Source organism: Crotalus tigris, unplaced genomic scaffold (assembly GCF_016545835.1).
Source record: "Crotalus tigris isolate CLP2741 ecotype Arizona unplaced genomic scaffold, ASM1654583v1 scf7180000018371.15429387391:27106975, whole genome shotgun sequence".
Classification (NCBI taxonomy): domain Eukaryota; kingdom Metazoa; phylum Chordata; class Lepidosauria; order Squamata; family Viperidae; genus Crotalus; species Crotalus tigris.
Genome location: NW_024096970.1, coordinates 5,281,272 through 5,396,767, shown reverse-complemented (window position 1 = coordinate 5,396,767; position 115,496 = coordinate 5,281,272). Strand labels below are relative to the sequence as shown.

Genomic DNA, 115,496 nt, shown 5'->3' with positions numbered 1-115,496 from the left:
AATTATAGACTGATTTCATTACTTAACGTGGATTACAAGATTTTTACTTCAATAATGGCAGAGAGACTGAAAAAATACTTAGTTGAATTCATACATCCAGATTAAAATGGCTTTTTACCAAACAGACAAATTAAAAACAATTTAAGAGTGATAATGGATGTATTAGAATACTATGAACTATGAACAGGGAAACAATTAGCATTAATATTTTTAGGTGCCCAAAAGGCATTTGACAACATTTCTTGGCAATTTATGACTCAACAACTACAAATAATGGACTTTGGAAAGAACTTTACAAATATGATAAAAGCAATATATGGCAACCAAACAGCAAAATGATTGTGAATGGAGACTGTACTGAGAGCTTTGAGATACGAAAAGACACAAGGCAAGGATGTCCATTATCCCCACTTTGGAAGTTCTAAATAGAAGGATTAGACAAGATGCAGAAATTAAAGGACTGAAGATAAAAGGCGAAACATACAAGTTACAAGCATGTTTATTTTAAACCTGAACTTTTCTTACTAGGTGTAATGCCTGAAAAGATTAATAAGCAAAGTCTATATTTGATTTTACACGTCACCACAGCAGCAAGAATAATCTTTGCGCAATATTGGAAGAACCATCAGAGGAAGAAATAATCAGAAAAATATTGGAATGAGCAGAGATGGACAGATTAACTATGAGATTGAAAGATAGACATAGATTACTACCAAAATTGGGACTTATTTTATTGTTGGCTAGAGGAAAGAATGAAGGATTAGGAATTGAATATGTATTAGCATAGCTGAGCCCAGACTGCTGGTTGGTTAAAAAATTAACATGTGTATGTAAAAGAAAATCAATAAAATTTTATTTAAAAAAAAGAAAAAATGAAGGGATAGAAATGGAATGAAGGGAACAAAAAATTGAATGAAAGGAAAGGAGAGAAAAAGTAATTCTGCAGGACAAGAATGGGCAGGGCAGGACAGGACAGGACAGGAAGAGAGAAATTCTGTTTGGATGTCAAATCATTAAATTCATCAGACAAGGAATCTTTTTCCAAGTAACAATAAATCTTCATGTTAATGTTCAAAAACATCCATGCAGTTCAGCAGTATGTCTGAAGCTATCTGCATATATTGTTGTTCTATTTTCAATAGCCTTTTCTATTTCTAATAGGAAGTATATCTCTCTGAGAAGAAATGAGTCTTCCTTAAATTTTCTGGTTAAATTCTATCCTGTTTAAGCCTCTGCTGGTTTAAAACATAGGCTTCCAAATTTGTTGTCCCAGTTGGCATAAAAATATCTCTTGTCTGTAATAAAATATACATTTCAGAACCAAAAGGGCCACAAAAAGGTGCTCGCATGAAGCAATCTACAAAAACATTTACAGTGACTTGAATATATGGAGGTTGTCTTATTAATCAATATTGTTTCTCTTTGAACTTCTGCACAGTTTTGCACTGGAGACAGAAGAGGGCAAATAAGTAAAACAAACGATTGAATTAATATAACTAGAAATCAACAACATATGCTTAGTAGTTTAGTTTTGGGTCTCATAGATGTTTTCTCTGTATGTTGTCAACATCTTCTATAATGGGTATAGATTCAATTATTTCCTTGTATTGTTGGAAGTAATCTCCAAGTGCAATCCTTTTGCTTATCAACAGACCACTGACCACATCACAGGATAAGTCCACAGCAACTTTAAAACTTGATTAAAAGAAATTATTATCTCTGACATTCTGATGCTTTTATGCACAACTTGCATTCTTAATGATTGCTAACAGGAGAGTACTTATGATCACCACACATCTATAATATTTACATGGGCACTGATACTGTAAGAAATTATTAAGATTACTCTTTTTTTAAAAAAATCATTCTCTTTTTAAATGGTAGCTTCTTTGCATTAAAGTAGAATCAGTTGTTTCATAGAAAAATATCTTAAACTTTAAATTAAAAAAATAGTGTTACTAAATAGTTATGTAGGACTATATGTGGTTTGTATGGATATAATTCAGCATATTTAAATCCAAATTTAGGAGAAGTCACATAAATAGGAGAGCAGAATATATTTGCCATGGGTGCCATCTGCTTACAGATCCCATGACTAAAGCTCTGTGCACCTCCTTTGGAGATAAACAAACATGATACCTATATACATCCTGTACATATTAGTTCACTGGTTAGCAGTTATTAGTCGTAGTGTACATAGGAAAACAACTTGATCATAATGATGTTAGATACCCTCAGCATAAAGTTAAGGTTTTAGTGTGATGGTGCAAACCCATGCAAAACAGGTTCCCTGTTTAGATATGTGGCCCAGTACACCAAGTTGAATGTGCCAAATAAAACTGGAAATACTATTCTGGACATTCTATCAATTTTGCTAACACTGTTAAATGTTTTCTTTGCTTCTTGTGGTTTGGTTTCTTGTTTGGCTTTGTGGGATTCTGAAATGGTAGTGGCACTCTTGGAGATGGTTGGGAGAACAGAGTCCTTGGTGATGTTTGGTCCATAATTGGCAACGGCCACTGCGTAGGCATTGTTTTTCTTAATGACTGAGGCTTTTTCTTTTTTCTGTTAAAAAATAATATTATTATTAAATATCTTCAATTTTTTCTGCACCAACAGACAAATCTATTTCATTCAATTCACAATAATTGTGCTTCAGATTGACCTCACTGACTATGGTACTGCCATTATAGAAAGTTTCATGGACTTTTGGCTAAGGCCATGTGTACTCTATGTGTGACTCTTCAATGGTGACATGATTCATTTCCTTCACTGTGATGGAACAATGCTGCTTTCATGCTGACCAAATTGGAAGCTTCTCTAGGTACCTATGCTTCAAAGTGAACCAACTCTTATGCAAGTAGGCAGAATATTTGTAATTATTATTTTGTAAAACAAATTATTCTGCAGTATCTAGAGATGGAGAAAATATCATAGATTTGTATTATTTATGTTGTGTTCTCCGTTCGCGGGTGAATGATGAAGACTCATGATGACAAACAACAATGCTTTATTCTCATACTCCAACTCCAAGCAAAGAAGCAAACGGCACGCAGGCTTTTTATAGGGCTTGAACCCCAGACAGAGTAAACCAATAAGAGTTCTTCTTTCTTTGCGCCTTGCGCATGCACGCAAGGCTGGCGCCACTCTGTCTGGTCCCAGGCAGCTTTTAGAATGCCAGGGACCATTTGTAACAATTCTGGGCCTGCTGAGTTTCCTCATCAGGCCCGGGACACAACACTCCTCCCCCCTGGATAGAACACACACAATTCCACTTCTTTACAATCATAATAAAATAAATCAAAATAAAATTATAGTCTGCTCACATGCAGACACCCTTCTTTTACTAACATAGTTAGCCAACCAAACCACTCTCTAATGTGGACTTCACGTGTCTATCTTTTACCCCACAAAGGTCCCATCTCCTCAACCTAGACATGTAAGGTCCCTTGTACTGACCTCACATATTCGCCTAGATGCTTAGGAAGGGCCTTAGCCCATTGTGACCTATGCAAGGTTAGGGAGGGTGCCTGGCCTGTCAGCTCACCTGCCCAGCTAGGCAGACCAGGACTTGTTCTTAAGGGTGCCTGGCCTACTGGCCCGTCTTTTGGGCTCGCTAGACCAGGACTTTTATGCACAAGTTTTGCAGGTGACCCCTGGTGAGACGTGCCGGCAGAATTGCCAGAGCTCTCCCCAGGTTCTGTGAGAGCAGCTGAAATTCCCCAACCCTCTGAGTTGGCTGAGGATTCCCCAACTACTCTGTATGGCTCCAGGGAACTTAGTCCCTTGAGCCCACAACCAGTCTCGGACGTGACCTGCATTGCAGGTGTGCCCCAATACTCCCAGTCCCCAGTGGCCGAGGTGCCAGCGTCAGGAGTCGCCTCATTAGCAGACCCTGTCTCAGATAAATTCCTGTTTGGAGCTCTTGTGGATAGGCAATAGCTGAACATAGCTGTTTGGAGCTCTTGTGGATAGGCAATAGCTCCTGTTTGGAGCTCCCTGTTCGGCACAATAGCTGAACTCTGAGAATGTCCTTGCACCTCCCCTGGGAAGTCCCTAGCGCCCTGCGGTACATCCCAGGAACAGTGAGGTTGTATCTCATAAGGTGTACCTGAAGTGTGAGATTGTGTCTCAGGAGGTGGACCTGAAGTGTGAGATTGTGTCTCAGGAGGTTGACCTGAAGTGCGACTTAATTCCTTGGCCCCCTCCCCCCAGAGAGCAGACGCAGGGGTGGAATCCACAGGGGACAACTGCTAACGCAGTTGATCGATGTGACGCTGCAGGACGCGGCCATCTCCCAAGGTCACTTCGTATGATAGAGGTCCAGAGATCTTACAGATGACAGCAGGAACCCACAGATGACCAGGAGCATAGTTCCTAGCCCAGACCAGATCACCCAACTGAAGTCTCCTTGGTGCCCGCGGATGTGACACCTGTGAAGCCACCCAGTCTGGGTGCAACCTGTCCAATTTAGTAATGAGTCTGCAACCCCAGCGGAGTTCAGCTGGGCTTTTCCCTGTGGTCGAGCAAGGTGTGGTGTGGTGTGCAAGAAGAAAATCAGCTAACCTGTGATGCCAGTTACTGTAAGTCAGTTTCTTGAGGGCATCTTTGGTGGTGCACACCATTCTCAGTTCGCTTATGGCGTCCTCTGCACCCAAAGCATTGAAGAGATGCTGGGGCCTTGACCGGACGTCCCTTCTGCCTCCTCTCAGCTGGCTGGTGAAGTCTGTCGACTTCCTCTTCAGGATCCACTTCTGATCCTTCTCGAGCGTCCTCTTGATGGACGGTAGCTGTTTCTGGAGGATTCCTGGAGAGGCGTAAGGCCTTCACAGCCCTGTCTGCTGCTTCCTCATCTGCCACCTCTCGCAACGCATCTTGGAAGGAGAAATCTTCTTTTGCAAAAATCTTGTAAGCCTCTGCTCCTTAAGCCACAGACAAAGTGATCTCGCAGCCTCTCTTCCAGATCCTTGAACTCACAAGGCCTGGCTGCTTGCCTTAAGGCCACAATAAAGTCTGCAGCAGATTCACCCGGCCTCTGGTCTCTCTGCTCGAACGTGTGCCTCCAAGCAATGACGGATAACTTTGGCTGGAAGTGTTCCTTCAACATTTTCTTTAAATCAGCATATGCTACTGACTCCAGAGGTGCAGGGACCACCAGATTTTCTGCGATGTCAAAAGCTTCTTGTCCACAGGCACACAGAAGAGTTGCTGCCTTCAGGCCGTCTTCTCTAATCTGATTTACTCTGAAGTAATTCTCCACCTATGCTACGTAGGAATTCCATCTCTCTGGGTGGGAGACATCGAAATCAGTCAAGCGGCCAATCTTCGACATCGTAAAGTTTACGATCTTCACTACTCGCTTTCCTCTACAAGCTGCTGTTCGGGGAAAGGGTCTTTTAGCCGAGCTCACCCTCCAGCGATGCTATACTGGCAGGCTGGGACGCTGATTCAGGCGCCGACTTCCCCTCTTCAGGACTTCCTGGTAAGACTTTAAATCTTTTTCTTCAGCTTGCAAGGATCCCACCTTCATCGCCGGTGTTGTGTTCTCCATTCGCGGGCGAATTATGAAGACTCATGATGACAAAAAACAATGCTTTATTCTCATACTCCAATTCCAAGCAAAGAAGCAAAAGGCACACAGGCCTTTTATAGGGCTTGAACCCCGGACAGAGTGAACCAATAAAGAGTTCTTCTTTCTTCGTGCCCTGCGCATGCGCACAAGGCTGACGCCGCTCTATCTGGTCCTGGGCAGGTTTTAGAATGCCCGGGCCCATTTGCAACAATTCTGGGCCTGCTACAACAATTCAGGCCCAGGACACAACAATTTCATTCTGCATAGATATATTATTTGTTGCTATACTTCAAGAAAAGGAGTAAGTTAGAAGATCTGCATGGTAACTAGCACCTGCAATGATGAGAAATACCTTTCTTTCTTTCTTTCTTTCTTTCTTTCTTTCTTTCTTTCTTTCTTTCTTTCTTTCTTTCTTTCTTTCTTTCTTTTTCTTTTTTTCCCTTTGTTCTTCACTATAAGAACAGCACAATATGGAAATGGTTGGAATTGCTTTCTTTCAGGATGTTTTTTGCAACTTGAGTCAGCTCTAGAATTTTGTGGTTGTCTCTCAATTGCTAACTAGGTCTGAACCTGCTTAGTTTTCCAAGGCTAGTCAAAGCTCTTTTGGAAGAATGGCAGAATAAATTTCATCTGTTCTTGTTGCTTGTAACTTTCTGGAGCTCTTCTACTAAAAGACCTTGAAACAATTGGTGGTGAGGAAGAATGGAAGAACCATCAACTAAACTGGAATTGAGCTATCTGTAAGGACCCACCCCACTTTGCATCTTAAGAAGACAGAACTCTTGGAATAATTCTTCCAACAGGAATCCTTTATTAAGAAGAAGTGGTTGCAGGCATGCTAGACAGGACTTGGGGTCCAAGCTCTCCCATTCAAGGTTTTAAGGAGTTCCCCAAGAGTCCCACCCAATCACCCCCCCCTTCCAGTGATAGTTTCAGGCATCACAATTTCACCCCTTTGATCCTCTCTTCCGTCTGGATGGAGACTTCAGATAAACTACATGAAAGGTAAATAGCCCCTTTTGTCATAGTAAGGTTCTTTGGTGCTATTTATATTCAAACCCTTTGAGGTTGCAATAAACACATTCAAATCCTTAGAGGTATACTGAAGGAAGTGAGGGCCATAAAGCCCCTTTGTTCTCCCCCTTCTCTCCCTCTTATGGCAGAATCCAGAGAAGGCAGAATTGGGGTTTTCTATATTTGATGATTAAAGATGAAATATAATTGGATTCTGACATCCGGCACCTCTTAAAAATAAGAGAGATCCACCTGAAAGAAAACAAAACAGGTATAAAACTTAGTCAGGCTTGTTAGGATACTCTGTGTGAAACTTCTTCAATAGCTTCAGGGCTCTGACATGACGTTTATGGACCCACTCATTTTGTGAGGGAGGTAGGTGTTTCCAGGCAACTAGGTACTGAGTTGCCCCATGATATCTCCTAGAATCAAGGATTTCTTTTATTTCGAAGTGTTGTTCACCCTCCACCATGACTGGAGGTGGTGGTGGGGGGGGGATTTTTGGCCGTAGAGTGACTGATGCTCTCTTTTCAGCAAGCTGCAATGAAAAATTGGGTGTATTTGCCTGAGATTTTTGGGTAATTCTAATTCTACTGTTACTGGATTTATGATTCTTTTAATTGGAAAAGGTCCTATATATTTTGGTCCAAGTTTTTTACAGGGCTGTAGGGACTTTAGTTATTTTGTAGATAAGTACACCATTTCTCCTATAATGAATGGTGTAGGCTCAACCCTTTTTTTATCGGATTGTGTTTTGTATGCCTGCCTAGCTTCATCTAGTGCTTTTCTGACTATTGGCCAGGTGTTTTGTAGTTTCTCCATCCATTCTTTCAGCGAAGGGATCGTTGGGTCGTTTGGGGTTAATTCTGGCATGGGGTTGAAACTTTGACTGGTGGCTATTTGAAAAGGAGTGTAACCTGTGCTGGAGTGGACTGCATTATTGTAGGCAACTTCTGCAAAAGGGAGTAAGTCTGCCCACTCGGTCTGCTGGAAACTAAGAAAACATCTTAAATATTGCTTAAGTACGGAGTTCATTTTTTCAGCCCCCCCCATTTCCTTGAGGGTGGTGGCTAGATGTCAGTCCCTGAGTGGTTCCTAAGAGGGATAAAAATTCCTTCCAAAATGCAGACGTAAATTGCACCCCCCGGTCAGAGATGATGCGTTGGGGTGCCCCCTGCAATCTGTAAATGTGTTGGATGAAAAGTTTTGCTAAGGCTTTTGCAGTGGGAATCTTTTGGCAAGGGATCAAGTGCACCTGTTTGGAAAACAAGTCCGTGACCGTCCAGACCACAGTATTCCCATTGCTTTCTGGCAATTCCACTATAAAATCCATGGCTATTTCTCTCCAGGGGGCTGAGGGACTTGCCACTGTTTGCAATAGTCCTGGCAATTTCCCTTGCAACCTCTTTGCCGTGGCAAATTTTGGATAACTGGCTATATAACTTTCAATGTCCTTTTTCATGGATGGCCACCAAAATTGCCGTTTAATTAAATGTAAAGTTTTTACAAATCTAAAATGCCCTGCTGATTTTGTGTCATGGCAAAGGTGCATGAAAGTTACTCTTTGAGTTGTTGGTATATATAACTTTTCCCCTAACCAAGGCAACCCGTCTCTCATTGTGCACACATTTTTGTTTTTCTGGAACCATTCATCTGTTCCCAAACTTTTTCTGAATTCAATCCCAGTTTGGCTGTCCAGTTGTGGTTTTATTTTGGCTTGGGTTCTTGTGGTTACTGGCGCTGCCAGTTGTGACTCTGCCATTATTGGTCTAGAGTCTGTGGTTCGTGCACTGTTATATTGGGGCATGCGAGATAGTGCATCTGCCAGGAAGTTCTTTCTTCCTGGTAAATGTTTGAGCTTAAATTGGAATTGGTGAAAATGCTGGGACCAGCGGGCTTGTTTGGGATTGAGTTTCCTGGAATTTTTCAGGGCTTCTAAATTTTTGTGATCAGTCCACACCTGGAAGGGGATTTTGTTGCCTTCCAGGAACTGTCGCCACGTGAGTAATGCCCAACGTATCCCATAAGCCTCCTTCTCCCATACGGGCCAGCGCTGTTCTGTTTCCGTGGGTTTCTTGGATGTATATGCACAGGGTTGCAATACTGCATCATCATTTTCTGGTAATAGCACAGCCCCCACTGCCACATCACTTGCATCTGCCTGTATTACGAAGGGCTTGTCCATGTCTGGGTGCCTTAGTATTGGTTCGGCAGAAAAAAGTCTCTTTAGTCTCTCAAACGCTGCTTGGCACTCCATTGTCCATGTTAGTAGCTGGCTAGGTTTTACTGAGGATGCTCCCTTCGTTTTTAGTAAGTTAGTGAGGGGCAAGGCTATCTGGGCAAATGAGGGGATGAATTGGCGGTAAAAGTTTGCAAAGCCCAGGAAACTTTGTAGTTGCTTTCTTGTGCGGGGTGGCGCCCAATCTAATACTGCTTTGACCTTCTAAGGGTCCATTTCAATGCCCTGGGGGGGATATGCGATAATCTAGGTAGTCTATCCTTTCCTGGTGGAATTCGCATTTTGAGAGTTTGGCATATAAGTGGACGGCTCGCAGCTTCTTTAAAACCGCTCTGACAAGGTTGACGTGTTCCTCTTTTGTTTCAGTAAAGATAAGAATGTCGTCCAAGTAAACAAGGACCCCTTAAACAGGTGCTCCCTTAGAACGTCATTGATTAATTGCATAAAGACTGCAGGGCCCCCTTGTAATCCAAATGGCAAGACTTTGAATTGATAGCACCCCATGGGGCAGTTAAATGCGGTCTTCCATTCGTCGCCTTCCTTAATTCTCACGCGATAGTAAGCTTCCCTTAGGTCTAGTTTAGAAAAATTTTTCCCTTTCGAGAGGTGTGACAGCATGTCTTTCATGAGGGGCAGAGGGTATAGGTTGCTTTCACTGATTGTATTCAGGGCCCTATAATCCACGCATAAACATAAGGAGCCATCCTTCTTCTCTCTAAAAAGGACCGGGGCAGCCACTTTAGGCTTGGCTGGCTCAATGAAACCTCTCTCTAGGTTTTTTTTTATAAATCTTTCCATTTCCTCCTTCACCTTTGGGCTCATGGAGTATAATCTGGGCTTCGGGAGTTTTGCCCCAGGTTTGAATTCAATGGCACAGTCGGTGGGTCGGTGGGGGGGCAGCTCATTCGCCCTCTCCTCACTGAAGACGTCAGCAAGGTCTCTATATTCCTCTGGTATTTCTGTTAATCTTTTTTCCTCTCCTATGGATGCTTTTTCTATTCTTGATTCTGGTAGCCTCCCTTGGAGTTTTAAGTCCATAGGGTCCCCCTTCGGGAATTTGATTTCTGTCGTCCTCCAATTTACCCAGGTGTTCCATTTTTTCAACCATTCCATCCCTAGAATCATTGGGCATTCCATACCTGGGGTCACCACAAACGTTATGTCCTCTTCATGTTTGCCCAGGGAGAGGTGTATTTGTAGAGTGGCTAGGGTAGCTGGCACCCCCCCTGCTATGGATCCATCTAACTGGCCAAATGAGATTGGTTGTTCCAGTCTCCTGGATGGGATGCCCAGATTCCCCACTAGTGTTGGGCTAATGAGGCAGCGGGTGCAGCCAGAGTCTATTAAGGCTTTCACCTTCACAACTTCGGGCATGGGGGGGATTAATATAGTCACTGTTTTGAAGATGGGTGTGATGCATCCACTTACCAGTGGTTCGCCCTGCGAGCTGTCATCTGAGGCATCCACCGTCCCTGTGGTGTAGGCTGGAGTTCTTTCCCCTTGGTGAGCAGAGGTGGGGGGTTCTGCAATTTCCATCATTCTCATGGCCGTTTCTTTTGGCTTAGCTGAAGACTTTCCGGATTTGTTGATTGGGGATCTGTCTGGGTTGTGCTGGGGGGCTTTGGAGCGGCATTCTACAGCTCGATGCCCTTCTCTTCTGCACTTGAAACACCCCATTTGCTTCTTGGCTGTAGCCGATGATTTCACCGGTTCGTGTGTTAGCTCAGGTGGGGGGCGGCTCCATTGTTTTCCTTGGCGGTGTCTCTTCAATATGTCGATCTCTGCTTCCTCTGCCAAGATGTACCATTCCTCAAGTTGGTATGGGTCCCCTCGGGGCAGGCAAGCGTCATATAGATCATAATTTAGTCCTTCTTTGAAATGGCTAAGGAGGATGTCTTCTGGCCAATTCAGTTTGGTGGCAATGGCCCAGAATTCTTGTGTATATTCAGCCACTGGGCGTTTTCCTTGCCTCATCGTTTTTATCCTTTCACGGGCTTTGCGATCAGCCAGGGGGTCTTCAAATCGTCTTCTCAGAGAGGACATGAAACGGTTGAAGTTACTGAGTTCTGGGGCATTGGAGTCATGCAAGTTCATCACCCAATCTGCAGCCGGTCCATCCAGGGCAGATTGCACGATCCGGATGCGGGCTTTGTCGCTGGGAATGTCCTGCCCGTATTCCTCCATGTAGCTGAGGACCTGGGTTAGGAAAAACCCCAAGCGTGTTGGCTCCCCTTTGAATTTCACCTCCAACGGTGGACGTCTTGGAATGGATCGGTGCCTCTGTTGTTGGTGGTAATGTCTTCCGTCCAGGTTGCCATCTGTGGTCCGGTAGGGGGTGGGGGCTACTGGATCAGTAGCTGTCCCCGGGGTTGCAGGTTCCACGTCCCCCTCGGTGTTTCTCCCTTTGCGGCTCCAGGAGCTGGGGCGGCCGTAGGGCTCAGGATTCTCCTCTTCTAGGGATCTGAGAGTTCTCTTCATCAGGTCAATAGCTTTCTCTAGGATCCAGTCTGAGTACGGTGCCCAGCTTCCTCTCTCTTCACTTGCGTGCAGGGATTTCTCCATCTCCTGCTTCCATTCTGGTTGCTTGGTTCCCCGTCTCAGGGTCACCTTTCTTGATTCCTTTCCCCACTCACTTTTCTTTCCAACGCCCATTGACCAGCGAGGCTTGTGGTCCCGTGTCTCCACCACTTCTTCTCCTGAGGAATCTGACCTCTTGGATCCCAACATCTGGCAAGGTTCCAATTTGGTCAGCAGCTCTCTTTCCAGGGAGTTTTCCCCCTTTCTTGCTCCATTGTCTGACATGGTAATTTTTTGCAAAATCCCCCGGCAAGGGTCTCCCTTCCAGGTGGATTAATTTTGCAAGTCCTGTCTAATGTAAGGACCCACCCCACTTTGCATCTTAAGAAGACAGAACTCTTGGAATAATTCTTCCAACAAGAATCCTTTATTAAGAAGAAGTGGTTGCAGGCGTGCTAGACAGGACTTGGGGTCCAAGCTTTCCCATTCAAGGTTTTAAGGGGTTCCCCAGCAGTCCCACCCAATCACCCCCCCTTCCAGTGATAGTTTCAGGCATCACAATTTCACCCCTTTGATCCTCTCTTCCGTCTGGATGGAGACTTCAGATAAACTACATGAAAGGTAAGTAGCCCCTTTGTCATGGTAAGGTTCTTTGGTGCTATTTACATTCAAACTCTTTGAGGTTGCAATAAACACATTCAAATCCTTAGAGGTATACTGAAGGAAGTGAGGGCCATAAAGCCCCTTTGTTCTCCCCCTTCTCTCCCTCTTATGGCAGAATCCAGAGAAGGCAGAATTGGGGTTTTCTATATTTGATGATTAAAGATGAAATATAATTGGATTCTGACATCAGCTATCTGAATAATTCTAAATTGGAAAACCCTAAAGTTAATGTCACAGATTCATGAAAATTCAGAATTAGTCCTTTCCTTTCTACTTTTGATTTTATAGTTTATAAAACACAGGTTAGTGACAGTTTCCCATCCCCAAAAGGGCATCAGTGCTCTGATATCTATAAATTAGCAGGTAAATGATACAAAATCCAAATTCTGAGGTTCAATTTTCCTCTTCTCTTTCATCCTTTTCCTCGCAATTATCCTATAGTTTTACTTGAATTACAGTTTAAAGTAAAGTATATTCACATGAACTCCACCTCATTTATGGTTTTACTAGCATTAAGAATGCTTCTGTTTTCTTATTGCTATGTAACTGGTAAATACCTTTTTTAATTTTCTCAAATTTCTTGTACACATAATAGAATTTGGAGAAGCAAAAATCTTTTTTTTTCCAAAATAGCATTAGCTATTTTAGTACTAAAAAGGAGTTTTTTTTAAAGAAGAAAATTCTTTTTAAAAAGAACTGCAGATGCCAAATAATTTAAAGTGGACTTTTAGAGATCTTAGAAATCCAGTCTATTATTATTTTGTTTTAGTCAGTCATACATCTGGAGAAACAAAAACCAGAAATTTTGGATTGTTCAAGGGCTCGGTTAAATAGGGATTCCAAAGGGATTTTATTGGGTGAGCAGGGCAAGGCTGGTGGGCATCACACCACTTTTATTTTCTCCACTGCATGGTCTTTGTACCAGCACTATTCCAATCTTCCTTTGTCCCTGACTCATTGGCTCTAGAATAACATGCCAAAGTCCTTATCTGTCAGAATCCAATTATATTTCATCTTTAATTATCAAATATAGAAACTCCCAATTCTGCTTTCTCTGGATTCTGCCATAAGAGGGAGAGAAGGGGGAGAACAAAGGGGCTTTATGGCCCTCACTTCCTTCAGTATACTTCTAAGGAGCTGAATGCTGAATGTGTGTTTATTGTAACCTCAAAGCGTTAGCACCAAAGAACCTTACCATAACAAAGAAGGGATTTGCCTTTCATGTAGTTTATCTGAAGTCTCCATCCAGCCGGGCAGTAATGAAAAGGGGGTGGAAGTGTAATGCCTGAGACTGTCGCTGAAAGAGGGGGTTGATTGGGTGGGGCTACTGGGGAAACCCTTAAAACCTTGAATTGGAGAGCTTGGACCCAAGTCCTGTCTAGCATGCCTGCAACCATTTTCTCTTAATAAAGGATTCCTGTTGGAAGAATTATTCCAAGAGTTCTGTCTTCTTAAGATGCAAAGTGGGGTGGTCCTTACATTAGACAGGACTTGCAAAATTAATCCACCTGGAAGGGAGACCCTTGCCGGGGGATTTTGCAAAAAATTACCATGTCAGACAATGGAGCAAGAAAGGGGGAAAACTCCCTGGAAAGAGAGCCGCTGACCAAATTGGAACCTTGCCAGATGTTGGGATCCGAGAGGTCAGATTCCTCAGGAGAAGAAGTGGTGGAGAAACGGGACCACAAGCCTCACTGGTCAATGGGCGTTGGAAAAGTGGGGAAAGGAATCAAGAAAGGTGACCCTGAGACGGGGAACCAAGCAACCAGAATGGAAGCAGGAGATGGAGAAATCCCTGCACGCAAGTGAAGAGGGAGGAAGCTGGGCACCGTACTCAGACTGGATCCTAGAGAAAGCTATTGACCTGATGAAGAGAACTCTCAGCCCCCTGGAGAGAAATAGCCATGGATTTTATAGTGGAATTGCCAGAAAGCAATGGGAATAATGTGGTCTGGACGGTCACGGACTTGTTTTCCAAACAGGTGCATTTTATCCCTTGCCAAAAGATTCCCACTGCAAAAGCCTTAGCAAAACTTTTCATCCAACACATTTACAGATTGCATGGGGCACCCCAACGCATCATCTCTGACAGGGGGGTGCAATTTACATCTGCATTTTGGAAGGAATTTTTATCCCTCTTAGGAACCACTCAGGGACTGACATCTAGCCACCACCCTCAAGGAAATGGGGGGGGCTGAAAAAATGAACTCCGTACTTAAGCAATATTTAAGATGTTTTCTTAGTTTCCAGCAGACCGAGTGGGCGGACTTACTACCTTTTGCAGAAGTTGCCTACAATAATGCAGTCCACTCCAGCACAGGTTACACTCCTTTTCAAATAGCCACCGGTCAAAGTTTAAACCCCATGCCAGAATTAACCCCAAACGAACCAACGATCCCCTCGCTGAAAGAATGGATGGAAAAATTACAAAACACCTGGCCAATAGTCAGAAAAGCACTAGATGAAGCTAGGCAGGCATACAAAACACAAGCCGATAAAAAAAGGGTTGAGCCTACACCATTCATTATAGGAGAGATGGTGTACTTATCTACAAAATACCTAAAGTCCCTACAGCCCTGTAAAAAACTTGGACCAAAATATATAGGCCCTTTTCCAATTAAAAGAATCATAAATCCAGTAACAGTAGAATTAGAATTACCCAAAAATCTCAGGCAAATACACCCAATTTTTCATTGCAGCTTGCTGAAAAGAGAGCATCAGTCACCTCTACGGCCAAAAATCCCTCCCCACCACCTCCACTCATGGTGGAGGATGAACAACACTTCGAAATAAAGGAAATCCTTGATTCTAGGAGATATCATGGAGCAACTCAGTACCTAGTTGCCTGGAAACACCTCCCTCCCTCACAAAACGAATGGGTCCATAAACGTCATGTCAGAGCCCTGAAGCTATTGAAGAATTTTCACACAGAGTATCCTAACAAGCCTGACTAAATTTTATACTTGTTGTGTTTTCTTTCAGGTGGATCTCTCTTATTTTTAAGAGGGGCCGGATGTCAGAATCCAATTATATTTCATCTTTAATTATCAAATATAGAAACTCCCAATTCTGCTTTCTCTGGATTCTGCCATAAGAGGGAGAGAAGGGGGAGAACAAAGGGGCTTTATGGCCCTCACGTCCTTCAGTAGACTTCTAGGGAGCTGAATGCTGAATGTGTGTTTATTGTAACCTCAAAGCGTTAGCACCAAAGAACATCACCATAACAAAGAAGGGTATTTGCCTTTCATGTAGTTATCTGAAGTCTCCATCCAGACGGAAGAAAGAAAAAAGGGGGTGGAATTGTGATACCTGAAACTATCACTGGAAGGGGGGTTGATTGGGTGGGACTACTGGGGAACCCCTTAAAACCTTGAATGGAGGGCTTGGACCCCAAGTCCTGTCTAGCACGCCTGCAACCACTTCTTCTTAATAAAGGATTCCTGTTGGAAGAATTATTCCAAGAGTTCTGTCTTCTTAAGATGCAAAGTGGGGTGGGTCCTTACATTATCTTTGGCTTTTTTCCATTCATATCCATCCCTAGAACTTCTTCTCCCAGAACAACATTATTTTGGTTCATATCCCAGAACAAAATAGGCTTTTTTCGTTCTACTTTCAACTGAAAACATCACAAACATGTTTTAATTTAGATGGATCAATAGAACCAGATGTTCTATTTTGTGTTTCATCAAAAAAAAATGCTTCCTGATAAATAAAAAGATTTGTTAAACCTATATTTTTTATTATTATTGCTGCTAAAGCCTTTGGGGGATTTTATTTATCCATCTTAAAACACAGAATTTCTCTACAGAGATCAAACATCTCTGAAAATGGAAACCATTTTTTTTAAATAAACCATTTGCTTTAGTCAAATGAGAATCTGAACAATTACATAAAAGATTATATAAATCTATGATAGCTCTTCATTTAGTGGTATCTTTGGTTTTTCCTTACAAAAATTGTTGAAGATAATGAAATGTGGTTGATGGTTTTGAAGGAAACTTCAAAGGAAATTAAACAAGCATAAATGTGCTAATGGTTTAATTTATGGGCAGCCTTGGGATAATATTTGTTTCTTCAAGATGAAGCAGGTAAAGAAAAGTTCCATATTAGCTGCTTAATTTCTGCTGAAGTGCAGACCCAAACTCTCTACTTCTTTTTCTAATCATTCTTGCTTTAACATACCCTATCTTCATATTGGTTTAAGACTTTATTTTTCAGTAATGGAAAACTATTAACGGAGATGCTGCTAAATTGATTTTTGTTCAAATTGGAAGAAACCTTAAACATGTTTTTGATCACTCACCTTATCATTGACTATGCTTTTTCCATCCCACGCCCATCCTCTTTTTGTGAAGTAATTTACAGTGGCAAATTCTATCAAGGCAGAAAACACAAATGCATAACAAACCGCAATAAACCAATCCATAGCTGTGGCATAAGCTACTTTGGGCAAGGAATTACGAGCACTGATGCTTAGCGTTGTCATTGTTAGCACTGTTGTTACTCCTGTAGGGTAGGAAAAAAAGAAAGAAAAAGAAAGAACCTGGTCAAGGTAATGCAAAATGCATGGAAAGTTTAGCACCAGAGCAAAAGACAATGAAGGGATATGATTGTCAGAACCCATAACTATCTGATTTCATACTTCCCTTGCTCTTCTCTCACATTTCATACTTCCCTTGCTCTCTTTCTCTCTCCCAAATTCCATTCTCTTCTCTCTCTGGGTTCTGCCATACTCCTAGAGGGGAGGGGGAAAGGATCCCAGGTTTATTGCCTTAGCTTCCTCTATTGCTACAATGTAACACTTTGCTTTCCTGCATTCTTTCTCTATTGCTACAATGTAACACTTCACTTCCCTGCACTATTTCTCTCTGTACTTCTTCTCCCTAAACTGTCAACTAGCAAAGGGGGAGGAAGAAAGAATTAAAACCTCTGGAACCTGGCTTATCTCTCTGTTCTCAAGAGAAGGTGCGAAGAGTTGTCTAAACATCGCTGCCACGACCAGAGCCGGCCCAATGTTATCTCCCCTTTCCCACAATGGACGTAAAACCTGGGGATTAGCCGGTTTGAACCATCTGGATGAACTATGGGGTGGGGCTTGCTTGGGGACACTTTAACCTATCGATCTGTATGGGAGCCCCTCAGATCCTATCTAGTATGCCTGCTATCAGCTTCTCCTAATAAAAGTTCCTTTTGGAAGAGCTTGCTTCCATGAGTTCTGCTTTCTTGGGATGAGTATTGAAGTGGGTCTTGACATTGATAGAGAATTGAACTCAAAAGACAAAAAAGTACAGAAATTACAAATAAGATATTCAATGATATCTATGAAATAATATGTTTGGGGTTTATTATTTTAAGCAATCTGCACCCCAAAAAGTCAATACGACAGCTGCAACTGCTCAATCAAAGCCTCACCTCTTTTTTTGTATAGATTTATTAGTTTTTATAGGGTTAGAAATAAGGTGGGGTCGGGGTTGAGGTTGGGATTTGGATTAGGGTTAGGATCAGGGTTGGGATTTTTCCAAATAACATTCTCAATATTTAGCAAACAGCATAATGTCTGGGTTCGTGTGTTTAACAAACAATAATAGATAATAGTTAATTATCATAAACAATATGTTAATTAATCATTCAATAGCCTTCTTCTTGCTAATATATATTCAATATTACATATCACATTCCTTTCTCTCTAACTCATTTTTCTAGCCATTGATACAAATTATCCCATGTTCTAAAGTACACTGAGTCTTCTTTCTCTTTTATATTTAAAGTCAATCTGTCAATTTCTGCAAACTCTACAGTTTTCTTAATTAGTACTTCTTCAGCTGATAAATTTTCATTTTTCCAATGTTGGACAAATACAATTCTTGCTGCCGTTAGTAAATATAGTATTAAATATCTGCAATCTTTCTCATAATTAGCTCCTATTATTCCTAACAAAATTAATTCTGGTTTAAAGTCTATTAGTTTTTAGTCATTTTCTCCAAACATAAATGTATTTTAACCCAAAATCTTTTTGCTTTAGGGCATGTCCATCAGATATGATAATAAGTACCAGGTCTTTGTTTGCATTTCCAACAGTTGTTTGAAGTATTTTTAAACATTTTTGCTAATCTCACTGATCTCATATGCCATCTGTAAAACATTTTATATAAGTTTTCTTTATATGCCACTGCTTTAGTTAATTTAATATTTCTTTCCCATAACTTTTGCCAATCTTCTAATTCTATATTATATCCAAAGTTCTTTGCCCATGTTATCATTGTTTCTTTTACTTGTTCTTCCTCCATCTTTAAGTTTAACAGAAATCTATAGAGTTTCTTAATCAACTTTTCATCTGTTTTTAGCAGTATCTGATCAAATTCTATCTGTTCTTTAAAAAATCCCATTGTTTTACCATCTTTTTCATATCTCGTTTGAATTTGCAGATATGGCCACCATGCTAGATCACCTCTTGTAAGCTTTGTCTGTCTTTCAATTTTCCTTCATCATCCAAAATATCTTTATAAGTCACAACTTTATCGTAGTTAATTAAATTTGGGTAAGCAAAAGCTTCCATTGTTGAAAGCCATTCAGGTATCTTAATATAAATGTTTTCTTTTATTTTTTACCATTCTGAAAGAAGTGCATTGCTTATAAAATGGTTTTGAAAGTATCTATGTATTTTGTTCTTCCCATACCACAGAAAGGCATGCCAACCAATTTGTAGGTTATACCCTTCTAGATATAATAATCTTTTGACTCTAAGCATTATCCATTCTTTAAGCCATGTTAAAATAGTTGTTTGGTAGTATAACCTCCAGTCCAGCAGTCCAAATCATCCACTTTCTTTCGCTTCTTGTAGCATTTTCATTTTAATTCTAGCTTTTTTTCCTTGCCAGATAAATTTCAATATTATTGTATTCAGTTCATCAAAAAAGGCTTTTCCCAGCCTTACAGGAATCGTAAGGAGTTTCTGGTGACATCACTGCAAGATGGGCACTGGAGAATGAATCTCCCTTCCCCAAGCCCGATTTCTACCAGCTGGGGAGTCCAATAGGACCGAAAGTCACCCCATAGAGATGACTGGCCAAAGTGTGAAACTTTGCAGATCGCGGGTCAGCGGTAGCTGGCCCGCTTGATCCAAAGGAGCCCTCGGGACCAGCAGGAAGAAAGGCTGACCACACCCATGCAGTCTGCCAGAAGCAGCTGATCATTGGAGACAACAAATTTTAAAATGGAAGGCAAAACAACCAATCTGGGTGAGACTACTTTTCTTATCTCTCTACAAGTGAAAATACCGGTTCTGGGAAACAGCATTTAAAAGCATCCCTAAGCTCCAGGGAGGGGGGATTTTTTCCTTACCCCTCCCTCATGAACTATAAGTGTTTGGGGGGTGTTAAGTTTTTGGGAAATTAAAACTGACTTATAACAATATTGTGAAGATGACTGAGGCAAAAAAGAAGGATAACTTGGAAAACTTTTGGTTTTATAAATCTTTTTTTGTTTATTTCTTGTTTGGAAACCATCGGGTTTTTAACTTCTTAAACTTTTTCAAAGTATGGTGGGAATAGACATCTAATGACATCTAATGGCAAAACTGAGAACTACATGCAGTCTTGCTTTTCTTTTTGTCTTTATTTTACTGAGTTGCTCTGATTGGAGTAAAACTTGGCTGTATGCCCAGACATATCTTATAATTTAAACATTTTGGTGTCCTGGAGATTGTGGATGGAAAAGAAAGATTCTTTTTGGATTGCCCTGTCTTACAGGATGGATTACAATTATAAATAAAAACTGTGTTTGAATTCATTGGACTTCCCTGGATTTCAAATATAGTTTGACCTGGAATCTTTACAAGCTGTTTTGAAAGAATGAATAACAAGAAATCCCTCCGAACAGAATACTTTGGATTACAAATTTTAATATTTCCCCCCCCCTATTTTTTCCCCTTTGCTCTTTTTTTTTTTTTTTACCATTTACCATTTTTATTGTTTACCTCTCCTATTTGTTAGGAGCCTATTGGATTATAAATTTTGACTTACTTAGTGGATTACAATGTATGATTTAAAGATAAAGATGAGCGCTCCTAACTTATCTAATGTTGGAAAAAAAAGGATCTCCTTCTCCCTCTTTGGCTTCTGCAAGTCCAGTCTATCAGAGATCAATTGATACAATACTTCAACAAGAAAATGCTAATACCTTCTAAAAGGACACTCAAGCAACCCTACAAGCAATTCAAGAGGCAATTGTTACTCATATGGTGGTCACATTGAGAAACCATGAGGAGTTGAAAAGTGATTTTGATAAAATGAATAAAAAAATTAACAATATGGATTCTCAATTTGAAAATTTTAAACAGATGATTACAGATAATTAACAAAGATTTCAAAAAATAGAAGATAAATCAACTGAGGTTGACCAGAAACTAGAAGTTTTAAAAGATGAAAATCAGAAGTTGATCCAAATAAATGAAGAACTAGAAGACTCAATAGCTGGGATGGAGATGGAAAGAGCCTCATACTTTTTAAGATTTCAAAATATAATGGAAGATAAAGAAGAGGATCTCCTAGGCTTAATAACCGAATTATTGGCAGACACATTAGGAACTGGGGAAACAGCAAATGGAAGGAGAATTAGACCAGATCTATCGAGTCAACTCAAACTATGCTAGAAGAAATAAAGTCCCTAGGGAAGTACATGTTAGGTATCTTAAAAGATCTACAAGAGACAAGATTTTGAGAAGAGTAAGAGACAAACCTTTGAAATACAAAGAAAAAGAAATTGTAGTTCTCAAACAAATTCCTAGGAGAATAAGAGAATCCCGAAGAGAATACCAGTTTCTAACTAGGAAATTAATTGAAAAAGGAGTGAATTCCAGATGGCTGATTCCAGAAGGGATTTTAATTTACTGAGATACGAAAAGATATAGACTGGCGACACCACTTAAAGCAATGGTTCTTCGACAACCATTGAGCATTTTTTGGAAAGAGGTGACCCTGAATCCGATATAAAGAAAGAAACAAAGAAGCAGGAAGAAATGGCAGTAGAAGAAGCATTCAAACCAAGAGAGGAGAAAGAAATTAAAAACACATATACAGAAGAAGGAGCAAGACCAAGAGATCAGACACAGATAAGATTGACTAGAGGATTAAGACCTAGATATAATTGAAAGAGATGGAGGAGAATGGGATTTTGTCAATGAATATAAATGGACTAAATTCTCCTTCAAAAAGGAGAAAAATCTTTACACGATTACAAAAATTAAAAATGGATATAATTTGTCTTCAAGAAACAAACATTAAGAGACAACATTAATGTTCCGGTGGATCAAGCAGCTACGATGGCTGCTTTTCACAAAGCAGCCCATTCCTGGGTTGTGTAAAAGCTGCGGGACTTTGACAATCAGCTGTCCCGCGGCTTGAATCTCTTCCCTGGGAGAAAGGGAAGAGAAGAGCTCCCCTGGATCCCCTGGATCCCCATAATTTCGGGGATCGGAGGGTAGAGCTCCCTCGGAGCCTGAGCCAACTCCGCACTCCAGGACGTCTTTGTCCCGAAGTTCTGGGATGAAGCAAGGCGCCGCTCCCACATCTGCTTTTTTTGGAGGCTTGTGAGTATTCAAATGCAGACGAAGCAGACCAGGAGAAAGTGGATTTAAGATTGATTGTGACTTTAACTCCTGCAAGCATCTTCCCCTCCCTTTTTTTGTTTACTTTCCCTTTCTTCAAAAGGGAAAGTGAAAGGCAAAATGGCGACTGTCTTTCTTGTTTGACTTTGTAACAAAGTTAAAAGTTCATGTTTTAAATATAGAGGCAAGAATTTTGTTCCTCTTTCTTTTTTTTCTTCCTTCTTTCTTTTTATCATTATTAAATGTAGATTACAAGATTTTTACAAAAATTTTAGCAAATAGATTAATGCAGGTTATGAAGGATTTGATTCACAGTGATCATAACAGGATGATACATGAAATATAATGTTAGACAAATTATTAACTTAATTGAGTATTTGGATAAGAACAACCAGATTCCTGTGGCTTTTATATTTTTGGATGCTGAAAAAGCCTTTGATCAATTAGATTGGCAATTCTTATTCTCACTGGTAGAGAAAATGAATTTTGGGGATAATTTTTTACATGCACTTAAAGCTATATATCAGCAACAATCTGCTCAAATTGTTGTTAATGGGGGATTGACTGAGACTTTTAATATTGAAAAAGGGACAAGACAAGGATGTCAATTATCTCCATTGTTATTTGTTTTAACATTGGAGATTTTGTTGATCCAGATTCGAGAATCAACGGTAATCAAGGGCATAAAGATAAGAAAAAATGAGTATAAATTACGGGCTTTTGCGGATGATTTGGTTTTGATTTTGGAACAACTGATTAGAACGGTTGATTGTCTATTAGAACTTATAACACAGTATGGAAAAGTTTCTGGTTTTAAAGTCAATAACCATAAGACTAAGATATTATCTAAGAATATGTTAGCCAATGATAAGGAAAGTTTGGTTAAAGCCACAGGTTTTCAGATGGTGAAAAAGATTAAATATCTGGGAGTATATTTAACTGCCTCAAATGGAAAATTGTATAAAAATAATTATGAATTACTATGGGCAAAAGTGCAAAAGGATTTAAATGACTGGAAAAAACTGTAATTGTCATTGTTGGGGAGAATTTCAGCTGTAAAAATGAATGTTCTACCAAAGTTTCTTTTCTTGTTTCAGATGATACCTATTTTAAAAAAAGATGTAAATTTGGAGGAATGGCAGAAGGGTATCAATAAATTCATTTGGGTTGGGAAAAAACCAAGGGTTAAGTTTAAGATTTTGCAAGATGCCCGAGAAAGAGGAGGACTTAAAGCATCTAACTTGAAATTATACTATGATGCAGCCGCCTTAATTTGGATAAGTGATTGGCTTAATTTAACAAATAAGGATATTCTTGTTCTTGAAGGGTGGGATTTAATGTATGGTTGGCATGCATATTTAATTTTTAATAAGAAAGTGGACCGGGCTTTCAAATCACATATTTTGAGGAGTGCCTTATTTCGAGTTTGGAAAAAGTATTATTATAGGTTAAACTATAAAATACCTATCTGGGGGATTCCTAGACATGCAATTGAGGGGATTTCTAAGGGGATGAACTTTGATAAAATTTTGTATAAAGAATTATTAATTTGGTCAGGTTCGGATTGGCATTTAAAATCTCTAGATGTATTAAGGCAAGAAAATATTCTACAGTCATGGTTTCAATATTTACAAATAGTGGACAGGTGGACTGTAGATAAGAAAGAAGGAATAACACTAGAAGATGGAAATCTGGTTATTCAGATTAAAGACCAGAGTCAGGCCCATATAAAAAGAATTTACAATGCTTTAATAGAATTAGACTCTGAAACAGAATTGGTTAAAGACTGTATGATTAAATGGGCTCAGAATATCCAGGATCCGATCCCATTGGACTTATGGGAGACAATGTGGATTAGAAATGTTAAATTTACACAAGCTCAAAATTTGAGGGAAAATTTTTATAAAATGTTTTACAGATGGCATTTAGATCCTAAAAAATTATCTTGTATGTATCCAAATTTACAACCCAAATGTTGGAGATTTGGTAATATGGATGCGACATATTTTCATGTTTGGTGGAATTGTAAAAAAGTAAAGGCTTTTTGGATTATGATTTGGTGGAACATTCAAAAGATTTTTAAAAGGAAGATAAAGTTCACCCCTCAATTATTCCTATTGGGTATCTTTGTGGATTTAAATGACAAAGAAACTACTTTAATGTTGAATTTATTAACTGCAGCAAGGTTATTAGTAGGCTCGTATTGGAAGAAGGACTCGTTGCCTACTTTAGAAGAATGGATATTTAAAGTTTCTAACTTTGCAGAAATGGCAAAAATTTCTGCTTATTTGAAGGATCATACACAAGAAAGATATATTATTGTATGGAGAAGATGGATAGATTATATTCAGAAAAAATATGGGACTATAAAGTTTCATTTATTTTATGAGTAAAATTTATAGTAACTGTTGTAGAGATTTGTTTATATGACTTAATTTAAGGGGAGTTAAAGGTTAAGTATGATGTTTTTTTTCTTTCTTCTTTTCTTTTTTTATTATTGTTAACTTTCTTATTAATAACCCTGTACTCTGCTCTGGGAAGCGAGGGGGGGAGGGTTGAGGGTGGGTGGGTGGGTGAGTGGGTGGGTAATGATAATATAGTCATGGTAAATGCTTGGGCATTTCCCCTATGCTGCGTTCATGTGTGTGAGAGGGATGAGAGGGGAGGAAGGAGTAGGGAGGAAGTAGGATGGTTAGAGGAGAAGGGGAGGGGAAGAGAGTAGGAGGGGAGGAGAGAAAGAGGAGGGACGTAGGGAAGGTTTAGAGAGGGTGGACGCAGCCTGGGGGGAATGGGCAGGCGGTACCAATGGTTAGGAATTTATTTTAATTGAATTGTATGAATTTATTTTAATTGAATTGTCAGAATCCAATCATATTTCATCTTTAATTATCAAATATAGAAACTCCCAATTCTGCCTTCTTTGGATTCTGCCATAAGAGGGAGAGAAGGGGTAGAACAAAAGGGCTTTATGGCCCTCACTTCCTTCAGTAGACTTCAAAGAGCTGAATGCTGAATGTGTGTTTATTGTAACCTATTGTAACCTCAAAGCGTTAACACCAGAGACCATTAGCATTAACAAAGAAGAGTATTTGCCTTTCATGTAGTTATCTGAAGTCTCCATCCAGACGGAAGAAAGAAGAAACGGGGTGGAATTGTGATACTTGAAACTATCACTGGGAAGGGGGGTTGATTGGGTGGGACTACTGGGGAACCCCTTAAAACCTTGAAGGGGAGAGCTTGGACCCCAAGTCCTGTCTAGCATGCCTGCAACCATTTTCTCTTAATAAAGGATTCCTGTTGGAAGAGCTATTCCAAGAGTTCTGTCTTCTAAAGATGCAAAGTGGGGTGGGTCCTTACATTAGACAGGACTTGCAAAATTAATCCACCTGGAAGGTAGACCCTTGCCGGGGGATTTTGCAAAAATTTACCATGTCAGACAACGAAGCAAGAGAGGGAGAAAACTCCCTGGAAAGAGAGCCGCTGACCCAGTTGGAACCTTGCCAGATGTTGGGATACGAGAGGCCAGATTTCTCAGAAGAAGAAGTGGTGGAGACACAGGACCACAAGCCTCGCTGGTCGATGGGCGTTGGAAAGAAAAGCGAGTGGGGAAAGGAAGCAAGAAAAGTGACCCTGAGACGGGGGACCAAGCAACCAGAATGGAAGCAGGAGATGGAGAAATCCCTGCACGCAAGTGAAGAGGGAGGAAGCTGTATGCCGTACTCAGACTGGATCCTAGAGAGAGCTATTGACCTGATGAAGAGAACTCTCCGCTCCCTAGGAGAGGAGATTCCTGAGCCCTACGCCCGCCCCAGTTCCTGGAGCCACAAAGGGAGAGACACCGAGGGGGACGTGGAACCTGCAACCCCAGGGACATTTACTGATCCAGGAGCTCCCACCCCCTACCGGACCCCAGATGGAAATCTGGACGGAAGACACTACCACCCACAATGGAGGCACCGATCCATTCCAAGACGCCCACCGTGGGAGGTGAAATTCAAAGGGGAGCCAACACGCTTGGGGTTTTTCCTAACCCAAGTCCTCAGCTACATGGAGGAATATGGGCAGGACATCCCCAGCGACACAGCCCGCATCCGGAGCGTGCAATCTGCCCTGGATGGACCAGCTGCAGATTGGGTGGTGAACCTGCATGACTCCAATGCCCCAGAACTCAGTAACTTCAACCGTTTCATGTCCTCTTTGAGAAGACGAGTTGAAGACCCCCTGGCTGATCGCAAAGCCCGTGAAAGAATAACAACGATGAGGCAGGGCAAACGCCCAGTGGCTGAGTATACACAAGAATTCCGAGCCATTGCCAGCAAACTGAATTGGCCAGAAGACATCCTCCTTGGCCGTTTCAAAGCCGGACTAAACTATGATCTATATGATGCTTGCCTGCCCCGAGGAGACCCACATCGACTTGAGGAATGGTACGTCTTGGCAGAGGAAGCAGAGATCGACATATTGAAGAGGCATCGACGAGGAAAACAATGGAGCCGCCCCCCGCCTGAGCTGACACACCAACCGGTGAAATCATCGGATACAGCCAAGAAGCAGATGGGGTGTTTCAAGTGCGGAAGAGAAGGGCATCGAGCTGTAGAATGCCGCTCAAAGGCCCCCCAGCACAACCAAGACAGATCCCCAATCAACAAACCCAGAGGGTATTCAGCTAAGCCAAAAGAAACAGCCATGAAAATGATGGAAATTGCAGAAAACCCCACCTCTGCTCCCCAAGGGGAAAGAACTCCAGCCTACACCACAGGGACGGTGGATGCCTCAGATGACAGCTCGGAAGGCGAACCCCTGGTAAGTGGACGCATCACACCCATCTTCAAAACAGTGACTATATTAATCCCCCCCATGCCCGAAGCTGTGAAGGTGAAAGCCTTAATAGACTCTGGCTGCACCCGCTGCCTCATTAGCCAACACTAGTGGGGAATCTGGGCATCCCATCCAGGAGACTGGAACAACCAATCTCATTTGGCCAGCTAGATGGATCCATAGCAGGGGGGGTGCCAGCTACCCTAGCCACTCTGCCAATACACCTCTCCCTGGGCAACCATGAAGAGGACTTAACGTTTGTGGTGACCCCAGGTATGGAAGGCCCAATGATTCTAGGGATGGAATGGTTGAAAAAATGGAACCCCTGGGTAAATTGGAGGACGACAGAAATCAAATTCCCGAAGGGGGGCCCTATGGACTTAAAACCCCAAGGGAGGCTACCAGAATCAAGAATAGAAAAAGCATCCATAGGAGAGGAAAAAAAGATTAACAGAAATACCAGAGGAATATAGGGACCTTGCTGAAGTCTTCAGTGAGGAGAGGGCGAATGAGCTTCCCCCCCACCGACCCACAGACTGTACCATTGAATTCAAGCCTGGGGCAAAACTCCCGAAACCCAGATTATACTCCATGAGCCCAAAGGAGAAGGAGGAAATGGAAAGATTTATAAAAAAAAAACTGGAGAGAGGTTTCATTGAACCAGCTAAGCCTAAAGTGGCTGCCCCGGTCCTTTTTAGAGAGAAGAAGGATGGCTCTTTACGTTTATGCATGGATTATAGGGCCCTGAACACAATCAGTGAAAGCAACCTATACCCGCTGCCCCTCATGAAAGACATGCTGTCACACCTATCGAAAGGGAAAATTTTTCTAAACTAGACTTAAGGGAAGCTTACTATCGAGTGAGAATCAAGGAAGGGGACGAATGGAAGACTGCATTTAACTGCCCCATGGGGTGCTATCAATTCAAAGTCTTGCCATTTGGATTACAAGGGGGCCCTGCGGTCTTTATGCAATTAATCAATGACGTTCTAAGGGAGCACCTGTTTAAGGGGGTCCTTGTTTACTTGGACGACATTCTTATCTTTACCGAAACAAAAGAAGAACACGTCAAACTTGTCAGAGCGGTTTTAAAGAAGCTGCGAGCCGCTCACCTATATGCCAAAATCTCAAAATGCGAATTCCACCAGGAAAGGATAGACTACCTAGGCTATCGCATATCCCCACAGGGCATTGAAATGGACCCGGAGAAGGTCAAAGCAGTACTAGATTGGGCACCACCCCGCACAAGAAAGCAACTACAAAGCTTCCTGGGCTTTGCAAATTTTTACCGCCAATTCATCCCCTCATTTGCACAGATAGCTTTGCCCCTCACTAACTTACTAAAAACGAAGGGAACATCCTCAGTAAAACCAAGCCAGCCACTAACATGGACAATGGAGTGCCAAGCAGCGTTTGAGAGACTAAAGAGACTTTTTTCTGCCGAACCAGTACTAAGGCACCCAGACATGGACAAGCCCTTCATAATACAGGCAGATGCAAGTGATGTGGCAGTGGGGGCTGTGCTATTACAAGAAAATGATGATGCAGTATTGCAACCCTGTCATATACATCCAAGAAACTCACGGAAACAGAACAGCGCTGGCCCGTATGGGAGAAGGAGGCTTATGGGATACGTTGGGCATTACTCACATGGCGACAGTTCCTGGAAGGCAACAAAATCCCCTTCCAGGTGTGGACTGATCACAAAAATGTGGAAGCCCTGAAAACTTCCAGGAAACTCAATCCCAAACAAGCCCGCTGGTCCCAGCATTTTCACCAATTCCAATTTAAGCTCAAACATTTACCAGGAAGAAAGAACTTCCTGGCAGATGCATGCCTCAGTATAACAGTGCACGAACCACAGACTCTAGACCAATAATGGCAGAGTCACAACTGGCAGCACCAGTAACCACAAGAACCCAAGCCAAATTAAAACCACAACTGGACAGCCAACTGGACTTGAATTCAGAAAAAGTTTGGAAACAGATGAATGGTTCCAGAAAAACAAAAATGTTTGCACAATGAGAGACGGGTTGCCTTGGGTAGGGGAAAAGTTATATATACCAACAACTCAAAGAGTAACTTTCATGCACCTTTGCCATGACACAAAATCAGCAGGGCATTTTGGATTTGTAAAAACTTTACATTTAATTAAACGGCAATTTTGGTGGCCATCCATGAAAAAAGACATTGAAAGTTATATAGCCAGTTGTCCAAAATGTGTCACGGCAAAGAGGTTGCAAGGGAAATTGCCAGGACTATTGCAAACAGTGGCAAGTCCCTCAGCCCCCTGGAGAGAAATAGCCATGGATTTTATAGTGGAATTGCCAGAAAGCAATGGGAATACTGTGGTCTGGGCGGTCACGGACTTGTTTTCCAAACAAGTGCACTTTATCCCTTGCCAAAAGATTCCCACTGCAAAAGCCTTAGCAAAACTTTTCATCCAACACATTTACAGATTGCATGGGGCACCCCAACGCATCATCTCTGACAGAGGGGTGCAATTTACGTCTGCATTTTGGAAGGAATTTTTATCCCTCTTAGGAACCACTCAGGGACTGACATCTAGCCACCACCCTCAAGGAAATGGGGGGGCTGAAAAAATGAACTCAGTACTTAAGCAAGATTTAAGATGTTTTCTTAGTTTCCAACAGACCGAGTGGGCGGACTTACTCCCCTTTGCAGAAGTTGCCTACAATAATGCAGACCGAGTGGGCGGACTTACTCCCCTTTGCAGAATATAATGCCTTGCCTACATAATGCAGTCCACTCCAGCACTGTTACCTCCTTTTTTCAAATAGCCACCCGGTCAAGCGTTTCAACCCCTGCCAAATTACCCCAAACAACCAACGATCCCCTCGCTGAAGAATGGATGCAAAATTACAAAACACCTGGCCATAGTCAGAAAAGCACTAGATGAAGCTAGGCAGGCATACAAAGCACAAGCCGATAAAAAAAGGGTTGAGCCTACACCATTCATTATAGGAGAAATGGTGTACTTATCTACAAATACCTAAAGTCCCTACAGCCCTGTAAAAAACTTGGACCAAAATATATAGGACCTTTTCCAATTAAAAGAATCATAAATCCAGTAACAGTAGAATTAGAATTACCCAAAAATCTCAGGCAAATACACCCAATTTTTCATTGCAGCTTGCTGAAAAGAGAGCATCAGTCACCTCTACGGCCAAAATCCCCCCCCCACCACCTCCAATCATGGTGGAGGGTGAACAACACTTCGAAATAAAGGAAGTCCTTGACTCTAGGAGATATCATGGAGCAACTCAGTACCTAGTTGCCTGGAAACACCTCCCTCCCTCACAAAATGAGTGGGTCCATAAACGTCATGTCAGAGCCCCGAAGCTATTGAAGAAGTTTCACACAGAGGATCCTAACAAGCCTAACTAAAATTTTTACTTGCGTTTTCTTTCAGGTGGATCTCTCTTATTGTTAAGAGGGGCCGGATGTCAGAATCCAATTATATTTCATCTTTAAATTATCAAATATAGAAACTCCCAATGCTGCCTTCTCTGGATTCTGCCATAAGAGGGAGAGAAGGGGGAGAGCAAAGGGGCTTTATGGCCCTCACTTCCTTCTTTACACTTCAAAGAGCTGAATGTGTGTTTTTTGTAACCTCTAAGCGTTAACATATCAAAGAAGGGTAATTGCCTTTCATGTAGTATCTGAAGTCTCCATCCAGACGGAAGAAAGAAGAAAGGAGGTGGAATTGTGATACTTGAAACTATCACTGGAAGGGGGGTTGATTGGGTGGGACTACTGGGGAACCCCTTAAACCCTTGAATGGGAGAGCTTGGACCCCAAGTCCTGTCTAGCATGCCTGCAACCATTTTCTCTTAATAAAGGATTCCTGTTGGAAGAACTATTCCAAGAGTTCTGTCTTCTTAAGATGCAAAGTGGGGTGGGTCCTTACACAAAGGCATTAAGCAAAACGAGTGTTGAAACAGCAACTAGTTTATTTAACTCTGAACAGAAGCAGCTCAAATAGCTGCTGTGCTGCTATTTATATGGTTAGCCTCCAGGTGGCAGCCAATAGGTTTAAAGTAACAGTTTCCAGCCCAAAACCTAATTATGAGCCTGGAGACAGCAAGTCTGGCTTAAGTAACAGCAGCCATTACATAACAACAGAATCTAGGTCAGACATTCAAACAAGTGATTAGACATTAAGCAAGTGATTCAAAACAGTTGTGACCAATACATTACATCTTCAAACATAAATCATTCAGTTATGTTTATTAACCAACATTCTGCCGCATTCACAGCTTTCCACCTGAAATAATAGACATAATAATAATAATGTTTACTCATCACAAACATACAAAGATTGAAAACAAAGAACAGCTTACATCCTGTGATGATACCTTTAACATCAGACAACACCTGTCTATCCCCGGTCTCGGGATAGACTCGATAGATAGATAAAAATTACAAATCTATTCTAAACATCTGGCTGACTGTGCATGAACCATCGCAAGTCCTTGGTAAGGACTCAATAGGTAGATAAAAATGTAAAATTCAGTCTAAACATCTGGTTGACTGAGAGACAAACAATATAGTAATAATGCAAGCAACAATATCTGCCTATCACAGGTCTTTGGGAAGGACTTGGAGGGTGGATAAAAATGCTAAATCCAGTCTAATCATCTGGCAGACTGTGCACAAACTGTAATAATCAAAAACAATGACTAATTAAGTTTGCTTGTACAATTATAAGAAAATTTATTCCATATTTTAAGGTCACCATTGAACACTATCATAATTAAGTGAAAGGAAATTCAAATATGCTAACTTACAATATTAATATATGAGAAATGACTATTGACTATTACTACAAACTATGCACCATATGTCCAGGGCCATATAGAAGGGACATTGTTTTAGTCATGATGCTAAACTATGATGTTTGTGAAGTTCTCTGCACAAGTTCTCAAGATGTTATCTAGGATTCATTTGCTCTTGTGGAAACCAAGAAATAGAGAGGGTTCTCTCTAGTATGAGCCCTCCATGTGGAAAAGAGATGCATCTGGGTGGTCCCAAACCAGAATGTGTAGGCCTCAAGTGTTTTGGTCCATTCACGGAATGGAAAAGAGCTATTTTGATCTGGGCAAAAGTAATTGGGGGGGACATCTCTCAGGTCCATCTTCTGCTGACTCAACACTCTTTGTGATCCCTCTTTGTCCCTGCAGATATTGTAGGGAGGGCTTTATCACCAACGCTTCATAATAGGAGTGAAAATAGAGGAGTATTTCCAAAGAACGGTTACTGATGCTCAGATTTTCTTCAGTACTACAACAAATTCAGACCTCACTAATTTATTTTTTCTGACTCTGAACTTGAACCTGTTTTATATAGATGCACATTTTACTCATGATTCCCTGTCTGTCATTTTGCTGTGTATAGGGGAACAAAGGGAGCCATAGACTGCAAGGAAACCTGCAACCCAGTTCTCCCTCCTGGCATGGTCCCAAGGGCCTCTGCCCATCAGGGAGGAAGAATGACCCCAGCCAGCCTTATCTTGCCAGCAGACATCCAAGCTGCTCCCTTGTCCTTTCCTCACCACCCACTGCCATTGAGAGATTTCAGATTTCAGCCTCTGTTCCAAAGCAGCCAATTACCACTAAGCCATAGGGACTTGGTGTTAGCCAATTGGGTACAAGGGCCAGAGGGAGCAGGATAGAATGTGGGGATATGCCCCTCGACCTTGTGCTGTACAACATACAGGTTTCTGAGATGTGCAGCACAATGGTGCTGAAGCAGCTACAACTTTGCCAAATTTCAATTGCACAGAAGAATGAGTCCCAGATTTGGGATACACTCTCTAAGTTAACTTAAAATATTTTTGCTTCAAATATTGTTGCCCTGTGATGCCCCATAAAATAAACTGACACAAAAAGTTTTAGCAGTATATAGACTGGCATGCAGTTTTGTCTAATGTAAGCATTTTGGCAAAAGAAGCATGTGAGTGTGTGTTAGATTGGACTACCTATATTTCATAACTATTGTGTCACATCTCTTAAGAAACTGCCAGGCCATCAGTTACAACTTAACTGAGTAATGAAATTCCACCTCACTATCTGAATGAGCTTGGCTTTTTCTTTCACAAAAGCACTACAATAAACTTGTTCCTCACAATAGAATTAAGAATCTTTTAGCAAAGTCAGTGAATACTTTCCAACAATTCCAGAAGACACCCAGTAGATTTTAAAGCTTCATGATCATGGTATTCCCTCTGTCAGGTAAGTGTAGTCTTCCACATACTAACCTTTATGTTCCCCTATGCCCCTCAGGTTGACTTTCTCAACTATTTTTTTTCCTCATAAGAATGTTATTCTATTGGTTATGCAGAGAAATAGGGGCTGGTCCAAAGTCACCATCTCCATCACCACATGAGGATTTGAACATGGGCCACTCCCAGACAACATCCAATACTCTCTGAGCACTATACACTTGCAAACTGCTGGTTCTATATGAGAGAGTCTAATCAGAGATTATAGTACAATTAAATGTTGCCTCTAGAAATCAGTCTTCACACCAACTGGTTTTTTTTTTGTTTGTTTGTTTGTTTCTGCCAAAACAAAACAGTTGACGGTTAATAATTGTGAATTCTTATTCCAGCTGCACACTTTGCTGTGACAAATTATGCTGTACTACATGATCTTCTAGTGAAAATAAGTGCCAAAGTTATTCTCTTTTGCTTCCCCACTTCTTGGAATAGCATTTCCCTTGAAATTAGATTGGTCACAAACCTGTCAAAAGTTTTGGAAAGCCATCCAGACTTGGACTTTTCAGAGAGTTCTGGAGGCAACATAGGTTTGAATCTTCCTATATTGAGATATTGTTTCAGATTATTGTTTGGGTAGTTACCTGATGTGATATTATACAGTTTTATTATATTCATTTCTTAATCTTTGTTACTGCATGTGGAAGTGTAGGCCACTCAAAGTTATATGTGATTGGAATGGCATTTCAACCTCAATAAATAAAATAACAACCGCACTAGGGATAGCATTTTGACTTAAATATTGCCCCATAGAGTTTTATAGCAGTGTCTGGATGTAGAAGGCAAAGTAGAAGGCAATATTGCAATGTTGCATATTGCCTCCCAATAATCTGGGTCCTCATTTTACCCACCTTGGAATGATGGAAGACTGAGACGACTTTGAGCCCCATCAAGATCAAACTCCAAGCTGTGGCCAGAAATTTGCCTGCAGTGTTGCATTTTAAACACTGTACCACCAGAATAAAGAAGACAAGGTCTGGGTCCATCAAGAGTGCTCTGGGCTGTTTCTCCTATGGCATCTTTGAGGGCTTAAGGGTGATACAAAGTATGGGGGACTGATTGTGAGGATGTAATGTGACACTGTAAATGGATAGGAGGCTGGTGAGAATGGATTGCCAGATTAACAAAACTCCCTGACCAGTCCATCAAGTCCTCACTTTCCATTTACACTCTGTCTGAGTGTCTTCTAAATCTTCTAGAAATAATGCAGTAATTGGATTTTAAATCCAGATTGTTCCAGGGACTTAGAAAATCCACTAACACATTGTTCAGCTAATTTGAAACTGAAACTAATGTAAGTGTATTCCAAATCTCAATGAAATTTTCTTTTTGGTTCTGATAATTTATGAATGTTGCTGTTACTTGTTACTTGACATTGCTTTTTATAGGCTGATCAAAAGCCCTTTCCATCTGTTCTAACTCAGACGAATCACAACTGAGAAATTCAGTTGTCTGATCAAGTTTATATGTTTTTTGAACTCTTTAAAATATTTTACTTTGCCCTTCAGCCAAATAAGGCGCCGAGGAAATGTACATATTGTAAATGAAATGAAGACAATACCCAACTGAAATAGTGTGTTCTAAATGGCATAGCATAACAATAAGAGATAGGGAGGAAAATAAAAAACAAAATCAAAACAGAAATATTATTTTAGTCAAGACAGAAACTTACTAAAACAAAAATAACCACATTGGATTTTATACTATTTATACCAGACATGTCAAGCACAAGGCCCAGGGGCCGGATGCGGCCCGTGAAGTGGTTTCGTGTGGCCCGCGAAGCCATCCTGGAAATAGTGAGGGTACGGCCCTCGCTGCCTTGGCCCTGGCCCAGGCCAGCCGGGAGCCAATGTACAATTTTGTGGTGGCCATCTATGTTGAAACGTATTCAGTCTTAGCTCCACAAGGCCGTCTGGAAACAGCAAGGAACCAGCCCTTGCTGCATCGGCCCCACCCCCTGGGTGCATGCTGGGGAGGTGTCACCCTTTGTGAAGAATGAAGAAATGCACCATCGCCTGGAAGTGGCCAGCAAGTGGCCCTGGTCTACTTCACATATCCGGCTTGATGGGCTCCGGGGGAGGGGTTTCGGCAGGCAGTGGGGCGCTCTCCTCACAGCACCAAGAGGCTGAGCCCCCACAGGCATCCTTGACGCGAACAATGTAGAGCTAGCCAAGCCCACCCAGTAGGCCGCACCCATTCTGGCCACACCCATCCGGCCCCCCGAGGGTAACCACAATGCTGATGTGGCCCTCAATGAAATTGAGTTTGACACCCTGATTTATACTATTTAAACTGGGACAAAATTTTCTGAGACTCTGTGCTCTCACATTATTCTAATCTGATTTGGCTACTATTATTATTAGCAATAAGCATCTTAAATTTATTTATTTTCAGCTTTGCGAACATCAAGATCACTTAGCTGATTTCTCTTCTACTGTTTATTTCACAGCTAAGGGTGGGAAAAGGCTTGCCAGCTAGATTTCCTGTTTACAAAAATAGAAGGATTAACAATTATTTGCTTGTTTCTTATTTTGAACAAGGCTTGGTGCAAAGTAACATAACCTGAACCTGATAGGAAACAGTTTATATATTTACAGACTATACCCAATACATTTTTAAACTGTACTTAGTAAAAATAGAGTTTTCATAATAGCCACATGGTAACCCAAATATATATACACACTTTATCTCTCTCTCTTTCTCTCTCTCTCTCTCTCTCTCTCTCTCTCTCTCTGTGTGTGTGTGTGTGTGTGTTTGGGATGGTTGCATTTTATCTGAGGAAAAGCTTATATAACAAATATTTCATAAATTTGAGTTGACCTAATCAGTGATCATGTGTTCACTGAAGCTGCATTCCCGAGAAAAATCTGAAGTCAAGCATTTTTACAAAAAGTAGTAATCTTCTAACTGCTCTGCACCATATAATAAATCTTCTCTCCTTAAAATTGCCAGATCTAATCCCCAGGTTTGGGACAACTGGGTTCTGTAAAGTTTCTCACTGAGCTTGCTATTTCCACTGAAATTTTGTTACTCTTAAATGCTGAGAGCCAGAATTTTTCAGGGTGCAGATATTACATCAAAAACTGTCAGTCAACCAGGTGACAAGTGCAGGATAAAAAGTATGTTAAATCATTAGAAGAGTTGGAGTCAGAAGCATCAGCATTAAACAATGGTGGGGATAAAAGAGGGAATTGCATCCATATGCTGACAGAAGATAATCAACTGCTTTACTAGCTTCTTTCTAGTATGCAATAAAGCCAAGCTTGTTTTGTGTCATAAAGCGTTGAGCTGGGTATAAGTTTAGAGCCTAGTCAAGCTGTATCAAGTCATGTATTGGAAATCCTACCAAGTTCCTTTCAGTGAATTTGATAACTACAATATAGGGCTGAAGTCTACTACAATCCCCACAAATATCTTCTAGTCAAAAAGTACTGGCTGAAATTTTGAGACTATCATTGGTATCACATAAGGGGATTGCCCATGCAGAATTACTAAAAGATGGCTTCTACAATCTTGCATCAGTATATACCATTATTTTAATGAAAATAGATATTGAAGGCAATCAATTATACCTCCTTTTAAAAGGTTAACTCACCAACCATCTCTCTATTTTCACATTGTTTGACCAATTCTCATGATGGAAATTAGGATTCCATAAAAATGCCCATCGTTCGTGGCTCCTTTTGCAGCCCACAGAAAAGGTGATGCGTGTCAAATGCAAGGAGTAACAAGGCTGATAGAGTTCTTCCTGCTTTCTCAAGTTAGTGGCCGTCATTTTTATTTTACAACCATATCCAGCATAATGCTATGTAATTATATATTACCGATCTTTTTAAGCCATCCCCAAAAAATGACAGCAGCCAGTTTTTTATATTGACATTCCTAGAAATTTATCTATACGTTATTTGAAAGCAGTTTCATGCACTTGCCATTACAGAGTGAGGAAAAACAGCATCTACTGAACTCCATTCCCTGCACAAATATGCAAAGTGCAAAATACTTGCCTATTTTGAATCATCCTATGTTACAATAATACACTCTAGTAAAGGCAACATTTAAACAACAATGGATCTCCATTCTGTAAAATAGGATGATTCAAAGTAGTCAAGTGCAAGAAATTGAGTTCAGCAGATGTTGTTTTTTCTCATTCAATAATGACAAGTAACAATTTATCAAATCCCTTTTTTTTAACTATCAAATATCCAAGAGATTTGTGTTCTCTTTTCAATTTGTTCTACTTGTATTTTTTTTTCTCTTTCACTTTTGAAAATTTAGAGGTTCAGGTATTGTACAAGAGAATAAAGAAAAACATCATTTACTTAATGTTCCTATGAAATTCCCCACTCAACTGGCAACATTAGCCAAGGTCACGATGGATGCCCTTCTAAGATTTCCCTACACTGTTTTAATGGTTTCAAATTTGAAATTAATCATGTAATTACTTGTGAAATGATGACAGGATATCATTTATTTAATTATTCACTTTTAATATAAAGTAATATAATGTTGGGAACAGTCATGGTGTCATCAGAAAGCTTTGTTTTTCCAGTACATCTGAATCAAGAGAGTTGAAGCAAGTCTTGGGTCAATTTCTGGAACAGTGAGAGATTGGATGGAAACAAGTAAGTCCGTATCTTGGTAAGATAAAGCTCCTGTACATTGGTAACTCTAAGATCTGAGATTTAAGAACTTCCTTCCTCTCTAGAGGAATAAATTCATAAAAGAGTCCTTTAGCTTAGTACCTGTCAAACCTTTTCACCATCTGAATCTTTTTAAAAAATGATTATTAATGGGAACTAGCAGGCTGCTAAGTTGGACACTAGCCTTCAGCATCTTCTTTGTTTACAAAATGCTGCTGAAGCTTGGGCATTCTTAGAAGATTGGAACAGAGAATGACTGCAGGCTAAGACACTGTTTGTAAAACAAACATAGGCAAACTGGGATAATAAAAATAAAGAACAGTCTGAAATCTGGTGGGAAATAACCCCACTTGTTTTCCCTCAATGTGGCTAATTTGCAGCAGCCCTTTTGATCCATGCTGTCTTTTCAGTATTCCAAACCACAGAATACATACAGGTAGTCCTTGACCTGCAACAGTTCATTCAGTGACCATTTGAAATTACAAAGGCACTGAAAAAAGAAACCATTTTTCACATAACAACTGTTGTGGCAACCCCATGGTCATATGATCAAAATTCAGATGTTTGGCAACTGACTCATACTGTATGTATGACAGAGATAGTGTCCTGAGGTCATGTGACCATCTTTTGCAACCTTCTGACAAGCAAAGTCAGTGGGGAAGCCAGATTCACTTAATAACCAGACTACTAACTTAACTGCAGTGACTCACCTAACAACCGTGACAGGAAAGGTGGTAAAATGGGGCAAAAATCACTTAACAATTGGCTCGCTTAGCAACAGAAATTTTGGGCTCAGTTGTGGTGGTAAGTCAAGGACTCCCTCCATTCCCACATTGACTTGGCTGAAGATTGAATTTATCAGAGCCCCTATCCTTGGGCTTCATCCTATGGAGATCCCTCCACATCACCTTGAATGAGACTACTATCCCCTCCTGTTGTTTCACTTTGGAAAATGGCCTCCCATTCAGGTCTATAATGAAAACACTTCTGTTCTCCTGGGCATCTGAATTCTGTGATGTGTTTTGCTTTATCCCTGCTCCCTGATGTTATTTTATGGGTGGCATTTTATCGTTTATATACTTAGATGTTTTTAATGATGTACACCTCCTGGAGATGTTTGGAGTAACAGATGGTATATAAATATTTAAATAAATTAAATTGGGGTGGGTGGAATTCTGAGAACTATTTTTAAATAGTTTGGTTTAATTTGGTCCAATGTGAATCTTCATGGTGTGTAAAAACCTAGATGGATATGTAATCTGATCCAGTGACAGAACTGTTCAATTGTAAAGGGCAATAAAATGTGATAATATTGCAGAAATATTCACACACATCTGTTCAGCTGGCGTAATTATGAACCCCACAGTCTATAAACTTGCAGTAATGGCAAGTAAGCTGCAGTAATACTTGGATTTTAAAGTGACCTTGGGAAGGTTTGTAATTAACGATGGTTTAAAATGGAAATTCATCTACCAAAAATAGCATATCCTTCTAACATAACTGTCTTATTTTCCTACATTTGTTACAATATTGTCATTGCATGCTAAACAACATGTAAATTTTATTCTTTTGCCAACTTGCCAATCTGCAGAACAGTTATTTTGGCAGTTCTTCTATACCATACATTTGAAAGGGGATGGAATGATTTTTCTAGAAGTCATGTATTGCTGCACTTTTCTAAATGTAATAAAAATGAAAAGTCTAACAAGTCCTCACTTTAAGTAACCGTTAAGATACACTGATAATGTAAAGTAACACTGTTGAATTAAGATTTTATTTATTTATTTATGACCCAAAGATGAACATATAGTTCTGCACATAGTTTTAACTGACAATTCCCATTCATACCATATATTGGTATGAACTCACTAAGAAACATTCATAACCTGGTACAGGAAGCAGAAGTTCTGTTTGGTGTTTCTTTGCAGCTTTCAGTGAGGCTAATTTTCTTATTTATCACTTTCTTCTTTTGCCAAATACAATTTCCCCAGAAAATCAGGCAGAAAACAATTTAAGTTCATTCCTAAATACAAACAGCCAAGGAGATGAGGATCCAAACAAGCCAGAAATTATACCGGAAGCATTGCTGGCTGATTTATGCAGGAGAATGTAAATGAAGTCCCTTTACGGTCTCTGTTCCTAGTCAAGCCATAGACATTCAGGGCTTTTCATTTGCTTTCCCTCTTTCTCTCTCCCCCTTCCCTCCGTTGCCATAGCAATCTCGTAGACTTTCACCCTACAAAAGAAGCTGCTTTTGCAAGTGTTTTTTAGATAACATATTTAAAAAGGCGGGGGGGGAAAATAATTGGTCTCCATATCCACCAAAGATATGACAATACAGCTTCTTATGTGGGGACATGCCTTGTATAATTTCATTATTTAGGCTTGATGAAGCAAAGGTGACTGCACCAGAATATAAAATAAATGTCTGCCCTGTTTCATGATGGTATGGGCATGCAGAATTTTTTTTTTTAGCATATAACTAAAATATTTATCAGCATAGACCAACTACTTTGAAATTAAAATAACCTGAAGCACATATCTGTTCATTGTAAAGCAGTAAACCCCAATCTCTTTACATTCTCATGTATATTACAGAAGGTAAGGGGTATTTTTTTTGGGGACCACGCTGAAAGAAGATCCTTCTTTAATAAGTACATAGCATGTCAATACACTGACGTGAACACCTTCTATAACACAGCAGTATCCCAAACCAAGGTGCTTTGAGACCATAAAAGGGGCAACAGAAAGTGTATGGATTTGGGAATTTACAGAAATATTGCTCTTAGAATGGACATGTCACAGCATGAAATGGACATTTATCAGGGCAAGAAAACCTAACTTAACCACAAGGAGTCCATGTAAAGCCTGTGATATATAAATGTTTTACAAATAAATAAATTTCCTTAAAGAAGAGAATCAATTTATTTTTAATCTCAATCCAGGGTTTATCATAGGATCCTGTTCTTAAATACCCACCACATTTAAAAAAAATATGAAATTGTCCTTTAATAATCCAATTTTTCAGGGAAATTGAAGATTATTTTTATCCTGGAACTTAAAATAACTTTGGTGTTCAATTCATGTAAATCATTAGATGACACTAAGAATGATTTAAGTTTCTTTGTAAACCTAAACTTGTAAATCACCGAAGTCACCTTGTGGTGAGACGGGCAGCAAATAAATTTAATAAACAAATAAATAAAATAAATACTTGCTGAGTCAAGTAATTTTCCATTTTAGAATCATTCACGGTAATTAAAAAAGCAAATAATTATATCTAACTATCACAGTCATAGACTGGCCATAGCAAAAATCTAAGATTTAATTTAATCTAAATGTTTCAGCTCATACACTCTTCTGAATCTTAGATTAAATTTTAGAATTCATTGGATTAAATTTTAGAATTCATTGGTGTAAATTCATTGGTGTTAAAAATCTAAAAGATTTTCTTTTAATGTACAGTAGAAATGGAATGGCGTCTGTAGCTTTCTTCAAGCAAAAGTTCAACTAACACACAATGCTTAAATAATTTGGGGTTAATCTTTGGTCATGTTTTTGTCTCTGAAACAGTATCACTTTCACAAACAAGACTCCAGTGACCCCCTTTGGGGTCACTCAAAATGTAAGCCAACTCTTACAGTTAGACCTTCTCAGTAACATTTCCATCCATATTTTCATGAAACATTCAGTCTATAGTATATATATTGTTCAGAGAAACACAGCCCTGGAATTATCTTTTTTTATTATTAATATATTTCAGTGGCCTGGAACACTGACCTACTCTCTAAATTCTCCCACTCTCTTTGGCCTCACTTATTTCATTCCTTTTGTGTGCCTTGCCAGCTGAGCATTTTTTTATGCATTCAATGCTTCCATTTTATCAAAATTTATCTTGTTTAATCTTAATTATTCTTGTTTCTTATACATTACAATGATATGAGTCTAACAGCATAAAAAAACCCAAAATCTATTGCATTGTTTTCTATATATCGAATGTCTCTCTGAAGTATCAAGCCAAATTATTACCAGATAAAGCTATATTATTTTTTTACCATGCCAAACAAATTCACTCTCAAGAAGAAGACATTTTTACGAATTGCCAGTAAACCTGCTTATTAATCCAAGCACTGAAATTATGTCTTGCCATATAACAGTGGACAACATTTTTTTTAAAAAAATTTGCTTACTTAAAAAAGTTTGGTAATTATGATAGACACCTCCCCTTAAACTGAACACAAATATAATTCCAGAGTGACAGTATCATGTAGGAAACTTGAAAAATATGAAATTAACTTTTGATGACTATAATATATTTAATCATATAGTGTTTCTGGCACACTGCATGAGTTCAACAGGGCCAAAAGTATTTTGCTGCTGATTTTAATTTGTACTTTGCACCTGATGCACCTTGCTGCAGAGTCCAACAATAGTCAGCCAGCATGGATGGATTCCAATTGTCCTGATACTGTTTTTCCATTTTGCCAATGTCCTGGGGAAACCTTTCACAATGTTTGGCACTGACTGCACCTAGATTTTCTGGAAGAAAGTCCAAGTGTTAATGCAGAAAATGAATCTTCAGTGACATGCTGCACTACATGGTCCTGAATGCTGTAAGATAGAGGTCCCCAACCTTTTGGGCACCAGGGACCGGTTCCGTGGAGAGAGATTCTTCCATGGACTGGAGGAGGCGTGGTTTTGTGTACTGCCTGAGTCCTTTGGATGGGACTTTCCTTGTTTGTGCGGACTAGTTGCTGGTATGCCATGGACTGGGAGTTGGGGACTCCTGCTGTAAGAAGTTTGTCACCCAGTTGAATGTAGTTTGAATGGATTCTGAATGCAATAGATGCTAGGTGAGAAATAAAAAACACGGAGTTGGCAGGTGGACTCTGCTCACTCAGCCTGTTTCTCTCAATGTTTAAAGTAAAATGTAGCAGCGGTTTTCATGGCAAGATTTGTCATAAATGGTTTGCTATTGCCTTCTTTCTAGGATTGAGACAGAGTGATTGGCCCAAAGTCACCCAGTTAGCTTCAGGTTTTAGCATTCTGCTTTTAATCACTAAATCAAACTGGCTCTCCTAGAATTTATACAGGCTAACCAAATTCTCTAAGGATGTTACAAATAAAAGAGAGAGAAAGAGAGAGAAAATATTTAGGATTAAAATCCCTTAAAGAGAAATAAAACAATAATTGTCACCTTAAAATACCTAAAGCCAGGGATAAATAAAACTCCCTGTAAAATAATTCATGAGATTAAAAGAGAAAATTAAATCACATCTTTACATTTACAACTTTCAGCACTTTGGGAAGCAGGCAAAGATTTCTGTGCAAGTCATTCCAAAACCCATCAATGACAACTCTCTTTCTTGGTAGCCCCCCAGTTGACTACATTTTTGTGGACCATCTAAAGTTAGATCTCATGACAAAAGAGCAGACTGAATAGGCAAAGGTCATAATCTTCCCTCATACGGCATAGTACATTTTCATTTTAACTATGGTAATTGCTAATGCTTTGGCATCTGTATATAAATAATAGAACATTCAAGGTTCACATATGCCATTCTCCTCTGTTATCCTCTTCTATTACGATGCCTCTCCTCTTTATTTCAGCAATGCTTAAGAGGCAGCTTTAAAGCCCACTTGGTAATAAAGCTGTCTATTCATTAAGGCCTTCTGCCAAATAAGTGAACATAAAGATTTTTCTTGAACTGAACATTTCCAAGAGGAGACCATTGAATTTAGCAAGTAATGGCCCAAGCTCACTAGCTTCACTCACTCAACAAGAACCTGACTCTGTAATTCCACTAAGTAGTTTGGAAAGAAGATACAGTATATTTATCTCTTATTTCAAGCTGCAAGAACTGCTTTCTTTAATCTGACATACAGTATTAGTTTTACTAGAGCAAGTGGGGGCTCACAGGGGATGCAGTCCTTCACAAGCTTTTCTTACCCATAACATTTCTTCCTTACATTTAACAAGTACCCAGCTCATACATTTTAGGATAACACACAAATAATTTATGCGAGTATCATAGGAAGAAATACAATGAGGAAAAAAATCCATAGATGCTTAAGATGCGTAAGAAAAACATTGGACACATTCCTGAAAGTTACCTGGGACTCCTAAACATCTGTAGAATACCTGATTTGCAAATAGGGTTCATGGAGAAAAAGCCTTGCAGATATAAATCTGATTTGTATGTTTGAAAGCAGCTATAGATTGAGCCAAGATAAATATTCTAATTATATCAATTCATTCAGTACCACTGAAATGCAAGGAACTATTCCATAGTGGTTATACAGTGCCCCCGCCTCCAAGATACTTAGAATTCCACATATTGGACAATAATACTTCAATGGTCCCATTGACATCAGGATATGTCAATAATTCAGTGTATTAGTTGCAAATGCTACACAATAAGGTTTTGCAGGGAAGGGGGAAGGGGGGATGCAAACTGTAATTGGGAATGCCAGAGCAAATGGGGCTCTATCTTTTGACTGAGCCCATTGTTGAACTGCAGCCTGAACCTCCGACCTCTTACTTTGCAGGCACACAATAGGCTTTGATATGAGATGGTGGGAAACGGGGCTTAGAAGCTCATTTCACATTCAGCTGCAATTCATCAGCTTGGCTGGGACTTCTAGCAGCTTTAATGACAACTGCAATGGATGGTTAAATCAATTTGTGATGGTGACAGCATGGCTGGCCTCTAGACTGTAACAATCCAGGATTACAACTGGCAGAAAGGGCCCTGTTATTCAGATGTGCCTAGTTCCTCCTCAGCACTGAGTGGGAAGAACAGCAGGACAAAGTCTTTCACAGAGTAAGTTCTATGGAATGTATACATTCACTACAGTTGACTACACATTGCCACAGACACTTTGGGAAATGCTAGAGAGCATTTGAATAAGGCATTGTTATAAAAGATAGAGAGCTATAGGTATAGTTAGCCATAGAACTATAGCAATAGATACAATAACGCTTATAGCAATATTTTTATATATAGTTAGATATGAAATCTTCTGACTGAAACAGAAGAAAAATGTCCCTCTGGACTGAGTGGGTGGTCTCTATTCTTGACCCTCTTATTCTCTCAGCACTAATATGAGGATTTTTTTTTTAAAAAAAAAAAAAAAGTATTGAATTTAGGGCACAGCAGTAGGAAGCCAGCAACAGAAAGTAATAAAAAATAAATAAATACTTGCTTTTCACAGAATCAATTGGACAAGGAAGCATTGTTCCCTCTTCTGTCTCTGGGAAAAAGAACTATTTATTTACAAAATGATGCATTTTAAAAGACATCACTATTTTTTACAGTATGTTGTGATTAGTTGGTGTTAAGAATAAAAAATCCAAATAGAATGTATCACAAATTGTTCGTTCTCTCCAGCAAATACATGATAACTGTTGGTTTTGACATGCACATTGCATACATGAGACTATTACCTTTCAGGCTAAACAATGTTTTTTCAAAATCCAAAAAAGAAGGAAGGGAGGGAGGTGGGATATTTAAAAAGGAAGTCAAACAAAATATGGTGATAAACAATTCACTATGATATGGCTATCCATTTCTTTCTATTATTACAAATCATTCTTATTTTCACAGTATTCATATGCTGATTCATACATTGTCATTTCTTATTCTCATCTTTGCCTTTTTTGGGATTTCAGCAATTTTATATAACCACAGATTTGTCTATCTTTCCTTTATTTTCAACATATTTTAAAAAATTTCATACATATTTTACTGTCTATTTGCCCAAGCCAACTCCATATACTTGTTTTGTACAAATTGCTCACTTTGTTTTGAAATCTTATTTATTCATTGTTAATATCTTTGTTTTACCATGCACACATCTTAATTAAGCCCTTCTCATTGAAACCACCCAGTAACAAGAAGCATATCTTTTTGTTAAGCAGATACTCACTAATCACCATTACCACTCATTCTTGGATCTTCAGTCACTTCTCCTATATTCCGTTATTTCCACCCATCCATTCATGGCAGCTAACAGAATAAAAGGTAGTAAGATGAGGGAGAATAGGATAGTTAACTAGCCTTGGTGATGCTCATGCCATGTGCAGCATTCCCTGATAACAATAAGGACACAATAATAATGTGCCAGTTTGGGCAAATTTGGGCTAGTATGACCTAATTCCATAAGCAAAACTCTGTTTTACGTCAAGCATACTCACATTATCTGTTCAAGCTAGAAAACATAAAGACTATTTAGCAAGCCAATGTACTTATCCCTGTGTTACACCAACTCAGAGGTATAAGAGCTCAAAACACTTGGTTCTGATGTAGTAATGAATGAGACTATGCATAATTTCATTAAGCTGCAGTCTTAATATATTCTTATGGGGAATGAATACAGCATCACAAATTTCTTTCTTTGGATCATATTCTTGAAATACATTCAGCTACCTCCAAAATATATTGTTTTGAAATAAGACCCGGTAAACTATTCACCTCCTCACTGTGTAGGTTTCAAGAACATGCTAACCAAGGTTGTCTTCCCCATTCTTACAGAATTTAATGTCTTATTTATAGAATTGAAATGCCCTATTATTTGAATAAATATTTTTACAGTTCTTCATTCTCAGTGCCTGCTACGTGTTCTAGCCTAGATAGAGAGGCTCAAACTTAACCCTAAAATCCAATCCAGAAGCTACATTTTGGTCTAGAAGTAGTGGCACAAATTGTTATGCTACTGTATGTTCATAAAACTTCTCTGTGAGCTTGGGTACAATTCAAGGTGCTAGTTTGTGCCTATAGATCTCTGCAAGGCAAAGATCCTGGCTATCTGAGAGACCACCTCTTTCTCGTTATTTGCTTTCCTTTTTAAAGATATTGTACTGGTTTTAATTGTATAATGCCCAGAATCTCACTAAAATGTACATTGTAAAGCCTTAGGAAATGGATGGTGTTGGCATGTGCACTAAAACCTACCTGTCTTTTCATCATTCTTCTGATGACAGTGGTGTCAGTATTCTATTGCCAAAGGCAGAGCTACAAATACAAAGTTCTCCACTGCCAACCCTTGCTACAAAATCCAAAAGAAAAAACAGACTTCCAAAGTTTCTCTAGGAGGTGACATGTGGATTGGGTTTGATGGCAGCGAATTATTTGAGAGAAGGGATGGTTCCTCTGCTCCTTAAAGAAACATTGGCTTGCCCTCTTTTTCAATAAGTCATTGGTAGAACAATTGTACTAGATAATGTTCATTCAATATTCCCTAAAAAGGGTGGAGTAAGCAATGTTGTTGATATCTTGTGTTGTTGCTTAGAGGCTGTGGGGATTTGGATGGGATCCAGGCTTCAGCTCAACCCTGGCAATTCTGAGTGGTTTAGGGTTTAGGGAACACCTGCATCAGGGAATCTATTATCTTCAGTTCAGCACATATTACATGTCTGCTCTGTGAATTATGTTGGTTACCAGTTTGCTTCCAGATTCAGTTCAGGGTGGTATTGATGATCTATAAAATCCCACATGGCATGGCATGGATTTCATTTGAGGACCACCTCTTCCCAATGACATCTATTTGTCCCATTAGATCCTGTAGGAGGAGCAAGTTATGAGTCCTGTCCACAAAGAAATGCCATCCAATGGGCCCCAGGAGGAGAGACATTTCTGCCATGACACTTATCTTTACAAAACCATTCCCTCTGAAGTCAGATTGGCCCTGACCTTGCTGAGTTTCCTAAAGGGCCTAAAAACATAGCTTTGCCATCAGCCCTGGGGATGCTTGGTGATATATAATCTGCAAAATTGCTGAATTGGTAGGGAAATCCTGAAGATTATGGGACTTTTTATTGTTTTTATTATTTATTGTTTTAAATTATTGTTATTTGGGGAGATATTTTGTTGTATTATTTTGTGTTTTTAACTTTATATATTACTCAAAGTCAGGCATGTGAAATGGGCAGCTGTATAAATTTGCCAAATAAATAAAATGCCATAATGTACATACATGCATCCTAAAGTCTATTGCAAATCAGTCAAGGCATTGATGTGATGATGTCATTGTGCACATTTGGTCATTTATTCCCATCTTGCTCCCTGTGGATGCCTTTGCAAAGCAAGGGTCTTCCTGAAGGCTGCACACGGGCAATGTAACAGCTAAACCACCTGTACATTTCTGTACTATCAGTTTCACTTAACTAAATGTGCAAAGGAATGCGGTCTTATTTGTACACAGATTTGATTTGAGTAATTGAAATTGCTTGCTAATAAGACTCCTGGATAGCTGATAGTTATGTCACTCCAATGGTTAAAAACAACACAGAATCTTGCAGCACCTTAAAGAGTTACATTTGATTAAGTGTAAGATTTTAGAGCAGGGGTCAAACTCGCAACGTCATGTGACATGTCACAACATATCACGGCTTTTTTTCCATTGCCGGCAATAAGATGGGTACAGTTTTGGCACGACGCATCCAGTTTGACACCCCTGTTTTAGAGACCGGCCAAAATCTTGGGGCATTGGAAGTATGATTTTTGGTTTAGTTATGCAAAGTAATAGAAATTCATATCTATAAACTACTGTAGTCTTCAAACAGGGTAGTGAGGATTCAAGAAGCTATTATACTTGCACTCAAGGGTTTGGAGCAGTTCAGTCAGATTTGATTGTTGTTGTTTTTTCTTTTTGAATGACAGACTGCAAAAAGATCTCAATAAGTGTTTTTCAAACACTTCCCCCATTATCAGAAGTCATTTGCCAAATGGCACTGAAGAAAGCACAGGTTTGGTGTACAACATTAATTCTTCAGATTCTAGTTATTAAGGAACTTATGAAGAGATAATATATCACACTTTACTGAAGCAAGTCATTACAATTTTCATTAACTATTGTTTATTCTCCACAACCAGTTATAAATGAATGTCAAGGAATAGGAAGGAAGGGAGGGAATGAACTCAAGGGAATGAAAATAACAAGAAAATAACAAGATCCAGTCTGCTGACCTACTAGCATTAAAGCATTTATTCACATCACTATTTGGAAATAAATCTGGCATATACCCCAGGAAATGTCACAAACTAAACGCTGCAGAGAAAACAAGGCACAATCAAATCCTTTTGATATGTGAATTAAATGACTGGTTTATTAATACTTGAAGAAAAAAATATTTTATTTAAATCCAAGTCATAGCTTCAAAGTGTAAATAGCAGAGAAAAACCCGCCTCTCACACAGATACTTCTTTTAATAATATCCAAAATTAATACATCACCTCATCCTTATATGTAATCCAGATTACTAGAGGGAATCAGATTGGGGGGTGTTAGTCTATGTGGCCAAAAAGAAAAAAGAAAAGAAAGAAAAAAAGAAGATAGCACTACAGTTAATCCTTGAGAGTAGACCCAAAAATGTAGGAAAAATAGATTAGAGGAACTACTTGGTTTCCATGGCAACTGTGCTAGTTGAGAATTACAGTGCAAAAGGTGAGATGATCTGAAGTGAAGGCAGTTTCTCTGTAGTAACACCATTGAGCTTCTATATTTCATAGTAAGACAAACAATCTTGCTAAATAAACATTTATTTAATAAAATTTGTTTATTTATTAAATAAATAAAGTATTTCCACAGTGAATCTGCTGCTGAGGCATAGAACATGAATTGGCTATTGCATAAATGTGGATTAACAATATACTGTTTAACACACCGCTATCTCAAAAGCATATAATACACAAGGGATGTTAACCATGTAAAGAGATTCAGAGAGCAGATCAGAGGGCGCTACTGAGAGGAAAGGAATTTCATAAGAGGACCAGTACAGGCACCAGCAAAAAATATTTATGCTAAGAATAAATGTTTCATAAGGTAGGGATTGAAGGAAAGAAAAGAAACATCCAGAGACTATCACAACTTTAAAAAATCTGATAGACACCCACCACCCATTCTAGCTCTCAGAATGTTCTCTGTACCTTTATATTACAACTACTACTAATACTACTAATACTACTATTACTACTGCTGCTGCTGTTGTTGTTATTTTCTGAGCCAAACTTCAATTAGGGTGCAGCAATCGACTTTTATTTTCTAAAAATACTTCTTAGGCTTTATGTGGGGTCCACCAGCATTGCTGGAAATACTGATCATGCTTGAGGCTTCTATTAAGATTATTTATTTTAAAATTTACCACTAGAGACAGGAAGCCTGGCAAGTACTAAAGGAGATGTCAGCAGGCACATTATTGTCATTATGGATTATATAATTTTAGTTCCCCAACCCAATAGCTTCAAGATGTATTGGCTTACCATTGTAATCATCCCAGCTAGCAAAACAGATCTTAGTGCAAAATGAAATAAGTTTTTACTATACAAATACAGAATATGTTCCATAATAGTTAGCATTTCACTATTTAATTAAAACTTTGGGAAATGTCAATGAAGGCTTAACTTTTTGTGTTATATAAGCAACAAATATGTTTTATTGCCTCAAGGGGACACCCTAGAAAGACTTTTCATCTGAATTTCTCCCTGGATTGTAATTCCAATCTATCTTGGCTTATTTCCAAAGTAGAATTCATCCCTCTGGAATTTTTTATTGCTCCATTTGTTGTTGCTTTTGCCTGCCTTTGCAATTTTTCTCCAGCTTCAATTCCTTTGAATCATGTTACCTTTTTTGTCCTTCCATATGAGTGTGGATGTGTATATGTGTATATAGTGGCATTTTACTAATGTCCAATGAAACATTATACCAAAATAATTTCAATATAATCATATATACATGTTTCATCAAAATATCTTTATAGGTTTCTGAGTTTGGCAATGTATACTGTACTAATAGTACCTAGCAACTGCTGTTCAATTCTGATTAAGCAACAGGATGAACTGAACATTACACAAAACTCCAACTATCACTTTCACACTTCTGATGATATTGTTCATATAGAGCCCGCAAATTTTCATTTTTATTAGAATTTTACTATGGTTTTTAAAGCAAGTACATTCAGTACCTTTCACATATATTTTAAAAATACTGAATGAAATAAAAAAGAGGAGAATCACTGCATTATTTCTAGATATTAGTGTGAAATTTTTCCTGGAATATCAACCATCATAAAAAATGTTGGCCCGTTTTTCCCAACATTGCCAATTTTGAGATTTGTGAGATTCAATTTTAGCATTCTTAGCAATGGGCCATGCTGGCTTAGGAATTTTGAGAGTTGGTTCACATTTCTTAAAGTTGCAAAGTTTGGGGAACACTCTTCTTGTTTTTATTAATTAAATGAATTATGCTTCCATTGGTTTTATCTCAGTGTTAATGAACAGTTATAGGATTATTGTTATACTACCATTTCAATTATGACTAGCTTGCAGTTAGTATTATAACTTAGTTTTAGGATACAGGATAATGGCATAATTTTGATCATATGTAAAGGGCCCTTAGCAACAAGTAACTAGTCAGTTTCTTACTTTTTTGAAGAAGCTGATTAAAAAATCTGCTTAGAAAATGGAACTCTGGTATAAATCATTGCAAAATCTTCGCAGTACCTATTTTTGTAAGTATCCATCCATTATTGCCTAAATATATTAACTAAGTCAAACAATTTATCTTAAATGTATTAAGATAAATTGTTTTACCTAATTTAATTGAAAAGGATACCTACATGTATTGACAAAGATAACTGAACTCTCTCTCTTTGCAGTACAACAGCTCATTCACAATATTGTGTCTCTTCTTTTTTCAATGAAAATATTTCCATGCAAAACATACGTTATTCTCTTAAGACATAAGAACATGGAATAAGAACTTTCCAAAATGTTTTATTATTTTTATTTCTGTGGCTTAGTTCTTCCTACAATAGCCTTCTGTTTAAAATCACATGAAGAAATGTCACATTCTGAGGAGAATACCAGAACTCAAGAGGAATTGATAATGATAAAAAGATGTGAGACACAAGGAAGATCAGTTTTAAAAAAATAGCACAAAGTAACTCGCATTTTCATTTGTATTATATTTTTGTATGATAGAGCCTTTTCAGTTTGGCACCCTTCAAATATAAAGAACGACAGCTCCCACATTCCAAGCCACTGTGAGAAATTTCCATCAAATCTAAACTTATTTTATAGTATATGTAGTTTGCTTACTATTTGTGATACTTATAGAATTTATAGAACAACTCTGTTTAGCAATGTTCCCTTATGAACGATTAAAGCCTTGGAAGTATAAATACTTAAGTTTTATAAAGAGAAATTTGAAAATATTAGTAGTATTAGAGTAGAATCTAGATTACGTACTAGAAAAAGAGAACTGAAGATTGTATGTCTGTGCTACCTTAAGCTTAGCTTTAGTCAACTGAAAAAGTGTGGCTGATTTGTGTTACAATATTATAGAGAGAGAGAAAGACAGAGGAACTATCATTCCTTAACATTACAGACTATCTCACATAAAAGTCTTCATGTTGTTCTTAATGCATCTATCAGAAACCAGAGCTGGCATGATTCAGAGGAATTCTGGAAACTGTAACCCACCATATTTTGGCAGGTGACAAACTGAGGGAAACTAGCATACAGTCTCCAACATATAGTTATTGCATCAATGTATTATCAATTTAACAGCTTGTGAAAATGAAGTTTATACATTGGTTTAAGCATTGCTTATAAAAAGTGATGATGTTGTGAGCTGACAGTACAAAACTGCCACTGGAGGTACCATTTTTTAAAATCCCTATATGCAATAGCTTACTACAAGTACAAATTAACATGAATGAGAAAATGTCTACTTCCAGCTATATGGATTTTCTAAATGAAGGATTTTCTAAAACAACAAATAAGAGGAACATCATGCAATTTGATTCATACCTCTGTTTAGACTCGAGTATGGGAGTTATTACTAGACCAGTTCCAGATTTTACCACATCATTCCATTTTGTGTTATTTGCTAGATCTCAAAATATGTTCATTTTCAAGTATTTTTCTTGAAATATCCAATCTTAGGGAGACTTGGGGGGGAGAGAAATTATCCTTGTACACAGCTTTGAAGTTAAATCTGTTCCTTTCTAAAGCTATCATCCATACAGTATAGCATGTTCATTAAAGGAGAAAATTTGTAGCTCAGAGTTGAAATGAGGGCTCCTTGATGTTGTCTGGTGTAACATCATCAAAGCTAGTACTAGTGCTGATGATGTTAACTTGTTTGGGTAATGAAACATCTGCAAGAAAACAACCAAGCTCAGAAAACACCAATTATGTGCCCAAATTTAATTAACCTTCATGTTAATTAAATTTGAGTACATATAGAACATATGATAAATGTTCATAACCTATATAATAAAAGACATTTTCCCAAAGGATTCCCTTAATCAACGGATACTGGTTTTGTTACTATATACCACTATATTGAGAGGGAAATGGAAGTGAAATATAGGCTATCTAGCACAGTTGCCATGACAGCCAGCTGAAGACAAAGAAGTTGAAGAAAATCTGATGTATATGGCAAAATAATGAATTTAGCATCTATAGGGACAGAAATAGACTTTCTGTCATATCCTGTAAATCATCAGCAGGAAACTCACCAATATAGCATTAATACTTAAAGCGGAACAGAATTTGACTTTAGCAAAGAACTACAGACTAGTATATTTACAAAACAATTATGAGTTGTTTACAATTATTTTAGATTGAAGATTGAAAATAATTTTACAAAATTTTATTCATGGGAACCAATTTGGGTTTTTAATTAAAAGACGGTTAAAGGGTTAGAAATGTGCTGGATATTTTGGAATACTCTGTTTGGAAAAACAAAATGAAAAACAGGTCACACTGATCTTTTTAGATGCAGAGAAGGCTTTTGACAATTTGAATTGGGCTATTTTATTTAAATTTTGAAAGATGTGAATTTTGGGAAGAATTTTATAAAATGGGTGAAAACAATTTATACATTACAGGTAGTACAAATAATTGTTAATGGAAGCTTAACCAAGGCATATGAGATACAAAACAGATCAAGAAAATGACTACTCTCCCCTCTCTTCTTTATTTTGGTTCTTGAAATATTGAATAGACAAAATGAGAGACTTGTAGGTGTAAAAATAAAACAGAAACATATGTTAAGAACTTGTATAGACAATATGGTGTTGATTTTCAAAGTTCCTTTAAAAAGAATTGAATTATTAATGAGTAAACTAATTTTTTTTAGCAAGTTTAATAAAATTAGGATAAACACGTTAAATATAAAGTACTACAAGATACAAGGAAAAAGGAAAAAGACAAAGCTGCTGTAAAAAAAAGATAAAAAACTAGAAATGTCCTATTTTTTGCAGGAAATACAAGTATGATTACAAAGTTATACTTTGCTCTATGATTACAAAAAAAGCTCATTTTTCTATTATTTTTCTCTAATCATTAAAACTACAAGCCATAAGCTTATTTTTTTCTGTTTCACAGAAAAAGTCGATCACAATAAACATATTGTCTTTTCTCTAATCAGAAAAGTCAGTTTAGTCATCTTAGTATGTTCCATCATCTTTACCAACCATTCCTTCATTGTGAATGGCATCAAATCTTTCTATAGTTGTACATACAATAGCATCACTGTAGTTATCTTGTATAAAAAGAAAATTCCATAAAGTTGGAAGGGACCTTGGAGGTCATCTAGTCCAACCCCCTGTTCAGGCTGGAAAACTCTATACCAGGGCTTTTCAATCTTTTCACCCATTGTACCACTTTTAGGATATGGCAGTATCTAAATACCACCAGTCGCCTAGCAAGGTGTCAAAAACTTGATGACCCAAAAAAAAAAAAGGAAAAAAGTGATAAAGTACAGGTAGTCCTCGACTTACAACAGTTTGCTTAGTGACTGTTCGAAGTTACAATGGCACTGAAAAAGTGCCTCCCAAGCCATAGCCGAGCAAGACACCTGCTTGCCCACCTGGCCGCGCTCTTCCTCCTGTCTGAGGTTTCCATTGTTGTGAGCATTTCTGTTGAGGATTGGCAGCAGGGGTGAGTGGGTGTTTGGTTTTTATTCCCCCCATCTGCTGGTTGGTTGCAGCAGGTTTTGGTCACTTCACATGAATCAGTTGCCAAGCATCTGAATGTAAATCACAAGACCCTGGAGATGCTGCAACATTCCAGCTGATTGGCGCTTCTTTTGAGCTCAGCAGAAGCACCAAGATCGGCGCCAAGCTCCAGCTAGAGCATGGCGCTGATCCTGCTGCTTCCGTTGAGCCCTGACAGCCTGCAGCTCCAGCCATCTCTCGTTTAGGCTTGTGCGGTGCTACCACCAGTTCACTCATTCCTCTCCCCTGCTACTTTTCTAGGATGTTCACGTAGCATCTGCCAGGTGCCAATGTACCACAGGTGGTACCCGTACCAATGGTTGAAAAGCCCTGCCCTATACCATTTCAGACAAATGGTTGTCCTGTCTCTTCTTAAAAACTTCCAGTGTTGGAGCATTCACAACTTCAGGGAACAGGTTATTCCACTGAGTAATTGTTCTAACTGTCAGGAAATTTCTCCTTAGTTCTATGTTGCTTCTATTTATTTATGAGACTTATATACCGCTTTAAGTGCAAACACTCTCTAAGCGGTGTACACCAGTAAGCAATGTGTATATATATATATATATATATATATATATATATATATATATATATATATATATATACATTGCCCCAAACAATCTGGGTCCTCATTTTACCTACCTCGGAAGGATGGAAGGCTGAGTCAACCTTGAGCCGGTGAGATTTGAACCGCTGACCTGCTGAACACAGTCAGCTAAAGTAGCCTGCAGTACTTCACTCTAACTGCTGTGCCACCACTATCTTTGATTAGTTTCCATCCGTTGCTTCTTGTCCTGCCTTTGGAGAATAGCTTGACTTCCTCTTCTTTGTAGCAACCCCTGAGATATTGGAACATTGCTATCATGTCACCCTTAGTCCTTCTCTTCATGACATACCCAATTCCAGAAACTGTTCTTTATATGTTTTAGCCTCCAATCTCCTAATCATCTTTGTTGCTCTTCTCTGTTTTCTTTCTAGAGTCTCAACATCTTTTTTACATCATGGTGACTAAAACTGGATGCCGTATTCCAAGTGTGGCCTTACCAAGGCATTATAAAGTGGTATTAACATTTCACGTGATCTTGATTCTATCCCTCTTTAATGCAACTGTGTTGGCTTTTTTGGCAGCCAACTGTTGGCTCATATTTAAGTGATTGTCCACAAGGATTCTGAGATCCCCCTCACATTTACTACTATTGAGCAAGGTACCACCTACTGTACCTGTGCAATTGTTTTTTCTTGCCTAAATGTAGAATATATATAATTTTGTAGCTTTTTTACATGTCCACCAAACATGATAAAATGTCACTTCTTCTTGTTCACATTTCCAACTTGAATTTGAAGTCTTTATATTTATTCTAGACAATTGTTCTGGTGACATAAATAAGTAATACATCATTTTACAAGAATTCTCTTTAAGAGTATCCTGTAAATTTCATGCCTTTGAACTACATACAGTATTTTCCCATTGTTCCATCTGTATATTATAACCAACATTTTAGCCCACTTTACCATATATTTTTTGTTTTCCTTCTGTTTCAAATTTCAAGAAAAGTTTATACATTTTAGTAATTACATGTTCATTATTTATATACAGTTCTATTTTATACTTAGTCTTACAATGTCCAAAGCTATAAATTCTTTTATCTACTTTAATTTTTTCTAATAATTGTAAATAAGAAAAACATTGACAAGCATTTCCATCCACCACCAGATTTTTTCTTGGTTTTATTTTACATTCTCCTTGACAAAAGTCTAATATCTCACAATAAATTAACCATGTTTTGTTTTCTCATAGAGAGGAACAAGGGTGTGCATGTATTCTGATCTCTTTTTTTGTAGAGTTTGACTTTCACATATTAAGAATATCTGAGGAGGATTTTTATTTTCATAATGTAATCACATCTTTGCACAATAATTTGTGGTTAATTTTGCAGTTGCCTGTCCTGTCCCAATTGAGTACCGGTAATAGTTTGAAAAAAAAATGTAAAAAGATCAAGATTCTCTAAAGTATTTCTACGAGATTTTTTGTACACAGCATCAATATTTATTTCTCCATTTTTAAAGATAATTTTGGTTTAACTGTAAAATAATTTGATACCTTAAGAATCTATTATTTCAAATATCACTCTGATTATGAAGATACAGCATTTATCTGAAAAGCAAATAAGAACTGTGAATTATATGACATTTAAAAAAACAAAAAGGGTAGAAATACATTAAAGTTTTGTGTTGTAGCAATCAATGACCAAATACAGCACAGAAAAGGTTATATTAGAGACTTATTTAAAGCAAAAGGTCATCATTCTTCATCTAAGCAATTAGTATAATTTACATAACATGCCATTCAATGTTATAGATCTCAAATCAAAGTTTTTTGCAATCTTGTTCATGATTATCATATGTGTTTCTACTTGAGTGGAATTTTTAAAGACATTGCATATAATTATTGAGAACTGTTATATAAGTTTTGTTATTTTACTGAAAAGTTTGAACAATTGGGAAGCAAATATAGCAGATTTAGTAACAGAATAACAGTTGCAAGGGACCTGGATGGTCTTCTAGTCAACCCCCTGCCCAATCAGGAGACTGTATACAAATGTCTGTCCAATCTCTTCTTTAAAATCTCCAGTGATTGGAGCACCCACAATTTCTAGAGGCAAGCCATTCCACTGATTAATTGTTCTCACTGTCAGGAGATTTCTCCTTAATTCCAGGTCGGATCTCTCTTTGTTAAGCTTCCATCCATTACTTCTTGTCTTGCCTTCAGGTGCTTTGGGGAAAACATTGACCCCCTTCTCTCTGTCAAACATTGGGAAATCACTATCCTGCTACCCATAGTCCTTTTTGTTAGACTAGGCATTTCCTATTCCTGCAGTTGTTGATTGTACAGTTTATCCTCCAGTCCCATAATCTTAATCATCTTTGTTGTTCTTCTCGGCACTCTTTCTAGAGTCTCAACATCTGTTTTGTATCATGGTGACCAAAACTGGATGCGGTGTTCCAAGTGTGGTCTTACTAGCGTAGCATAAAGTGATACTAACAGTTCATGTAATCTTGATACTACCCCTTTGTTGATGCAGCCTAGGACTGCATTAGCCCTTTTGGCAGCTGCAGCATACTGCTGGTTCATACTTAAACGTTACTTTCATTTGTTGAAATCTTGATAACATAATAAAATAAACAGAATAACTCTGAAAATTAATTTTCTTACATTTATGACATAATAAACATTTTTCCATGTCCATGTATGTTTCCTACATCTCTAGAAATACAGTTTACAGACAGGAAGTTAGTTTGTTTTACCAAAACTAACCTTAAATAATAAAGCCTTTATTATAATAGAGGTTTTTATCTGTTTAATCTATGAAAAGCATTTTGTTGAGAAATTCTGACTTCTAGATTTTAAGCATTTTATTTTTGTTATATTTTCACAGGTTTTTTGATATTTTGGGGGGCAATATTTGCAGAAGCACACACTAAAAAGAATGTATACTAGGCATAAGTCGTGCAATTTCTTCTAAATCAAATATGACTAATATTAATGATATTGATATTTATTACACAAATCATGACAATAGTCTGGATCTACAAATGTTCATCAAATCATGCTAATAGCCAATCAGATTCCATACTAAATGTCCTGCACAGGACATCACAATTGCCTCCTGCAAAATTTAATAAACCACTTTTTAGCATAGACAAATGTTTCCTGTAGATTATTAAATTATTTCAAAAATAGGGAAATTAAGATTTTCTTGGGACATTTAAATCCATTTAGAATGAACAATGAGAAATGTTCCTACAATCAAAAAAGGATTATCTGATGGGTTTTCCAAAAATGCTGCTGGTTATCATTTCGATAACTTGTAAAGTAGATATCCTTTGCACATTTGAACCATTTTCCTGTAGGGAAAGGAAATTTGTTTCCCCTGGAAAGTCTGTCAAAAGTTGGGATTCAACTTGAGTTTGATTTACAATTTGAAGAGTCAGTTTGAAGGTTGTGGTATAAATTTATGTTATTATTTTTTTTCTTTCAATATATGGTTGATGGGCAAAAATTGACTTCTACCTGCAAGTCCCTTGGATGCAACCTTTAAAACAGATCCCTATAAATGAATAACACTGCAAGTAATTTATACATTTGACATTCCATTCCTGGAACAAAAAAAATTGCTTAAAGGAAAGGTTTCCAATTTTATATAAGCATATAGAAAAATCCAACATTATTTCAACTCTACTTTTTCTTCTTTTTTAACAGGAAAGAGATTAGAGAACACCTGTCAGAGGGTACAGGAACTGGCTTGATCATCAGGTGTTTGTGCTTTAGGCAAAAATGCTTGATTTCTTTACAAAAATATAATTTTAACTTTAAAGTTATTGTAACTGATTCTCTCCAGAGGGCAGAATAATTTATTTAGTGGTACCATTAAGCTATTGAGTCCAGATTCATAATGTGATATACAGCACTTACTGTATATTCAAACTGTATAGAATGTATACTTCTATTGTTATGGCTGAAATGTCTTAGAGTTATGTTCATTCGGTGTTGTAAATGGCTGCAATTGAGTCAGAAATGCAGTAGAAAAATCTGATATGGCCTTTCATGATACAGAATACATTATTCACAGCCAGAAATGGATTTTAAGCAAATATAAGCATGCAATAGAACTTTATTATGACTTCTCACAATATATCCATACATGTAAGTACATATTCTGCAATGAACAAATGAAAACATATATTTTTCATTAATGAATTCTATTGTCTAACTGAAATTGGGGGGGGGAGATTTTACAAGCAACACCATCCTGTTCCTTCAACCTTAGATTCAGGTCTCATTTTTCTACAGCAAGATTTACTTTTTGTTAGTGTGCCTAACACTGCAACTTAAAGTCAATTAATTAATTTTTCTGTATGCATGCCTTGATCTCCCCCTCCCTTTTTAATATTATATTTAACCTGGAAGTCTTCCTTTGCTTGTTTGCAAGCCTTCCACTTAGTCCAAAACTGTATGAGCAACTCCAACAACTGTTTCTGCTTCTATAATCACCTATTAAACCAGAGACATTGTGATGTTTATTTAGAAAGTGGATCTAAGACCCAGATGACATCTATGCAGTGACTGTAGTAGTAAATAAAACTTTTGCTTCAGAATTTATGTTCCTATGTCCAACTTTGGATGTGCATTTACAACTTACCATTCCTTGGTTAGCAAGTCTTTGGGTTAGTTTCTCTTTTCCAAGTGTTATAACTATAGTAGAAATAATGAAGGTTGAGTTAATAAATAAGTGATTTTCGTTATTTATACAGTATATCAAGACAGATTCAAAGTGGTTTACAACAAACAACAGAGAAAATATAAAATACAATTTCCCAAATCAACATTAACATATACTTTAAAATATATACCCAAATAAAATTCCACTAAAACTAAAATTGCTTAGAGCCCAACTCATCTTTTAGAGTTGTTATGACACCTTGAGTTTTACCAAATAAAGGTTATTCAACCTACCAATAGTGCTCAAGCATTTGTTGGAACAAAACTTTTTTCCAGCTTAGCCCCAGATCACAGTGCTTAATCAAATATTATCAGCACACTGTTGATTTTTTTTCTTCCTAGCATATTAATGTTCCTAATCTTTTTCTTGACTTGTGTGCTTGAAGTTGTCAGCTTGATGTATTTGTAATGATCTTCATAATGTCTATGGAGATTCTCAGTCATCCAGGTCATAGTTGTCTCAAAGATGCTTTTTCACTGGTATAATTATGTGGACGATACTTGGGTCAAGATCGAAACACAGGAATTGGAAGTATTCACCAAGCATATCAACTCTGTGACAGATACATCAAATTCACATAGGAAGATGTTAAATGTATACTCTGTGCAGTATACATTAAGGAAGACAGAACCCTTAACATTGAAGTTTACAGAAAACCCACATACACAGATCAATATTTACATTTTGATTCTCATCACCCACTGAAGAACAAAACAGAAGTTATCAGAACCCTACACCACCGAGCTAAAGGCCTGTCTACCAGCAAAGATGGGAAAGAAAAAGAACTAAAACACATCAAGGAAGCCCTTAGAACTTATGGCTATCCCAAGTGGGTCTTCATCAAATCCCCCCAGAAAATCCAGCAGGAGTGACTCCACAACAGACAAAGAAGAAAAAAAAAGCAATGTAGCCATTCCATACATTGCAGGAATATTGGAAAAGTTTAGGAGGATCTTCAACCAACACAACGTGCATGCACACTTCAAACCCAAGAATACAATTAAGGCAGAAGCTTGTCCACCCCAAGGATACAAACTGAGCAATGTGATATGCAGTGAGCCATGTGCATATCTGTATATTGGGGAAACAAAACAACCACCTCATAAACACAGGAGAACAAACCCATCAGGACAAGATTCAGCAGTCCATATGCATTTAAAAGACAAAGGCCTATCTTTCAAAAACAGCAAAGTCCACATTTCGGACAGAGAGGACTGCTGGTATGAAAGAGGGGTCAAAGAGGCCACATATGTCAAAATTGAACAGCCCTTTCTCAGCAGAAGGGGAGGGATGCAACATCATCTATCACCAGTTTACAACAGTTCTTTCAACAGTTCCAAGAAGGCTCTGCACCCATTTGCATTACTCAGGTGACCCTAATGATACAGATAAACCTCCAGATGACCTCAGTAACTCTCTAAAAGAATGCAAATGACCAGCTGTCTGCAAGGAGTATAAATCCTTCCACTCCCCACTATCCAGCCAGAGCTAAAGAAGCTTCATGGATGAGAAGTGAAACATCTTCAAAGAAAAACAAGAAAGTCCAGTTGCCTTGTGAAAATGCATCTTTGGGACTTCATCCAGAATCTTGATGATATTTCCAAATGGCATCTTGATTCCTTCAGTTTTCACTATTTTTCTCTCTTGATGATAAGGGTGGCACATTTATCCAATCCAAACTCCATTGCAATATCTTGGTGGTATATATGGACAATGTTGAGCAGTAATTTTATTTCAGATATTTTTTCTTACAGCTTTATATAAAGGAGGTGGAATAGCCTGGCAGATATTTTTTATGTTTGATAGCCATGCCCTGACTTGTTTAGTATTGTTGACAAAGGAATCAATGCAATAACAACTGTGTAGTGAAAGTGAGTGTCCTTGAAAGATTCCTCTCTTAATATTAACCTCTACTAATCTATTATCATTAGCCAGCAACTGTGTCTTCCATTGTGCTATCAATCTTTGCACAAAACTTCTGATGTTTTTACTAAGTCCTGTTATTTCTGGGCATTGATTATCCAATCATCTGGAAGGGAGTTAAATGATTATAGTGATCCAGGTTAATTCAAGTTGGTCTTCCTTGTCTTGCAGTTTTCCAAAATCATCTTGTCAATTAGGAGCTGATCTTTTGTTCCTATGCTGTTTGGGCAGTTTCCTTTCTGCTCATATGAAAATAGCTTGTTTTCAAATAGATGTTGGACTGCATCAGCTATCACAAGAGTTGGCAATTTGAAAGTTGTTAGTAAGCACATAATTGGTCTATAGTTGCCTGGTGCTGCCCTCTTTGTTGGATCTTTCATGATCTCATAGGTTTTACCTGATGTGAGTCAATCTTCATTTTCACCTCTGTACAATGCACTCTTTGGCACTGAGTGAGTGTAGACCAGTCAGATGTTTCAATTAAAAAAAACCATGCAGTACTTCATCTGGACTGACCAATTCTTGATGTTTTTGCCTTTTTCTTCACCTTTACTGCTATTGTTACAAGTTCTTTCATTTCAGCTTCTTTCTCATTCTTACCCATCTCCATATATTTAGAACAGAATAGAATAGAATAGAATAGAATAGAATAGAATAGAATAGAATAGAATAGAACCTTTGAGGTCTTCTAGTCCAGCCCCCTGCTTGAGCAGGAGAACCTATACCATCTCAGACAAGTGACTGTCTAGTCTCTTCTTAAAAACCTCCAGTGATGGAGTGCCCATGATTTCTGGAGGCAAGCTGTTCCACTGATTAATTGTCCTCACTGTCAGGTAGTTTTTCCTTAATTTCAAGTTGCTTCTCTCTTTGGACAATTTCCAACCATTGCTTCTTGTCCTGCCCTCTGGTGCTTTGGAGAATACTTTGACCCTCTCTTCTTGGTGGCAGCCCCTCAAATACTGGAATACTGCTATTATGTTGCGCCTGTTTCTTCTTTTCTTTGGGTTGTCCCATAGTTGCACCAAGAATTGCACTATTTCTTCTTTCTTAGGTGTTGACTGGTTCATTGCAGCATCTCCATGGATAGACTGGTAGAAATGTTTCTGATTCAAATGAAATTGGAGAGTCTGTCTATAATTTGCAATTTAATCCATGTATTTGATGATCTGATGATCTTATTGACTATATGATCTTATTTGCTGCTTTATTATTTTCAGTGCTTCCTTGGTCCTGCTTATTTCTAGGTGATATTTCTTGATCAGTTATTCTTTGGTCTTCTTGTTCTTCAAACTGTTTTCTTTCATCTCTTCTAGCTTGCTTACATCTGATCTTAGTATGCTGATATTATTTTCCAACTGAATCTTCTGCTTATTATTATTTAGGTTCCATAGCTGTTCTTGAGTTTTTTGTGTTGTTGTAATCCTCTGTCTAGTGCTAGAGTCATTGTCATGAGATGGGCAGCTATATAAATAGTTTCAATAAATAAGTTAAAATGTGTTTTGCATTTGGTTAATAAGAAACCAACTTGATGGCTTATTAAAATGATCATCTGTTCAGTTACTTGATGGCTGTCAAAGGAAACTCTTCCTTTTATCTTTCAGTTAAAGACAGTTTAAACATAGTTCAAAAGTAAAGAAGAAAGAAGAGCAAAAGCCTAGAAACTGCCTATCAATAGTTTATTTATACAACAAATTGGACAGGATGTAGGTCTTCTATTAGTTGTTTTCCCATTATAGTACAGTGCATCATATTTGCATTTTAATGACAGTAACCATTTCTAAATTAGATATAATTAGGATGCAATATTTCTTTTTCTTTTTACTTTTTTGGGTGGGACAAAAACAGCTACATGAGTCTAAAGAAAATAGTAGCATGAACTGCATTGAACAAGTAGATGCTTTGACCAGAAAACTAGCTTCCTTGTTTTATACCTGATTTCTCTGGACCTTAATTCCAAGTGGGCCATTTCTCCTATATTTTGAATCAACATGGTCCCAAGACTATATATCTATGGTGAGTATATGAGGACATAATTTATGCTGAGGTTTGTTGCAGCTCTAAAATCTAGTTTATTGTCAAATAAAACAATAAATGTCAGGTTTTTTTAAAAAAAAAAAGTTGATACCATGACAATGTTAATTGTTGCCATTATGAACAATGTGCAATCCCCCTATGTGACAATTTCCTTTGGATTAATATTGCAATAGAGGAAAAGTCTTTCTATCTTCCACATATGGTTTATGGATTTCTGAATCAGCATGCATTGTTCTCTTCCTGCAATTTCTGTTATAGTAAATAAACAGCAAGGAGACACTCCCCAAATAATAGATTATAAAAATAATTTCACAGATTTAGTTTTGTAATAGCTAGGCGCTTGGTCATCAGAAATACTATATTTTTTCATATGGATCATGTTAAAAATGCATTAAATTAAGACATTGTTTTAATCCTAAAGTGCCGTTTTGAACAGTCTACATGAAGCAGAATTTGCACAGGAGATTGGGGAAGGGATTTTGGTTTTTGAAATCCCTTCTGGTACACAACTTCACAAAATATACCTTTAATTGCTAAGACTGGTAGCTGTTCCCTTTGCATATATGCCCAATGGGTAAATCTTACAACTGTTACTGAATCAGTCAACTTACAAAACAGATCATCTTGAATATCATAAACAACTTGATCACCACAGCAACTGATGGATAGAAAACTGTAGGGTTGCCTGTTGTGTGCAGATTCAAATTACACATGTTTATATAATTACACAAATAGCTCTTGCTGAAATGGTCATGTTTCATTAAATGTAAAGCAAATCTTCCCATAAGATGTCCCTATTACCAGACTAGAACCTGCCTATGTGGAAACAAAATTGAAAGCCTAAAGATCTCACAATAAAAGATAAAATTAGTGACTCTGACCCTTTTTGCATTAGATACTAATTCTTGTGCAAATTGATATACTCTCTCACTCTTCCTTTGAGGCATATCTACAACAAATAAAACTACTGCTTTCTAAGGATCTAAAAATAGATCCATTTTCATGAGCCTTTTTCCAATCTGTGCAACATTTCCCTTTCCTATTTGTATAGGTAATCCTCGATTTACAACAGTTCATTTAGTGACCTTTCAAAGTTACAACGGCACTGAAAAAAATGACTTATGACCGTTTTGTACATTTATGACCATTGCAGTATCCCCTTGGTCACATGATCAAAATTCCGATGCTTGGCAACTGACTCATATTTATGACGTTTGCAGTGTCCTGGGGCCATATGATCAGCTTCTGTGACTTTCTGACAAGCAAAGTCAATGGGGAAAGCAGATTTACTTAACAGCCGTGTTACTAAGTTAACAACTGCAATGATTCACTTAACAACTGTGCCAAGAAAGGTCATAAAATGGAGCAAACTCATTTAACAAATGTTTCACTTAGTAGCAGAAATTTTGGGCTCAATTGTGGTCATAAGTTAAGGACTACCTATAATTATCACTTCATAGAAGACTTTTTAAAAAAAATATGAAAGGATGTTTCCTGCCTTATCAGAGTTATCTGGGTTATATTTAGAAGCACAAAATAAATATTTTACATAACTGAGTCTTAAATAAGCAGTGGAGATAGCGGTATAGAGGTGGAGGTGGAAAGATAAATATGCTTTTGTTTTACTGGAATCAAAAGTTCCCTTAGATCTTTCGAGCTCATTATTAAATTGTTACCAGGCAATATGCTGAATGATAAAATATGACTTGACTGAAACACAATTTTAATATCCTGAAGCTAAGAAATTTTCTTCAGGGAAATCTCCTTAGGCTACTAATTTTTTTTATTATTTATAGCTATACCTAAATTATCCAACAACGAAGATTATATCTAAGCAAGTTCAATAGATGGAATGATCTATGGTGTGCTCTAATAGTATTGATATAATGAATAGAATACCAAAAAGGTCTTTCCTCAATTAATGAAAGGACTTTCATTAATTGGATCTATCTGATACTTTATTTAATTTACTTAGGATACAGTTTATTTTGTCATGTCCTGACCTTTTAATATCTTGTTTTCAGAAGGAGTCTACATTGTCTGCAACACATATCTTTCCTTTCTCTCCTTTTCTCCATTCTTTACTCCAATTCTGCTTGATTTGCCATGGGCTTCCCATCACACAAATAATAATTCTGGAGCATTTCAGCACATCTGACTGGAAGGAGAAAGAAGGGCCATTGAATCACATTATATAGATCATCTTCTAACCCTCTCAGTTTCTTGGGTTTTCATCATCCCTCATAGTTGGCCAAGCTAACGGGAGACTAATAGTGATTGAAGATCACAGTCTCTCCCTCTTGTGAATAAAAAGCACTGAATGCTGGGCAAAAGAGGAAGAAATGACTAGAATTAACTGAGCCTGATAATTTGCTTTTAAAATGCCTTTTTCTGTTATGCTTAAGATATTTGCTGCAACTACAATAACTGTGAACATTCTGCTAAATTATTATCTTACATGTTTTTTACTAAATTGCATTTCTCTATTTTTATCACTTTTATAATTAATGTTAGCCAGGAATGCTAAGTCAGTAATGAAATATTACTCAGTTTTATGGATTCAGGTGATACTTTAGTGTAGGCATCTCAATATGTGAGTAAACATCCCTTCCCACTCTAGTCTCCTATGGAAGCACTTCTTTGTGTGCAAACACTCTCCACTACACAAAATCATTCTGTAGCCATGAAGATCAATTGCTCAAAACTGCATCCGGCGTAACTTAGAGGAAGGAGGAGCTGTTCATGTTGAGACCTCTATGAGACAACATTATCTGGGAAAAAAATCTTCAGAATACAGGTAGTCTTCAACTTACGGCGTCACTTAGCAACCATTCAAAGTCATGATGGACCTCCTCAGGGCTATTTATGTCCTAAATTTGAAGTTCTGGTGACTGCTCCCCCCTCTCCTCAGTCACATGATCACATTTTGGGTGATTGGTAACTGCCCACGTTTACAGCTGTTTTCAGTGTCCCACACTCATGTTACCATGATTTACAATGTTTTGTTTTTGTTTTGTTTTTTGCTGGAAACCAATGTTGATTTCTGGTTTCCAGCAAAAGACACTCATTGCAGACAATAGATTTACTTAAGACTGCTGTGTTCACTTAATAACCATGGTGAATCACTTAACAATCACCACAAAAGACATCACAAAATCAGACACTTAATGATCACCATGACTCCTTATCATAATTCCAGCTCAATTATGGTTGTAAGTTGAGGTCTACTTGTTGTCAAGCACAAAACACCCAGATTATGTTAATATTTATGAATGTTTAAACAAGAGGTAAGCAATTTTTTTCAAGGTGATGGCTATAGTTTACCAAACTATATTCCTGAAAAAGTCACAATAAAAATTATAGGTTATTTATTATTTATTGGCATGCTTTTACTAACTCTTTCAAGGTCTGCTTACTGCTTTACCAGTACAGTATCAGATGCCAAACAATTAATTCAGCTTGAAAACAGCAAACTTATAAAATGAATAATGCACTATACCAAAAATGTGAAACAAAAACAGCATAAGGTAAAATTTGATTGTAGGGACTAGCAATAAAACTGACAGAAAACATGGTGAAATAAAGCTTTTGATGTAAGAGATGTTTGATAATTAATGTAATATAAATATAACTTTTTCTTCTCACTAAAAAAAAATCCCTACTTCTCTTAAACTACAGTCTTTGGCAGCCCCAGCCCATTTATAATTATCAGAATTTGGGGTTTTCTATGAAAGATGAAACAAAAGTTCTTTTCAAATATCTAAGTTGTTCCATCTGAAGCCAAAGTCTTGCCTTGGGTTCTGAAGTAATATTTTCTACACTTCAAGAGACCCAGTGGCTTTTATGATTTTTAGGAATCCTACCTTTTAAAAGCTATATTTTAATTGCCTTGATCGCAGAGAAGGCTATCAAATGCTGCTGGCAAAAAGTATGAAATAATTCATTAAAAATAGCAAGGGGAAATCTGTCTGCCCCTATGATCAACTTAATGTCGGTACAACCAATAAAATACCACAGAAATTAAGTTTAAAAATTTACATTAATAAAAGGGTGACGTTAATGTTATCTCTCTGAGAGAATGATAGTGGTCCTGTTTTTTGTTATAAGTAGGCTTCAGAAATCAAGATCTCAAGGGATTTTTTTTTAAATAGAAAAATGCAGAAGGGGTCCAACCTTATGAAGTCAAAAAGGGAGCAGAGTACTAAAGGAGAGAGAAATGATGGCAAATGCAACAAGCATTTAGAGCAGGCTTTCCAACCTTGGCAATTTCCAGATGGGTGGACTTCAAATCCCAGAATTCCACAGCCAGTGTAACCACTCATGAGAATTCTGGGAAGTCCATGCACCTGGAAGTTACCAGGCTTGGGAAACATCTAGTTTGTGGCCAACTAGAATGGAGGGAAAAGAATAATATAGCAAATGGAGTGGGAAGGAATCAGTTGAGATAAGAGACCATGACTCTCTGGGAATGTGTATTTAATAAAAAGAATAATCCTAGGCAAATCACAGTGCCTGAAACTGCTGGGAGTTATAGTCTAGCCACATTTGAATATCCACATTTTCCATCTCAGCCTACTGAACATTTCTGCTCCTATTTGCATAGCCCAAGAAATTTGGCAGTTGTTGGGAAACCAAAAGCTGGATTAATAAAGGAAGTAGGGTTATTTCCAAGAGAACAAAGCATTATTGTTTCTGATTGTCACAGTTTGGTGGTATAATGGCTGTGCCAAGGGATCTCAGCAAGAAGGGGGCTGATGTTGTTCTATCTGTGGCTAGAATCATATGACTGGAAGGGACCTCAGAGGTCTTCTAGTCCAGCCCCCTGCTCAATACAGGAGCCTTATACATCCCAGTCAAATGGTTGGGCAGTCATTTTTGAAAACATACATATATATCATAAAATCAAGCCAAAGCAGATGATAGGACAAGAGCTCTAAAACCTGTTCAAGACATTATGTATTGGATTTGCTTACAATTAACAACTGAGATATGGAAAAATGAGTTTTATATTTTTTTAACTAATGTGACTATTTTAGGGGTGTTTTTGGACTTTTACTGGCCTTTGGATTAGAAAAAAAAGGTTATTTATTGGACTTGCCTAGAGTGAAGAGTTGAATTATAGGAAGAAGAATTTTATATCTGTTAACTAAGAAGAGGTGAAAAAAAATGGAATGTTGCATCCAGTTTTGGTCACCACAATGTAAAAAAGATGTTGAAACTTTGGAAAAAATTCAGAGAAAAGCAACAAAGATGATCAGGGGACTGGAGGCTAAAACATATAAAGAACGGTTGCTGGAATTGGGGATGTCTAGTTTAGTTAAGAGAAGGACTTGGGGTAACATGATAGCAGTATTTTAGTATTTGAGGGGCTGCCCCAAAGAAAAGGTAGTCAAGCTATTCTTCAAAGCACCTGAAGGCAGGACAAGAAACAACGGGTGGAAACTAATCAAGGAGAGAAGCAACCTAGAATTAAGGAGAAACTTCCTGACAGTTAGAACAATTAACCAGTGGAACAACCTGCCTCCAGAAGTGATGAATGCTCCAACACTGGAAGTTTTTAAGAAGAGATTGGACAGCCATTTGTCTGAAATGATATAGGGTTTCCTGCCTGAGCAGGGGGTTGGACTAGATGATCTCCAAGGTCCCTTCCAACGTTATGATGATGATGATGATGAGGAGGAGGAGGAGGAGGAGGAGGAGGAGGAGGAGGGTGGGAAGTCACTTTGTTAGGGTTTTCTTTTCTTTCTCTTTTTTCTTTTTTTTTAGCTTTTTGCATCTTTTATTCTTTTTATTCTTATATTGTATAACCTTTTATTATTGTAGTTAAAATGATATAGGTAGATGAGAGAGTAAGATGATATGTATATGTGAAATATTTCTCAAATTTCCATTTATTCATATACAAATACTAGATGCTAAATGGAATGTTCCAGAAAAAGTAAATTCTCCTTACATTGACTGAGCAGCAGGTCTCCATACAGTTATCTTTTAGATGTTAGCTGGCTGAATACTAGTAATGTGTTGTAGGCACAGTATTGTAGCAACAGAAATTAGAATTTATCACAGGGATGGTATAAACACCCCGGAGCTATAATGCTGTGATAATTTAAAACCATCCCTTTTTTAGGTCATATGTGGCAAAAGATAATTGCTTGTACCGTGTACCTAGTAAATGCTATGTGTGTGAGAGAAAAAAAGTGTTACACCAAGCAAGCTTAAATATTATTACCAGTAATTATCATTTTTAAAGTTCTTCACTAGGTTTCCCTATCAAAATGAACTTCTAACAGACTAGTAATTATGAAACTATATCTAAGCAGCAATTTCCTACTATTATTATTAAAACTCTCTCATCTTTCAATCCAGAAGGTGTTTATTTTAAATGATAATGTTAAGATCCCTTTAACATTAGAGTGGCCACAGTTCTGGCATCCAAGCTGTGTTCTGGGGATCAGTCTTCTGTAGCAAACCTGGCAATTTTTCTGCTCAGTTGCAATTTCAAAGTAAATTCAGTAAAAATAATATTCTAGCATTTCTTCCAGAACTATGGGGCAGATGGCTTTTGTAGGAGAATGTTTAGCTCATCTGAACCTTGCTTTAAAGCACAGATTTATTATGATATCACGAGGTCCAGATGATAAAATAATCAGACAAATACAGGAAATGAGATTGGCTTTTGGACAAATCATTTGGATGAGGGGAGTCTAAGGAATATGTCTGCTATGTTACTTTTTCTTAGATGTCAACAAATGTTCTTGCTGCTTATCATTTCCACTAGCCTTAGTATCTGAGTCAGCATACTTTGTGTTAAATGCTTTATAGCTAAGCTGTTTATATTTATGGGAAAATGTCTTTGGGATGGAGGTAAGATATTTGCCTAACCTAATGCCATATTTTCTCCTTCCATTTCCACTGGTGAGAACTTTCACTTCAGTTTAACTCTTGGTTCTTCAGATCGGCCCATAACCTGTTGTGTCTTGCCTTCATTTTATGTTAAGTGTTACCTTTAAAGCACAGGAGCAGCTCTATTTTCCCCACCTATCTCACACATGTCCTTCTCCCTTTCATGAGACCAGAGGGAAGTTTACTACTAGTTATGATGCCTTACTTTTGGAAGCAGTGAGAAATTTTCGAAAAACTCTATACATGCCAACAAGGGTAACAGAAATGACACACGTGGAATGAGATAACACTGTTTCAGAAATTTTATGAAATAAAACTAGTGGTTGTTTGGAATTGCCCTTATTTTGACTTGTCACTGTCCCAAATACACAGTATAGATAGAAGGGGTGAGAATAGGGTCTGAAGGACAAAGGGAAGATCCATTGCGGCAAGCCCTTCACGATAAATCAGGCTAGGAAACCAATGACACATAGGTCACTACTACTTTTATTTTAAAGATATAGTAACAGAATCTTGCAAGTCTGAATATATTTTTTCCCCACCTCTTTTTTTAAGAAGCAGAGAGGAGCTTGACTGAAATGTTTATTCATGTTACGTTAATACTCATGTAGGGTCCTTGGTGCTGTATGATGTTACCTAGTTTGGGTAATAAAACATCTGCAAGAAAACAACCAAGCTCTCAGAGTACAAAGGACCTTTCATTTCATCCCTGAGCTACAGATATTCTCCTTTATTGGTCATACTCATGTCCAAGACTCAGGCTCCTTTTATCTAATCATTACCTTGGTAGTGAGTTGTCCTTCTGTCCCTCAAGGTCATTCACTGTGCCCTCTGCAATTGCCAAGGCAGTGATCTGATAATGAAAACCTGAACGCTGACTAAGAAAATGCCTCAGACATCACCCTTCCCAATTCACATAAAGATAAGAGGGAAGATGGGAAATAGTTTCAGACTTGCAACATTCTGTTACTACAGAAAGTATCCTTAAAAAGTCTACATGATGTCTGTTTCTTAGTCTGGTCTATCTTATATGGCTAATAGTAACTATCTAGAGTTAAGAAATGTTGTGATAAAACAAAAACCAGTACTTTTAAAAAGAGCTACAAACAGATGATTATTCCTTTTGATGGTTTCTGGTTAAAAGTTTGTTTATTCATTCAATTTTTAATCCGACCATTATTATTTTTATAAATAACTCAGGGAAATAAACATACATAATACTCAATGAGGTGAGTTGGGCTGAGAGTTACTGCCCCAAAGATAGCCAGCCAATTATTCATACCTAAAGCAGGATTACAACTCAAAGTTTCCTGGTTTCTAGGCCAGCACCTTAATCACTGCACCAAAGCAGCTCTCTTCTTGCTGTCCAAAAGTCTATAGCTACTTTATACAATTCAAAGATTTTGTGCAATTCAGAAATATTAACTCATTATAAAGTCTCTCAAATAAAGATGGTGGCAAAAAAATACTATCTCCTTGATTAAGCAATATCATAAATAGAGGTTTGTAGATATAAACCATTTTAGCATATCTCCCCAACATCTATTAACAGGGAAATCAAGGTAACCAGGTAACAAATGATGCCTCAGTATACTAATGGCAGAGGTGTTATTTTCAATGGGATTCTCAGAATACTAATTGAAAATTTATCACCATGATAAGCCTAGAAAGTAGAGAACAGTAGCAATTTAATATCATTATCAGAAGGAAATGATGTATATTTAGAGAACGAGCAAGACAAGGCACTAAGATACTGACTAGGAAATTACTGATTACCAGACAACTTTTGGTTTGTAGCTCTTGGCAAGCATTGATTGGGTGGTGGTTGCTTCCAAGCTCAAGACTTACAAATATATAAACATGTCCTTAATCACAGCATCTTGATGTCCACGTTAAACTGAAAGTAGTCAAAACAATGCAAATCAAAAGTATGATTTGAATTGGATTTAGAAGAATAGGCAGACAGAAAGGTTTGCTGTCTGAAAAAGCCCTAGGACAGTATGTCTGGGAGGAAATTTCTACTGGATTTAATTACTGATACATCTGGACTGTAGGAACTATTCATGCACAATTAATTTCAAAGTTATCTTGCAAATGGGTCCAGAGAGAAACAAAATGCTCTGACTGATTTACATTCAGTTGCCTTTTGGCCTTACTCATTTCAGTCAACATTTCAGGTAACTTTATATAGTCTCTTTTCCATACTGGAAATTGTTTATCATCAGCATCCCCTTTACCCCACTTCCTCTCATTTCTGCATGATTTTTAATCATTTCATCTACTTAGCTTTCATGGTAGATTACAATTAGCAGCTAAAATTGTGTTAGTGTCATACCAAAAATAAACACAAAAAGCCAAAAGCCCATAGATAATTTAAATCTAAGAAATATTTTCCTCTCAATAGATGTTTCTTTTGAAATAAAATCACTCAAGGAGAAGTAATAATAGTTTCCTTTCCCAAATGTCAAAATCTAACCTATATGAAGTTGAAGATCAGTTAATCATTACTGCAGAATTCATCAGAGGCTCTCAAATTGAAATGTCTCTTACAGCAATGGTATCATTTAGGTGTTATTATTTGTTGTGTGCTCTAAAACTATCAGAAAAATTCTCCTCCTCCTCCTCCTCCTCCTCCTCCTCCTCCTCTGGAATTCAGCAAAATATCTGTTCATCTGATGAATAGACTTAATGCTGCTATTTTTTGCAAGAAAAAGTTGGACAGCTCTTGTGTTCCAACTGTTCATAACCTGAATCTGGTATATTGGTCGGCCATTGATCCCATATAGGACAACCAAGCATATATCGGCCCAATTCTATTAGAATTGGAGATTTGAGATTTCCATGAGAGGAGATGGTTCAGTTTGAATTTCTCATTCTGATACTCAGTGCCAATATGATTCAATCTGAGCCACTGCAAGATTAAGATTCAATTTGGAGAAAAAGAAAAAAAGTTTTCCCCATAAGATTTAATGAGGAATCTCCCACTTTTTAACAGAATGGGATGAAAAGTGAAGTCATGATGTCCTTTAGAAAATTTTATCTTGCAAGTTCAGCTAGACATCTTCAAGCAAACATCCTTCTACTACCTAGTCCTCCCCAAAAAATCAGCATTTGACTCTATATTGTGAGTAAAATCATGACAAAAATTAAAAACCAAGATGACTAATAATCACTTGCTACTATTTATTGGCATTCTGCAGGTTAGTACATTTCTAAGTGCACTCTTCACAGGCATTTATGTACTGCTGTTCCAAGTTTCAAAGGTGCAAGACAAGGTTGTACCCTTGTCTGACTTTATTTATATAAATGACTTAATGTGAACTTCCACTCTTCTAAATTGCTAAAAAAAAACAAAAAACAACCCTATCTTTTCCACTGAGTCTATGCAGATAATGCAATCATTCTTTCTAAGACCTCTACAAAATTTAGAAAAGCTTTGGAGGTCCTCATTCAGTATAGCAAAGAGCATCAGCTAGAAATAAATTATTAAAATAAATAAATAGATAAATTTTTGTCAGGAAACTGAGGATACTTTCTTGGCAGATTAATAGAAACTTCGAATGGGTACTAAACTTTCCATATTTGGAGGTGATCATTTATGCTTCTGAGTTGTGGAGGACCTATGGAAATTACGTGGTCCAGAATTACAGTTTTAAGACAGAAGAAGAAAATATATCCCTGCTGCTTTTAAACATTTTACAGCTGTCTTTAGCATAATTACTTTATACTAAAAACTTGTTGGACAATTTTTCTGTTTTTGGTCCCTGTGTAGCTTATAAAATCTGGTTTTTCAGACCAAATTTTCAGGTAACTTGTTTTCAAAAGCTGAGTTTAGGGCACCTGAGATGAAGGTGAAGGCTAGGCTAAGGTTGTCCACACTTAGTTACTGATTAAGACTATTCTTTTCCGACTTCCGGTGGTTTTGCGCTGGCAATGGCGGCTACTTTGTAGCTGTCCTCCTGAGAAAGTGTTAGAACCGCTAAGAACAGCAGGCATCAACTGTTCTGCGGTTCAAAACCTCCTTCCCAGGCAAAGGGAAGGAGGGGAATATCATCTGAATAGTGGTAGAGCCTCTGAAATCCCCCAAAGAATTTTTTTGGGGGGTGAAAAGAGTGCTCCCACGGAGTTCAGATTGTCTCCGCTTCTCAGCTGTCTTTGTCTCTAGGGACAAAGCAAGACGCCGCTCCCACCTCCGCGATTATAGTGATCTGGTGAGTTATTTTAAAAGCGGACAGAGCTGAATAGAGGATTTTATTTTATTTTATTTTATTTGGGCTTTTAGTTTAAAGATTTATTTTTATTCCTTTTTTTTGCTGAAAGGGAAAGTAAAATGGCGATCGGCAGGCTTTTTTTTTTAAGTGATCGGAATGGAACGGAACGGATTTGATTACTTATATTGATTTTTTGAAGGTGGATTTGGGTTTTAAGAGGATTATTTTCCCTCTCTGTTTAACCTTTTTTTTTACTGGTTTCTTCTCCTGCGATATTACCAGCACAATAACCTAAACCTATACCACCATCTTCTCCTCCTCTGCAACCAATAACGGTAAAAGATATGCAAGATATAATGGGAAATGCTATATCTCAAATTAGAGGTGAAATGAAAGAGCTTTTAGTGGAGAATAATAGCATTTTGAGGCAAGATATAGTTTTGGCTTTAAAAGGACTTGCTTCTGTGGTTGAAAAATTGGATTCTCGAGTTGAAGAAGTTGCAGACAAGGTGGAGGTTTTGGAGGAAAAGTTTGAAGGAATGGGAAAAAAGGTGGAAATTTCACAAGATGAAAGTGTTATGTCCCAATATAGAGAGATGGAGTTTGCTTTAAGAATCAGCCTGAGAGAGGATATGCAACAAGACCTGAGAGAGATTGTAGTAAATGATTTTGTTGTGATTTTGGACAGAGAAAAAGAGGAAATATCTAGAGAAATTGAAAAAATATTTAGAGTCAACTCCTGGGTTGCAAAGCAAAGAAATCTGCCAAGAGATGTGGTAATTTACTTTAGGAAAAGATCTCTGCGCAATGAAATTATACAAGCTTTTTATAACAAGAGGTTCCAGATTGCTGCACAAGATGTTATAATTTTAAAGGAGATCCCATCTAAAATTTTAAGAAGAAGAAAAGAGTTTGCTTTTCTGGCAGAGGAACTTTAAAAAAGGCAAATGCCATTCAGATGGGATATTCCGATTGGAATAGTGGTGAGCCATGTGGGGACACGTTATAGACTTAATACTGTTTTTAAAGCAAAGGAGTTTTATACTTCGGTCCTGGGAGCACGCTCATCACCACCTATAATGCTTAAAGTCTTGGATGGGAAGGACCAGCAGTCTGAAGAAGTTGTGTTGATGAAAGCTGGAAAATCACAGGCTGAGTGGTTTCAACAAGCTGAGATGAAAGAGCAAAGAATGACTCGGGCAGCGCATAGATGTAAGGAAAAGGAACAACAGAAGAAAGATGTCAAAGAAGTTTTACAAGAATTTGTTTCTGAGCCTGTGGGAGGAGCAAGACCTAAGAGATCTTCGGTACAATCTTCAATGGCAGATCTTCAAGCAGTCTTCTCTAGGCTTTTGGATGAGAGAGATGGTAAAGCTCCTGACATGGAATGCTAATGGCCTTAATTCCCCTCAAAAGAGAAAGAAAATATTTCACTATTTGAAGCAGCATAATAATGATATTATTTGTTTGCAGGAAACACATATTATCTCTAAGGATCAAAAATATTTAGTTAATGCTCGATTGGGATCTCATTTTGTATCTTCTGCTCTTGGGAAAAAAGGGGGTATAGTTATTTATGTTAAGCAAAATTTATCAGCTTGTTTAGTAGATTCTGATCCTCAAGGGAGATATGTTATGATTGAAGTTGGACTGTATGGTAAGAAAATACTTATAGTAGGTTTGTATGCACCAAATCAACAACAGGAACAATTTTATAGGTTGTTACATCAAAAATTGATTTTATTGGATTATAGATCTGTTATATTGATGGGAGATTGGAATGGAGTTTTAGATACATGTAGAGACAAAAAAGGACTTTCTACTTCTTTTAAACAGGCTAAATTACCTAAGGCTTTTTTTGATTTGAAAGAGGACTGGGAGTTGCGAGATTATTGGCGAGAACACAATCTGGAAGAGAGAGACTTCACTTTCTTTTCGGATAGACATCAATCTTTTTCAAGAATTGACTTTTTTTTTGTTACAACGGATTTATACTTTAGGGTAAAGAATGTAAAGATATTTCCAAGGACATTGACAGATCATAGTCCAGTATGGATGGAACTGGTTACTGAAAAAGAGGAGAGAAGATCTTGGAGGTTGAATGAAAATTTGTTTAGGCAAGAAATGAATGTTCAGAAACTTAAAGAGCATTTAAAGGAATATTTTGTTTTAAATATGCATAAGGGTACTTCAATGTCAATGGTATGGGATGCAGGTAAAGCTTATATGCGTGGGGTTTTGATGCAAATGAATAAGATTCATAGACAGAAACAGGTGCAGAAACGTAAGGAGTTGGAAGATGAGATTAAATTAAAAGAAAAAGTTTTAATTTCGAATCCTATAGATGAGAAGACTAAGGAATCTATAAAATTGCTTAAATCGCAATTTAATATGTTAATGGCAGATCAGACTGCAACTAACTTATTGTACATGAAACATAACACATTTTGTAATGCTAATAAGCCAGGGAGATGGCTGGCTTATCAATTGCGAAAGAAACAGAAGTTGAGAATTATAGATAAAATAAATTATAAAGGTAAATTGGTATTTCAGAAGAAATTGATTAAGAAATATTTTTTAGATTATTATAAAAAATTATATATTGGCAGGAAAGTACAGGCTTTAGATATAGATAAATATTTACAAGATGCTCATTTTCCTAAACTAACAGAAGATCAGAAACAAGAAATTAATGGATTAATTACTACAGAGGAAATTGTGACAGCAATTAAAGAATTAAAGTTAGGTAAAGCACCTGGTACTGATGGACTGACATCAATTTATTATAAGACTTTGATAGATGAGTTGATAGAACCTTTAAGGGAACTTTTTAATAATATATTACAGGGTTTAGAGACCCCCTTGTCTTGGGGCAGAGCTTTTATATCTTTGATTCCAAAAGAAGACCAAGATCTCACGTTACCAAAGAACTATAGACCTATATCTCTCTTGAATGTGGATTATAAGATTTTTTCGAAAATTTTAGCTAATAGATTTATGATTGTGTTGAACCAATTAATACATATGGACCAAACTGGTTTTATAACTGGAAGGTATATGAAAAATAATGTCAGACAAATTATTAATTTAATAGAATATCTGGATAAGAATAATCAAATTTCTGCAGGATTGATATTTTTAGATGCTGAAAAAGCCAATCAATTAAATTGGCAATTTATGCTAAGACTGGTTGAGGAAATGAATTTTGGAGATAAAATTTTACAGGCCCTTCGAGCCATTTATCAAAAACAAATGGCACAACTTATAGTTAATGGAGGCCTATCAGAGGTATTTCCAATTGAAAAGGGGACCAGACAGGGTTGTCCATTGTCCCCATTGCTGTTTGTGTTAACCTTGGAAATTTTATTGATTAAAATTTGGGAATCATCGAAGATAAAAGGAATAGAAATTAATAAAAAAGAATATAAATTAAGGGCTTTTGCAGATGATCTAGTTGTTATATTATCTCAACCAACTTATTCTGTAATGGAGTTGTTACAATTGATAAATCAATACGGACAAGTTTCAGGTTTTAAAATTAATAATAATAAGACTAAAATATTGCCTAAGATATGACCAACTTGGATAAGGAGACTTTGGTTAGATAGACAGGTTTTGAGGTTGTTAATAAGGTAAAATATTTGGGGGTTATTTTATCAGCTTCTAATGCAAAACTGTATAAAAACAATTATGAAATGTTGTGGGTTAAAATACAAAAGGATTTGAATAATTGGAAAAAGCTGCAATTGTCCCTCTTGGGGAGAATAGCAGCGATTAAAATGAATGTTTTGCCAAAATTTCTTTTCTTATTTCAAATGATACCTATTTTAAAGAAAGAAGCAAATTTAGATGAGTGGCAGAAAGGTATTAATAAATTTATCTGGGCAGGGAAAAAACCAAGAGTAAAACTTAAAATTATACAAGACATACGAGAGAGAGGTGGACTCAAGGTACCGAATCTGAAATTGTACTACGATGCTGTGGTTTTGACATTAATTAGTGACTGGGTTAATTTAACAAATGCAGATATACTCCTTTTGGAAGGATGGGACTTACTGTTTGGATGGCATGCCTATTTAATTTATAATAAAAAGTTCGATAGGGTTTTTAAATCTCATATTTTAAGAATTTCTTTACTTCGGGTTTGGAAGAAATATTACAGAAGTGATTGAAGAATTCCAGTATGGGCTATTCCATGGCATGCAATAGAAGGAATAAGGAGAGGAGTTAAGATGGATACTATTTCTTATACACAATTACTTAAGTGGGATGGTAAAAATTGGCAATTAAAATCTATGGATGAATTAGTACAAGAAAATATTATTTATTCTTGGTTTCAGTATAGACAACTATCGGAAAGGTGGAAGATAGATTATAAGGTGGGCTTGTTTAGAAAGGATGAGAATTTGTTAAAACAAATCAGAGATCAAAGTCGAACTCATATTAAAAGAATTTATGGCGTGTTAGTGGAATTGGATTCAGAAGCAGAGTTAGTTAAAGACTGTATGGTTAAGTGGGCACAAAATTTTGATGAACCGATTCTATTAGACACATGGGAGATTATTTGGGTGAGGAATGTCAAATTTACACAAGCCCAAAATTTACGGGAAAATTTTTATAAAATGTTTTATAGATGGCACCTTGATCCACAAAAAATGGATGTATCTAGTATGTATCCAAACCTGCAGCCTAAATGTTGGAGATGTGGTTGCTTGGATGCTACTTATTATCATATATGGTGGTCATGAAAAAGTATAAAAGCTTTTTGGATTAAGATATGGTGGAATATTCAAAGAATTTTTAAAAGAAGGATAAAATTTACTCCACAATTGTTTTTGTTGGGTATTGTTTTGGATTGTGATGACAAAGAGATTATTTTAATGTTAAATTTAATTACTGCGGCTAGGTTGTTAATAGGGCAATATTGGAAGAAGGAATCTTTGCCTACTCTGCAAGAATGGTTTTTTAAAGTTTCTTACTTAGCGCAAATGGCAAAAATTTCGGCTCTCTTGAAAGATCAATCGCAAGAGAAGTATCTCTTGGCGTGGAAAAGATGGATAAATTTTATACAATATAAGTATGATATAAGAAAATACCATCTAGCTTTTGAATAATTTATATTTAAAGTTTAAGATATTTATTTAGAAGTGTAATCATTATTATTCTTTAATTTTTTATTTTTTTTTTATTTTTTTATTTTCCTCTCTGTTTTTTATATATAATGGAGTTAAAGTGTGTTATAATCTGTTTATTGAGTGTAATGATATTGGTTTAAGATTTATTTGGGTTTTAAAAAATTTTTCTTTTAAGTTCTAGTTAAGCCTGTATTCAGCTCTGGGAAGAAGGGGGAAGGGTTTTGGGGAGGGTTGGGAGGGATTGGGGAAGGGGTTTTTATTGTAAAATTTTAAAAACTTTTAATAAAAAAAAGACTATTCTTTTCCAATAGAACTGGGCTCTATAATTGCCATAACCTAAATAAATAAATGGGCTCTATAATGATAGCTTTAGGATACCAACTCTAACTGAAGAAACTATTTACCAGGGTTATCTTCATCCTCCACTTACAAATGGAACATAAGCAGGTTAGAACCCTTGTGAAATACCCTTATTAAGCATCATATAATGGCGATTATCTTGGGGTATCTGACCTTTCAGAGTTCCAAAGTTCCTTATTAATAAACACCACCTGAAAATTATTTATCCTGATAAAGTTTATACAGCTGGTTTGGTTTTTGTACCAGGCTAGAAACTGGGAGACTGTGAGTTCTAGTCCTGCCTTAGGCACAAAGTCATCTGAATGACCTTGGACCAGTTACCTTTTCTAAGACTTAGGAAACAGCGAATGGCAAACCACTTAAGAGAGAACTGCAGGGACTTTTCCAGGCAGTCATCAGAGTCTACTCTGACTTGAAGACATATACACACATACAAAAAAGGCATCATATAGTAAAGAAGATGTTCAGTGGTTTTAACCTGCCCATTATTATCTTCTATAACAATTTCCAAAGCACATTTATCCACACTGTTTTTAGAGCTACCAAAACTGTACAAATCAATTTTATACTCATTTATTACTTCAAGATAATGATAATTTTATAATATACAGAGTAGCAAGTTCTCTGCCATAGCATATTAAATTTAATAAAATCTGACAGATAATAAGCATTAATTAGACCAGAAACATTTTATGCTTATCTTTTGTTATTTAATTTTATAGCTATTCAAAGTTACTGACTAATAGCTATCTTATTATTTTAATTTATTATCCTCGTTTAATTTAGATTCAATTTTGGTTTAATAGCATTTTATAGATATTACATTGATAAATTCACTTATTTGCAGAGCTTAGTATTTTAGATTCCAGCTTTATATTGGCTTAGAGAGAATTTGGGTGTGTGTTTTCTCTTGAAAGTGTTTTCACTTGTTTTTTCTCTATAGTGGGATACAGAAATCAAAATGGCTGCCATTTTTATATTTGCAGCCTGCTGAATTGAGAAAAATTAAAAGAATATTAAAATATACCCAAGTGCTCCTTTACCTTAAGCACATATCAATACTACAAACTAGCAATCAGCTTTAGGGATGGGCAAAATCTCCATGCTACTAAAAACAAGGCTAATTTAAATATAACTCGGCACAGAATAATTATAAATCTCTAGAATATCATCTTCACAAGATCAAAAGACATCAAACCAGGTTTGTAAGTCCTAGTGGCTGTAATTGTCTGGGGGAAAAACAATATTATTGACATATCATATTATGTCAGTTTTACAGCTTAACAGTGTTTATTAAGGGACTTCCAGGGAAGAAATAACAGACTAAAGATCGCTGCACAAAAAATTAAGACCCAAAACACGCTGGAATGAAGAGCCAGTGGGCTCTTTATAATCTCTCTCCTAACAAGGAGAAGACTTGAGATTGCCGCAAGTGCTTCTGATACCTGCTGCTTTCAGGGACACCACAAGATAACAACTTCTGCTGGATTCAAAGTTCTTGGAGACATGGAATAGCCATCCTGCTCAAACCACGCTTAGCACCTTTGAAAGGATACCAAGCTGGCATACTTCCTTTTCTAATTACTTTAAGAAATAGCTTATTAATTATGGAACAACATGTTTTTCAGTACTGGGTGGGTTTCCTTCAATCCTTAATAAAAGAAGATATCAGCTGTGAAAGGTCAGGTCCACACGTGAAGGGTCAATTAAACGGTTTTATTGCTACTCATGCCTAAGCACAGGAATGTTCTCAGCTAATGGTTAGCACCAGCTAGAAGTTAGATAAGATTCCCAAGATACATTTAAGAATTTAAAATAGTAGGAATAAAATGAAATAACATTTTAGAATGTTATAAATGGTCTAAGATGCAAATAAATCTGAAATAAGGGCTTGGAATTAAATATAAAGACTCCCTCCTATGAGAAAATGTTTTGCTTTGATTTTTTATTTTTTTAAAAAAAGACTTTAAAAAGTGGGCACTGGAGGAAATTGCAGCAAGACTCTCCTATGCACAAATATATAAAAAAATACCTACAAGGGAACAGTGGACCATGAAAATGGCAGAACTTGCAGAATTGTCTAAAGTTCTCAACCTTTTCTTCATCACGCACCCCCTTTAGATACCTTTTGTGGCCACGGACCATAGCTATGGACTCCCAAGACTTAACTCAAGATTTTGAATCATAACATTTCTTCATGCCTTCCAGCCCCCCTGTGATGATATTGCACACTCCCCCAGCAGTCTGCGGACCACAGGTTGAGAGCCACCGGTATATATTGATTTGTTTAATTAGGGAAGGAATATAACTACTTTGTAAAAGGCTAGAAAACCTTTATGGACTTTTTGCTGAAAATGGATACAAACATTGGAAGTTTTTAAGAAGAGACTGGACAGCCATTTGTCCGAAATGGTGTAGGGTTTACTGCCTGAGCAGGGGGTTGGACTAGATGACCTCCAAGGTCCCTTCCAACTTTACTACTATTACTATTACTAAATGGTCTGGTGATTTCTAGATTTACTGGTTAAAAAGATGGTTTTGGAGAAGAAGGGAACTCTGTTATATAATTTGGAGGAGGAAAAATGGTAACAACAAGAAGAAAGGAAGTATTTCTTTAAATATTATTTTCTGGATCATTCACTTTTCTCTTATCTTTATTTCTTTCTTACCTTTCTTCGTATCTTTCTTATTTTTCTCTAGTTTTTAACTTTAAAAAGAATAAAGATTTTTATTGATTAAATAAATAAATGCATAAATACATAAATAGCATATGTAAAAAGAGAAACAGATTTCTGGCACTGGGATATTTATTTTATTTTTGTTTGATTTGTTAAATTTATTTGTCGCCAATCTCATTCTGAAGCGGCTCTTGGCGACTTACAGTATAAAAACCTTAAAGTAATAAAAATAAATATTCAGATAGGAATAAATAAGTAAATAAGAATTAATCCAACCATCTAGAGATTCTCTCTCACCTCTGGCTTGTGGTTGCTGTTAGATTCAGACAGTTTAGATTTTGGGTTTGGTCATGCAACAAGTATCTGATGAGAAATGTTAAGATCTGCCTTTCACAAAGAGAGAGAAAAAAAATACAGGAACTGTATAGAAATTAGGTCTCGGTCTCAGCTGTTACCTTGAACAGAATATCATGCCTCCTAGAATTGTGTGAGACTTCCCAACCTTTCAAAAATACTAACAGGTGAGAACTGACAGGAAATTTCAGCTCTGCTTAATTTTTTTTTCTTTCTGTTCAGTGATACTTCAGTGGGAAAGCTCCAACTTGTATCTCCATGTGAGAAATAAAACAAAAAATGAGAACATGAAGTATTGTCTTCCAGATGTTGTGAATTGGGTAAGCATGAAGATTTTATATCCGTTTCAGCAAAAGCCAGAAATTTTACACATGGAAAAAGAGCTGCTCTGCATTATAGGTTAATATGAATAGGATCACATAACAAATGTTTTTGAATATTTTTGTGAGAAAGAGAGTCTATGGTGAGAGCAAGTTTAGGGTCTGAACAAGACTTTCTTTCTCCTGCAATGCTCATTAGATTTCCTTCTGCATTTTACACTTGCTGAACAACAGTCCCATTCTGGGCTCTAGGGCAAACTGATTGATATCTGACCATCTAGAAATGCAGAATGCAGATACAAAGACAGAGGAGAAAAAATTGCTATATCTCTTCTTGTTCACATGTGCGTATAGCATATATTAGCATTATTTCTTCCAGTAAACAAATATGAAATCAAAGTGGGTTTCTGGGAATACTATAATTAGGTCTACTGCAAAATGAGAGCCTGAAGGGATGCAGCAATTCGTTAGACCCCACCATACTGAATCTCCCAAGCATTTTCTAATAATCAGCCAAAGCAAACAAGATTTTTATAAAGTACTACATTGTAGCCAGTATAAAATATTATCCCCCCAGTTTGTAATGGCAAATGGCATAATAGCAGATCCTTTATTTCTTTCCTTCCTCCCTCTCTCCCTCTCCCTCCCTCCCTCCCTTCCTTTCTTCCTTCCTTCTTTTTTTCTGTCTCTCTTTCCCACTCCCCTCCCATTCATTATATATTTGCTGCCATCCTTTATTTCCTTCCTCCCTCCCTTCCCTCCCTCCCTCCTTCTTCCTTCCTTCCTTCTTTTTTCTGTCTCTCTTTTCCATTCCCCTCCCATTCATTATATCTTTGCTGCCATAGTTAGCAAAGTTCCAGCATATTTTTTATATATCTGAGGTCCTTGAAAGTAGCTTACGTAAGTCAATAGAATAATCTCCACTGGAAGAAACTGGAAAATAATGTGTGCTATTTCTAAAATCAAGTTGCTACATATAAATCATGTGCTGTCAGCATCAGAGGAACAAATGACAGAAGGACAAGCCAAAAGGAACAAAAGTTATTAGATTGCGGGAGGGGGGGGGCGGTGTGCATATATCTTACTGATGGCAGTGGGGTGTTTTTTGTTATTGCTGGGGTGGGTGTTTTATTTTGGCTCTGGTGGTTTGGTTTTGTTTTGGTTTTCTTTTCTTTTCTTTCTTTTCTTTCTTTTTTTTTTGAAAGCCTGTGTATCTATTGAACAATAGAAATGTAGTGCATAGAAATGTCAATGAACTAACAAAAAAGAGAAAATATATATCACCATATAATGAACAGACCGTTGTTGGGAGGAAAAGATATTACTGTAATATTCTAATGTTATTGTAATCAGACAAAAGACAAAAATCACACAGGGTGAATGGAGTGGGAAGGTTTGTTGTTGTAACTGGAGAGTATTTATTAAGGTCTTCATACCAGTACAGTACAGGTAATCTCTGATTTACAAACACACATTTAGTGACTGTTTGAAATTACAACACTGAAAAAAGGGGATTTATGACTGTTTTTCACACTTGCGACTGCTGCAGCAACCCCAAGGCCACGTGATCAAAATTCTGATGTCTGACAAATGACTCATATGTATGATGGTTGCAGTGTCCCGGGGTCATGCAATTACCTTTTGCAAACGTCTGACAAGAAAGTCAATGGAGAAGCCAGATTCGCTTAACAACCATATTACTAACTTAATAACTGTAGTGATTTACCTAACAACTGTGGCAAGAAAACGGAGCAAAACCCGTTTAACAAATGTCTTACTTAGCAACAGAAATTTTGGGCTCAATTGTGGTCATATATTGAGGATTACCTGTACTAACTCTACCCATGATTTCAAAAATTGCCTTCCAAACCTAACTTCTTCCTTTCTGTTTTTCAGGCTACCTGCTCACTCCCTAGTTTTTGCTAGACAATTGCATTGCTTATGACAAATGCTTATGATTTGGGGGGACTGGGAGTGAGCCACAAATACCTCACTTTTATCCAAAACAAGAAATGACTTAGATTGTTACACAAAAATGCATGGCAATGTGTATAAGTATACAGCCGAATTTAAGAATCAGCTATACCCAAGGCCAGCATCAGATTTAAAGATATCTCCAGCAGAGTTCTCCTTGATTGCCCACTAACAAATAAGACTAGTAGTTCAGCGATGGACAGGAGCATTCAGCAAAGCAAACCTGAGGAAAAAAAGCACCAGATGTTGCACCTTCAAAAATGAAATAAAACCAGGCACTATCTTTATTTCATTTTTTGAGCAATACTTCTCAGGCTAAGAGCATTTTGGAGAAGTGAATACAGCAAGTCCTGCAGCCTTGCTTAGCATTTATCTTCACAGCATCACACTGAACATTATTACTTTAAAAATGATATTAATTTATTTGAAAAAATTCCAGGAATTCAAACCATTCACAGTGAGATCCCACACTATACTCAGTGAACCTATCTTTGCCTGATAAGGGTCAGTGATGGTCATACTAATCCAGCAACTTGTTTCTTGCAGAGGCCAGCTAAGCATGTCTTGTACAATCTTCCATAACCTAGTCCTCTCCAGATATATTAGGATTGTAAGCAATGTTTTCTGGCAACTAAAGGGGTCATGGTCCCAGGACATCTGGAAAGGAATACTGACCTTGATCATAAACTGAGTAAGACTGGGAAAAAAAACTAGTTGTTATTTGACACTGAGTAATGAAAGACATGCAACTTTCCACTAGCAAACAGAAAACTATACATTCATAAGCTGGTTATTTGGGGTATATTATTTGGGAAATTTTGAAATTTCCCTCTGATAGAAAGTCAGATCTGCTAGCTGTCAGAAGACTAAGCACCAGTACATGTTTTTTTAAAAAATGTTAACTAGTAAACATCTGACAGGAGAGAGTGTTAGCTTAATCTCATTTCCATATGAAATTGTCTTCTAAGAATGTTAAATATTCATTATGAAGTACAATATGTTCTTCCAGAATCTTGCAAAAGAAAATTAAATGACTTAAGTATTGCAATAAAGTTCTTTAGATGTGTCAGTAAATTGCAAGAATGATATAATGCAGTGATGACGAACCTTTTAGAGACCGAGTGCCCAAACTGCAACCCAAAACCCACTTATGCATTGTTGAGTGCCAAGTGGGTGTGGCCCATTGGGTGGGCATGGCTGCGGTGGTAACAACAGACTGGGTGGGACTAAAAAGTTCAATCAATCAATTCCAACTTTGTAAGATCTTTTTTTTTTCCGCGAGAAGTTGAAATTGACTGATTGAACTTTTTTTTTTTTACATGATGGTGGAAGCCTAAAGTGAAAAGGTTTTATAAAACCCAGCTGAAGGCCTAGGACTGGGGGGACGGCGCACATGCCCACAGAGAGGGCTCTGAGTGCCGCCTCTGGCACCCATGCCATAGGTTCGCCACCACTGATATAATGTCTAGAAATGATAACATGATCCAATTGCTTAGGAAATCATATTTTTAAATATCTGTTTAGATGAAAAAATAATTAGTAAAAATAAGCATATTGTTTGATTTACTTTGTGTTTAACACATCTGTTGCTATGATTTTAATTAGAGAGTGCAGAGAATTCTTGAACAGGAGGCTGGCTTATTCAGATCCTGATATAATCCTTTAGATAGATTAATATAGATGACTTTACATGCTTGCAACCTGACATTACAGACAAAAGGCTCAGAAGGATCAATTATTTGATTTCTCATGGCAAATAATGTGCAATAGGAAAAGTCTAACCAGTCCTCCATAGGATATAATGACTGTCTCGTTAAGAAAAGGAGACTTAAATTTACCTTAAGAAAATATGACTCTGTGGAAAATTCCAAGATTTGGGATTTATATTTATAGTATATTTCCATGAAAATCTGAAGCCAAAAATATAACAATTCAATTATTTTATCATTCAGTATGTTAATGAAATCCAGGAAATTATTTCATAGTATCTGCAAGTGTATTGTTTTGCTTTTCTCTTTTTACCCTTTTGCTTCTTTAGAGGTTTCAATTGTTTGTGTGTTTCTGGGTTTCTGTGTGTGTTTAATTTGATTGTATGTGCACATGTGGACAAATTTCTGCATGTGCATGTGTTAATTTCTCTTTGAAAGCCATAAGAGAGAGACCTTAAAGAGATCAGCCCCTAGGGAAAGACATATACCAAGTAATATGGATATAATTGCATTATTAAACTGAAAAATGAGTGATGATAATCCAGTATGCATGGATCCATTCCATTCCTAATACTAAGAAAGATGTGGACACAAAAGTTTGTCTCTATGGAATTCATAAAACAATTAAGTTCTCCTGCAGACCTAATTCATTAAAGCTACACATAAACGCAATGTCACATTAATGGACTTCAGTTTCAACAAAATTTCATTAAAAGTCTTACAATTGGAGAAAGCATTTCTTTTTGACACTTCTGGATGACAAGAAGAAGAGACACAGCCCCCATTTGCCATGCAGAGGTAGAACAAATGTATAACAGAAAGCAGAATAAACAGCTTTCATTTCTGAATGTATTCCATATTTCTATACTCTATTGCAGTACATGTTTGACAATTTACATTTGTTATGCCAGAAGTGGAATTTTTCAAGGTGAATTAGGAGCAAAATGGAGGATTCACATTTCAGGCTGTTCCTTCTGAAAGCATAAAATTAACTGTGTTCATTTCCACCACTGCCCTCTGTGAAACACTTTTCTGCAACATGCACACATCCACAAAGTTTCAATACACCTAATGAAATTGGTTTGGGGTTTTTTCTTACATAAAGTAAAATAAGATTTGAAATAATTTAATTTTTAAAAAAAAATGTTAAATATTTTTTTAAAAATATATCTAAAACACAGGACAATACTATCCATATGAAAAGGCATAATAGAGCCAATAAATCTAGAATATTTAACTATATATAATCTCTATCAAGAATTTTAATTACAACAGTAAAATCTAATACAAATTAAACTTAGAAACAGAGAAGAGACAGAAAAAATAAAAAGTACAGAAAAGAGGAAAAGAAAAAGAAGAATATAATATAGAAAAAGAAAAGAAATATATAAAGAAATGACTTTCAACTTTCATCACAAGTATAAAGGAATGTAATAACTCTTTACCTCCTATAATGCTAAATATATGTCTCTTCATCCCATATCCTATTCTGTACCTATAAGCAAATCCACAAAATAACAATTTTTCAATGTTGGTGTCAGCAAAAATTTGTAAAAGATTTTTTTTAGATTATTTTCATATCCCACTTTTGTTATTTTTGTAAATAACCCAAGGCAAATGTACCTAATACTTCCTCCTCCTTAAGGTGACCAACTTTTTTACAACAAAAAGGAGGACACGAATAAATTTAAGAAAAAAATATCGTAAATAAAAGAAACATTGTATTTATTGCAACAATAATACAGAATACACTATACTATGATAAATGCATAATAAAAAACATTTGTAACAATAACATTTTATATTGTAATTATGCTTACATGCCTATTAATTATTTAAATGAGTACTTTTCCATTGAATGAATATTTTTTGTCAATTTATCATCTTCTAACAATATATTGGAAATATCTGAACAAGAAATATCCTTCATATTGAATTTTACAGCAAGTGCTGCAGCTAGAGTATCAATATTCAATCTCGATTTCTCACTTGTCCAAAAATCTACACGGCTGGACTGTGCGGGGGTGGGCGGCGGAGGCAGGTGTTGTGAGCCAGGCGCTCCAGGATGGCCATGTAGATGCGCAGGGTGAGATGGTGGCAGTGCAGGTCAGCACTGCGTAGACCACCAGCTGGCGCAGCCCATGGAAGGTCAACTGCCCGCCGCGCCCCCGCCCACAGCCGCCCCGCCAGCACTGCTGCCCTGCCATGGAGAGCCGGCCCTACAGCTCGCAAAGCACCAGCCGCGCCAGCTCCGGCCCTGCAGCCTCTCCCCAGCACCACCGCCCCCCCTGCCCATCCCCGTACAACCGGCCCCGCGGCTTGCAAAGCACCAGCCGCGCCGGCTCTGGCCCTGCAGCCGCCCCCCAGCTGCTGGGGCAGCACCACCATCCACCCTGCGCATCCCGGTAGAGCCGGCCCCACGGCTTGCAAAGCACCAGCCGCGCCGGCTCCGGCCCTGCAGCCGCCCCCCAGCACCACCACCCCCCAGCACCACCGCCCCCCCTGCCCATCCCCGTAGAGCCGGCCCCGTGGCTTGCAAAGCACCAGCTGCGCCAGCTCTGGTCCTGCAGCCACCCCCCCCCAGCCGCCCCCCAGCACCACCGCCTACCCTGTGTATCCCCGCGTAGAACTGAACAGGGAAGATCAAGTGAAACTTACCGCTCCAGTCTCCTCCAGCTATCTTTGGAACTAAGAAGTAGGAGATCGTGTAGTTGGGTAGCAGTGAGGGGTGCAAGTTCCTGCAACTTGCACGTGCAAAGTTTGCCGCCCGGGTGTTTTGGCGCACTCAGCAGCAATTCCTATTGGCTTTCGAAAGCCAATAGGGGGAGTAGATGCAAAAGTTGAAAAAAAATTTAAAAAAAGGTCCCGGAACGCCTTCTGAGCGTTCTATGAGGAAACAAAAGCCCTGCAGATTAGTCGTCAAAAAGAGGACATTTAGGAGGACATTTTCAAGAGAGGACAGAACTCCCAAAAGGAGGACTGTCCTCCCAAAAGGAGGACGGTATATGGAAAAGGAGGACATTTAGGAGGACACTTTTCAAGGGAGGACAGAACTCAAAAAAGGAGGACTGTCCTTCCAAAAGGAGGACGGTTGGTCACCTTATCCTCCTCCTATTTTTTCCACAACAACCTTGTGAGGTGAGTTGGGTTGAGAAAGAGTGACTGGCCCAAAGACACCCAGCTGGGTTTTTCTTGCCTAGAGCAAAACTAAAATTCACAATTTGTAGCCTGGTGCCTTAACCACTAGACCAAATTGACTGTGTAAATCAGGGGTCTTCAAACATGGCCCTTTTATGACCTGTGGACTTCAACTCCCAGAATTCCTCAGCCAGGCACGCTGGCTTAGGAATTTTGGCAGTTGAAGTCCACAAGTCATAAAAGGGCCAAGTTTGAAGGCCCCTGGTGTAAGTCTTATTGTAACTGTGAACAAATAAACCAATTTTATATGCCTGCTTTTTTACTCCTAGCTATCTTAATTTATAATTCAATCAGGTTTGGAAGGTATGGCATCCAGATTTTTGCAAGCCAGGTAAAGTAGTCCAAAAATCTATCTGTGCATTTGAACATTAGGTGCATATATAATAGGAAGTTGTGCATTTAAACTCAGGGTGAATTGCAAATGGAATTTTCTTTTAAACTTGTTAAAAACCACAAAAAGACCCAGATAAACCAGTATATTGCCCTCATTGTAAAATGGATAGCACATTCCTAAATTTGAACACATAATACTGTGGTTGGAATATTGTGGTGTTCTATGCTTTATTAACTCTTCCTCATTTTCAGTTTCCTTACTTATGGAAAAACATGCTTTCTGCAAGTTCATCTACTGTAGGGCTTAAATGAAATAAAAGCTCTGCAGATCTTTGCAAACATTACAAAAACCATTAAAGAAAGTTGAAATAGCGCCATCCAATTTTTTTTTTAAAAAAAAAAAAAAGCTATCAGGAGATAATATTTATGTTTATATTGGTGAAACATGACCTAGCAGGCTTTCAACATATGAACTTTATTTAAGCTTGTAATGAAAAAATGCAGATGTATATTCATTTGGGCAATATAGAACAAGTAAAACATATGGTTAGAATAGGTCATAACTTGAAACCAGACCTGAACAGCTTCATAATTCATTTTCGCACTGCATGCATTCTCTTTTGAAATCCATGGGGCTTCTTTTTTTATTTTCTTAAAGTCAATTTAATTTTGATGAAAGGCCTTTCATTGACAGCTCCAATAACTGAGGAGCCTGGGTGAATTCAGCTTCACGATCACAATTCTGAAAGGTTGCACTGGAGACTGTGGATCTGAGATTTTTATCCATTTTTTTTATACTTGCAGCAAAAGGACCCACCTTCAAACATATTAATTTTACAGCTTCCTTCAGGTACAGCCCACTCAATTTTTTTTTTTTTTTTTTTATTAAAAGCAGCATAATTTTTACAAAAAAAAGAGAACAATACAAAACATTTAACAACATATACAGAAAAATAAGAAAATTAAGCAATCTTTTATATCTAAGAAAAACCCCACCCAAGATCACACCCCTCCCAAAAACCCTCCCCAGATTGTTGCGGTGTCATCCAATTTATGTTAAGCTCCTGATTTGATTAAAAATATATTATGCATGAAAGAGTTCAATTTTTTAATCTGCAAAGTTGGCAACGCTAACCTTCAGGGATAGCCATGCAGTAGTGCTTGTTATTTTTAGTTGAGGGTAGGTTTATCTGTTCTAATAAATTGTGTATGTAAGACAAGCATTGCAGTTGTAAAATACTGAGGTATTCAAAACGATGCTAAAAATACTCCTTTCATGCAACACCCTTTGGTTATAAGGTGGCTCTACCATAATACTATTGCTGTTACTAACTGCCACCTTTCTTGTATCCAGAAATGTTTACCCATATAGAGACATTTTTGTTAGATCTGAAAGATGCTAAGAGCAAGAGAAAAAATAACACTTGGGATGCAAAGGCTTCCATCTTCCAATCAAAAAACTTTTTCATACATGGGTGAAAGAATATTTATTTAAAGAAACAAATGTTCGGATTCAACCCAAATTCTGTCTTCTGTTGTTTATATAAATGCTTGTCTGACACAACCATGACCAAAAAAAAATCTGAAAAGTGCAAGCTGGGCCAATATGTAGCTATCAGCCCATACTTTGAGAAAAATGCAGGATTCCTATACACCTGATGATGAAGATTGGAGGTGGGGGATGGCATCACAGTGAAGGTGGTAAATTTATTGGCCGCCCATCTTACCACCCAGTTCCAAGCATGACTTTACCTTTTCATTCTATCTATCCAGCAAAGAAGGGCTGGGCTTAAGGCTCTTCGGTTATTATTAACACAATGAAAGAATTAAATCAATGAAACATTTGAGTATTGTGGTTGGATGGTTGATTGGTTGGTTGGTTCGATAGTTGGTTGGTTGCTTGCTTGCTTGCTTGCTTGCTTGTTTGCTTGCTTGCCTGCTTGCTTGCTTGCTTGTTTTGGAGAGATGCAGTATTTTACTTATTTTCAACCTGATTCAAGCAGATCAATTTCCTCTGTTGCTTTCTTTACCTCTTCCCCTGGGGGTACTCTGCCAGTTAAAAATTGCATGATTACCACAGTAATACTCCACTTATGACAATTTCCATAACCCTGTTCCTTTGCTCTCCAGAAGCATCTGAGCATTTAGGAATTTTATCCCTGCCAAATGGGTTTCATCCAGCAAAAACATTTTCCTTTTAAAAGTTGGAGCACAATTCGGTATTGCTTTCTCTTTAAAACTGAATTAAAATGTAATGAGATTACATAGGACAGGCCATTCCCACTGATAATAATGTACAGATTTTTCCAGTTCCATATCCATAATGGTACCCTGCTGTAAACCTTTAAATTCCTTGGGGGGGGGGAGTTGCCTCCAGGTAGCAATACCCAAAACCACTGCATGTGTACCACCCTACATCCTTCTTTCACTGGAGAAAGACCAGTTGGCTAAATCAAGTCCTTATTCACATTTCTCTGCAAAGCAATTCTTACTGCTTCTTTTTCTGCCTTACCCCAATTGTAGCATCTGCTGTCTGGCAAGAGTCAAATCTAGTTTGCTTTTCAGTTTGTGACCATGATGCAGTATGTGAAATTAAGATATCACAGTGAAAGGTCATGAGCACTTTCAGTGAAAATATCAAGGGAGCAGAAGAGAATCAAGTTAGGTTTGCTCCAGGGAGCTAGTAAGTTACAGTCTTGGCCAGTGGAGCAAAAGGTTAGGAAGCCATAAGTCCCATCAAAGCATTATTGCAAGAGCCACGTCTGCACATGTTTCATAAGAAAGGCACATGCTGAGGTCAGATATTCAGCAAACTCTTACCATTCATATCAAGAGAAGGCAAAGGACTGGAGCAGGAGATGAGATGCACAAATGAATAAATGTACATGAGCTTGGGAAAAGCAGACCGTGATGTATGGTATGGAAATAGCAATGTTCGTCTTGACATTGGACAAAGTAAACCATCAGGAAGTTGGAATTTCTTATAGCTTTATTTACACAAAGCTCCATGTCCAAGTTTCTTTGCAGAGGCTCACAAACAAAATAAAATTCCTTGTCCCCAAAGAGCCCATTGTCTTATTTTATAGGGGAAGATAAATAGTAAAATAACAGGCAATAATGGACAGAGGCAGGGAGGAAGACATGTAAAAGTGCAAACTTAGCAGGCTGTGAAATGACCTGCAGGATATTGAGATTTTCAATTGTAGCTGAAGGTGAGAGGTAAGGATTAGGGCAAATGCAGGCTAGATATAGGTTATTTAGTTCAGTCTGTACCTGCAAACCATGATCACCATTCTGATATACACCACGAAATAACAGTGGAAGGCATAGTTGACCAATATTCAAAATGCTTTGGACAGTATTAAAATAATGAGGGGGAAATTATTTACTGTAGTACCTGTACTGTATAGTACAGTAACATTTATGATTTAGGGATGAGATGAAGGCGATATCATGAAGATGCATGATATGGTTATACAAGTGGAATAAATACCAAGTAGCAATTTTTTTTTACCATTGTGCTGTACAACTAGCAAATAAAGTCAATCATATTTGCTTTGTGTTGGATTTTGGCCTTAAAGCAAAATCTGTGGATGTTTGGGAAGGGGCAAGTCTTGTATGGTTATCTGCAGTGGTGGGATTCAAATATGTGAACAACCGGTTCTCTATGTGGATGCTGCTTCTGGAAGTCCATTCTGGGCCTGGGCAACAAAAAATTAGCTCCCGGTTCTGCTGAAGTGGTGTGAACTGGCTGAATTCCACGACTGGTTATCTGGATGGAGTTTGAGCTCATTGAACCGGTTTATGATGTTGTAAGCTGCACAGAGTCACTTGATAGTGAGATGGGCAACATATAAATTTAATAAATAGATAAGCAATCTTGAACAAAATAAAGGGCATTCTCTTGAAAATACATTAGAATAAAAGGTAGTAATAAATTGCAGAAGAGCACAAGAATTTAGCACTTGTAAGAAATGTTAGAAAATATCATTGCATATCTGTCTCCAAGATATACATTTAAGTGCATTATAAATTGCATTGCTAGTATTGTAAAAGATAATGTCAAGCATCTGATTAGTCAGTTTAAAACTTCAAGTTTCAAATGAACTGCAAGTACCCTGAATCCAACCAATACAGTAAATATAAATAAATAACTTATAATCATTTCATATGAAAAATCCAGATAGAAAAATAGAAAAAGTAGAAATATACTGCATACTCATATACTCTACTGTATACTACACAAATTTGAGTTGGAAGATTTGAGGCTTAAGATTTTTTTTTCCCAAATTCATTCCAGCTGTTTTCTACATTCATGGAGCCTAATTTCTGAAAAGCCTTTAGGAAAGGGTGTTGAAATCATATCATGTTGGAGGAAAAACAAATGACCCAATTATCTCAAACAAGACTTGAGGACACCATCTGGCTCTGTTTAGTGATACCATAGTGTATGGGCCTTATATAAACAGCATAAAACTGACTTCTACTTTACTGGATAATTGTGCGACCATGTGACCTCCCAACTTTTCCCCAGTGCTTGCCTAAGTTTAATCACTGTTATCATTAATATCAGGTCATAGCCAACATTCCCAGCTGAGATCCAAGAAATGACCATGCTGTTCAAACTCTTGTCCAAAGAGAGGACAGTTTAAATACATTTCAAAACATGTAATCAAGAAGATAATCATTTGTCAGGATAACCCCGTGTACCCTGTAGAAAAGCAGATCTTCAGGAAAAGGACTAATGAGCTATTAAAACTCTGCAGAATATTTTTTATGCCCCATATTTTTCAAGAAGTGCATAGTTATGAGTTTTGCATGCAAGAAGCCTGAAATGATCCCATGTAATTTGCTTGAGGAGCTTCTGCTGAATGGCTTTCTGAAGAAATGTAAAACAGCTCCCAAAAATCCATGCAGTCACTATGGAATCAGGCAATGATTTTCCAGCATGTCACACACAAAACTAAACTAAAATTGAGGGGAAAGGGTGACCAATCTTTAGAATCTCTAGAACCCAAAACCAATCATAAATCCCAAGAAAACAAATCCAACAATGAGGTAGGCAGTGATGAGAAAAAAGAAAAACAATCAGGAGATGCAGGAAACATACTCACGAACAGGTATAAAAGTCTTAAATGCTTATATACAAATGCTCAATGCTTGGGGAACAAACAGGGCTAACTAAAAGCAATAATACACAAGGGAGGGTATGACATAGTTGGCATAACAGAAACCTGATGGGACAAATCCCATGAATGGAATGGACTGACTGATGGATACAAATTGTTAAAAAGAAACAGGTCTACAAAAAGAGGAGGGAGAGTTGCACTATATGTAAGAGAACAATGTGTGTTGTTCATCCATCAATTTCAATGAAGACCTTGACATCTTGTGGGTTATGGGCCATCAACGATGTGTCCGTAGGTGGCTAATAAGAACGATGTTAGCACGGAATGTTCTGCCACATATTGAACAAAGAAATGTAGACACTGTTACTTCAGCATTTACAGCTCTGGCTTTGCAAGGTTCTCGCTTATCTTGTGCCAAGATTGTCCTTCTGTGTTCATATGTCTGGCAACCCTGGTACACCAAGGTGCACCATGTCGGTCGATCGTGAGCCAGAAGTTCCCAAGAGATGGTGTTAATATCCAGGGACTTAAGAGAGGCTTTCAACGTGTCTTTGTATCGCTTCTTTTATCCCCCGAGTAATCGCTTTCCTTGAGACAGCTCACCATAGAAGAGCTGTTTAGGGATGAGATGATCTGGCATCCTTACAACATGGCTTGCCCGGCGCATCTGGGCTTTCATCAACAGAGTGTAAACTGATGATAGGCCTGCTCTGGAGAGGACATCTGTGTCTGGTATCTTATCCTGCCACCGGAACCTCAGAATTCTACAAAGGCAAGTCATGTGGAAGTAGTTCAGTTGCCTAACATGCCCCCTGTACACTGTCCAGGTCTCACTAGCATACAACAGGGTAGTTAGCACTGCTGCCTGGTAAACTTTAAGCTTGGTAGCAAGACTTATTCCACAGTGGTCCCACACGTTAGTCCACAATCTGCCAAATGCAGAACTTGCCTTGGCAATTCTACAGTTGACCTCGATGTCAATTGTCACTGCACGGGAGAGGGTACTACCAAGATACGTAAATTGGTCCACTGCTTGCAGCTTTTGTCCCTTTACTGTGATGGTAGGCTCTTGATATTGGGCTTTTGGAACTGGCTGGTACATCACTTCAGTTTTCTTTGTGTTGATGAAGAGGCCAAAGTTGTCACAAACAGCTGCAAATTTGTCCATGCTGGCTTGCATTTCCTGCTCCGATCCTGCATTAAGGGCACAGTCATCAGCAAAGAGGAGATCTCGTAGCACAGTCTCCTTTACCTTGGTGACAACCTGAAGTCTTCGCAGGTTGAACAGTTTCCCATCAGTTCTGTACCTCAGATTAACTCCACTGAGCTGTTCTGAAAGGTGTCTGACAGCATGGCTGAGAACATCATGCTGAACAGGGTTGGTGCCAGCACACAGCCTTGAGAACAATACATATCTACAGAAATGCACATGATCAAAGATAAAATCTCTCCAGAATGAATATGGGTCAATATAAAAGAGGAAAAAAGTGACATTGCCATAGGTCATCAAGCAATCAGAAGAAATAGATAAACTCTTTGCCAGCCAGTTAACAAATGTATGTAGGAAACATACCACAGTAGTAATGGGAGACTTCAACTATCCAGATATCAACTAGGAGACAAACTCTGCAGCGAGCAGGAGATCAAACAGATTCCTAACCAACCTAGCCAACAACTTTTTCATCCAAAAGGTGGAAGAGGAAACTAGACATAAAGCTATACTGGACTTAATTCTTATTAATAGAGAAGAAGTGATAGAGGAAATTGAAGTTGCCAGAACCTTCGGTGAAAGTGACCACCACTGGAATTTAATATAATGCAAATACTAGCAATAGAAAACAATCCTACCAGTGTCTTAAACTTCAAAAGAGCGACTTTAACAAACTCAGAGAGAACCTAGAAAAGAGCCCATGGATGAAAATCCTAAAGGAGAAAACAACCCAAGAAGCATGGGAAACTATGAAAAATGCAATCATAAAAGCCCATATCAGCACAATACCACTGAAAAATAAAAACAAGAAATTCAAGAAGAAACCAGCATGGCTGCATAAAGATCTCTTGACAAAACTGAAAGACAAAAAGGACAAATACAAAAGATGGAAAGAGGAGCACTTAACAGGGGCCAATTATCAGCAGACAGCCAGAACATGCAAAGATGAAGTCAGGAAAGCAAAGATTCAGAGCGAACAAAGACTTGCGACAGAAATCAAGGATAATTTTAAAAAAGTTTCTTCCAACATATTAATAACAAGAAAAAGTCAAGGAAACTGTAGGTCCACTAAAGAAAGAAGATGGTAAAGAAATAACAGGCAACAGGGAGAAAGCAGAGCTGCTTAACTCATACTTTGCATTAGTCTTCACACAAAAAAAAACTATAGCCCAACATACAAAAAAAAACCACTGCAAAAGACAAACAATAAACAAAAATTAAAATAAGCAAGAAAATGGTAAGAGAACTACTTATCCAACCCACAAATATGAATCACTAGGACCCAACAGATTACATCCCAGCATTCTGAAGGTGCTGCCAGATGTTATCTCAGAACCATTGCACCACATCTTTCATAAATCCTGGAGCACTGGGGAAGTACCCGAGAATTGGAAAAGGGCTGATGTGGTTCCCATCTTCAAGAAAGGGGGAAAAAAGACCCAGGAAACTACACACCAATCAGTTTAACATCAATATCTGGGAAGATCCTAGAAAAGATAATCAAAAAACAGATCTGTGAACAATTAGAAGCAAACAAAATTATAACTGGTAGCCAGCACAGGTTTGTTAAAAACAGATCATGCCAAACCAATCTTATTTCATTCTTTGATAAAGTGACTAAACTAGTAGACCAGCGAAATGCTGTGGACGTAGTATACTTAGATTTCAGTAAGGCGTTTGATAAAGTAGATCACAACCTACTCCTTGGTAAGCTAGAAAAAGGTGGGATAGACAACATCATCACCAGATGGATCTGTAGCTGGCTGGCAAACCATACTCAATGAATAGTCCTCAATGGCACTACATCCACATGGAGAGAAGTAAGCAGTGAGGTACCACAAGGTTCCACCTTGGGCCCAATATTCTTCAATATCTTCATCAATATCTTGACAAACTCGAACAATGGGCCCTATCCAACAAAATGAGTTTCAATGTGGAGAAAAGCAAAGTTCTACATTTAGGCAGGAAAAATCAAAGGTACAAGTACAGTTTGTGCAAGACCTGGCTTAAAAACAGTAACTGTGAGAAGGACCTTGGAGTCCTAATGGATGATCATTTGACTATAAGGCAGCAGTGTGCAGCAGCAGCCAAAAAAGCTAATACAATCTTGGGTTGTATAAACAGAGGCATAGAATAAAGATCAGTCAAAGTATTAGTACCACTTTATGAAATCCTAGTAAGACCACACCTGGAATACTTCAGCCAATTTTGGTCACCATATCACAAAAAAGATGTTGAGAGCTTGGAAAAAAATTCAAAGAAGAGCAACTAAGATGATTAAAGACCTGGAGACTAAAACATATGAAGAACGGTTGCAGGATTTGGGTTTGGCTAGTCTAAAGAAAAGAAAAAACAGAGGCAACATGATAGTAGTATTCCAGTATTTGAGGGGCTGCCACCAAGAAGAGGGGGGGATCACGTTATTCACCAAAACACCAGAGGGCAGGACAAGAAACAAGGGTTGGAAACTGTCCAAAGAGAGAAGGAACCTGGAATTAAGGAGAAACTTCCTGACAGTGAGGATAATTAACCAGTGGAGTAGCTTGCCTCCAGAAATCGTGGACACACCATCACTGGAGATTTTTAAGAAGAGGCTAGACAGTCACTTGTTTGAGATCGTACAGGTCTTCCTGCTTGAGTAGGGGGCTGTACTAGAATACTTCCAAGGCCCCTTCCAGCTCTATTCTATTCTATTCTATTCTATTCTATTCTATTCCCGTTTTAAAGTGCTTGGTTTTCTGCATGCAGAATTCATGATCTACTATAAAATTGCAGTTCTTCCCCCAAACATATAAAGGATTGAAGTATTCTTTCCCCTTAAAATACCCAATCATAACATATCTTATTTATTAACTGATTTCTTGCATTACATCGTGATCTCCTCCCTCCATATTTACACAGACATATTTCTTGTTATAATCTAGAAGGAATCTCATCCATTTTGTTTTCACCGAGTAAAAAAAAAACGAGGTGACAGACACAGCTTTGTCATGCAAGCCTTACAAATTAGTGCAGAGAAAGAAACAATGCCATATAGGTCACTACTACTTTTACTGTAACACTACTGTATGGTAACAGAATCTTGCAAGTCTGAACCTGCTTCCCATCTCTCCTTTGATTTTCATGCGATTGTCTGAGGTGTCTTCCCATGTTAATTTTTTGGGATGAGCCCTTCTTATCTGACTATTGCCTTGTAGCAGCTCTTCCTTCTCTTCTTCAAGGTCCTCTGTGTATCATGAGAAGAACAGCATGCTCCTAGCATAGACACTGAGGCCTTAAATTTCAGATACTTCTCAATTCTTCCATGTCCAAAGCAACTGACAGTGTTGATGATGAAGGGGGGAAAGATCATGATTTTAAGTAGGCATTGGCTAAATAACTAATTAAGATCTTCATTGCTTCCAATTGAGAACAGAAGAAGTTAACATACATTACATCTTCCAGTTTCTCATGTAGTTATTCTAAAATATGTTTTCCATGTCAGATCAAATCACCTTCTTTTTGAAACAAGCCCACAGCTGCTCTCCAATTCGATAGCTAGTGCTGGAGAAAAAAAATCATTTTGGTAATTTCCAGTACTTGCTAGCAGCAACATGACAGCAATCAGAAGATTTCTGCTTATTTAAAAAAAGAGTATTTGGGCAGTTGGCAAGAGATGCTAATACTCTATAGCCTAGGCAGGGTTACAGTTCACCATAACATATGGGGGAAATTGTATAACTGTAATCAATTCACCAAAGATCAAATTTTGCTATGAAACGGCCAGGTAAGTGTGGCATATGTCTATAATGTCAATATAGATTGTCAACACTTTGCTATAATATTTGAAGAAGATATTTTTGCCAGTCCTGCTCCCCAACCAGCCAGGAATTAAGCCAAATAAACATGAGTAGAAATGAACCAATTACACCATTTTGGCATCTCTCATGGAGCCTGATGAGCCAAGAAAAAGGCATGGAAGAAAAATTCTGTAAATAAAGAACATTGCATTTAACAATCAACCATGGAGCTGAAAGATTAAATTAAACACAAATTTTCAGTCTTATGGAAAGCAGTATGCAACAAACGAAGTGCCCAAAAACATGTTGTGAGTGCCAGAACTGCAGCTGATGCATTTCTTTCGAATCCAGACATCCATTACCACCTACAACACTATTTCCTTTTTAAAACCTGGAATTTGAAACCTTAAATCTTCAGAACTTCAACGTTACAATAAACAGACTTTAACTCAGCCATCAAGGGTAGCAATTTGAATAGTTTTATTTTCTCTGAATTTATCTATTTTTCTCTGAATTAGTTTCTTTTGCATTAAGATGCTGATTGTACTTCTCTCATATGTGCTGTTTATGTTGGGAAAGTTCCAAACGTAATTTCCCTTATAGGCTCCCATCATATTCTTAGAAAATCAGTCACTGGCTGAAGTTTGAGAAGTTTTTTGGTATTCCCACGTTTTTCTGAATATTGCAGAAGATTAATCAACATTACACTTGAGGGAAAAAAATCAGAAGTTGCCACCCTATTTGGATAGAGTTACAATCCCTCTGAGGGATCAGGCTCACAGTTTCTGGGTTTGCCATTGTTAATGGATGTAGCATGGCTCCTGTCCTAAAAGTCTGCTTGCCTATGGAAGATGAACATAATAGTAGCAAATGACTCAATCTGTTCTCAATTCGATTACTGTGAATCTCCTGCTGCGCAAGAGAAACTTCAGAGAATGTGTATTATAAGCAAAAGATTTCAACCTGGGTGTTTTCTGAAGTGTGTTTCATAGACCTAATAAGATCTTCCATCCACAATACCTGTTTTAGAATTATTTCCAGAATCAGTTCAAAGGGATGTTCATAATGTAAATATGTTGTTCATAATGTAAAGCCCCAAATGGTGTAGGCTATCCCTCTTCCTCTAACTTTAGAAGATAGTTATAGATTATAATATTTTTCTGAAATGATATTACAAACATCATAGAGATTCGGTGGCTAACCAAAAAAGTTGGGTGAGATCTAAGTATGTATAAACTGAGAACTGACAACTGATTGGTCTTCCAAATCAGATCAGACAGGCAATAAAAGTACTCAGTTCCTGATAGGTTAAAGCAAGGTTTCTGAACCTCAGCAACGTCAAGATATATGGACTTCAGTTTCCAGAATTCTGGCATGCTGGTTGGGAAATTCTGAGAGCTGAAGTCTGCATATCTTAAAGATGCTAAGGTTGAGAAATACTGGGTTAAAGGATTGGTTCTGGTCTCATGATACTATTTTTTATTTTTATTTTAATGTTTAAAGATTAGTTGTAGTATTTTGTTTCTGTATAGATGCTTGAAGAATTTCATTAATACCCAGAAGTGATTAGTATCTGAAATCACATCACTGATAATCAGACCTGATTATACTTTTAATATTATAGTTAAAATAACTAGAATTTAAATTAATCATGGAAAATTGCATGACTATTAACTGCTTACCTGATGATCACCACAGCACTACTATTACTATTACCAGAAAAATATGGCATATTCCATTTAATCCTCCAGGGAAAGATTGAAGGCAAACGAGGTCCAGGCAGAAGAAGAACATCGTGGCTTCAAATTCTAAGGGACTGGTTTGGACAAAACTCAGCAGCACGTTTTCGTGCGGCTGCTGATAAAAACAGGATCGCCAGCATGATCACCAACGTCCAATAACGGATATGGCACAAGAAGAAGAAGAAGAAAAGGGATTAATGGAAGTATGTTTCTCATTTTCAGTTTCTGGGGTCAGGAACTGGAAAGTAAGACCCAGATCATGTCTCTCATAGCAACCATGTTGGCCATAGAAGGGTTACAGTGCTAGACTATCAGATAGGCCTTTGAGTTGTTGTATAAAATGTCCTGCTGGACCAGCAAATAGTTCAAAACTGTAGTCAACTGGATGCAATGAGAAGCTCATAAACCAGGGCTGGAAGACCACAAACTCCTTCTCTCCATCAAGAAGTATAAAACATGCTACCCATGATTCATGAAGTAATATATAACCATAACTATTACTACAATATTAATTTGTATTGGTCTAGTGCAGGCATGTCCAATGTTTGGGGGCCCACAATATATAAATATATAATGAAACATATTAAAAATAAATGAAATTTGTTATTTACATACATTAATTATATTAAACATTTGACATGCAGCCAAAATAATTCCTCTTCACTCAGCACGGTCCAAGCAAACCAAAAGATTGAACACCCATGGTCTAGTGCATGGGTCTCCAACTTTGCAACTTTAAGATTTGTGGACTTCAACTCCCAAAAATCCTCAGCCAGCTATGGTCTAGTGCAGGGGTAGGCAACCTTGGCTCTTTTATGACTTGTGGACTTCAATACCCAGAATTCCTGAACCAGCCATGCTGATTCAGGAATTTTGGAAGTTGAAGTCCACAAGTCATAAAAGAACCAAGGTTGTCTACCCCTGATCTAGTATATAATTTTCTTGAAGTCCATATATCTTAAAGTTGCCAAGGTTGAGAAACATTGCTTTAACCCAGTGGTTCTCAACCTTTTTAATGCCGCAACCCCCAACCGGTTATAAGTCAAGGACTACCCAACCAGTCGTAAGTCGAGGACTTTCCCTGCCTGGGAGTGCCACGCATGCGTGGTGCCACCCCCTGAGCTGGCCGAGGCCTGGCTGGCAAGGGGTAGCGACGGCACAGGACAACCACCGGCTGGGCCACCAGCTGGCCCAGCCTAGGCAGGTAAGGCACTCGCTGGCCTCCCACCTCCCACCCCTGGCCCTCTTTTACTTACTTTTAGTAGTTGCTCAGCAGGGAGGGAAGCTTTCCAGAAAGTTCGCCTTGCAGCACCGTTTGCAGACTGGGGCTTTTGGCTCAGCAGGGCAGAGACAGCCTGGACAATTCCTATAGAATAGAAGAGTCTATTCAAGAGAGTCTATTCTATTGGCTTTTGAAAGCCAATAGATTCTATTGGCTTTTGAACGCCAGTAGAATAGAGTTTCTTGAATAGAGTCTACTCTATTGGCTTTCAAAAGCCAATATAATAAGAGGGAGTAGCACAGCTAAAGAAAAGGGTGAAAAATGGCAGACAGCCTTGTTTGGCGACCCCCGTGAAATAATCGTTCGACCCCAAATGGGGTCACGACCCACAGGTTGAGAACCGCTGCTGTGTACTTTTACTGCTTGCCTGATATAATTTGGAAGAATATTAATAAACAATTGCATAAACCTCCATTAATCTGACCCATCTTCTTTTTAAATTGTTCCAAGCTAACCACCATTGCCACAACTGCTGACCATGAATATTATGCTTAACTTATGTCTCTTTTTACATTTATGTTATATTACACTACAGCTTATATTAATGTCTCTCCTATGTTAAGGAACGTCAGTGTAGATTCAATGGTAATCTTGCTTTATTGAGATTTATGAGCTGTATATTTTAATATGGAGACAGAGAGGTTTGGCCTTGGCCATTCAATTGTGTTGCCACATGTTAAGCAAAGCATTGAAAACTTTTTTTCTCTGCTCATGATTCTCCAAGGCTGTGTAACCCAATCACTCCATGGCTCTCAGTCCCATGAACTAAAGAAAGAGGACAAGGCTTGCAAAAACCTTGCAGTGCAAAGCATCAGGGACAACTATAAAAATAAGATAATAAATCAGCTTATAAAACCATAAAAGGTAAGCTGTTTTCAAATTAATCAGATAGAAATGTTGAACTGTGACATTACATGTCAGCTTTGCCCATTCAAGTGTCCCTAAGGATACATACCAGAGCATGCCACAAAGAGAGTCTAATTCGTGCTGAAGTAATAGGCTTTTTAAATTCCTTCACATCCCTTCCCAAATTCCCAATTCAATTAGAAAGCCTATGAAAAGAAGTGGAAGAAGGGCAGATTTCTCACAAGAAGCAATGGGGCTGGGTATTTTTGAAGTATGATGCCAAAGAAAATGAGACAAGTCCCTTTATTGGGCCCGTGTAAATCCTCAAAATCACAAAGTAGTCAAAAGTGGGCTTTACCATCAAATGCTTTATACAGGCCTGCTATTTAAATACTGAAAAGTGCAGTATATAATGTCTATCTGTGGATTTAATCCTTAGTCCTCTCTTAAAGAGGCTTGTCCTAAGATTAGCAAAAAGCACATGATACAGACATAATTTAGGTCCATGCTCGAAGGGATACATTATGTGTACAGTAGCCCTACATCCTTTGTTATAAAGGATAGCCTAGTGATGGCAAACCTTTTAGAGACCAAGTGCCCAAACTGCAACCCAAAACCACTTATGCATCGTCAGGTGCCGGGTGGGTGTGGCCCATTGGGTAGGTGTGGCCCATTGGGTGGGCCTGCCCATTGGATGGCATAGCTGTGGTGGTAACGGCAGACTGGGTGGGACTAAAAAGTTCAATCAATCAGTTCCAATTTTGCAAGATTTTTTATTCCTGTGAGAAGTTGATTGAACCTTTTTTTTTTTTTTTTGCATACGGTGGCGGAGGCCTAAAGTGAAAAGATTTTATAAAACCCAGCTGAAGGCCTAGGACTGGGGCAATGGCGCGTGTGCCCACAGAGAGGGCTCTGAGTGCCGCCTCTGGCACCTGTGCCACCACTGGGATAGCCCTTTTTTCAGAAAGCTGTGCTTTAAATTTATTTACTTTTCAAAAACTTAGGTTTGTCTTTTATTTTGGTCATTCAACTTGTACCAAACAAATGGTACTACCCAATACAGAGTCCTTCACATTCATGTGAATATCATGGAAATTTAATTGTCTTTTTTAAAATAAATTTACATATGCTGGTTGATTTTCAGTATTTTTGTAAAGTTTTTCTTGGTTTTGCTCTTGAATTTTCCTTTGTAAAGCAAAGTTATAAACATTTTTATAAATGTTTTTATAAACATTTTATGTAAAAGACTTTTCAATGTTATAAAACTTTCAGATTTAGTTTGGTGTAATGGTTAAGGTGCTGGCCTAGAAACCAGGAAACTATGAGTTCTAGTCCTGCCTTAGGCATGAAACCAGCTGTGTGATATTGTGCCAATCACATCTCTCAGCCCAACCCACTTCTTGTGGAGAAAATAAGAGGAGTAAGGAGTGCTAGGTATGCTCATCACCTTGAATTACTTACTGTATAAGGTAATAAAGGGGGGGATAAAAATGTAAGAAATAAATATGGTCACTGTAATTATATTGGGAATTTGTATCCTATGAAAAAATATTTATTTATTTCTCAAATTTATATAGCCGCCTATCTCATGAATGCCTTTTGGATGACATACTATAAAACAAACAAAAAAAATCTTAATTATTATAAATAAGAGAGAAATACAAATAAATAAGCTCATAGGAGAGTGTTTAAAAAAACTCATACATAATAAAGCCATCTCACGGGCTATCTGTTTCAAGAGATTCCCAGGCCTGCTGGAGAAGCCATACCTTATGAAATTTATGGAAGGCCAAAAGGGTCAGGGCTAGTCTCACTAGAAGGAAATGTTGTTCCATGGTGCGGATGCTGTGGCTGAAAAGACTCATCTTCTGAGTCTTTCAAATGGAACTCCTTAGGAAATAGAACTTGCAAACTTCTCCTCCTGCCTGACCTGATGGGAGAGGTAGATGTAACTGAGATGGAGTGGTCCTTCAAATAACCTGTCCTCATACCATGTAGGGCTTTAAAAATCAAAACTAGGACCTTGAATGGGACCCAAAAGCAAACTGGCAACCAATGTAACTTGCAAAGCAGAGGTGTAATGCATGCCATTCTGGAGGCATACATAATTGCCCATGCAGCCATGTTTTGCACCAGTTGATGCTACAGTAGTCCATAATAAGTTAAATGCATCCCTTGTCACCTCCTGTTTCTTTTTCTCCACTTTACTGCTGAGATTTAATTTAGAAGCTCTTGTCTCTTTTGTTTGTTTCTCTGTGAAGCACAGGATATATTTAGCACCGTGCCATAACAAAAGCACTACAAAATCTAACCATGGAAACAGCAGCAAGGTGAGCATAATTTTAATTTTCCAAGCTATCATATTAATACTTGTTTTTTCTTTACAGTAATGAATTTAGTGATTGAGCTTCTTAGCGCACTCTTTAAATTTATTTTCTTCTTCTCCTTGAATTGTTTCTCCTTCAGCCCTAAATATCATACGGGATTGTACTAGAAGACCTCAAAGGTCCCTTCCAATTCTATTATTATTGTTGTTGTTGTTGTTGTTGTTGTTTTGTTGTTGTTGTCAAGGCTGTAGCATGCAGTATAGCACAGGCTGTAAGTTAAATAAGATTCCTCATTATCCTATGGAAACTAATTTATTTCCATCACAGCACCCGCACCTAACATGAGTGCTAAAAATCTATTTTTGAGGGTGTTTGATTCCATCCCGTGCTATGTCATCTACATATTCTTTTTGTTGCAGGTGGTGGGAAAAGAGTTCATATTGTGACACTTTAAACAGCGCTAGAAAAAAATAAGAAAAAAATATTGGCATTAGTCCTAATAGCTTTTTTTAGACTATCTCAACTTCCCACTAAGAACGTGGACACAAAAAAAGAATAAGCGCATCTGTAAATACAACTAATTAATATTTGCATACCATTTCTGGAAACTTCACAGCTTATTCCTTGAAGCTGTGGAAGGGATGAATGGTTTTGTGATGTTTCTCCATGCCATCTAGATAACAATGACGGGAGAATATTTGATGTGGTAAATAGACAAAATATACTTGAGTGCAGTGACCTAGTTGTGTTCTTCTATAAAAAGAAAAAGTGACAAGAGAATGGCTTGATGCCACAAGAGACACTCTAAGTGGATTTGAACAGGAACAACTTCTACCATACTCTAAATGGTAATTCCAAACCAGTTACTAGTTAATAGATGGCCAATTCTTCCTTTAAACCCTTTCACCAGAGCTTTTTTCTTTCTAGAAGAAACTCCCACATGGACTATTCAGTCATTGGCTTTTGAGGCCAGAAAGAATTACTTACCCCAATGCAGTTAAATAAATGATACCTTTAAAAAATAGGAATTAACAACCATTCAAGATTTATGTGAAAAGGTTTTTTTAAAAAAATAATTGAACACCTAACTTTCATCTCCTATCAACTGGGAGCAAGGTGTTGGGAACAAAGTATTCTCTCTGCAAAGCCTTAGTAAACAGAATAATCTCCTAGATCATAATACTTATTAAATGAAAACCCAAATCATAACACAGTATCCTTTTTAGCAGTTCAGTTGAAAAAGTTTTTGACTTCACGGAGTCCTTCATCCCTGAACCAGGAACTTTTGTCGCTGTGGATGAAATATGGTGAATTTTTGAAAAAAAGCAACTAACAATATTTTTAAGCTTGAAATTCAACCTCTAATCTTTCCCCAGGCATCACAAATTTTATGAATTTTTGTCGCTGTGGACGAAATAGGTCGATTTTTGAAAAACAGCAATCAACAACATTTTTAACCATAAAATTCCACCCATAACCTTGTCCCAGCATCTGTTTTAGTATTAAGAATGAAAAAAAATTGAGTTCTTGGCCTTCTGAGTCTATAACTCCAGTATCACAAATTTTACAAATTTTCATCACTGTGGATTTCAGCAACAGCTGAAAAAAAAGCAACCAACGCCATTTTAACAATGAAACAAAACATCAAAGTATCCATTTTAGCAGTTCAGTTCAAAAAGTTTTTGCTTCGAGGCCTCCTACATCACAAATTTTATGAATTTTCAACGCTGCGGACAAAACATGGTTGATTTTTGAAAACAAGCAACCAACACCATTCCTAACCATGAAATGAAATGTTGAATATTGACATAGTATCTGTTTTAGAAGTTCAGTTCAAAAAATAATTTTTGGCTTCGAGGCCTCTAACATCCTCAACCAGGCATCACAAATCTTATGAACTTTCATCGCTGTGGATGAAATATAGTCAGTTTTGGAAAACAGCAACCAAAAAGATTTTTAAGCATGAAATTCAACCCATAATCTTTTCCCAGCAACCACTTTAGTATTGAGGTTGAAAAAAAGATGGGCTTTTGGCCTTCTGAGTCTCTGACTCCAGCATCACAAATTTTACAAATTTTCATCATTGTGGACGAAATATGGTTGATTTTGGAAAAAAAGCTACAAACACCATTTTAAGCATGAAATAAAACCCCAAATATTTGCACAGTATCCGGTTTAGCACTACGGCTTAAAAAATATTGTTTCAAGGCCTCCTATATCCCTGAATGAGGCATCATGAATTTTATGAATTTTCATTGTTGTGGATGAAATACGGTTGATTTTTTTTAAAAAAGCTACCAACAAATATTTTTAAGTATTCAATAAAAGCCCAGATCTTGATGCAGTATCCTTTTTAGCAATTTGGTCGAAAAAAGTTTTGGTTTCAAGGCCTCCTACATCCCTTAACCAGGCATCATGAATTTTATGAATTTTCATCACTTTGGATGAAATACAGTTGATTTTTTTTAAAAAAATGCAACTATCAAAAGAATTAAGCGTCAAATTCAACATTAATCTTGTCCCAGCATCCATTTTATTTTTAAGGTTGAGAAAAACCTTGGGGTCTTGGCCTCCTGAGGGTCTGACTCCAGCATCACAAATTTTTCGAATTTTTGTCGCTTTGGACAATATATGGTCGATTTCTGAAAAAAAAGCTACTATCAATCAAATTTGGTGTGGTTTCAAGTTCCTCTGTTTCTCCATCATTTGCATTCCATTCATTGGGGGAAGGAGTTTGTTTGTTTGTTTAGGTTTTTTTAATCCCACCATTATTATTTTTATAAATAACTCAAGACAACAAATACCCTTCCTCCCCCTATTCTCCCTACAATCACAACCCTGTGAGGTGAGTTGGGTTGAGAAAAAGTGGCCAACCCAACATCACCCCACCAGCTTACATGCCTATGACAAGACTAGAACTCATAATTTCCTGGTTTTTAGCCTGATGTCTTAACCACAACATTATATCTTTTTTGACTTAGTGATTTGCATATTTCCATATAATTCATCAATTGGTTCTGCATTGCATGTTTAATCAGATTACACTGTTCATTTATATAATATCAATGTTTACCAGATCAGCTGTTTTTATATCATCCTGTTGTCCACTGAGTTATAATCAAGAATATTCAGAAAGCAGAACCATACTTTCTGCTGGCCCCATGACCAGTCTACCTACCTTGCTTGGGGAAGGAAACAAATAACATCATTCTCTACTCACTCCCGTGTGATTGCAAAAGGATCTCCCAACTTTGTTTTGAAGCTCTCTGCTTAAAACTGTAAATATCCTTCCTAAATTGTTATGTGTATAAGGCATGTAGCACTTTCTTCTGATGTAGTAACAGCCCCACCTTCTGGCAGATGGTCACTATCCTGATTATCCATTTCACTAGGTTGTCAGGGTCCTATATCTCCATTGGCTGGCTGCTGCCTTTTTATTATCTTGTGGTTGATCCAACAGTAGCTTGAACATCATCATTGCGTGTATTTCCATCCTATTTAGAAACTCATCACTCTGTTCAGTCTTTCATCTCTCATTGGGCACTCTTTTGGTTTCTGCCCAAATTTAGGATGCACTTTGTACACAATACAGAAATGGATTACCACAACAGGGTTTGATTTAAGAGTTCCTTCTCTTAGCTGATTTGTCTTCCCTCGTTCTTCTATCTAGTCTCATTCCTTTTCTTTCGATATTACTGGCAAGGTGGAACTACCAGAAGCTCCCATTTCTGTCAGAATCACTCTTAGAGAATGATGTAAACACAGCCAAGGCAGGAGTATGGCCATCTGGGGGTCTTCAGGTATAAGGTATATTCAGGTATAAGGGGTTTTCGTTAGGCTTTTAATTTTCTTTGGAAAAAAACAAATTGCTACAGGGCTAGTGTGTTCCCATAGTGGAATCAAGGGACATGCCAAGTGAGGTAGAAGGTAGAAGCTGAATGCAGACAAGTGCAATATAACAGACAATCACAGAATATATTAACTAGAATTGTTACTATATGGCAACAAAGAGATATAGAAAATTTAATCCTGTTTTCTAATGATCATCTTGATTTTTGCAAATCAGTGTAGATAACCCTAATACTGAGGCAAACTCACACTAACTTATCTTAAGCCAGCAGTTCTCAACCTGTGGGTCGGAACCCCATTTGGGGTCGAACGACCATTTCACGGGGGTCTCCAAACAACGCAGTCCGCCATTTTTTTTCCCCTTTTCCTTAGCTATGCTACTCCCTTTTATTCTATTGGCTTTTGAAAGCCAATAGAATAGACTCTCTTCAATAGAGTCTAATTCCATTGGCTTTCAAAAGCCAATAGGAATTGTCCAGGATGTCTCTGCCCTGCTGAGCCCGCCAAAAGTCCCATTCTGCAAACGGTGCTGCAAGTTGCTCAGCAGGGAGGGAGTTTCCACCCCTCCCTGCTGAGCAACTACTAAAAATGTAAGTAAAAGAGGGCCAGGGGTGGGAGGTGGGAGGCCAGCAGATGCAGGGAGGGTTGCTGGCGCGCGTAGGGCCCAGCGGGTGCCTTACCTCCCTTGGGCTGGGCCAGCTGGTGGCCCAGCTGGTGGCCCAGCCGGTGGTCGGCCTGCGCCGTCTCTGCCGCTTGCCAGCTACACCTCGGCCGATGCAGGGGGCGGCACCATGCATGCGCGGCGCTCCCAGGCAGGGAAAGTCTCGACTTACGACTGATTGGGTAGTCCTCGACTTACGACCGGTTGGGGGTCGCGGCATTAAAAAGGTTGAGAACCATTTCATAATCAGAAATAGGGACAGGGCTATTTTATAGTGCTTTATGTAGCAGAGCACAAAAAATATTTTTAATGCTTCAAACATCAAAGGACCTGTCTTCACATAACTCCAGCCATACAAATATCCCCCAAGTGATTTTTTTTTTTAAAATTTACTTTGTTCTGTTTGCATCAGATTTAGAGAACTTTCTCAGTTCTGGAAATGGAATTTTGATGGAGCTAAAGTTAAAGTGGGTCAAGCAAAAAAATAGGATTCACTGCATACAGCTCTTCACTATATTATATCTGACCATTCCATCAGGTCAGGCAGGGGTTATAGCAAGGGTATTCACTGAAAACACTACTATTCAAACATGGATTTATTACCAACTAGTTTGTAAAAAGTTATAAAAATGCAGCCTTAAAAAGCACAGCAAATGGATTCTTCCAGCTTTACTTTTTCTCCAGTCCAAAAGAAAGCCAAACTGTAGTTCACTAGTGCAGTCCTCTACATGCCTATACAGATCAGAGTCCAATTGAGCTTAGTGAAACTTATTCACAAATTAAAAGGGCAGGATGATCTTTCTGCTTGCTAATCATTGTCTGGAAGGGGCAATCGGCCTTTATTTGCTCCATGCTTGATTAATTCTTTCTACATCGCATGCTATTTTTAGTAATCAAATGCAAAACCATAATTTGAAGATATCCATCTTCTTTCCTTCATTCTTTTTCAATGGCTATCTTTCACAGACATTCAATGCCAATGAAAAGACCATTGCTTTAAGTTTTCTGATCTTCATTGTCAAAGAAATATCTTTCAAAAGCCCATTTAATTTTTCTTCCTTTTTTCTTAATCTCTTCCAGTATGTGTCATTTTTGTCTGTTCTTAAACTCAGGAAAAAGGGTTTTGCTATCTTCACTTTTTTAACATCAGCTGTGAGATAATTAAACTTGCTGGTTGAGACTGTCTTCTTAAAACTGAATGATATTCCATATTTTTCTTTCCATTTTTACTTTTATAAAAAGTGGGGCTAAGTCTTTCTTACTTCCACCCATTGAAGTGATGTTCTGTATATATCTCAGATTTGGTGTTTCAACGGTTCAGCTCCCTATCTTTCTCAATCCTGCCATTATTTTAATGCATTCAAAATATATCCGATGTAGGAATTGTATGCCTGCTTGTCTGAACTGGAAAAATCTACAGCACAATTAGACAGCAGCAGCAGCAGCAGCAAAAAGAAAGAGAATAATCCTTCTTTTTTCTGCTTAGCTTTGGTAGTTTGTTTTACTCCCTTCGCTATTCTCAATCAAATTCAAATTGTAGAATAGCTTCCTATTCGTTATTCAAATTCCTCAGGGGAATAAGTGGTAGGTGTTCTGCCATTCCCATTAAACATTATACATTCCACATTCTGAAATGATGCACAGGAGCAAACACTTTGCCATAGTCAATAAACTAGTGATAAATCTGCCTGTTCTGAAACCTATCTGCTTCTTTGCAAAATTGTAAGCTAAACTTGCCTCTGATGAAGATATTGTGCAATTATTTGATAATGTCTGTATTCTCTTAGATCAGTGGTTCTCAACCTGTGGGTAGGGACCCCATTTGGGGTCGAATGACCATTTCACGGGGGTCGCCAAACAAGGCTGTCTGCCATTTTTCCCCCTTTTCTTTGGCCACGTCCCTGGCACCTGGTGATGTATAAGTGGTTGGGGGTCACGACAACATGGGGAACTGTATTATGGGGTCGCAGCATTAGAAAGGTCTTAGATGTTCCTCTTCCAGAACACACTGATCTTATCTAATCTCTACAGTTTTCTCCCATATTTTTGGCATAGAATTGTTAGCATTATTTCTGGGAGAAATAATACTTCCATCTACTCTTTCCCCCTCATACACAGAGTTGGAATATAAACAGAAGACCTAAGACCTAAACAGAAGAAACCATGCAAATTGTTCAGACAAGAAAATAGTATTGAGAGCAATACTGCTTAATGGATCACATATCTTGTAAATAAAAGTTGCATCCAAGAGCCATGTCATATTTTAGTTGTGTGGAGTTAATCATGGCTTGAGTCATAAATAAGTGGATAAATATTTTATTGTGTATATCTTGGTCATCTCGGAAAGGGATAATCAAGGCACATGTTCAGCAAGTACTGAAGACAGATTGCATCAGTATATTAATGGTTATGATAGTGTTGCTGATTGAAAATTTAATCTTAGAAAATGAAAATGGATGGAGAAAAATGCTTCTCTCAAAGTTCAAAGCATTTTAATGCCAGAAAGCCTCCATAAGTATTCAGGAAAATAATAATTAAAAAAGGAAACAGAAAGTTAATTACATGAAGTGACAGCACTTGTGGTACTAGATTGGAAATGTATCTTGCTTCATACTGCTGATGAAAGGATATGTTTTATACAAACCAATCAGTGCAAATTAATGAAGGGCAATTCAATTTCACAGAACAGAGTGCTTGGATGATGCAGATAGAATGAAAACCCTCAGTTGAGGAATCAATATATTGAAGTTGATTTAGCAGGATAAAGCATTATATCAATGCATCAAGTGTTCTATTCCTAAATACACAGGGTAACTATGTTCATTTGGTATGAAGATTTGGGTCAGATCCTCAGAAAACAACTAGGTTTCCAAAGAAATTAACTGAAAACGTCGAAAGAAAAATTTAGATAGGCAAGGATAGAAGGAAAGGACACTTTAATGATTTGTTTTTTAGAAATTTAGAATTTATTTGGAAGGAATAAGGAAGAAATTTGAAATGGTGTCTCAACTATGTGTTCTCCACTATATGTGTATCTATTTTTGTATACATGTGTATGGGGATGTGTGCCCATATATATCCTGTCCTTCCACCCTAAGAAAAGCTCAGAATGACTAACAAACTTTTAAAACAAAAATAGAATAAATACTTTAAAAGATAACAAAAAGATAGCACTACTATTGTTACTGAAATCGTTTAATTTAAAAAAGGATGGAACTTAACAGACTTTCTAAATGCTGATGGAATAGGAGTCTGTTAAATTCCCAAAGAATTGTGTCTGGAAGCATAGTTCATTTTCATTTTGCTGAAGAAAGATTAGGCAGCTTCAATTCTACTCCATTTCATTTCTGAACTCCAGACGAAGCTGCAATCCTGATCTGTTTCACAAGACTTTCCAGTGCTGCAGATCCCTGATATAATTGCCCCAAGTATTCTTTCTCTGTGTTGATCAATGGTTGCCTGGTTTTTATTGAGGACCTGTAGAACCAGGAGATGAAAGGGAGAAGAGACACCTGGTGGGTCTGGATGGGATAGAACAGACTGAAGCAGAACCCAAGCATGGTGGAGCTACTGTTTGTACATTGCAGGTTCCATATGTCTCAAGTCTTATCTTTTGATGTGGTGGTGCTATCCTTAAAGGAGCAGGTTCAGTGGTGGGATTCAACCAGTTTGCACCACTTCGGCAGAACCGGTAGCTAATTTTTTGTTGCCCAGGCCTAGAATGGAATTCAGGAAGTGGTATCCACACAGAGAACCGGTTGTTCACATATTTGAATCCCTCCACTGAGCATCACTTGGAGGTCACCCTGGACTATTGCTAGAGTGTGGGTGGAAGTATGTCATGCTTCCAATGTGGGTGGTAGCATGGTCATGTGACTGTCTCT

The 115,496-nt window shown here is 37.8% G+C and overlaps 1 protein-coding gene across 1 annotated transcript; it reads right to left on the bottom strand.

The window, feature by feature from the left end:
• Nucleotides 1-207: 207 nt before the first annotated feature.
• On the bottom strand, nt 208-62,182 carry LOC120311874 (gamma-aminobutyric acid receptor subunit alpha-2-like). The gene is made up of 3 exons (XM_039351944.1): nt 62,095-62,182; nt 16,309-16,511; nt 208-2,565 (listed from the first exon to the last, which is right to left on the bottom strand). The coding sequence occupies exons 1-3, from the start codon at nt 62,180-62,182 to the stop codon at nt 2,254-2,256; spliced, it is 603 nt and encodes a 200-aa protein (XP_039207878.1). The 3' UTR covers nt 208-2,253.
• Nucleotides 62,183-115,496: the final 53,314 nt, after the last annotated feature.

Coding starts and splice junctions, on each gene's coding strand:
- LOC120311874 (XM_039351944.1), bottom strand. CDS start 62,182: ATGGGTAAGAATGAGAAAGAAGCTGAAATGAAAGAACTTGTAACAATA. Junction 16,512..62,094: donor GGCAAAAACATCAAGAATTG/GTCAGTCCAGAT, acceptor CCTACCCTACAG/GAGTAACAACAGTGCTAACA. Junction 2,566..16,308: donor AAAGCATAGTCAATGATAAG/GTGAGTGATCAA, acceptor ATTTTTTAACAG/AAAAAAGAAAAAGCCTCAGT.